We start from the raw sequence: 144,179 nt of genomic DNA, 5'->3' as shown, positions 1-144,179 counted from the left end.
CACACTATATTCCCAACTGAACCCTACATGTGCGGTGGCTTACGTGAGCTAACTCTTCACATATGGTAAAATAAATAGTACAACATGGTACGAATAATTGGCTCAAAAGTATGCTAGACATCCCGTACAATAGCATAACAATAAATAATTCATCTCATGCATGTGAAACCAAACCATGTATACATAAATATTGAACAACATGATTGACAATGAAATCCATACTCATAATAATCCCAACATGCTTGTTCAACCAATAATTCAATAAATCCAACATAATAATTCACATGGTCGTTCACCAAAACAAATATGAATCCACATAATATAATTCACATCACCGACAATCATGTAATTCTCTTGACAAATGGTGTGGTCGCCCTAGACTTGTACGTACCTTGAATACCTAAGCGTAGGAGAAATCACCTCCTATCATCAAAACAATGAAACTTAAATTATTTCCATGTTCATTAAATTTCCAACAACTTTATAAAACAGTAAACCTTGTTCAAACTTTAGAATTCAATCGTTCTTTAAAAAACATAATCGTCTCAATTTGCAAAACTAATCCCTAGTATGGAAACATACTTTTTTCCACACTTAAAATCAATAAAAATCAACACTTTAGACCTTTTTATAAATCTGAAAATATAATTGATTATCATAAATAAATTCATCACCTAATTATGCTAATCAATTAACCCATTAGGTCTAGGTTAAAACCCTAACTCGAAATTCCCAATAAAACCAATTTAACATCATAAAAATCAATTCTTTATTATATTAAATAAACGAATTTGAAAATTCATGCTTTAATAATTAAAACGAGCCTCATGAATCACAACATATAAATCCTCAAAGTACAGTGTTCATAACCGATTCCCAGCATTTTAATTATTCAAAACAATAATAATAATATAATTTAAAATACGGAATTGAAATAGAATAGGTAAGGAAGAAGAGAATTATACCAATCCGGCCTATAGCACGGAACAACCACGAATTAATGTGATTGGGCGAAAAAAATTGAACAACGAATGAACAAAACACACACACACACACTCGACGTGTGTGCGCGCGGCAGGGGAACGACGAGCAAGGCACAGCAGCGCTGGGCGCTGTGCGCGTGGAAGGGACAAGAGAGCAGGGGCGCAGGGGTGTGCGCGCTGGGCGAGAGGGAGTACTGGGCGCTGGCGCGCGAGAGAGAGAGAGAGAGTGAGGGAGTGCTGGGCGTTGGGCGCGACAACACACGAGGGCACAAGGGCAACAACACACGAGGCTAGGGGCGATGGCACGGCAGCACACGAGGGCACGAGTGCTCATGCTTGTGCGTGCGGGTGAGCCGAGCAAAGAGGAGAGAGGAAGAGTGAGGGGAAAGTAAGAGAGAAAAGGGTTTATGAAAAATAAGTGGGATCATTTAATGAGGAGAGTCCTATTTATGGGCTCTATATCCCTAGTGGGCTAGGCTTGGCAATTTGATATTGGGCTTAGCATTTAAATGATTGGGCTAGCCTTAAGCTTATAATTAAATTCTTTTGATTGGGCTCGTTTAATAAAACGAGTTGGACTTTTCGTTTAAAACCCAAACCTTTTAAAATTAATTGCTACCCATTAAATTTCCCGACTCGAAAATTAAATTCGTTTCGTAATTAATTAAATTAAATTACATGTCTTCAGGTTCCCTTTACTGACTAGCTTCACGAGCTCCATTGCCGTGATAATCCCTATGTTCTTAGACTTACCAAAACGACGATACGACACTACTTTGCCTAGGCTAGACCTCAAGTGAACCTTCTGCTTCTCACAATCTATTTTGGCTTTGAACATGGCCAACCAGTCCATTCCTAGAATTACATCTAGCTCTCCTAACTCAAACTCGATTAGGTTAGATAAGAATACGGCTTTGGCTACGGTCAAAGGCACATCTCTATGGATTTTGGTACACTTCACTATGCTACCAGTAGGTATGACTATAGGTACTTCAATTGTTTCAGGCTCTTTCAAACCTAATTTCCCCAAAGCGTCTACTGAGATAAAAGAATATGTCGTACTAGAATCAAATAGAACTTTAACTAAAACGGAATTAATAGAGAAAGTACCCGCTATGACGTCAGAGGAAGTCCCCGCTTCTTGCCTAGATATCACATTCAGCTTCCCTTGGGCAACTCCTTTGTTATAGCCACCTCCATTGGTGTTTCTATTGTTGTTTCGGTTCCCATTCTGCTGTTGGTTTCCTCCAGGCTTTCCATGGTTCTGGTGATTGCCATTGCTATTACCATTGTTACCACCTTGGTAATTCCTTTGGTTTCAACCTCCATTTCCCCCATTTCGATTCTGATTACTTCGATTATTGTTCTGGTGTTTACCTTGGTTAGGCTTTCCATTCTTAGAATAACATTCGTACTCCCTATGGCCTAACTTCTGACAGAATCTACAAGTGACTAATTTTCCGTCACAATCCTTTCTTGGGTGATTCATGTTACAGCGCCTACAGTCGTAGGTCCTTACTCCATTCCTTCCAGACTGATTTCCACCACCTTGGTTGTTGCGGTTTCCACCATTGTTAGCTCTAAACTGGAAATTCCCATTCCCTTTGTGCTTTTTAAATTTTCCTTGATTCTGCTGGTTATTCCCTTGATTCGAGTTCCCACCATCCTTTCTCTTCTCAGTCCTTCCATTCTTCCTTTGTTGTAACCCATACAGGTGAGCAGCTTTTCCGTATAGGGTGTCTAAGAGGTAAATGTCTCTCCAAACAACAGTAATTGTAAGTCCATGGTCAATCCATTCTCAAATCTTTGAGCCCTGAGCTCTTCCGTTGCCACCACTTCAGGTGCAAACCTAGACAGCTCTATAAACTTAGAATAGTATTCCGTTACAGACAAACCCTCCATTTTGAGTTCGATGAACTTCTGCGCCTTTTTCTTCTTCAGATAAGGTGGGTAAAACTTGTTTCTCAATGCAGTTTTGAATGCTTCCCACCCAAAGTTAGGTGTGGCTCTAAGGGTATTCTCACATCGTTGCCACCATAAATCAGCTTCACCTCTAAGGTAGTACACAGCACTGTTTACCCTAAGGTTTTCGGGGTAATTCACAGCTACAATGAGCTTATCAAATTCTCTCAACTAGTTTTCAAGCACACTTGGTTCAATCTCTCCGCTATACAGTGGAGGCTTGCTTTGAGCTATTTTCTTAAACATTTCCCCAGCCGGATCATGCACTGGGCTGGCTCTAGTTTGAGCTAGGTCTCGAACTACCTCAGCTAGTTGTCTAACCACTTCAGAAATATCTTGGTTAGCCATATCCCTTCTCCTGAATAAAATAAAAGACTAACTTTAATATTGGTTGGACACGACATTACTAAGGCACTAGTTCGACAACGAACCCACTCACAACAAGAACACAAACAATACGTACCCTAGGGGAGTTGACGCCACTTTTAGGCCTTCTCTCCCAACTATTCGATGCATGTAATTTTAGATGGTTGCTACTTTGACTACCTTGCACATAAAATTTCATTAAAGAAATAACAATTAATCCCTTTGCGATACCCACGGAACTTAGAATTGAAAATTGAACTTAAGAGATAACGAAAAGGAAATTCAATGCTTTTATTAATACCTCAATGATAAAGTCTTACATCCATCAATGATATAACTTTTATTCCTCCAAACTATAATAGAACTAATAACCATAAGTAGTAGCTTTGCCACTTTATTATTCAACGAAAAATAAATAACTAAGGATTACATTTCTCTAAAGACTAATGTCATCACGAAGATCATTTCTTTCCTTGTATTGCTCTGGAGTAAATTCTTGATCATTAGGATCATCCAAGTCTTCTTCCGGATCAAAGTATTCATCCATAGCCTCATCATCCTGTTGTGGCTCACTATCAACCACATTATTCTCTTCAAGCTCATCCTCAGATCCACTAGATATCTCAATGGTTGGTTCAGGAACTACAGGATTAGGATTTTCAATCTCCACTACATCATCATCATCATCATCGTCCTCCTCAACATCATTAGCTTGCTCATCATGGATCATGCCATCTTCACCATCACTTTCTACTCCTCCATAGCCCATACTTAGACCCGCAGAGTACTTCCCAACCTCATAGCTATTCTCCGCAACCTCTAAGATAGTAGTGAGAACTTCAGTATCATACTTCCACCTACCATCTCCAGTCCCATATTTGTACCAATTAGGGGTACCATCATTATAGTGCATATCACTGAACTTGTTCTTAAGGTCTATGTAAGGGTTCTTATGGGGCAAACAATGAATAACCATACTAGCCATCATATCCTTATGCCTAAGATGGGGCATATCCTTGGTTGAAGCAAAATAGTTGCAAGCAAACACGATCTTCTGGACATACATATGAGGAGTCTCGTTATCCAGCTTCTCTAGGTAGCCTAGACTGGTGAACTTAGAAGGTAGCATCATTAATTCCTGAAAATTCACAACTAAAAAGTCTTACTAACGCGTTCCCATAGAAATTCCAACCCAAAAAGGATACAATAAATATTTCGTGGAGCCATACAATTTCAATGCACAAGTATATGCTCAACATGAATTATGATGCAATTAATCATTCAAGGCAAGATAAAACATGGTTAAAACACATACATGGCAATTATTAGCTCACATAAGCACATAAAATGCATTCTTAAACTAATATGCCCTTCTTAATCTACCCAATCCTCACTTGAAAGTAATATTAATTTTCGAAATTAATTAAGAAATAACTCCTAACTTAGTTGAAATTATTAAAATTAAAATTGAAAGTTAATAAGAATTATTAATTTAAATAAATTAATTCGGATAATAATTAAGAAAATCCGAAAAATTATTTTTTTTTTTTTTAAATTCGAAAAAAATAATTCGAATAATTAAATAAATAAATGAATAGATCAATAAATTCGGATATTTAAGGAAAATCCGAAAATAAAAAAAATTAATACGAATATATTTCGAAAGTTTCGAACAATTTAAAAATTTCGGAAAAATTCAATTAAATTAAATAATAATAAGGAAAATTTGGTAATATTAATCCAACCTTTGTCCGATTTTCTTTTATTAAGCCCACCTACGACATATTTTTTAATAATCCCACCTTTACCACCCAACGATTTTTATCGGGCCCAACACGTCATAAACCTATTGTAGGCGATAATATGTCCCTACGTGGAAATACTCTCTCTCGATATATTCCGTCATCATAATCAATTCATCACCATCTCGATGATTTTTCACAAGGTTATCGGTCACTTAAGCCCAATAAAAGTCGTTGGGTAGTAAAGGTGGGATTATTAAAAAATATGTCGTAGGTGGGATTAATAAAAGAAAACCGGCCAAAGGTTGGATTAATATTACCAAATTTTCCTAATAATAATCCAACTTTCAACTTATTTCAAACGACCCAAAATAATTGATATTTGACCTTTAAAATATTGAGTACTCAAAATAATACGTTTTGACTTTAGGGAAATAATATTTAAAAATCCTAAAGTTCCGCATTAGTCTCTGATTACCACTTTGTAGTATTGCTTACTACAAAGAAGGAATGAAACTAAGCTCTAGTATACCAGTTTGTAGTATTACTTACTACAAAGTAGCCTTAGGCTCCTGAATACCACTTTGTAACACCCTAATAATTCCTTCCTTTTATAAAACCATTTTTCAACTTAAAATAAAGGAATTACTAAAGTATTACCGCCACCGTGATAACGGTTAAGGCTATTACCAGAATTACGCAGCGGAATTTAATGTCAACTAACTTTTCAAAAACATAAATAATAAATTATCGAGGCCTCCTACAAAAACCAAAGTATTAAAAGTTCAACAAATCCAAAACATAATTAAAGTATAGATGAAATAGTTTTAAAGTACGAAAAACATGCAACTCTCTCAATCATCCCAAGCCACATGATTTCGATCGTACTTCGATCTACCAACCTGCTATATTATTCTACTCCCCAACAATGCAAATGCAAATGATGGATCATTATAGGGTCATTAAGGCAAAGGCCATGACCAAAAGACACAAAGCACGTAGTCAGCAAAAAGCTGAGTACTTACAAGAATAGAGTGAAACAAAACTATAACATGCATCACTCACTAAGTACTAATCAACATGCAAAAGCCATTTAATAAATAACAAGTAAATCATGAATACAAGACTCGACACTTTACTCGACTCTTAACTCACAATTTAATTAGAATAAGCTTCGAACGGGCCAAAAGAATATTCCATAAAAGGAAGGGTGTTGGGAGCCAACCAAACACCATAATAAATAATAAATATCGGACCATACCGAGTGTCGGGCCATACCGACGGAATTTCAGCGCATAATTTAAATGAAACAACGTCTTGTATCATTAGTAGGAGATCAAGCTTTCCGGCAAGTCTCCCCCCATTGTTCATACTCAAGGTATATACGTTCCAAGAGTTTTGAAGCTTAATTGTTTTGGTTGCCCTTTACGTTTATTAATATTTTATTAAAGGCGAACTCAAGACTCAACAAACATACACACATACAATTAATAAACAACAACCAAAACAATCTTATTTTTATGCTTTAGGACTTGTGATTACAAAGTAAGACACTTGTGAAATTACTACCAGGTTCCTTCTCACAAAAGTGAGATTCCACATCATGCCTATTAACATGAGGGTTGTGCTCTTGCACGACAAATCCTAATTCATTTACACAATATTCCCAGCTGAACCCTACATGTGCGGTGGCTTACGTGAGCTAACCCTTCACATGTGGTAAAATAAATAGTACAACGTGGTACGAATAATTGGCTCAAAAGTATGCTAGACATCCCGTACCATAGCATAACAATAAATAATTCATCCCATGCATGTGAAACCAAACCATACATGCATAAATATTGAACAACATGATTGACAATGAAATCCATACTCATAATAATCCCAACATGCTTGTTCAACCAATAATTCAATAAATCCAACATAATAATTCACATGGTCGTTCACCAAAACAAATATGAATCCACATAATATAATTCACATCAACGACAATCATGTAATTCTCTTGACAAATGGTGTGGTCGCCCTAGACTTGTACGTACCTTGAATACCTAAGCGTAGGGGCCACTTTGCAAAACGAGCACTTACTTAGAAATCACCTCCTATCATCAAAATTATGTAACTTAAATTATTTCCATGTTCATTAAATTTCCAGCAACTTTATAAAACATTAAACCTTTTTTAAACTTTAGAATTCAATCGTTCTTTAACAAATAATCGTCTCAATTTGCAAAACTAATCCCTAGTATGGAAACATACTTTTTTCCACACTTAAAATCAATAAAAATCAACACTTTTGACCTTTTTATAAATCTGAAAATATAATTGATTATCATAATTAAATTCATCACCTAATTATGCTAATCAATTGACCCATTAGGTGTAGGTTAAAACTCTAACTCGAAATTCCCAATAAAACCAATTTAACATCATAAAAATCAATTCTTTATTATATTAAATAAACGAATCTGAAAATTCATGCTTTAATAATTAAAACAAGCCTCATAAATCACAACATATAAATCCTCAAAGTACGGTGTTCATAATCGATTCCCAGCATTTTAATTATTCAAAACAATAATAATAATATAATTTGAAATACGGAATTGAAATAGAATAGGTAAGGAAGAAGAGAATTATACCAATCCGGCCTATAGCACGGAACAACCACGAATTAATGTGATTCGGCGAAAAAGATTGAACAACGAACGAACAAAACACACACACACACTCGACGTGTGTGCGCGCGGCAGGGGAACGACGAGCAAGGCACAACAGCGTTGGGCGCTGGGAGCTGTGCGCGAGGAAGGGATAAGAGAGCAGGTTTGCGCGCGCTCTGGGCGCGGGGTGTGTGCGCGCTGGGCGAGAGGGAGTGCTGGGCGCTGGCGGGCGAGAGAGAGAGTGAGGGAGTGATGGGCGTTGGGCGCGACAACACACGAGGGCACAAGGACAGCAACACACGAGGCTAGGGGCGATGGCACGGCAGCACACAAGGGCACGAGTGCTCGTGCTTGTGCGTGCGGGTGAGCCGAGCAAAGAGGAGAGAGGAAGAGTGAGGGGCAAGTAAGAGAGAAAAGGTTTTATGAAAAATAAGTGGGATCATTTAATGAGGAGAGTCCTATTTATAGGCTCTATATCCCTAGTGGGCTAGGCTTGGCAATTTGATATTGGGCTTAGCATTTAAATGATTGGGCTAGCCTTAAGCTTAGAATTAAATTCTTTTGATTAGGCTCGTTTAATAAAACGAGTTGGACTTTTCGTTTAAAACCCAAACCTTTTAAAATTAATTACGACCCATTAAATTTCCCGACTCGAAAATTAAATTCGTTTCGTAATTAATTAAAATAATAAATATTCTAATTAATTAAAATACATTTAAATAATATTTAAATGCGAAATGAATTCTAAAAATCGTAAAATGCTTCATAAATATAATAAAATATATTTATGAATATTATAAAAATACGAGGTATTACATAACTAACAAATTTAAATCTTGAAATTGTTATCCATATGCAGTAGGTCATTCATTAACTCAAGATTATTAAACACGATTCGCAAAAATAAATTTTTAATATCATTAAAATTATAATTATGCATTCGAAAAACTAAAACTTCCGAAAAGTCATAGTTAGGCTTCGAATTTGGGAATTACGGGTTCGGCCCAAAAATATTCCATTTTTGTCAAAATTTTAAAACTTCTTTTACATGCGGAATTCACTATAAAAACATAAGATTCCGGTCATTATTGACAAAACTGCCGAAAATCCTGCGAACATATAATTAAATAATCGCATGAATTTTTAATTAATTACACCAAATTAATTCACCCCTTTAATTCTTTGCAAATTTATAAGATTAATGCATATTAATTTCAATAACTATGCAATTATTTGGAGGCTCGTGAAACCACTGTTAGGTTATGAACAATCTAATGTCATGCGGAAAAACCATAAATGGCAGAATCCAAATTAAATGCACATAATCATTTAGCATAATTTAGTGAACACACTTTGTGATGTGTGCCTTCCAGGGATGGCAGCAGGTCCAGGACCCTACCCGGACCCTGTCGGACCCTACCCTAAAATTAGGGTATGGGTCTTTATTTTTTAGACCCTATAGGGTAAGGGTAGGGTATGTGCATATGCTTTTTTTTTAGGGTAGGGTAAGGGTCTTAATTTTTCAGACCCGTACCCTACCCATACCCTACCCGCGGACCCTTAAGACCCATACCCTACCCATACCCTATATTTAGACCCGCTTAAATTTTGTTATTTTTATGTACTTCACTTTTTTTATAAGGTCTTGATGATGAAGTAGATGATGATATGGACAATAACTACTACTAAAGTACTGAATGGATGCCTATTTATTAACATTAATGTTGTGTAGTTAAGAATGTGGGATTTTGTAACTTATGAGCTTCGTACTTTAAAATGTATTGTATTTAAGGAAAGACAAAGATAATTTTTGAAGACTAGCTATTTATTTGTTTTAAAATGCCTTATTACTCGTTGTTCTTGTATTATTTTTGCATATTACATATAATTGCAAACAAAAAAGGAAATAAAAGTTATAGTTTAACGCGGACCCGCATAAGACCCTAGACCCTACCCATACCCTGTCGGACCCATAGGGTCCGGGTAAGGGTCTTATAATTTTAGACCTTATAGGGTAAGGGTAGGATATGGGTATATGTCAAAAAGTTAGGGTCCGGGTCCGGATATTACTAGACCCTACCCAGACCCTACCCATTGTCATCCCTAGCCTTCCCTTGTTGCTCCCGAACCGAACAAGAACAAGAACAAGTTAGAACGCCAAACGTCCCTCCATAGAAAGTCCACAATACGTTCGGATCCGCCTTAGATTGTACCAACTAGGATATAATATAAGGTTTATGATTTCAGGATCTCGCTTTTAGGTGATAGGCAAAGAGTATTTAATTGTATTTCAATTGATGTGTTTATTCATGATCATAGGCCATGTATTTATAGGAAATAGGAAAAACCCTAGGAACCAAAACCCTAGAACGTTTTAGGAGAGTTTTAGGAATTTACCAAAACCCAAACACATAAAACACTAGGGTTGGTCGGCTGCTTGCAAGGCAAGCAAACCGACCATCCGTTGACCCTTGTGCGCAAGGCCCAGCAACGCTGGCCCGCGAGCAAGAAGCAACAATGCTGGCCCATGCGCGCTGGTCAGCGGTGCAGGCCTTGTGGCTGGCGTGCGCTGTGCTTTGGCCCATGAGCGATGGGCCATTGCTTCGTGCAATGGTCCGTCGCTCGTTTCGTGCTTCCGATACGTTTTTTCGATTCCGGAATTTATTTTCGATTCGAACTATATTTACGTTTCCGATAATATTTCCGATTACGATAATATTTCCGATTACGATAATACTTCCGATTCCGAAAATATTTCCGTTTCCGGTAATATTTCCGATTCCGGAAATATTTCCGATTCCGGCAATATATCTATTTCCGATAATATTTCCGATACGAACCATATTTCCATTTCCGGGAATATCTTCCACTTCGATAATATTTATATTTCGGTTATGAACCATATTTTCGTTTCCGGTAATATCTTCATTTCCGACAAATATTCCTTCTTTGCCTTTTGACACTCTGCTTAGCTCCAATTGAAACCAACATTCGTCATTTCCGAATATCCATAATTAGAGTATTTAATGAATATAATATTCACCTAAATACTTGATCCGTTCACATACTATTTATGTGACCATACGGGTTCAGTCAAGAGTAAGTTGTGGCATTAATGATATTAATTCCACTTGAACTGAAGCGGCCTCTAGCTAGGTATTCAGATCACTTGATCTCACTGAACAATTAACTTGCTTAATTAATATTGAACCGCATTTATTAGACTTAGCATTAAATGAAACTTGGACCAAGGAAATTATTTCCTTCACCTGCCACAAACAATTGTGTTTAAAATCCCAAATTAGAAAACCCCCAAATTTACATACGAAAGACCCTAATTTCAGATTTTTGAGGAATTACCCGTTTCACTACGCGCACCATGATGATAAAGTGGGGAAATTGCCGAATTTTGTTAACTAATTAAAATTACTTGGAAACTTCCACTCCATTAAGAACGAGAGGTTGAAGTTATCTAGTGGTGGTAATTCAACTTCCACTCCATTAAGAACGAGCACTCAACCTGACCACCTAGCTATTACGCCACTGGTGGTAAAGGTATATAATATAATGCAGAAGGTTTAATTTCTGTTTTTTTTAAGTAGTTAAGCAATCTGATTTTAAGTTAAAAACCAATATATTAACCCTTACTGATTTCTAGGAAGATACTCCTTGTCGTCTTCTACTACAAGATCCCAACTCAAGTGAAATATACGATGCGGCGAGTGGTTCTGCATTTCCATCGGGCTCGGATATCATAATTAATGGAAATCCAATCAAGGACGGATATCTGAAGGTGAAAGTTAATACCGTTCTTGATGATTTCTTGACTGCTCCTCTTTCGGTTCCGGTGCCAAAGTACGACATCTTGGAATTGGAAGATGCCATTGGTACTTTTGCACAGTGGCCAACTAAGTTGGCCAGGTTTTCAGCTGAGGTAATTATTGCCATTGGCATTACTTTATTTATCCTATTTCATGGTTCCTATTTGATTTCATCTTTATTGTTCATTATGAGGCTCTACAGGGTTATGCGGTGATGTATTTGTTACTTATGCAGTTGAATTAATTTTGAGTTGTTGACATTATTATTATTCTCTGAAGTCATGATTATTACTCTGTAGTTTATTCGTCGTAATTACTTTTCGAGAATTATCTATAGTTATTTGTATTGGCAGAAATTGGACTTGAGTTCCTTCTGTAGTGGAGGTTCTGAGCACTGGTACTCAACAACAGGAAATATGGTGATAAGAACAGGTTAATGTTTAAGTTGGACTTGAGTTTCTTCTGTAGTGGAGGTTCTGAGTACTCGTATTCAACAGCAGGTTTATTTTTATATAACAAGTTTATGTTTATAGAACAGGTTTGGCTAGTCTGCCAAAGTTTCAACATAGCCTGTGACTTTCTGTTATCAAAATAGATTTCTCCTGGTGGCTGGGGAGAGAGCTATCTTAATCCAAAAGTTTCAGCATAGCCTAGCATTATGCTTAGCGCATCAGGCAGACCTTATAGCAAACCATTATTATATTACTCTCTGCCCCATTAAGATCATTGTTATACTGCATTATTTCATGGTTTGCATTACTTTATTCATCAATTTTCTTATTTATACTTCATTAATAGGTCTCACAAAATCAAAGAAGTATAAAAAGACGCGGTCTGAGGCTATTGCAAGCAATGAAAGTCCCTCAAAAGGGTCTGCCTCTCAAAGATTAGAATTTTTTAGTGGTTCTGTAGTTGGCACCCTAAGCAAGGAATGCAAGTGGTTGAGTGACCTTCTGGACACGAAGAATGACGACGAACCTATTAGCATTACTTGGGATGTTTCTCAATTCCATAACACACCAGGTGAAACACCAACTATATGGGTTAGTAAGGAAGATATCTCACAATTCCTCTCTGGTTCAAGATTGAATATATCCATCATTCAATTATTCATGAAGTAAGAGTTTCATCTCATAAATCTAATTAAAGAATTTATTGTGTTAATCTATTCCATAAACTATTTCATGAACTTAATACACATTTATGGCATGGCAATCCAAGATGACTCAGAATCTCGCTTTGGTTGGATGTGCCCCGATGCAACTGCTGAGATCAAAATTCAAAAGAAAATAGGGGAAGTCAAGGAATACATCTTTAAGGCTTTAACTCAATCCCATGACAATGGAGATAGATTCATCTTTGCCCCATTTTTTGAAGAGTACGTATATACATGAACTTATTAGTCCATTTGATTAATGTGCACATATATATATTTTAACGTAAAGGTCGGTTGTAGTAACCACTAGGTGCTACTTATAATTTGTCTTGCAAGTGAAATCGTGTATCAATTTAATTCTGTTCACCAAATTCCGAAGCGAGGCTTACGTGTTAGATCATTATTGAATGGGTAAGTATAAAATCTTTTAGATCTTAGATAGCCAAATTCAGTACTAATTCTTGTTTCACCTTATAAATACATCATATCTTAGACCGTTATTTATTTATATGTGTCATAGCTTTAATATATTTGATGTTTGCATATGAGCAATGCTTTGGACCGAATCAAAGAGACAAGAGGTAATGTGAAGAGACAACCATTCTTGTGGCAACACATCAAGGTAAACTAATGCTAATAAGATGGAAAATCATATGCTCTTTTGTCGTCATTTAACTTAATAAGATGCATGCTTATTACAAAAATTAATGGAAAATTAAATTTTAATAATCCAACCTTTGCCCGGTAATCCATTAACAGTCCCACCTATGAGGTATTCCTAGCTGATCCAACCTTCCATACCCTTTTTTTAATGGACCTCATTAAATTGTGACCTGCAAAAACAGGTAACTTATCCTATGTGGCAGTGATAGTTGGGTTTTAATCAGTTTTTACTTTCCTTTTTTTTTTCTGGATTTCCCATTAAAAAAGGTTCCCATCTTCTCACCCTTTGTGCTTCATCTGTTAAAAAAAGGCCATTAACACCAAACAAGAAGCTTTTTCCCTCTTTCTCTTCCTCCACCACCACCAAAACCACCACAAATAGCGCCCTCCACCCACCCCCAACTACCCCTAAACAACAACACTTTCCTCACCGACGCCTCCGAACCTTCAACCTTCAATACCCACCATGAATGGTACTCCTCCAACCTCGATTCTCTCTCTTTTAACTCCGTCCCTCTCTCTTTCTCTGAATCGTTGTCTTCTTCACCTTCTCTTCTGTATTCATACTCCTCTGCTTACTCTGGTTTCGCCGCCACGCTTACCGCCGCCGATGTAATTGTGGGAATTATCGACGCCGGGATCTGGCCGGAGTCGAAATCGTTCGATGATTCGGGCATGCCGCCGGTACCAACTCGGTGGAAGGGAGAGTGCGAGTCAGGCCCCGAGTTCCCTCTCTCCTCCTGCAATAAGAAACTCGATGACGCACGAAGCTCCTCGCACCGACGACATCGTTTCACCTAGGGACGCCGACGACATCGTTACCGACGGTGACGGGACTCACACAGCGAGTACCGTTGCTGGGGGACACGTGTCAAATGCTAGTTTGTTGGGGTACGCTAGTGGGACCGCGAGGGGGATGGCCGTCGAATTCTTCGTCGTTGCTGAAAGTCATTGTTGATAATTTTGCCTTGGTCCAACATTAGACCATGGTGGTTTAGAGTAGTATAGGAAATGGTGGTTTGGAGTACTATATTAGACACACAGAGATAACATAGGAGAGAGAGGGAGGAACTAAAAAAAGAACAAAAAATAAAATTGTAAACGAAGACTTGTCCAAATCAGCAAAAAGATTTTAAAAAATTTATTCAAAAACTCCAAATCAGCAAAATCAAGTCATTTCGCAAATTGTTGACTTTTTTTTCGGTTACCGGTCATGAGGTCCACTAAAAGAAAATGGGTATCAAAGGTTGGATCAGCTAGGAATACCTCATAGGTGGGACTATTAATGGATTAACGGGCAAAGGTTGGATTATTAAAATTTAATTTTCCAGCAACGCGGTGGCCTCGAGTGTGGGCATTACGTCATGAGGTTTATGTATGATGTACATTCATGTTGCTCTAATTCGAAAGATCTAGAGAAGGTACGAACATATTTGCTTAGTAGATATTATTTAAAGACATTATTTCCTTTTGAAATCTAAAAGTCTTTTACACAAATAAACGCTTTAGAGTTAGTTAAAGGAATCTGAACAAAGAACAATCATAATCTAGTTCAAGTATCCTAATGCTACTAACTACGAACCAAGATGCCATGCCCTTGAATTCATATGAGAATCGTTGATGCCATGCCCTTGAACTCATATGAGAATCGTTCCACTGCATACGTAGTAGTTACTAGGAGTAATGTAATTCTAGCTACTTGCTTCTAAATTTCTAATCTGAACTCAAGCTTGTATATCCCATCACACGTTGCACTTAGTTCAACGGCCAGAGTAACACCCAAGCTCTAACATCACAGTCGGGCCTAGAACACCATTACTACACTAGGAACAGAACCCACCCCAACATATAAAAATCTAACCACCAGTTTGCATAGCAACAAAGATATATTCTGGAGCAAACACAATACTACGATAGAATAGCTCATGCCTATTGATTTGAGGCTTAAGAAAAATAATAACCTTTGTTGATACCATTACATAACCATATATTGACACTACACTCATTCCTTTGACAAGTAGTAAAACAATTTCAAAAGTTGGTATTTTAACCAAAGTTGGTCTCTATAGTTTGACATAATTCGTCAATACCAATATACCATCCTATATCATGAGCTCTGCACATATATAGTTAATATTAACTTATTGTTGACTTTGTTTTTTATGTTTTTAGGTATACAACACACCACGAGAGGAGCCTTTCACCAAGGAAGAAGTTGATGTAGTACGAAATAAATTTGCATCTTATTTAACGAATAACTATGTGATGGTTTGAACTAATGTATTGCCAGAACTTACTTTTTATATATATAACTAGATGTTGAGCAACGGCACATTTAGTTGTAGTTGGTTTTTGTGGTAATTTTGGGATGACTAGTTAGGGTGATGGATGATGGGTGATGGGTGATGGTTGATGGGTGATGGATGATGGATGATGGATGATGGATGATGGATGATGGATGATGGATGATGGAGTTTGGTTTGTTGGTGTAGTTGGTTATTGAAGGTTGAGATATTGGTTATGCTTTGCAGGTGAAATTCATAATAAAAATATTTTGGTTGTCTCCAAATATAAAGGAAACTCTGCAGAAATTTGCACTTATTTTGGGTTATTAAAGAATTAGCTCTATATTTATATTTCAATTTAAAAAAATAACAAAGTCATTTGCTGCATTTTTAAAATAAAATTGTTGTAAATATAATACAAATTACCCGCCATAACTATAGAAATTACCGCGTTTTGTTATGAATAAACTATGCAAAAAGCATCCTCATTTTCCGCATTATTTTGTGAAAGCGCTGCAATTTACTTTTTTTTGCAACGTTTTTTTGGCGCTGCTAAGTCACATTTGCAGCCCCCACTCTTGCATCGCCATGTTTAATGCAGCAAATGAGGCTTTTTTATGCGCGGCAAATCCCCTTTATTCTACTAGTAAGATAAAATGATTAAATTTGGGGAATTTGAAAGAAAGAAAAAATTTGAGCAAGGTTTGTCAACGGAAGCTCGGGTTTAATAGAGGGAATGAGGGAAAGGTGAAAAGTTCATTGGAAGTGGGGCCCATTAACAGATTTGTTGACGGAAAACGTTAAAAGGTGGTGATTTCAAAAAAGTTTGTAAATTAAATGTGGTAATTTTAAAAAAGAATTTTATAAGGTGGTATTTTCAAAAGTTTTAGCTTTTTAAGGTGGTAAAATTCAAAAAATATAAAAAATAAGTACGAGCGAGAAAGAGGTATTATATTTTCTATAAGAAACGAGTGTGATGTTACAGATGTAAGTAAGGTTTATGTAAGAAACAAAATTTCCTCCAAAAGCAAAAGGAAATAAAAGTACAACATGTAAAAAGGTTTAGATGAATATATATGATATTACGATGTAACCAATTATGGAATGAAAGAAAGTAGATAATACAACAAACATAAAGAAATGGAGATTGTAAAATTCATGTTAGTTTTCACATAACTTTTTGGATTAAGAACCTTAATTTTTTTTTTTTACTACGTACTAAAATAAAAGTTGTACAGAGCATTTTGCTACCAAAAAAATTGAAATTTTGATTTCACCATCACTTCACGGATTCCGTCCACAAAATTGTTAGTGGGACTTACAACTCGGTTTACTCGTTTTCCACGGTTTTCCTTTTTTTTTCCTCGTCTCTTTTACTTCATTTCACTTCCTTTAACCTCAATTCACACAGAAAATTCAATATCCTCCTTTTTATTTGTACTTTGTTACAATAGGACATGCGGAGTATAAGGAGTACATTATGTTAATATTGTAATATTCTAAATATACGAAGTTACCTAATTAGCCTTCCCTCGTGTAATATATATACGATTGAGATTAATGAGCATACTTGAGACATTGAGTTAATTTGACATGGTATAATTTTTTTCTCTCTTTTTCCGCACAAAATTCTTGAGGAGAGGACGTGAGAAATTGCCATGGCCGATGATGATGGTCACTCGTAGCCACCTCCATCAGTCGACCTTGACTATTATCTAGGTTCGGGTGATGGATCCGGAATTGTGATTACGTCGGTCAAACTTCATGGAGCATCGAATTACGATGAATGGGCAAAGGCCATGAGACGTTCCTTGGTGTCGAAGTTCAAGTTTGGTTTCATAGATGGCTCAATTAAGGAGCCTACGACAGACAACATCAAGATGAAGCATTGGATAGCTGTTAATTCAATGGTGGTTTCATAGATTACGAATAATGTCGCAGAGAATTTGAGGTCTCAACTAGAGGACTTTGATATTTCAGAGGAGTTATGGACACATATGAGGAAGAGATTTTATGTGGTGAGTGGGACACGTACTTGTTACATCAAGACTGCCATTGGAGTGTGTAAACAAACATCTACGGAGATTGTTACAAAGTATTATGGCCGTATGTCCAAGCTGTGGAAGGAGTTGGTGATGTACGGTCGTGTCCCGAGGTGTACTTGTGGAGCGTGGAAGTGCAATATTGCGCAACAGTTTGGTGATATTCGAGCAGAAGACCATCTACACTATTTTTTAATTGGGCTAGATGAGCCCTACGAGGCTATACGTTCATAACTCTTGGCACAAGTGCCTTTGCCATCGGTTGATGAGGTGTACCAAATTGTTGTCAATACGGAGAGCCTTCGATTTAAGGAGGGGTAGACAGGGCAAAATGTTATGGCTTTTAAAGTTGAGGCACGCACTAAGCAGAGATACGGGGAAGGCGAGAAGTTATTTTTCCAGCATTGTAATCGTGAAGGTCATAGTGAGGAAACGTGTTATCACATTATCGGGTTTCCCGAGTGGTGGGACGAGAAGAAAAGAGGAGGACGAGGCCCCGGGCGTGGTGAAAGAGGCTCGAGTGGTAGAGGTAGGGGTGTTCGACACTCCGCACCTGGTAGCAGCACTACTGTACGTGCAAATGTTGTGCAAGGTGGGCTGGCAGCTGTTTCGTCGAGCAATGCTACACAACACGCAGGGGGAGCAGGGGTTATGCAAGACCTAGAAGGCGTGTCTAATGAGCAAGTACAGCAAATTATTGATCTTCTCAGTAATAAGTCCCAATCTAAACTACAAGGTAATATTTATTCTCAGTGGATAATAGACATAGGAGCCTCTAATCATGTGACGGAAAATTTGTCGATCTTGAGGCAAGTTCGAACCATACACAATAATCTGGTTGAGTTGCCGGATGGAAAACTTGCAAATTAGAATCAAATGGGTTCTATATTTTTGAATGGTGGATTGAAAATTGATAATGCTTTATTTGTGCCAAATTTAAATTGCAATTTAATTTCTGTAACTCAATTGAGTGACGAATTACATTGTGTCGTTTGATTTACTAACAAAATTTGTGTGATTCAGGACCAACTGACGAGGACGGTGATTGGCGTGGGTGAACGACAGGAAGGACTATATTTTTTCCGTGGGGTTCCACAAGTGAGGGTGCTAGCAGTAACTAGTGTGGTCGATCTGTGGCATCAACGTATGGGCATCCGTCGAAGAAAATACTGAAGTTGATCCCGCTTGTGAGTAACTTTAGTAGAAAGAATAGTCAGATTTGCGATGTATGTCCTCGTACAAAGCAATGTAGAGAGAGTTTTCCTAATAGTGATAGCAAAGCTAATAGTTTGTTTGAATTGGTTCACATTGATTTATGGGGTCCTTATAAGACAATTTCGTCTTGTGGGGCGAAATATTTTTTTTTACAATTGTTGATGATTTTTCTAGAGGCGTGTGGGTTTATTTGATTAGTAATAAAACAGAGGTTGAGTCGATTTTCTTGCATTTTGTTGCTATGATAAAACGCCAATTTAATCAAGTCATCAAAGTTGTTCGTAGTGATAATGGGACGGAGTTTAATTGTTTGCAAGGTTATTTTTTCAAATCCGGGATATTATTTGAATCATCTTGTGTGGCCACTCCTCAACAAAATGGGAGAGTTGAGCGCAAACATCAACATAAATTGAATGTGGCTAGAGCTTTACGATTTCAAGTCAATTTTCCGAAAACGTTTTGGGGCAAATGTATTCTTGCTGCATCATATTTGATTAATCGTACGCCTACCCCCATCCTACAAAACAAGACATCATATGAGATGTTGTTTGGTAAATCTCCTTCGTATGAGTTCATTTGTGTGTTTGGATGCCTATGTTATGCATATAATCTACGGAGTAAGGGAGATAAGTTTGAGGCTCGTAGTCGAAAGTGTGTGTTTTTAGGGTATCCTTTCGGAAAGAAGGGGTGGCAATTATATGATTTGGAGAGTCGGGAGTATTTTGTTTCTCGTGATGTACGGTTTCATGAACGTTTATTTCCCTATGTTGAGGAGGTTGGATTTTTGTCTACTATTGTGGGCCTTGATGAGTTAAGTGCTATGGATGTCGGTGTGGATCATTGGGATAATGGGGTGGAGGATGACTTGGGTGGTGGGAATTTCCCTGGTGAGGGAGTTGTGAAGGAAATAATGCCCTTGGTCCAAATATGCATTCAATGTTAAGTCTAATAAATGCGGTTCAGTATTAATTAACAAGTTAATAATTCAGTGAGATCAAGTGAGTTGAATGCCTAGCTAGAGGCCGCTTCAGTTCAAGTGGAATTAATGATATTAATCCACAGCTTACTCTTGACTGAACCCGTAGGGTCACACAAATAGTACGTAAACGGATCAAGTATTTAATGGCATTAAATACTCTATCTATGGATATTCGGAATCGACGGATCTTGGTTTCAGTGGGAGCTGAGATCGTCACAGGCAAGAAATGAATACTCCGGAAACGATGATATTGCCGGAAACGGAAATATGGATCGTATCGGAAATATAAATATTATCCAAGTCGTAGATGTTGCCGGAAACGGAAACATGGTACGTATCGGGAAATATTATCGGAAATAGAAATATTGCCGGAATCGAAAATATTGCCGGAAAGGGAAATATTGTCTGAATCGGAAATATTATCGGAATCGGAAAATAATTCCGGAAACGAAAATATTAAATATTTGTTCGAAACGGAAATTAATTCCGGAATCGGAAATGTTAAATATTGTTCGTATCGGAAATGAATTCCGGAATCGGAAAATTAATTGGAAGCGCGTCGTACGAATTAGCATCGGACGAGCTTGCTAGACGAAGGCCCAGCACGAAGCCAGGCCCACGTCCAGCAAGGGAAACGCGCGCCACAACACGCCAGCCCAAGGCTGCGCCAGGCCCACCGCAAGGCAGGCCCAGCGCGCGCCCAAGGCTGCGGCAGTCGTGGGCTGCGATGCTCGGGCTGTGCGCGCGCGCGCATGGCGCCCCTCGTGGGCTGCTGTGCGTGCGTGGGTGTTTGTGTTCACATACGAAACCTAAAACGTACAAGATTCGTTTAATGATTAAATTCCTAATTCTATTTGATAAATTAATTAAATAAGAGTTTCATTAGGATTCTAATTTAATTAATTCGTATCCTAATAGGATTCCAATTCTCTTTCCATACCCCTATAAATATGTGGCCTGGGTTCACAATTTATAACAAGTTTTCAAGTATTCAAAAGTGAGTTTTTGAGAGAAAAATTCAGTCACATTCCTTGCTCAAAAGTGCCGAAATTTTTAGTACCTTAAGGGCGATTCTAGTTGGTCAATCTTAAGGCGGATCCGGACGTGCTGTGGACTATCTACGGAGGGACGACACTTGGAGTCCTAAAGACTTGTTCTTGTTCGGTTCGGGCGCAGCTAGGGAAGGCACGCAACAAAGAGTATGCATCTAAACTATGCTATATGATTATGTGTAAATAATATGTATTCCTGGCTAAATGGTTTTTCCGCATGATTTATGAATTGTCATATGTATCATAACCTAACAGTGGTATCACGAGCCTCTTATTATTTTCATAATCTAAATTGCATGAACATGGTTAAATATTACAAATTGGCAAGAATTAAAAGGGGTGATTAATTTTCGTAATTGTTAATTAATTGCAAATTGCGTTTATTTAATTATACGTACGCAGTTTTTCGGCAGTTTCTTCGTTACTCATCCAAATCGAGTGATTTTTGTGTCAATTTCGCATGTAAAAGGCATTCTAAAATTTTGACAAAATTAGTATTTTTCGACCGAACCCAGAATTCTCAAATTCGAAGCCTAACTATGACTTTTCGGAGGTTTTAGTTTTTCGAATGCAAAATTTCGTAAGTTTAAGATGTTAAATTAAATATTTGCGATTCTTGTTGATAAATCTTGAATTTTTGATTGACCTACTGTATATGTTTAACAAGTTTGAATGCCTAGCCTTGTTAATTATGCAATCTAATTTGTAATTATGATTAATTTGTTGAAAATTAGAATAATTTAGAATTAATTTGATTTTCATAATTAATTATAATTTAATTAGATACCTATGATTAAAAACCACCATAAAAATTGTAAATTTATGATAAATTTTAAATTTTTATGACCTAGACTTGAATCCATGTTAATCAGAAATCAATTGAATAATAAATTTTCAATTTTTCGCCCTAAAATTATGAAATTAATATTATTTATTAATTTGTCATTAATTTTAAATATAAATTTTTTAAATTTTATGCGATTCGTTCATATAACTTGCACGCACAAAGCAATGGACGCTACGTGTTACCCTTAAGGGGTGTTGTATAGTGCGGGCATGTGACGACGAGCAAGGGAGCTCGTCGCCCATGCGGCACGAATGCAATGAGCAAGGCCATGGTGCACGAGCAAAAGGCAGCAGCCCTGCCTTGTGTCGTGGGCTGTGAGCAATGGACGAATGGGCGAGGGCGATAGCAAGGCAAAGCAGTCGCGTGTGGGCAGCAAGCGAGCTGCGCCACAACGCGCACTGCCTCGCGCAAGCGCGCGCAGCGAGCGCAAGCTCGCGTGCCACGAGTGCTGTGCCCAGCGTCGATGCCTCGCGCAGCGAGCGCTGGCGAGCGCGCACAGCGAGCCCTGGCTCGCATGCAGCTAGCGCTGGCAAGCGCGCGCAGCGAGCGATGGCTCGCGTGCATCGAGCGCTGGCGCGCGCGCAGCGAGCACCAGCTCGCGCGATGGCTTGCGAAGGGTAGAAGCAGCAGCTATGCGACGCAGCGCATGGGCTGCGCGCACATGGCCAGCGATGGCTGTGTGCGTGTGGCCCATGGGCGTGCGATGCGTAGGGTGTTTGCGTTGCGATTAGATCGTTTTGAAATTTTAATTTGAAATTTTCAGTTTACGTAATTTTAATTAATTTTAAAATTAATAATTTAAATTATTTTCTTGGATTTTAATTTTGAATATTGTAATTATAATAAATTTTATTTATTCTAATTATTTACTAAAATTAAAATCATGAATTAATTTAAATACGACTAAAATTAAATTAAACTTTTTGGATTCAATTATAAATTTATATGAGCTTTAAATTTTAATTAAATATGTATGTTTCCGGTTAGACTAGAAATACATTTTTATGTTTAAAATTAGTAAAGCGTATGAATTTATTGGTTTAAGTGGGAGCCCTTTTAGTCATAAACTCTTGATTAGGTCTGCGAATCCTTAAGGTTAAAACAACTTGATTAGAATTAATAAGGACTGAATAATTTGTAGATTATTGGTGCCCTTGATTAATTGCTGCAAATGTTTACGTGATGCATAATGTGTTTTACTAACCAGCTATGTGGGCCATTCATGATAATGAATGGGTGAATGGTATATATTGTATATGTACTGTTTTGCAGGTTATGAAGTGACTAGTATGGCCCAAATAGGATAGAAAATATGGTCTGCGTACCATTAATTTGAATGTAATTGGTCTAAAGGACCAAAGTTGTTTTTCAATTAAAATATGGTCTGCGTACCATCAAATAGTTGAAATTAGTTTTAATTATAGCTTATTCTATTTGAAGAAAATGGTGCCTCCCACGGAGATTTTCAAGACGGACTTTGAAGTTAAAGCTTCAAGATGAAATCGGGCCATACTAGATCACATTTATCTTATGCATGCTTTAAGTTATTTATTGCTTTAAATATGTCTTAATTATGCATGAGATCGCGGCTTGATTATGTTGCATGATTAAGGATTTTAGTTCACTTAAAATCTAACCAACATAGTAAGAGCCTTAAGTTCCAAACTTAAAAATTGAGTTAAAAGGTGCCATGCCAAAATATACACTTGCTTGGATATCCTTTACATCAATCTAGTAATAGTTTTCGCTCAGCGAGGTGTTACTTATTGGTCCTAAAGGGGCAAGGTACACAAATAATTGTGAGTACATGTTAGTTTTGGTGAAACTCAACGATATAAGTAAGGAGTCCTTTTATGTCGTGGCAAAATCGATAGGTTTACCTAATAAGTTCTTAGACGTACCTATCAACCAAGAGTAGTTTCTAGACTATTAGCAAAAGGCTTTTGCTTACCTAAAATGTTTTAGAATTGAGTCGACAAACTGTGCTTAATTCTTCAATGGTTTTAGGGTCTTGGAATCATTTTATTCACACCTGCCGGAACAATAAAATCGAATAAAATGCTAATAACTTGTTTGAATTGCATGGTTGCTTTAATTTCAAGTTATTATTCATGATAAATGTTTAGACTTTGCATGCTTCAATGTATGTTTTAATTATTGTTTATAATTAAATATCTTGCACTGCAATAAATCCTTTTAGAAAGGTAACAGTAAATTTCCTCGATTGGTAGTGAATTCAAGAACGATTCACGGAAATGAGAGAAAATGAGCAATTTAAAATGTACGTTTCTTTTAGCGACTTTTATGGTTGTTTTCGAATATCAAAATCGAATGGCAAACCAATTGGTGCTTGTGAATTCAAAATACACTGTAGTTTTGAGATCATAAAGCATTGAGCTTAAAACGCTCAGCTTTACCAATGGTTAACAACCTAATATCTTTGTTCATTTAATTCTCGAATGAGTCTAGTCCCTAGACATTCGAATAGATCGATGCTTAGAGAACTTTAGAAGCTTCTGGTAAGATCATCTAGTTGAAACAGAATGTTCAACATAAATTAAATGGAAAGAACCTTGTTGGTGACATTGGACATGTCTAACAAAGTATAAAAGTCAACACTAAAGAATTCAATTCTTAAGGCTATAAGAAAGGGTGCAAGAAATAGGAAAACAAAGGAATAAATGAAAGGAATTTACAATTCCGTTTCTACCTATAAGTTTATGTTTAAAGAGAAGTGACCTAGCAATCAAACTTCCTTGGTATCATATACCGCTTGAGGTTCTTACTTCGGTAAAAACTCAAACAATGGAAGCTAGGCTACACTAATGACCTACAAGTGGGAAATGAAGCATGGCAATGCTACATTATTTGTAGGGTCATCTAGTTTGTTTTAAGTCCTTTCAAAGGCTGGAACTTAATGGCTATTTTGTTCCATAATCAGCATACCTAAATTTCTGTTTTTCAAACACAGAAAGACTCACATTCAAGAAAAACAAAAACAATGTTTGTTTGTTTATTTGAGTGAAATGGTCAATTACGGGTTGAGTCAATATGCTTGATTAAAACAAACAACTCTTTAACAATAAAAACTTTACTAGGTTCAAATCAAACCCTTGATTTGAGTTCCACTAATCTTTGGCATTGTTGCTTAGACCATATCAACAAGTTAACATTCAAAAGCTCTATTTTGATGGACTTTTGAAAGTTAATTGATTTCTAGATCAATTTAAGACGACTAGTCTTACTTGTTGAAAGTAACAAAAGATATGAACTATTGTTAGAACGCCTAGACAATAGAGTTCAAAGCTAAAGAAAGATTTTATGACTTTATTATTTCACATGGATTTGAGTGAATATAGGTTTATTTACTCAAAGTGATATAAGTTTGAATCTGTTTGACTAGTTCAAAGATTCAGAAGTATAAAATCCACTTGGCAAGAAATCATAAAGATCTAGGTTAGATCATGTTGATGATTACTTGAGACCAAATATGATCATCAATGATTGTGTGTTGTAATTTCACAATCTAGGTCCATAAGATATGGCATATCTTAGTTGGAATAATCGAAGTCAATTAGCACTTGATTCAATCAATGATGAATCATAAAGACTTTTCCTATAATTTCTAAAACAAAATGCTCAACTACCACCAAACTAAACCAAATTCGTCAAAGCTATTGAAAAGTAATTTCAGAATAACTTTTCATAAAATATATCTAGAGAGTTGCAAAACTCAGTGGGAGCTTAGTGTTTGTCATTCGACAAACTAAGGCCCAAGTATAGATATATGTTTCATTGTGATTTATTCAAATGAGACACAAGGGTATTGTTTCTACCACGAATTTTTGAGAACATAATGTTTGTTTGCTCGAAATGATGTCCTTTTGGAGATTTGTTTCCAAAATGACAAGTGGGAGAAAATAGACCTCGAAAGTCTTCGAGGCGAACAACAAACATAAACGGACATTCCGGAGGCTTTTCGAAGTGCTTCAGAAAAAAAAACCGAACTTATTCTTTAAGGACTTTAGAAGTGGCTTTAAAGAATAGACATCTCTTAGAAGACTTTATAAGTGCTTCAAAGAGAATAGAATATTCAAAGGACTCTCAAAGTGCCTGTTGATATTCTATTGTTTGATGTTCTATACCCAAGTAGGCATAGAGTTCAAATCACTGGAACTATGAGATTCTTCTATTAGATAGTAAAGAAACATAGAGTTCTGGTCAATGAAACTATGAGATTCTTCTATTAGATAGTGAAGAAACCTACAACTTGCAGTCAAACTATTATCATGTAGATTAATGAGTTTGTGACTTGTAAGAAAGCTATGAAGAAACCCAGATTCCCTAAAATGGTTAGAGGCCATATATAGACTCAAATGTTTTAAATGGTTAGAGGCCATAAAACATACTCAATGTTTTGATGACAAAATTGAAATTTTGTTGATTTGCAAGAATAGTTTCACACCTATTGGTTGCAAAGTTTGTTTTAAGGATAAAAACCATCAAACATGAAATTGTGTTCACACACAAAGCTAGATTAGTTGCTAAAGGTTACAAGCAAATTCACGATGTGGATTGTGTTGAAACCTCATGCAAAATCGTAATGCTTAAGTCTATAATTCAAGCAATGATTGCATATTGGTACATATGGCAATTGGATGACAAAACATCTTCCTCAGTCAAATGTTGGAAGAAACTATGTACATGGCATGTCATAGGATTTGTGGATCCAAATAAATGCTTGAAAAGGAATGCTAACTTATGAAATCTAAGTACAGATTTAAGCAAGCAATTGGGAATTGGAACTGTATTTTAGTGAAGCTAATAAGCATTTTAGTTTCATAAAATATACATGATTCTTATAGATATATAAGAAGTTTAGTGGGAGTACGTAAAACTTATTTGGTCCTATGTGTATCACACACATATCTCTCTATTGTGAAATAACATTCAAATGCTAATGACTTAGATTTGAAATTATTCATCAATGATGGACCAAGGCGAAACTTAGTACATACTGGGTATTAAGATCTATTTACAAAGATCTTATGATATTGTTTTGGATTAAGTAATGGCATTTACTAAATCAAACACGAAAGACTCCATTGGAGATATTCGACCCATATGAATAAATCTAAGTAAAGGATGTTTGAACTATGTATAAGCATTTACTAAGTTAAACATCAAAGAATCTAAGTAAGATTCTTAAACCTATATTATATGTCAAAGAATTTAGCTGGATTTAGTATCTACTGAAACTAGATGAGCTAAAGTTACATGAATAGAATTCAATTGGGAATTATTCTGCAAAAGAATTTATCATGTATGATATAATATGAGGATCGCCAAAAACGTATCGTATGACTTTAGCCATGACGAACATATACCAATCTCTATTGATCTAAGTAAAGATCAACTAGATTGAGATCAAGAATACTTATGGTACTTGAAAAGGTACATAGGAATAGTTCTTGATTCAAGGAAATAAAGATATGCTAAATATTGATGCTACACGCATAAACACTGGCAAAGGATCAAGCAAGACCCTTTGGAGTTAACCATTGATAAGGACGAGCTATAGAGCATCGTGTTTTGAAATGGCAACATGGATTGGAGACCATGAGTTGTTGCGTGGGAAATTAAAATAATAATTTCTATGTTCTAAGATATAGTTGGAGAGTCTTCCACATATCTATGAACTGCTTGGATAGGTAAATCCAAACAAAGCATCACTAGCAACCTATACAGTTGAAGTAAAAGTACTTATTGCCTAAGAAGCAATAAAACTAAGTTGTTTACATTAAAAAGTTCTTCACTGAACTTGGCTGGATCACATGTCTGCTGGCTTGATGGTTCTTCATTGCAAAATGCGTAGAACCACTATTTAAGTAAGAAAGAATAGATCACATAATAAACAAACTCAAAAGATCTTTATCATCCTATCTCGAAAAACGTTCGATGAAAGGGATATTAAGATTAGCAAAGCATGATAACTAAACCTATGCAACAAGTGAGAAGCAACACTCACATTGTAGCACTGGAAATCAAGCATAGCTTTGAATTCCATGAACTGTTTTAAAGATGGGTTTGAGGCCCATGGTGGTAAAACATTGGGGTTGAACATTTATCATATATGAAATGTGTTTTCATATTCCATTTAATCTTGGTTTAGTATTAAATGATGAGTCCCTTCAAATTTGACGATATATTCAAGATAGACTGTCAGGACCAGTCCTGTGACTAAGAAATGTCTATCAAGTGAACTTGAATGTCAAAAGTTGAAAATGGTCCCTAGTCGGAGTTTTCTATAAAATTGGACGCCTAGAAAACGTTAGACGATTAGAATGCAAGATGACTAGTAGTTCTGTTTCTTGAACTATGTGGACATGGCAATGTCATAATCATTTGCATAAATACTTACTTTGGGAAGACTAGTATCGGACAGACCTATGAAACTTTACTGTAAGAGATGAAAATCTGTCATAAGTAAATTTCATTAAAATTATTAGACACTAAATCCTCAATACCTGAGTGATTTGAGATTACTTGTTTGAGAACTGGTTGCTTTGACGTTGACCAACCGTCGCACCGTAAAAGGAGGCTATAAAGGCAACGCTCAGGTAATCACCTATCAAACGAAGTCTAATCTCAAGATCGCAAGATTGGGATTGTCCTCCCATAAATCGGGATGAGATGCTTAAAAGTTGTACAAGGCCACTCGGAGAGCTAGAAACTGTGAAATGCATGGCCGTGCTCGGATGAATCATAGGCTATGATTATCTGTTTATTTGATCAGTTGAACTCTGAAACCGAGGAACACCTCTGGACATAATAAGGATGACAACTCTTACCTTATGTTCAAGAGCAAGCATCGAGCGACAAAGGAATTAGGAAATGCACACTTGTCCCTAAGGACAAGTGGGAGACTGAAGGAAATAATGCCCTTGGTCCAAGTATGCATTCAATGTTAAGTCTAATAAATGCGGTTCAGTATTAATTAACAAGTTAATAATTCAGTGAGATCAAGTGAGCTGAATGCCTAGCTAGAGGCCGCTTCAGTTCAAGTGGAATTAATGATATTAATCCACAGCTTACTCTTGACTGAACCCGTAGGGTCACACAAATAGTACGTAAACGGATCAAGTATTTAATGGCATTAAATACTCTATCTATGGATATTCGGAATCGACGGATCTTGGTTTCAGTGGGAGCTGAGATCGTCACAGGTAAGAAATGAATACTCCGGAAACGATGATATTGCCGGAAACGGAAATATGGATCGTATCGGAAATATAAATATTATCCAAGTCGTAGATGTTGCCGGAAACGGAAACATGGTACGTATCGGGAAATATTATCGGAAATAGAAATATTGCCGGAATCGGAAATATTGCCGGAAACGGAAATATTGTCTGAATCGGAAATATTATCAGAATCGGAAAATAATTCCGGAAATATTAAATATTTGTTCGAAACGGAAATTAATTCCGGAATCGGAAATGTTAAATATTGTTCGTATCGGAAATGAATTCCGGAATCGGAAAATTAATCGGAAGCGCGTCGTACGAATTAGCATCGGACGAGCTTGCTAGACGAAGGCCCAGCACGAAGCCAGGCCCACGTCCAGCAAGGGAAACGCGCGCCACAACACGCCAGCCCAAGGCTGCGCCAGGCCCACCGCAAGGCAGGCCCAGCGCGCGCCCAAGGCTGCGGCAGTCGTGGGCTGCGATGCTCGGGCTGTGCGCGCGCGCGCATGGCGCCCCTCGTGGGCTGCTGTGCGTGCGTGGGTGTTTGTGTTCACATACGAAACCTAAAACGTACAGGATTCGTTTAATGATTAAATTCTTAATTCTATTTGATAAATTAATTAAATAAGAGTTTCATTAGGATTCTAATTTAATTAATTCGTATCCTAATAGGATTCCAATTCTCTTTCCATACCCCTATAAATATGTGGCCTGGGTTCACAATTTATAACAAGTTTTCAAGTATTCAAAAGTGAGTTTTTGAGAGAAAAATTCAGTCACATTCCTTGCTCAAAAGTGCCGAAATTTTTAGTACCTTAAGGGCGATTCTAGTTGGTCAATCTTAAGGCGGATCCGGACGTGCTGTGGACTATCTACGGAGGGACGACACTTGGAGTCCTAAAGACTTGTTCTTGTTCGGTTCGGGCGCAGCTAGGGAAGGCACGCAACAAAGAGTATGCATCTAAACTATGCTATATGATTATGTGTAAATAATATGTATTCCTGGCTAAATGGTTTTTCCGCATGATTTATGAATTGTCATATGTATCATAACCTAACAAGTTGGTGTTCATAAGGTGAGAGATGCTATAGTTGGTGAGATACATCATGCAACAACGTACTGCAGGAGAAGTGCTGCGTATGGGTGAGGCACTACATATATCCTGGGCGCGAGGCGTTGCAGCCTGGGGAGGAGGCGCTGCAACAGGGGGTTGAAGAGGCACTGCAGCTGACCCATGTGCTTGATGACGCACAACAGCAAGTTGTGAAGGACGCAGGGGCTTCCTTGCGACAACGGGGGGATGTTGTAGGGGAGATTGAGGTGCAACAAAGTTCAGGTAATGAAGAAGAGTTGGGGCGAGGAAAACGTGAGAAGTTTCCTTCGACAAAATTGAGAGATTGTGTTTTGCATACAATACGGAAAAATATAGTACTTCTAAAAATCCACCCACAATGTCATCCTCCTCAGGTACTCCTTATCCTATCACGTATTTTGTTAACTATGAACATTTTTTGTCAAAACACATAAATTTTATTGCAGCTTTGCAGACAAAAAAGGCACCCAAAACATTTAAACAGGTTGTCCAACATGAGGGTTGGAGAAAGGCAATGGCGGCAGAAATTGATGCACTTGAGGAGCAAGGAACTAGGAAGTTAGAAAACTTGCCTGCAGGAAATAAAGCACTCGGGAGCAAATGGGTGTACACTGAGAAACGCGATGAAGATGGTAACTTTCTCAGACTGAAAGCAAGGTTAGTCAGTTTAGGAAATCATCAGGAGGAAGGGTTAGATTACAATGAAACATTTGCTCCGGTGGCAAAAATGGCCATAGTACGTACTTTTTTGGCAGTTGCAGCTGTTAAAGATTGGGAGGTGCAATAGATGGATGTACACAACGCTTTCTTGCATGGTGACTTAGATGAGGAGAGTTATATGAAGATTTCGCCTGGATTTCAGAAAGATAATACTGACAAGGTTTGCATGATGAGAAAATCATTGTATGGCTTAAAACAGGCACCCAAATGTTGGTTCGAGAAACTGTCTACGGCTCTGAAGGCATACGGCTTCAAACAATCTCTTTCTGATTATTCCTTGTTCACGTTGTCTAAGGGTGAGCTGCAATTGAGCATTCTTATTTATGTGGATGATATGATTATTGCAGGAAATAATAAGTTTGCATTGGAGAGTTTTAAAGCATATTTGAGTGAATGTTTTAAAATGAAAGATTTGGGTGGTCTATAATATTTTATGGGATTAGAAGTGGCACTTAGCAAACATATATTTTATGTTTGTCAACGAAAATATGCTCTGGATATTATTTCGGAAACTGGCTTGCTGGGGGCGAAGCTCGCAGACTTTCTGATGGAGCAGAATCATAAAATGGCTCCAGCAGACGGAAAGGAGTTAGCAGATAGTGAAAAATACAGACGCTTGATCGGGCGTCTGATATATTTAGCTGTTACGAGGCCAAATTTAGCGTATTTAGTTCATATTTTGTCACAGTTTATGCAGACACCACGAGAGGAACATTGGGAAGTCGCGTTGAGGGATGTGCGGTACCTGAAGAAATGTCCGGGACAAGGAATTCTTTTACGGGCTGACAGTGCATTGCATGTAGAAGGATGGTGTGATTCGGATTGGGCAAGTTCCCCGTTGACTCGTCGTTCGTTGACAAGATGATTTGTGTTACTTGGTCTTTCACATGTGTCTTGGAAGACTAAGAAATAACAGAGGCAGAATATCGATCAATGGCGGCATTGACGTGTGAATTAAAGTGGTTGAAGCAACTCTTTCGAGATCTGGGAGTATCGCACAAGCAAGGTATGAGTATGTTTTGTGATAGTCAATCTGCATTGCATTATGCACATAATCCTGTGTTTCATGAGCGGACAAAACATATTGAGTCGGATTGTCATTTTATTCGCGATGCAATCAAAGAGGGGATCATTTGTCCTTCGTATGTGTCCACGAAGGTTTAGTTAACGGATATTTTTACCAAGGCATTGGGGAAAGGCGCAATTTGAGTTTTTTCTAAACAAGATGGGCATTCGATATCTTCACGCTCCACCTTGAGGGGGATGTTACAATAGGATATACGGAGTATACGAAGTACATTATGTTAATATTGTAATATTCTAAACATACGAAGTTACCTAATTAGCCTTCCCTCATGTAATATATATACGATTGAGATTAATGAGAATACTTGAGACATTGAGTTAATTTGACATATTTATTCTCACACCGTAACTTTCAACAAAATTTATACTTCCTCCGTTCCGAAAATATCGCACCATGGTTGACTTTTGCTCCTCTAACCATTACTTTGACCCTTAATATCTTAAATTGTGTGCAAGTAAAACTTTATAAAAAATTAATATTTAGAAAATATATATCGATACGAATCTAACGTGACCCCACATGACTAAAATTTCCTTACGTACGAATTACAAAAAAAGGGGCCAAAGTTGTAGTGTGAATAGTGTAAAAAACAAATGGTGCGATATTTCCGGAACGGAAGAAGTATAAAAAATGGTAAAACGCCTTTGATTCAATCAACCAACCTTAATCAAACAAATATGAAATTATGGATTATAGTCAATATTTTGGACCCATAACTTAAAATGACCTGAATTGAAATTACCAAACCCGAAATTAATCGACCGACATGTCTAGCTACGAGAAGTCAAGAAATCAATACCAACCCATGAAATATCTTCTACAATGATGGGTATTTTCCTTAGATGGGTTCTACATTTGTTAATTGATAGGAGTATTATGTCCAATTTGTCTTTTAAGCTTGATCCAAAAGACAAGCGTTTTCAACAAGAGGGAGCAAATGCCAACAAATCAAATAATATCAAAATCAATAATGATTCATTCAAAGAGAGGGATGGCCCCCTCAATCAATCTTCCATCCTCATCCATCCCCATACTTTTTCCATGTTTATGTCATTAATCTTTTTCTTTGACTCAAACTTAAACTCTCCCACTTTTAATTAATTAATTCTTAAATATAGCAAATCTCTTTAATTAGAAGTTTAGAACAAAACCATTAATCTTGATACCAAATCCAAATTCATTAAATCCCCCTTTTCCTAATTTATTCTCCCACCCATTCAACCGTTTAACACCAACAAACGTCCAAATCTCTTCAATTCTCCCTTCAATTTCTTTAAATACAGATCACATGTTTCACTCTCTTCTTGTCTTCTAGTATTCAATCAGTTTATGTTTGAAGGTTGATTAAACTTGTTGATTTAAGTTTTCTCGATCAAAATGGAACTTTTAGGTGCCTAAATTTTCTGGGTTTTGATCAATTTGGCTAAAACTGTTGTAAATTTGCATATAATATGTAAATTTTAATGTTAGGGTTTATAGGGTTTTGCAATTAATCTCCTTTTGGGTTGTTAATTGGGTTGAAATGGGTATTTATGTATTAATTTCTGTATTTATGGAGAACTCATCTCATTATTGATGGGGTTTGAGAAACATGGATTGATTAATCTGTTTTTGAGGTCAGGAGATAAGGGTTTGGTGTTGTTAGATTTGATTTGGTGGAAGATAAGAATATTGGGAAATTGAAGGATTTTTAGCAAATGGGTTCATCTGGGTTTCCTGTAATTTGCCTTCTACACTCAGTAATTGCTCTAGCTTGTGGAGCTATGATGATGTTTTATACAAAAGAAATAGCGGTATTTGGTCATGGTAAAGAAATAAGTAGCAAGCTTCAAGGATCTACCCCACATGATGAGCTATTGATCCAGACATCAGATTCATTTTCTGGGCTGCTTCTGTTTGTGATTGGGTTTCTTCTGTTGATGGTTGCATTTGTTAAGGACGCCAAGTTTCAGAGCTTTTTTGCCAAGGGGTGTGTGCTCCTACACCTTTTGATGGCTGTTTGGAGGGTATACTTCGAGAGGAAAGTCGAGGATCTTGCTCGTGATTTACCCAGGCAAGTAGTTGGGGATGCAGCATTAGCTCTTTCATGGGTGTTCTTTCTCGTTTTCTCGTGGCGAGAGAAGTATGATTGAATTGAGTTTTAAGGGGATGAGTTTGTGCAAAGTATTTGGAGGTTTTGCAATGGAAATTGCTGAACAATACAACTGTTGCGCGTTTCATCAGTGATACAAACTACAAAGAATCGAATTGAAGATCAACTTGAAACTATTGAATTCGATCTCACAGGAAGATTTTTAATGCTTTATGTGCTATTTTAAGTCATGAAATCGGGTCAAATTATTGAATAGGCAGAGGTCAAATGCCAAGTATATGTGTTACTCTGGTGACAAATCCCGAATAAAACTCCCAAAATAATAAAAGAATGTCTATAAGCATGAGCATTTTATCTTCATTATCTCTTTCCAGTCTGCACAGCTTATAACACTGTAAATTTCTGGGATCATTGTAAGAATTGCTTGGTTGATATTCAATCTTGTAAGTATGAGATTTTGCTCTCCTCTTGTGGTTTTGCACTATAAATGTATGTTATATCGTGGATGATCTATAGAATATTTGTATGCCTTGTTACCTGTGTGATTTGATTACTAAATCAAAACTAAGAGCTGAAATCCGCTCTTTTAGATACTTTGACAGTATTTTGATGTTTATGAGTTGAAGTCCTGCACATGTAGCAAGCAGAAAGAGCATAAGCATTGTTCAAGGTAGCATTAGAGAGTATAGAGACTAGAATCATGAATGCCTTCATCTACTGTGTAGTAGTGGTAAGAAAGAGCTTTTCATATGTTACACCTTAATACGTCTGAACTAGAGCTGTCAAAAACTGATCTGACCTGAAAACCCGACCGAACCCGTAATCGATCATGACCCGAAATTACGGTAAAACAGGTAACCAGAAACCCGATCCGAAAAAATCGATAATCGATTTTAACCCGATGTTGTAACACCCGAACCCGGCACCCGACCCGAAAATGACCGATAACCGAACTGACCCGACCGTACAATAGACCTGAACCCGATCCGATGTCAACCCGAAATCGATTGTAACTCGATACAACCTGCTATTGACCCGACCCAAACCCGATCCGATGACCTGTTTTGACAGCTCTAGTCTGAACGTGGTTTAGTGATTCACCACTGTGGTACAACTCGTACAAGTAAGTACTGACTGGTCTACTATAATGGTCTATTAACCAGTTCACTCCCCAGTTCCACACTCGGGAAAATATAATTGTCTTTTAACCAGCATTGCTATTTGCTAGCCTTTTATGCCCTTCTCTTGGTGGTCCTGGATAAAAAAAAATTACACTTTAAATTTTTGTTAAACATGCTTCATTGAGTGAATTCCCCATAGAGGTTGTCTCAGAGGTGTCAAAAGCTGACCCGACCCGAAAACATCACCTGGTTCGAACTCTAACCGAACTGGTTTGACCCGGAAAATTCAGGACCCATACTCGATCTTTAACCGATTGGACTCTACCCGACATCCGTTTCACCCGATCTGAACTCTACCCGTAACCAGTTTGATCCGACTCGAACTTCACCTGTCACCGCTTGGATTCCACCCAAACTCCACCCGACACCGGTTTGACCCGACCATAACTTCACCAGACACCGATTTTACCCGATAAATATCTGATTTGACCCGATTTGGTTTGACCCGAATTGTTATCTAATCGACACCGGTTTGACCCGACCTAAACTCCACCCGACACCTATTTGACCCGATTTGATTTCACCCGAACAATTACTAACCAAACTAGTATTGAACCATCATGGTTTTAACCTAATCTATATCCGACCCACTTAATTTTAACTTCAAATTTTTTATTACTCAAATTCATGTATTTATTTATTTTTACTTAACAACCTATTTTCCCTTTCTAATTCAAAATAGAATATTGAATTGATAATCTAATTTAGTTAACTTCACTTTTCTTTACTTATAAAGTACTTAGAACGTTATAATTACTTTATTAAATTCTATGTTTACTATCCATAAATGTAAATATGAAGTATAAATTTGCACAGTTTATATTTAGTACTCTGATTACATGGTATATCATATTATATTAAGGTAGATACAATGTATACAGCTTGACTGCTACAAAATTGTCATTGACTCAGGCTTATATTGTTTTTAAAACTTGGTGTATATTGCATCAAGTATTTTTATACAAGCTTTATCAACTAGTAGTATTATTTAGTAATATTAAATAAATTTAAAATTAAGTAATTGTTAACCTATTAACTTTACTAATTAAAAGGATATTTACTAAATGAGAGTTGTTATTATAATTCTTAAATGCAAATAGAAACTACAGTACTCAGAACAGCGTCCATTATTCTTAAACTAGCTCCATAATTACAAAATACTGGATTCGTTGTTAATTGTGATTACAAATTGATCCGGAACCATAAAATCATTAACCACAAAAATGCTCGCTCAACAATTGACAACGAACCGGGAACATTCGAGATTAATTGACGGCTTGCTTGCAAATTTTTAATGGGTTTTTTGGGTTTCTATGGCTAATCAACAGGAGGAATATTAAGGGGGTTTCGGTGTTGTCTGATGGGGTATTCGGACGACGCATATGGTAGGCGGTCGTCAATAGCGCTGGTTGGTGGGGTTTGGAGGTCCGAAAAGCAGAGAAGGGAAGAGCAGCTTGAAAAAGAGGGAGGGAGGGAGAGAAGAGGAGTGGGAGGCGGGTAGGTTGAGGGTAAAGGGTTTTAAGGAGTAAGTTTTTATAGTAAGGTCACGATCTGTGTATTGGGGGGTGATTTGTTGAGAGCCGTTGATTTTGTTTAATCAACGGTGTGATTTTCATTGAAGAGAGTTGTGTGGATTATGTTTTCTCTTTGCGACTTTGAAAATAAATTAATAAAGCATCCTTTTGGTTCAATTTAATTCGGGAAAATTTGGTAATATTAATCCAACCTTTGGCCGGTTTTCTTTTATTAATCCCACCTACGACATATTTTTTAATAATCCCACCTTTACTACCCAACGACTTTTATTGGGCTTAAGTGACCGATAACTGGTGAAAAAATCATCGAGATGGTGATGAATTGATGATGATGACTGAATACATCTAGAGAGAGTACTTCCACGTAGGGATATATTACCGCCGACAATAGGTTTATGACGTGTTGGGCCCAATAAAAGACGTTGGGTGGTAAAGGTGGGATTATTAAAAAATATGTCGTAGGTGGGCTTAATAAAAGAAAATCGGCAAAAGGTTGGATTAATATTACCAAATTTTCCTTTAATTCGTAAATATTAATTTGTCAAACTAAAACTTTTTTTTTTGTGTTAGCACTCGGTTTACCTTTAGGGTTAATCCGGATTCGGGGCAAGTTATGGGTGGATAGGTTCCAGTCCCCTCGCAATTGTTGTTGCGGGGGATCGAACACGAGTTCTCCCTACCATGTGAAAAGGGTAGGCAATACAGTAGCTCACCATGTGGAAAGGTGGGATACTAGTAGTAGTTCGGAAGTAATTTGTATGAACTTAAATGAACTTATCTGAACTTGACTGAACTTATCTGAACTTATTAAAACTTATTTTGTCTGAAATAAACTAATTTGTGTGTGAAAACGTCTGAACAAAACTTATTTCTGCTGAACTTATATTATCTGAACTTAAGTGAACTTATCTAAACTTATTTTGTCTGAAATAAGTCAAAACAAGTCCAAAAGAACAGTGCCTAGATGTGGTCAATGGGTTGTATTTGGTTTCAAACCTAATACAGATCGGAATATAATAATTACATATTGGTTCTTATTACGTATTGTATTGTTTGATACTTATAGTCTTATACGAGTATAAGTTATATGAAGTGCTCTATAGAATATATATTTCGTATTAATTAGTCGTTCAACACATTGATCTCTAATGATATATATAGTCAACTAAAAGAGATCTCATAGATTACGTCCCTGCATGTGTCTCATTATAATGTTATCAGATCCAATTAACTATTTACAGTTAAGTACTTTGTATACTAGTAATAATTGACCAATGTTTAATGATATAATCCAACTCCTAATAGTTATTTCCGCCTAGTTGTTATACTTTCAATTCTTACACTTGTAGAGTACGTTAATGTCTTGTGAATTTTGCGTTCTTATATGTCATTATGATCGTTAACACTTGACATATTGGTCGTGTTTGGTTTCCTGTCGACTGATACAATCTCATAGATTTATTGTTTCATACTTTAATGTATATGTTATCTCGATATAGCGTTATCAGTTTCAATTACCTATTTCTTGTTAATCAAGTACTTGTATACATGTAATAATCATTAAATGTCTAATGATATGATCAAATTCATGATATAAAAATGAATACTATGTTCTTTAAACCTGTTAGGACTACTAGTAAATTGAAGAATTGTTGTGATAAGTTATACGGAGTAGTTGTTTAACTATATTTGGAGTATATATTATGATGTATGTTCTTATACACTATAATCGTTATTATTTAGTAAGTTGAATTTCGTGTTAACTTAAAGAGTTATATTCTTAATTTCTTATAGATTTACATATATTGTATATCTATTATTTACATATGGTTCTCGTTATATAATCATTAATCATCTAATAACTTAAAACAAATATTGATATAAAATTATTACGATGTTGTAGTTTAGTAAATTTAAAATACTCGTAAATACGTAGATTAATAACTTGTCTAATTAGAAATAGAATGGAAAAAGTAATCGATAATGACTTGAAAAGATCTAGAATGAAATCGATTCAACCCGAGACCTAACTGAAATGACCCGAACCGATATCGAACTGGTACTGAATTAACCTGAACTGAAATGACCCGAGTCAAACTCTACCCGACCCAAAGTTACCCGACCCGGGTTTGACCCGACAAAACCCGTTTAGAACCCGACCCGGGAACACCGGGTCCGTTTTTTACCCGAATCGAACTTGAACCGACCCGAAATTTACCCGGACCCGACAACAATTGACCTGAAATTGACCCGAACCGAATAGACCCGACCCAAACCCGATCTGATCCCGATAACTTTTGATCCGAACTTGACCCGAACCGAATAGACCCGAACTGTCATGGGTCAACCCATAACCCATCCGGTGACCCGATTTGACACCTCTAGGTTGTCTAGGCCGCTGGTCACCAGCGACAAAATCATCCATACTCAGGGGTAAAATAGTATTTCACTCAATGCGTTGAAAAATCAAACGAAGTACAAAGTTTGGATAAAAATGACAGTAATTAATACAACAATGACAGTATTTCAATACAACAATGACATTATTTATGCAAACGATGACACTACTTATATAACACTTCGTAAACATATTTTTACCCATTCATTTAATATGTAACACTTTTACCCATTTATTTAAGTGGTCTGTTTACTTTTTCTATTTCATTTCATTTCTTTTTTGCTTGGTGATTGTGACAGTATTTTAATACAACACTGACAATACTTATATTACAGATAACAGTATATAACAAATTAGAAACACTTTTACACATTTATTTAAGGGTGGGCCATCTTTTCCATTTTTTTTTGGTGGGTATGGATGATTTTGTCTTTAGTGACCAACGACCTAGACAACCTCATTCCGGATATTCCAAAACTATTATCATTTGAATTATTTACTACTCCCTCCGTCTCTTTTTGTTCTTTACGTTTGGTATTTTTCACGCGTTTTAACGATTAATTAATGTTTGTTGAGATTCCTCTATTTTTTTTATTTAAACAAGACAAATTACGTTTATTTATAATGTTTTTACTTTTATCAAAATTTTAATATTGGGAATATGAGAAATATTTAATGTTCCGATGAAAAAGTGTGAAAGATTAAATGACTCAATGAATTTAATTGGTTAAAATAATTATTTGACACATATTTTGATAGAATATTATGATATTTATATGATAATATAAAAGGAAATGTAAAGAATATTTTGAAGCACCGAATAAGGAAAACGTAAAGAATAAAAAGAGAGGGAGAGAGTGAGTAAAGTTTAATCTTACATAAAATTGTCTATACTGGTTTGACTGCTACAACGGGGTTGACATTCAATACGAACTAATTACGGAGTACCAGTTTTTTAGGAGTGGCAATAACTATTTAGACAGAGATAAATTTTAATATATCACCCTAGTAGGCTAGTATGAGTGAAAAGAGGTGGCCCGTAGCCAGTGGGACATTTGCCGTCATGGGCAAAGGTGTTTTTGTTCTTTTTTGACTCAAGTGAAGAGTCATCCAAAGTAAAGAAAACCCAAACAGACGTACAAAAAATAAACAACTACGGAGAAGTTAAATGTGGCTTTAAATGTGGCAAAGTCACACCCCTAATGCGGGAGGAAGTAAAAATTACGGTATGTTATGTTTTTGTAAAAATATAACAGTAAAAAATTCACTGAAATGGTATATGTTTTAATCGAAATGTTATATGTTTTAATCAAAATGGTACTTTATTTTTAATGAAATGATACTCTTTTTAATGAAATGGTACTCTGTTTAACGAAATGGTACTCTTTTTATAATGAATGATACTCTTTTTAAAATAAATGGTGCATGTTTGCGTTGTGATGTGTTTGCTCATACATCACAGCATGCCGCCTCTCGAACCTCCTAGTGACATAGGTGGAGATAAACCCGATAAAACTGACATAAACTACCTATGTTTGATTTTCCTTACTTTCCGTAACTTAGGCCATGTTTAGTTCACCTTATTTCAGAACCTTATTACTTATTTAAGATCTAATCAGATCAGATCAGATCAGATCAGAAAAATAAGTTCAGATCAGATCAGACCAGACCAGAAAAAATAAGTTCAGATCAGATCAGATCAGACCAGATCAGATCAGACCAAATCAGATCAGATCAGACCAGATTATTATTATTATTATTATTATTATTATTATTATTATTATTATTATTATTATTATTATTATTATGGGAAAACACCAAAACGTTACAAGCTTAACAAGCTACAAAGATCAAGTGTACTACAAGAAGTTGGAGGGGAGCCGAGATATAATCTGGGCCCCCACTTCTCTAGCTATGGCGAACCCGATCCTGCTGAAAATGTGGGCAGCTGCTCGTGCCCCTATGTCCTGAGCCCTGGAGTACGTCTGGACCCGCTTCAGCAAAGAAACAACCCCTTTCTCTAATTCCCCAAAAGAAGAGAAGGAAAAAGGAAAGAAACCGTAACCCAAAGCCCTACAACGTGCCGCATACTTATCCTGCTTCCGCTGCACTGCAACCGCCACAACCCGACCCGGAACGAAGCCTGACAACCCAGATTGCGTCATAGGGGAAGACCCAGTCAAGTCAAATTATTATTATTATTATTATTATTATTATTATTATTATTATTATTATTATTATTATTATTATTATTATTATTTTATTATTATTATTATTATTATTGGTATATATTTATATCATTGTTATTATATTTAATATATTATTACTATTATTGCTTTTATAAAAACTAATGTTGTTGTTGTCGGTGCAATTAAAATCTATTATTTAAGGCATAAAAAAACATTAACAAAACATTCAAATTGATCATGTCCAAATCAAAACCATTAAGTCCAGATCATAAACGATATGATCAGGTCATGTCCATATCAAAACTGATTTTTATAGACCAGAACCATTATATATCCAGACTAGAACTGATATGATCAGATAATATCCAGATCATAACTGATATGTACAGATCATGTTCAAATCTGCAAAGATCTTGTCTACATAAAAACCGATCGTTACAGAACCAATATGTTCAGATCAAAACCGATTTGTACAGATCATGTCCAGATCAGAATCGATATGTCCAAATTAGAACTGGTCTAGATATCGACTATGTATAGATTATGTTCAGATCAGAATTGATCTGCAAAGATCATGTCCCGATCAGAACTAGTCTGTACAGATTATGACCAAATTAGAAATGATCTATACAGATCATGTTCAGATCAAAACTAATCTATACAGATCATGTCCAGATCATGTCTAGATCAGAACTGAACTGTACATATCATGTCCATATCAGAACTGATCTATACAACTCATGTCCAGATCATAACTGAACTGTACATATCATGTCCAGATCAGAACTAATCTGTACAGATCATGTCCAGATTAGAACTGATCATGTCCAGATCATAACCGATCTGTACAAATCATGTCTAGATCAGAACTGATCTGTACATATCATATCCAGATCAAAACTTGTATGTCTAGATCATAACCGATTAATCTAGATCATGTATAGGTTTATCTAATATAAGGAATAGTTAAATCATGAGCAAAGTCAAGTAAATAATATCAATATTATAAATTTGTGTAACCTTTATTTTACACGTAAGTCGTTTAATATTAATAAATGTAGATTTTTGTTTAAACTTAATTCTGAAGAATCAGATCAGGTCAGAAAGAATAAATTCAAATCAGATCATATCAGATCAGACCAAATCAGATCAGATCAGACCAAATCAGGTGAAGTAAATAGGCCTTATACTATTTTCGTGTAAGTTATCTCGTGAACTTTTCCGTCAAAGGCAAGGTCCTATAATAAATGAACACGAGCAAGCTTATAAAATCGAACACACAAATTCACGAGCTTAAACTGGTCAAATAAGAAGTTGCATTGAGCCTATAATTTTGTTCAAGATCATTCACTTACTAATTGACCGAGATTGTTCACATGCATATTAGCTATTGCCATGCCTAATTAGAATTACTCCATCCGTTTTTAAATATTAGTTCTCTTTGACTTTTTAATCCGTTTTAACTTAATATTTAAACATAAATATCTCTAAATATGTACGTTAAATATATACAATTTAATATTGTTTTTTTTTATAAAAAAATTGATATTGTTAAACCACACATTGAGACGAACATAACACGATTCCAGATGAATATGTTTGGAAATATGTATGGGAAAGAAATGAGAAGATTCTCTTCAACGATAAATAGTGACAAGATATCAAAAGGGACTAATAATCAAGAACAGGAGAAGTAATTGATTGGTCTACTGCTGACAGTTTTACTACGTGAATCCGTATCACTTACACAATTACACTGTTATTCATATTCACACCGTAGACAAAACTACTAAGTAGATGAGTTGAACTAGCTCGGATCAAAATTAACCCAACAAGGCGAATTGGGTGGGTCATGGGTGGGTTTAGTGGGTCGTGGGTGGGCCATGTGTGGATCGTGATTTGGGATTAGTTGACACATGACCCGCCTCATTGAATGTCATGTGGGTCGGGTCGTAAGTCGGGTCGTGGGTTGTGTCAGAAAAAATGGACACAGTACGTTGTGGGGCGTGGTGAGTTGTGCGGGATGAGTGGGTCTGATGGTGTGGTGGATTATGATATGTTTTGGGGCTTATGTAACTCCTATGGGTCAGGTGAGTTTGGTGGGCTTAGACGAGTTTAGTAGCTGGTGTGGGTCAGATGGTTTAGATAAATATTCAAGCATAAAAAATTACTCCTTACAAGTTTTATATGAACGTTAATTAATTAATTGTCATGTTATTAATTATGAGACCATATTTTCACGATACAAATATTAATTATTGGACTATACTATTTTCTATAGTACAAACATTATTCATGGGATTATATTTTGTAAGTAAAAATGTGGGTTGTTTAAGTTTCTTATAAGGATATACGGAGTATTGGGAAAAAAGATCTAACAAGGATTGAACACCAAACCTCTTTGTTAAAAGTTACACTTCTTACCATCTTAACCAACTACAACTTATGTAATATCTTTCCATATAATCCTATATATTCTTTTTACAATAAAAAAATACATTGAATAAAAGTGAATGCAAAAAATGAATGATTACTTAATTCATAAATTTACAATTATTACTTTGAAGAAAAGGATCCGACTTTGTTTAGATTTTTGGATGTGGGGTTTAATCGGGGAGGTTGTTGATCGGCCACTAATCTTATGTCACCACCGTAATTTGATGATGACACCATTTCTGTGTGCACATATTTTATAAAAAAAAGACCCGAATAAAAGTCAAAACCCGGGACAACACCCGGGTTACATACTAGTTGATTAAATAAAAAGTTGTAAAAGTAAGTACAATATTTAGGGACATTCAAAATAAAAAATAAAGACTATATTATATTTTAAGACGAAGGGAGTAATACGTACCCAAAATGAAAACTGAGGAGTACTCCAAAATTTAGATTAGCATAGTAGAAAGGTAGAGCATACGCCCGAAAAACAAACACGTCTTTTCAAATTTCTTTCTCTCTCCTCAACCATCCCCTGCCGTATTCTTCAACTATTCTGCTGTTCTACTTCCAGTTCTAGTCTAAGCCAATAAAGAAGAAGGCTCGAAGAAGGTGAAGAATCATTGTTTCACCGATTTGACGATTTCCAGATTCTCAATTGAGGGTATTACAATCTCAAGGTATGTCTATATTCCCTATTTTGATGGATAATCATCTTTTTATTTGAAAAATTAGGGTATGATTTTGTTAATTTAGATATTTCTTTGTCATGTGATGCATCAATTGCTCTTTTTCTAATTTTAATTAATTTATGCAATTGCCTTTACATGTATCTCATAATTATACTAATGTAATGGAGTCTAAATGTATAATCATAAACTTGTGCCAATGTGTTCTTCACTTGTTCCTCTTAATTCCTAAACATGTCCTTAATTTGTTATTTTGGCTTGTTGCAAACTGAAATTTTATCAAATTCGCTCACTAAAAAACACAGTAAGAATTTATTAAGTTTGGCAGGAGGCTTAAACTTAGGCTGCCATTATTATCAATTGCAGAATCACCAAGAAGAATGAAGCTAATTTGCATTTTCAGAAATTAAAATAATGAAAGTTTGACAACTCTATTGGGACTTTTTGGAATTTAGAGTAAGTACATTGTACATATCAATGGACAATGCCGGCTACTTATTAAAGTCTTTTGTTAATGAATTAATTGGCCGGAGATAGAGAAAACAGTCTGCTAAATAATTTTAAGGCGTTTCTTTGTTTTAATAATTGAGGAGTAATGGTTCTATGTGATTAATTTTTCTTTTTCAAATGTAGAAAGGACTTATATTATCATTATTATGATCCTATTTATATTTGTATTTGAAATTTCTTGTTATTTTTGTAGTAGCGTTTATGTGATTTAAATTTACCAAGAAAATTTCCCTTGGCCCCCCTAATAATTTGTTCAGGATCCGCCACTGGTCCAAGCCTCTAAGGTAGTAAGGTATGTTCTTCTTCAATCCATAATCTACATGTTTTTTTGTTGATTTCAATATTAAATTTAAGACTTTGAAATTGGGGAATAATCCGTCAATCTAATCCGATTTCATGTTCTAAATAGGTGTACTACAATGAATTCCATTGCATTTTTCATGAGTTGTAAAATTTGTGTTATGTGTTTTGTGTTTCGGACTGTATTGATAAACCCTTAAATTAATTTTCTGTATTATTTATGAATACCCTCAAAATTATTGAAAAAATGGTATTTCTTGTAGGGAAGTTGTTAAGTTTTCCCCATAGTGGTTATTGAATTTCATCCGATCAATTTTTTTTTTTTTGATAATTTGGTGTTATTTTATTAATGCTCATGGCAAAAATTACTCTTTACATTGAGTGTCTGTTACAAGAACGAGCACTAATGACATGATCTGGGGATCGCTTGAGACAGCCCATTAGAGCCACGCAATGAACTCGTCCCTTCTAGTGAGTCCCTGTTTGGCCATGGAGTCAGCCACCATGTTTGTTTCACGGCTTTTGTATACGATTGTGATCCCTCTTTCCCCCGTCATTGCATTTCGAATGAAGTTTATGATAAATGTGAGGTTCCATGGACCACCATTCTCTCCATTGCACCATTTTACTGCGTTTTCCGAATCCGATTCCACAAAGATATGGCTGTGTGCGTACCAATCAATGGTGGATGAGATTTTGATTGCCCTATGTATTGCAAGGATCTCCCCATGATTTATTTCCATGTATGGTATTGGGCTTGAAAAGAGGCACAAGAATTTCCCTTGATGGTCTCGAAGCACACCCTCTATGGCCGATTTTGACTCATTGATTTTTAGGGAAGCATCCACATTCCATTTGATCGAAGGTTGAGAGGGCGGTGTCCATACAGGAGTATTTTGGCATACAACCACTTTGAATTTTGCTGGCATGGTCATCTTCCAGTCTAGACAAAGGGGGTTTCTAATTATCTCATTTTGATCATAGGGGAATGGGTCTCCCCATCCCTTTATCCACTAACTAAGTCTCATGAGTATCAGGTTTTGAAGTTGGGCTTGTGAACATGAAATGTTCTCAAAACACCTACTGTTTCTCTCCCTCCACAGAGTCCATATTATTATGATGAAGCTTGCCCCCACACTTTCTTGAAAAAAAAAACCCTTGTTAGGGGGGATCCATTGGTGAAAAGCTTCGAGTGTTGTTTGCGGAAAGCACCAATGAAGACACTAAATGTTCAGCCACCAGTTCCATATGTTCGACGCCATGGGACAATGGATGAAAATGTGATCACATGATTCTATCACATTGGTGCAGAGGGTACATAGACCATCAGGGGGTTCCAAAATACCGAGTCTTACTAATTTTTCTTTGGTGTTAAGCTTCCCAAGTAAGGCAAGCCATGAAAAGATTTCAATACGGTACGGCACTAGGTTCCTCCATAACCCTTGTATCAGTCTTTGCGGGCCGTTAATGTCATTTTTTGCCAACTCCACGTTGAAAGACTTGACCGAAAAAACTCCTTTTTTATGGGGAGTCCATATGAGCTCATCCTTATCATTCATTGAGAGGCAGACGGGTTCAAGTAATTGTTGTAACCGGCCAAACTCTTGCTTGTCTCGTGGCCTTAGGGGGCGGCTCCAATCAAAGGCCCACTCCCATTTTATTCCATCCCAGAAGCATGAGGATGCCACTGTGGTGTTTTTTGCATTGCTTAGTCGGAACAGACGTGGACAGATTGCCTTGAGAGGCAAATCCCCTAGCCACACGTCGTGCCAAAATAGAGAGTTCATGCCATTTCCAATCCTTTTCCTTATACCGGATTTGAGGAGAGCCTTTGATTGTGGGTTTGTTAGTAGTGTTGCACATATGCTCTTCCATGGGCCTCCATGGGAGGATGTTTGGAGGTCTAGTATCGAGAAGAGAGGCCCGTACTTGTATTTTTCATGAATCAGTTTTCGCCATAAGGTTTGAGTGTCTGACACGTATCTCCACACCCATTTGGCAAGTAGGGCAAGATTTTTGGTTTGCAAGTTTCCCATATTTAAGCCTCCTAGAGACTTTGGGAGTTCGATTAGGTGCCATGTCGCCGGGGGAAGGCGGTTTTTGCCATTAGTTCCACACCAAAAAAACTGCCTCTGTAGTCTCCTCAGCTTATCAATAACCCCTATTGGAGTTGGAAAGATGGACATGTAGTACATGGGAAGGCTTGAGAGTGATGCCTTGATGAGGGTGGCTCGACCTCCAAGGGAGAGGAGCGATCCTTTCCATGTTGCAAGTTTCCTGGTCATTCGGTCCATGATGGGGTCCATGTTATGATTCTCGATGGGTTGCCACCAATTGGGAGGCCAAGATAGGTATACGGGAGAGTCCCAATTTTGCAGAGGAGAGTGTCAGCAGCTTCTTGCAGCCATGTTTTTTCTACATTAATCCCATAAATTGAGCTTTTATGAAAGTTTATCTGTAGCCCTGAAGAGAGTTGGAACAAGATAAGTGTCTTCTTGACATTCAGCAGGGAGCGCATGTTAGGGGTGCAAAGCATTATAGTATCATCTGCATATTGTAGATGGAAGATTTTTGTGCCATTCCTGCAGATTTCAATTCCTTTCCATAGACCAAGTGAGATAGCCTTATGGAACAACAAGTTTAGAGGCTCCACCGCGATATTGAATAGAAAGGGCGAGAGTGGGTCGCCTTGGTGAAGCCCCCTTTGAAGTTTGAAAGTATGGGTTGGTGAGCCATTAATGATGATTGAGGCCGATGCTGTCATTACGCACGTACGGATCCATTGTCTCCATTGGGATGGGAAGTGCATTTGTTCAAGTACCCAATCTAGGTATCCCCATGAGATACTGTCAAAAGCCTTATGAAAATCAAGCTTTAGGATGACTGCTTCTGCTTTGTTTCTCCTGCAAGAGTCAATTATTTCACTCGCTATCAGCACTCCATCTAGTTTTTGTCTGCCCTTGATGAACGAGGATTGTTGCGCACCAATGAGAGAGCCCATCACTTTCTGGAGACGTCGGGCAAGTATCTTGGCAATTATTTTATATACGCACCCTACCATACTTATAGGGTGGTATTCTTTGAAACTCGTTGGGCTTGCTGTCTTTGGAATAAGGGCTATGAAAGCGGTGTTGCAGCCCCTGGGTAAGCGGGAGGATTCCCAAAATTCTGAAACCAGTTCATATACATCTGATTTTATCACTTCCCATGAGCTTTTAATAAACTTGAAATTGAAACCATCGGGTCCGGGGGCCTTCGACCCATTGCACGATGCCACTGCATCGTCAATTTCCTCCTTGGTGAATTTCTCAATAAGTTGTTCTGCTTGTGTGGGTATAAGAGTATTGAATTCCAGTCCCTGAAAAACGGGCCTTTGACGATTTTCTTCTGTAAAGATTTTTTCGAAGAACTTGACTGCTTCGGTTTTAATGGCACTAGGATCCTCAATCTTGTTGTTCTCAACCAAGATATTATCAATGTTATTTTTCCGTTTTCTCATTGTTGCCACTGTGTGAAAAAATCTTGTGTTTTTATCCCCTTCCTTGAGCCACTTTGAGCGAGAATTTTGAGCCCAGTAGGACTCCCTTCTTTTTAACCAGTCCCATAGCTCCAATTGTGCTTTTTTCCTTTCCTGTATTTCTGCATCCTGCAAGTTTCTTTGGCCTGCAATTTGGTCGATGTCATGAATCTGACATTCTAGGGTATTGATTTTCCCCTCTATTTGGCCAAATTCTGTTGCATTCCAGCTTCTCAGTTTTGCTTTAACATTTTTTAGCTTGTCTACAATCGATAGATTTTCAGATGTTGCCCATGTCTCCTTTATGATTTTTGCACATCCCGGATGGGACAGCCAGCAGTTGAGGAAGCGGAAAGGTTGTCCCCAGTTCTTTTCGTGCGAGTGTACAAGGAGTGGGCAATGGTCTGAGATTGACCTTTTCAGCAGTGAGACCTTTAGAGGAGGGAAGGTTGTGATCCATTGTGCCGTTACAAACAGACGATCAAGTTTGCTTTTCGATTGTCCTCTAAACCGTGTAAAGCTCCCGTTTGATGATGGGATTTCTAATAATTGCATCTCTTGCAGGAAGTTTTTGAAATCATTCGACCCATTAGGTGATAATGTGATATATGTTGGCTGCCTCGGTCTTCGCTATCAAGAATTTCATTGAAATCTCCAATTAGAAAGCATGGCAGATTTGTTGCATCTTGAAATTCAACTATACTGTGCCAAACTTCCGCTCTATCCGTGATTGAGCATGGATTTTATATGCTAATGAGAGTACATTTAAAGGCTAGTGATTGAATTTCACCAGAGAGGGCAATCCAGTGTTTCTCACACCGTGACTGATCAAGAGAGAAAAAGTTTGAGTTCCATATAGCCAGCAATCCTCCAGAGTTTCCTTGAGAGGGGGATACAATCCATTGTAGTTGTGCCTCTTTCCAAATTGAGTTTATGAGTCTATCATTGGGACTCTCTAATTTCGTCTCTTGGATAAACACAAAGTGAGGAGAGTGTTTATTTATTAGGCTTCGACATGAACTTCTTTTGACTTTTGCACCAAGTCCACGTATATTCCATGATAGGACAATCATCAGATAATCAGTTTTGCAATGAGAGGGGGTTTGCCTTAAGAAGTCGTCTGCCAATCCTCGACCTGCCTTTCGAGGATTAATTCAATTCGAGCCTGTAGGATGCTTGTTGTTCCGTCATACTTTAGGCCCAATTGCTCAGCAAGTGCAAGGACATCGGCTGCAGAAATTGTGTTTGGGTGAGGATTTGCTTGGTTAGTTAGTAAGGGTACTATGATGGATGGTGAGGGGGAGGAGAGTTAAGGGAGTTTTTCGGTGGATGTTGAGTTTTTTTGAGGGCTTTCTTTGCTCTTTTTTCTGTGTGTGCTTTCTTGATATTGCAGGGGATGTAATCTTCGAAACCTGGAGGGAACAGTGGTCCAGACGAGAAGGAGGAGGATCGTGTCACTTTGTTTGGCCTGATGAGTGGTCCAAACTTATTATGTATTGAGATTGGTGTGTTTGTTTGGCTTTTTGTGGGGCTTTTTTGTGTGGATTGAAAGGAGGGGTGGTGGTCAGGTGGCCCAAATTTTGAGTGGGCTGGGGAGATTTGGTGTGCTGGTTGGGATGAGTCAGTTAAGGGGTTTATTGGTTGGGGGGAGGGATTTTTGTCTGACTTGGGAGGGGGGTCCAAGGGAGGTGAATCTCGATTCCCTTTGTTTCTGTTTTGGGAATCGGGGGTAGTAATAATGGCAGTCTTTTTTCCTGTTGATTCAGAGGATTTGGGAAAAGAATCTTGGGACTTGTGTGGACTGTCATTTGGTTGGGTTGGGCTGCACGCGCCGTCGTCTTCATCAGAAGAGGGGGGTGGCGTTGTTTGCTTCATCACCATTTTTGGGCAATGGCATTCCTCTGAGATGCATACTATGTGTAGAAGTTCCGCAATTTCAATTGCAATTTTACAGTTGATTGAGAATAGGCAATCTGTTAGAATTGTGACTCTTGCACAGTCAAAACCTGAGTACTCAACAGATAATATCCTGCCAAATATGCAACCAATTCTATAGAAATTCTCATATCCCCATCCATTCAGTGGTACTCCATATATTTTGATTTTTGTTTCCCTCCATTTTGAAGCACACACTTCATTGACATTTCGAATGTCCATAAACCATCTGTGGAGCCATTCACTTTCTATCATAGCTGTTTTGTCCTCAATTGTTTCAAATGTTAATAGGTGCAGCATACCCCCCATCGGTTTAATTGAGAGACATGTTACCCCTTCTGATAGTATGTGTTCAAGTATGGTGTCTGATGAGAGTGAAGAGTTTGACGTTGCAATGGCGCTTCTTTTGAAAATTTCTGCATTTTCTGTTGATTTTGTTCCTTTTATGGTGATAAATTCCTCGCCCTCTATCTCCTTAACTACCAGGTCATCCCTGATGTTTTCAATTTGTTCACCCAGTATGCGGGAACTCATTCTTCTCGCACGACTCGGTACGAATTTGAAGCAATCCGGTTGTGGTGATGTTCCATTGGGGGGGATGTTTTGATTTTTTGGATTCAATTCGGGTTGTGGTTTCGATTTATGTTCTTTGTGGTTCTGGTTTGACTGTTTTTTAGGTTAAGGGAGACTTCCTTGTAGGATCTGTGATCCCTTGTGGATGAGTGGGGTAATTTGGTGGTTTGTCTTTCTTGGGTTTTTTTTAATTGGTGGTGTGGGTTGGTGTTTGGAGGTGGCGCAGTTGGAAAAGCTTTGTCGCGCTTCGCCGGATGGGTACGGATTCGGTTGTTGCCCATTACCCGTCCGTCTTCTCCTCTGATTGCTCTTACCAGGGAGACATTGGATCTGAACTTGACGAAGGCGTAGCGGTACCTCCGGTGGGGATGAGCTACCGCCGGGATATGGATGTTTTCGATTTCTCCGTGCCGGCTGAAGAGGTGATGGAGGTCTTGTCGGATTATGTTTTCAGGTAGGAAGTTAATGAAGCAGGTTTTTTGGGCTATGTTGGTGGTTGTTCTCGGTTTTTTCCGGCTGACCGTAGTCCAGTGGTGGGGGTTTGTGTTTCTCTCACTACGGTCTCTCTCTCTCTCCATCGTTTTGATTGCTATGTTGATATTCATCCGATCAAATTAGTTAATATTTTGATGATTTAGTTGGTTTATGATTCCCGTTTTAAAAACTTGTGAGAAATGTGGATGGTTGGTTAGTTAATCTTCAATTTACCAATTGTATGTTCTATAATTTTCACAGGGTTGTAATCATGGGAGGAGTTACATCTTCAAGTATAGGTGTACCGGCAGAGCAAAAGAACCCGAAAACAATCACGAAAACTACTGAGCAGGATCAAAAGCCGAAAAAGAAGATTTGTTGTGCGTGCCCCGAAACTAAGAAGCTGAGAGATGAATGTATAGTACAGAATGGTGAAGATGCTTGTGGCAAGTGGATCGAGGCGCATAAGCAATGCCTTCGTGCTGAGGGATTTAATGTTTGATGAAGAATCAGTAATCAGAAATTTCGAGCTCGTGAAATTTGCAAGATAGGTAGTTCTTTTTTCTGCTATACACATCTTGATCACATTTTTGTGAATAAAAGGTATATGTACTATGTGAGATGAATTGTTATCTTGCAGCTAGATGGCATATCCGTTAGACACTTAGGCTCTGTTTGGTGGGGTGTAAATCGTGTAATACGTTTTCCGGGAAAATGGTTTTCATCTATTTTCAATTTTACATTGTTTGGTTTGCGAAAGAGTGTAAAACCATTATTCATAGGAGTAAAATTGATCTCCCAATGATGGAAAACCATTTTCCCTCCAAAATGAAGGGAATTTTTTTTTTCCTTCCTTTTGCCTTATCTCTCTTGTACACTCTTCTCACTGCTTGTTTACTTTTCCTTTCATTTTTCTTACATGGAATCAAACAACAAAAAATTAATTTTGGAATGTGTTTTACAATGTAAATTGTTTTCCATGAATATTATTTTACTTGAAAATGTGTTACATTCAACCAAACGGACAAACGGAGCCTTAGACTCTTGCCAATCTTTGTGATTTTTTACCAGACATTGATGGTATAGACATATCAAGATATTTTATGCTACATTTTGCACTTGTTTACTTTGATGCTGGTTGATGAATGAATTATATGGCACGGTTCATCTATGTGACAAATGTTGCGAGGTCTGGGAAAGGTTAAGCAGTAATTTTAGGGGTGTCAAATCGGGTCATCGGGTCGGTTTCGGTTCGGGTTCATCGGTTCGGGTTGAAATCGGTTTATTTTGCTATCGGTTCGGTTCGGGTCGGGTTAAAAAATTAACGGTTCGGTTCGGGTTTGGGTTATGTGGTACGGGTTCATATCGGGTCGGGTTAATAACGGGTCGGTGCATAACGGGTCGGGTTCATATCGGGTCGGGTTCCTGTCGGGTCGGTTCATATTTGGTCGGTTCATAAACGGGTTAAGTCGGGTTCATATCGGTTCGGGTTAATATCGGGTCGGGTTTATAACGGGTCGGGTTCATATCGTGTCGGGTTCAAACCGGGTCGGGTCAAACCGGGTCGGTTTGTAGTCGGGTCGGGTCAATTCGGTTCGGTTTGTTAACGGGTTTAGCCGGGTTGTAATCGGGTCGGGTTCATATCGGGTCGGGTTCATATCGGGTCGGTTCATATCGGGTCGGGTTCATGTTTAGTCAGATCAATTCTGATACAACTAATGTCAGGTTATTACTAAAATCACAATTTTCAATACGCTTATATTATAATATCTACATTATTAAAGCTATGTGAAAGGTAAAAGAAAAGAAACCATATAATTTAATTACGTGATTTTAACTAATGTTATTTTCTTTTTTGACGAACAACTAATGTAGTAATGTTCACTATCCAATTAATTTCATAAACTTAGAAAAGTCAGTCAATGTCTTTTATTATGTCTTGTAATATTTACCAATCATATTATTCAAATGGAATCAAAATCATCTATGCCTTCCCCCACCATGCCAGAGTATTGCCAAACATGTATTGATGAACTCTAATAATGTAGTAATTAATAATCGATAAAAATGAATTAATACGTAATGAATTTGTAAAGTTTGTAAATACAACTTTGTCATATATTCATATTGGTTTAAACATCAAAGAGAGTAACATGTTCAACAACGAAACGAGACAAACAAGTTCAATTGTTAATGAATTAAGTCGATTCAATTAAAACAACATAGCTTTTCGATTAGTTCTTAAGTTATAATTAAGCTTATGACTTTATAAGGTATTTAATTAGATCAATTTAGTTTGATGATCGATTAGACGATTAGTTAGTTGAATACAAGTCAACAAGAGAGTGTCAGGCTAATAAAACAATACAAATTCACGAGTTTTATACTTTTATAACATTGTCAAAAATTAAGGAATATAACATCTACATTTATTACTCTAATAAGCTAACTGATGAATTGATGATAATAATTAGTTTAAACTAAAAGTCCATATATGACATAACTATAACTATGTAAGGATATAAATCTATAACGATATAATTGTGTAATTATATAAGCATATAACTTTGTGAGGTTATTAGTTAAAACTATCTATTAATTCTATATAATTTTATGAGATTACAAGTTCACCATTATATAGCTATGTATGAAAGTAATTATATAACCATGTAAATATATATAACTTTATGAGATATAGATCGGTTTACATCTATCTAATTCTATAAGACTATAACTATACAGTAATATAACTCTATTGGAAATTTATCTATTAAAGAACAATATGTTAAATGAGTTTAAATGAGAACATGTCTAGTTACTTAGTTGGTTGATAAACAACAGTTCGAATACTCGTTTAAACAACGAACATTGAATTATATCTTTGATTTATAAAGGTTCAAGAAGTACAGTTATTACTTACGAGTGATCCACTATAATATATATAATATACAACGATATCAATATTACCATATATATATATATGTATATATATATATATATATATATATATATATATATATATATATATATATATATATATATATATATATATATATATATATATATATATATATATTGGATTTTCCAAATTCTATTATTTAACAATATTAGACTATTTTTACCATAGAAAAAACAAAGGCTATAGATAACCTGAAAGTTCTAAAAGAAAAGAAATTTATTTTCAAATTTATTTTTAAAAAATAAAGTACTAATATTTTAAGTTGGTAACAAAATAAAATGCTAATTTGTGTGTACTATGTACGGAGTAAATTATACGGAATAAATTATACGGTGTACTAGGTATTTGTGTACGTACTTTGTATCTTACCCTAATAAAAATGGGCCAAGCCCAAAATCCTATTTCTAACCCTAAAATCTAATGACTATATAAGCTCCTAAAAAAACCCCTTGCAGTCATTCACTCTCACTCTCTCTCAAAGATCTCTCTCTCTTTCACGGTTCTCTCTCTCTCTTCATTTTACGGTTCTCACTCTTCATTTTTACGGTTCTCTTTCTCCTCTCAAAGATCTCTCTCTCTTTCACGGTTCTTCCTCTTTACAAGGTGATTTTTTTTCGATTTATTGTCTTTCTCCAGAATCTTTGCTGTTTTCTCCTTGTAATGCCAATTTGGAATAGGACGTTCATTGGCTTTCTGTTTAGTTGATAGCTCACATGAGATTTATGGCCAAGGAATTGAAGGGAACTGTGAAGGATATTCTGGGTACTTGTGTTTCTGTTGGGTGTACTGTTGATGGCAAAGATTATAAGGATTTGCAGCAGGAGATTGCTGATGATGAGGTTGAAATTCCTGAGAACTAAATTTTATAGTTTTATTGTAATGTGATGTTTTTTTTAATGAAATTTTTAACCACATTTTGTGTGTTCTTAATGTTTATTTGATTTTGGTGAATTTCTGAAATCGGAGTATTGGTTTAGGTGATTTGGAGACATAGTTGTGGATGAGACTGGTCAGATATATGGTTCAATGAACAACGAAATCACGGTAGCTTTTTAATCGGTATTCCTAAAAAAAATCAATCATCCGCCGCATTTCTCAGGCTTCCCGGTCTATGGTTCTGCTATTTTTATCTTATGGTTTTGTCTAAAGTTCTTAAAAATTAAATCTTTCTGTTTTTGCAAATCTGTCTTTTTATACAATTGAAAAACAAATCAGATTCCATGGAAAACAGAGCTTAATTTGTTGGTTGATACGGAGAATATATATTCCTATTGACTCGTTCCCTTAAAACGTTCATTAATTCGTGTTGTTTTGATATTTGTAATGAACACATATTTCAATAAAGAAGAAGGAAATTTACAAATTAAGTTTCAAAAGTTGTATTATGGTATAATTTCACTTTTTAGAATTGTTTCATTTCGTAATATATTATTATCCATGTGTCTAGAATCCTTGAAAAGAAATACATAATACAAAATTAAAAAATAACGCATACGCCTTTAATTTAAATAACGCATACTCCTTTAATTTAAATAACGCATACGCCTCGAATAGTCTACGCATAATAAATCTGGTTGCAAATATAAATTTAGATAATTAACAAAATGATTATTACGACGAGTATTTTGGTCGCCAATATAACTATTCACGATGAGATAATAGACTCGTCGTAAAATAATATTGTAAAGTATTTATTTTCTAACATAAATACAATACTCCGTATTATTAGAATTAAAAGAACGTGTAGGAATTGAAATCTTTAATATTCGAATTTAAAATAGTTTATATAATTTATGACGAGTCACATCAAGTATAGATGAATCGAGTGTCCAATTAAAAGTAAACAAATGACAACTTATAATTTGAAATGGCATATTTACATATGGTCTTTTTGACAGTTTTGTTTTAAGAGTTATTCAAGTGTAAATAAATACGTATATGAAAGTCAAACCTTGAAACACTTATGTTTGTATCATATTTGATATTGCGGGTTATAAACAGTTTGAATTAAACGGGTTATAAACGGGTTACGGGTTGTAAACAGTTCGGGTTGTAAACGGTTCGGGTTGAAACAGTTCGGGTTGAAACAGTTCGGGTTGTAAACGGTCCGGGTTGAAACGGTTCGGGTTGTTAACGGTTCGGGTAGAAACAGTTCGGGTTGTGAACGGGTTTTCCCCGGGTTGAAACGGTTCGGGTTGAAATAAATCGGGTCATTAACGGTTTTCGGGTTCATTCGGTTCGGGTAGAAACGGTTTCGGGTTGATGCAAACGGTTTGTTATCGGGTATCGGGTCTTAATCGATTTAATATTTTCGTGACGGTTCGGGTTCGGGTTGATTGTTATCGGTTCGGTTAGTTTTCGGGTTCCAACTAACGGTCTATTAACAGTTCGGGTTCTTAACGAATCGGATTAACCCAGCGGGTTCAACGGTTCGGGTTAAGATTTGACAGCTCTAAGTAATTTGGTTCTTGTAATTTGTTGTGCACTTTTGTTGCCCCAAGGTTATTTAACAATGAAGAAAACTTAGTCAAAAGGTCTTGTGCGCACAAGGTGTACAATAAATTTATTGTACACCAAGCTAACTTTAACCCTTTTTTTTGTAACTTTAACCTAGTTTTGATTAACTTTTATATTAGTAAAAAAAATTTGATAGATAAATATTTTAAAGGGTTAAATGATTAATTTTATACATTATTAGTTATTTTGAAGAAATAAGTTTTACTAAAATGAAAAAATTTATAACCGAAAAATAGATAACTTTTACTTATATAGGCTTAACTTTTAAGCCTTTTGAATTAACTTTTACTCCGGTGTACAATATTTATTGTACACCCATTGTAAATAAGAATTTGTGAAACCTAGTTGACCCATTAGGTTATTTACCCTTCCGTCTCTTTTTGTTCTTTACGTTTTCTTTTTTAGGAGTTCCAAAATGTTATTTACATTTCCTTTTATATTATCACATGGAGTAAATGATTTAATATCCTATCAAAATTTGTGACCAATTATTATTTTAACCAATTAAATTCATTGAGTCATTTAATTTCTCACACTTTTTCATTGGGACATTAATTTTTTCTCATTTTCCCAATATCAGAATTTTGATAAAAGTGAAAACATTATAAATAAACGTTATTTTTCTTGTTTAAATAAAAAATATAGAGGAATCTCAATGCACATTAAATATTCGTTAAAACGCGTGCAAAATACCAAACGTAAAGAACAAAAAGAGACGGAGGGAATAGATGACATGACATTGTTGAAAGAAGCACTTGAAACTTTGGGAAAATCATTGTTTTGCTCAATTTACAACGCATACCAAGTTTCAAAAATCATTAGTCTTTCGCTTCTCACTGATCAACATCTCACATAAAACTATGTCAAAAAAATAAAAATAAACTCACATAAAATTAGATAAGTTGGTAAGATGAAAATTAAAATATGCATATTGAAGAGTCGAAGGGGTCAAATTTTTTTTTTTTGGTATACTAGTTACCGGCATGTGCATTGCACGTTTCACACACAACTGAATTTCATAAATAATGACAGTTGAGATAGTTATAAAGATATAGATATCGATTTTTTTTTTTGATTGTCAATGTAAACAACAACTTTTGTTATCAATCAAACACAAATTGGGGAAATTTACAACGAATCAACTTATGTATGTACGAATTTCAAGAGACAAACAACCGAATTTCAAAGAAATTTAACAGTTGAAAGAGGAGTTAAGATAGGAATTAGGTCCTAAACTTTCAAAATTTTTTGGAATTGGGTACTGCCGTACTGAACTTTATTTTCTAATGGGTTGGGTACTAAATTTAGATGCCGTTAACTTCCATTAGTTTGGATTAAAAAAAAGTGCATTTTTTATTTTGATAATTTGGGGTTTTATTATATTAAGTGGGCAAGAATTGCCAAAGACATAATACAATGAAACAATAGCAGTAGAGGTGATTAAAGCCAGGCTAAGAACTCATCACTCCTCGTAAGCCCTTGCTTTGCCATAGAGTCAACAACCGTATTGGACTCCCTGCTTTTATAAACTATGGTGATGCTTGGTCCTTTTGCAAGTGCTCCCCTAATGAAATTGATTTTGAAGTTGAGGTTCCATGGTCCTTTGATCTCACCATTACACCATTTGACAGCATTAGTAGAGTCAGATTCAATGATGATGGTTGAGTTCCTTGTACGTTCAGCCATACGAGAGATGTTTATTGCTCTGTGGATAGCTAGAGTTTCCGCATGATTGATCTCCATGAGAGGGATTGGGCTTGAGAAGAGACACAAGAATTTTCCGGTGTGGTCCCTCAGGACACCTCCAATTGATGTAGTTTACAACATACAAAAGATAATAATCATAAATTTGACTACCAAAAAATGGTGCACTGTTTCATCCTCTCTTCTATTCAAAATCTTCAAAACGTTTTCTACGGAGTTTCAAACTTGTTATTGCCGTCCAATTCAACACCAACATCTGTATGGAAAATAAATAAATTGGAGATTAATATTTTTGTAATGTTAACTTATAATCTGAACAATGCTAGCAACAATAAAGAACAATGTTGGAAGTCCTTAAAAGAGAAATAAAAGAAAAGAAAAGATCGAAGAACAATGCTAGACGAAAAATACCGGTAAAGAACAATGCTCACCGTAAGGCGTAAGCATAACACGAACATGACTTGTTTATCACAATTAAATCATCGCTTCTAAAAAAAAAAAGGAGCCCAAAAGTCTTGTGGGATATGGTCTACGACAGTTGAGATAGTTATAAAGTATGTCAAAGGTAACATCATGTACCACAAAAGTTGCCCCTGTACTTAGTATTTTTTCTAATTAACCAAGCTTAGAAAGTAGCCAACAAGTGGAGGAGCTTGTACCACTATACAAAGGCAGCCCCTCTAATTAACTAAGGTTAATAATTAGTACCTTTAATCACAAATATAATACCTTGAGGCCTATTTTAGAAGTACTATGCATGCTAAATAAAATAACATCAGGCTTCACAGCATGTACAAAAAAACCACCTTCATTCCAAAAAGCAATCTTCAGTCCAAGGTTGCGGTCATCCATCTACGACGTAGAAGTAGGAGTGGTCGAGAGATTGTTGGCTTGCACAATAAGTCGAAATTGTTCATGAAGATCCTCCACAATTCTTTGAGTTTCGGCAAGTCTTTTTTGAGTTTCAGCAAGGTTCTCTTGAGTTTCAGCAAGGTTCTCCTTAGTTTCATCAAGCTCTCTCTTTTGCTCCATTGCATAATTTGTTCGTGATTTTTTGGTCCTCCTATCTCCGGGTCTCTCATAGAAAGAGTTAGCAGCTGCCCCCAAACCAAATATCCTTCCCTTTTCACTCTACCCACCCGTAGCTTCAAGGAACAACTCATCTTCTGTCTTTCGATTCTCAACTTCACATTGTAGATTTGCGGTTTTTCTACCTATGAAATCTTTCTGCCAAAAAACACAAACACCAAAACATGATTAAGTGCCTGATTCAATATTTGTAACATATATATATGATTAAGTGATTAAGTGTGTGATTCAAATATATATGTACTGTATTGTAACTGAATGGTGCATAAATTGTATTCACTGAATTTCCCTCACTGTTCATTTTTTGTAAAGGTATGTCAGACGTTGTTCCCAGTGCTCCTTACTCTGATTTCAGCATTAACAGATACAAACAGAAAATTAAAACTTAACATTGTTGTATTTAGGTTCTTGGCTTCAAATTTATGTTATGATTAGAACTGCTAATAATGACAATAACCTCGGTTATGTGATTCAGTTCATTCGTTTAATTAGCTTAAGCCTTTAAATTGATGGAAAAACTTGGCTAGGTGATTGTAGTTTCAACATAACACCTAAAATTTATGATGTTTGAGTATGTGGTTCACAAGTGAGACTAAAGAACAAGTGATGGCTGAAAATTTCGGCAGCACTTCCCTTAAATATGGACAACCTAAAATTTAATTTAGGTAATTACGTCAACTTTAACCTGTTTCAATTTCCAACATTTCAATAGATTCACCATCCAATATCCAATAATCATCACCAGGGTGTTATCACAGCTTATGAAGTAAATCCAAAGCTACGACGATAGGATTACATTTGTACTATATAACTTAGAAGTGGTATCTTAGAGTTGTGTTCCATGATACTTACCCACACAGCTTCTGCCTTAGCATTAACAAAGCAGCCACCACTATCCGCATGAGTTTCATAGTAGACCTCAGATGGAGATGGTTGATATCCCAGCTTCTTTTCCTATTCATTTGTACATAAAATACATCAACGTGGCAAAAAGCAAGGTAGAAATAACTACTGAAACCTGGCACAACTAAAACCATCATAATAAATAAAAACCAGAACAATACGTAACTAAAACATAAACAATATAACCTGAATAAAACTGCAAAACTAGAATAGAAAGATCAAACCTGAACAAACCAATCTTATGGAAATTAAAGAAAGATGCACTATGCTTCTTGGAAAGAAAAAATTACCAATTTTAGCCTCACTTCGTCTGTAGATATGGATCCTTGGCGATGGCGAATCTTTGGGTCTCCATTTCCATCCCGATTTTTCTTACATTGCTCTGCTTTTTTTTTGTTCTCCTCTTCTGATCTAATCCGAATCATTTCTTCCCTTACGGTAGGAGGACACCATTCAGCTTGGTAGTCAGGTTCATTGCATACCTTTGACACTATACCAGTAAGGCGCCTACTGACCTTCGATTTCCATCCCTTCTTAACAAGTTTAGCTACTGATGGATCCCAAGAGAACTCGTGCTTCATTTGAGTATGCAAGGATGAAACAATTAGGAAGTAATATTTTGATAAAGATGAACATAACTAAAAGAAAATCCCGTTAAATATTTTCAAAAAATCGAGTCATGGCCTAAAAGAAACCCATTGGCATTAAAAGAGTTCATACAGAAATTAATACCCTGTTCCATGAATGATTAGACGGTCAACCAATAAATGAGTTGAAGTTTGAAAGCACTATATATGATGCGAGTTCTTATGGTGTTGAATTGGCAGGATTTGGATTCACTTAAATGGTTGATATGGCTTGTAACAAAGCCGAGTTCTTTATAGTTCAATCCTTCCCTCGACTCTAACCAAAATAAATTGAAAATTTCATGCAGCAAGGATTTTGAGAAGGCTGCCAGCTAGTCACATGGTTTCGAGAATTTAAGGCATATCCAAAAAGAAACACATTACTCACCAAGATACTCTACTACTCATTCCTCAAAACAAAAAAAAAGATACTTAACTAGTCAACGAGTTAAAGTTTGGGGCACCAAACAGGAAAAGAGTGCTGGTACTTTGAGTTTATTTCAACGTTTTCTTTAGGATTATTCTATTTGTCAGTTTTACCCTTGGATGCTGGCTGGTATTATACAGGTGGGTCTGCAGATCATAATGTTCACTACTATGACTTGAGAGTTGAGAAACATTAGCTAGCCTGCTCATGTGTTTTCTGGTCATAAAAAAACTGTTTCATATGTTCATATATTCTCTGCCAACGAGCTTTCTTCTGCATCAACTGATAGCACTTTGCGCTCGTGGGATATCAAGGAAAATAAGCCGGTAATAATTAAAGTATCTCTATTTTGTGCTAACTTACTCATGGGGAAACTAGAACTTAATAGGCAGCTTATTAAGTTCATTTTTGCCAAAAAAATACTCTATCAATTACACTCTTCAGTTACACCAGGCAGCATTAATAAAAAGACAAACCAGGCAGCATTAAATGACAACTAACAAGTGCATAAACCTTTAAAAAGACAAACCTTGAAAGCATTCCACCACCTCTGTTGAACTTGTGGAGGAGTCATCTTCCAATTGCAATAGGGTCCCTTAAAATATGACTTATAAGATGTCGCTGAAACCTTATTAACCACAGCACGATGGGGGAACCTGTTAGAAGAGAAAATCTTAAAATAATAATATATAATGAATACAACAATTTATTATTTATAGACAATTTAATACAACTCACCATAACCCATCAGGGTGCAGCACATGTTCGTCCTTTTCAGGGTTACTTGTCTCATCAGTTATGTTTGTGATTGTCTCATGATTATTTCCTACATCAGCATTGTGGAGGGGGATAGTGTGGGGCACCTGATGGGGCACTTGACGGAGCACCTGGTGGACTGTGTTTGGCAACTGACGAGTTGTGTTAGTTGCTTCCATTGTCGTGTTTGTTGTTGCCTAGTGAAAAGTGTGACAGATGCTTGCTGCTGCTTGGTGACTGGTGTTTGTTGCTGCCTGTATCAAGGAATTAGGCACATGGTGTACCATGCTTGCTGCTGCCTGGTACCTTGAATTACGCACATGATTCAGTGTGGTTTCTTCTGCCACATGCCCATAATTTGGCAGCTGATCTGGAGTATCTTCAACCGTACTGTGAGTATTTGTTAGGCCATTAGACCGGTATCCTGGAGGTCGAATGATGGCACCCCTCCCATTCAAGCCACCTCTACGTCTATATGACATCTGTATGTTAATTTTTCATACATAATAACAAGCAAACAAGTTAATAAATATTACAATACCATAAAAACAACATCACTAAACAGGTTAGCAGCAACAAAGACAACATATGAAAAAAATAGAATGGATAAGAACAACAGAACAGTTGAGCAAGAAATCAGAATAGCAGAATCAAAAATAGAAAAGATAAGAAATGACAGATGAGTATTGTGCCAGTCGATTAAGTTAATTGTTAATTGATCGATCTAACAAGATTAATTGTAAAGTTGTGCAACTGTCTGTATGACCTTCCCTGTAGACACACGCTAATTAGGAATAACAAACAAGGAATGGTTGAATGAACCAACAACTAAGCACAAAATTAACTACGTAGTACTTCTGTACTTGTACAAAGAATAAAATAACCTGATGCAACAATATTCAGTAATCATTAGAGATTATTTCATTTGGCAACAAACTCTAAGATGAAAACAAATACATAGTAACTATTTAATTTCCGAAACAAGATTCAGACAAGGCAAAAGGTTTCTTTTCAGTTTTCACTAAACTTTGTTTAAGCTAGGTTGTTTTCATTCAAAACATAGTGGAAAGCACATTAAAAGTTCATTTAATCTCAACTTTTGTTCAATTAATCCACCTTTTTCCATTTCTTTTTTATTTCCACTTTTTTTTACCGATTTAATTACAAAATGCCATGCTTTTTGCAATATTCACAAATCACAGACATTGATTTTCAACTTCCCCCATATTTTTCCGCAAACATCATATTCTCAAACATTAATATTAACACACAAGTCCTGTTCTGTTATCAATCTAGAAGTACTAGTAACCATTTGGAGCTCATAACTGCAAGTATATTTCTGATGCACACTGAGTTTTAAAAGCGTTTAATATAAATCGCAATGGTTGATATAGTGTTAGTATACCCAAATAACTGAAATGTGCAACAACAATCAAATAACTGAAATGCGTAACAACAATCAAAACAGCAATCAAAACTGCGCAACAACAATCAAATAACTAAAATGCGCGACAACAATCAAAACTGCGCAACAGCAATCAAAACTGTAAGTCAAAACTGCAAGCGTTTAATATTTCGATGCACATTGAACAAAAGTCGAAATAGGTTGATATATTGTTATCATACACAAATAAAAATAACGCAATAAATCTATATTATAATGTGAATCTTAATGATTCACAAATAAGCTTCTAAAAAATGTTAAACCTTCAATAAGTTTGAACTAGCTGATGCTGAGTCTCCATATGAGTACTGATTTTCAATGGAGTAATTATCCACAAAAAATCATTCAATAACATAGATGAACAAAACAACATCAAAATAAATTGCTCAAACCAATAAATCATCAAAAATCAAGGAAATTCAGTATGAGTTTCAATGGAGTAATTCGCAACCAAAACGCAGAGAAATTAAAAACAAAGGGGGGAAAAATCAAAAGATAAACTTATCTAAAAATATTCAATTAATCAGTGAAATCAAAAACTTCAACAAGTAAGTATGACAAGTAATCGATTGCATAAATGAGGAATTCATCCAACAAATCACACTTTAGTAGAAAGAGTGAGGCATACCTGAAGAGGAAAAAAAAGTGAACCACCAAACCCTAACTCTAAGCCCAGAGGAGAGAGGTGGACGTACGGCGTGAAGTAACCCACCGGAACCGTGGGTGTTCGAGGAGAGAGGAGGCGAAGAGTTACTCGGTAGTCGGTGAATCTGGAAGTTGGGTGAATTTTTTGAGTGCAGTGAGTCTTAGATTGAAGAAGGGAAGAGGAAGAAGAGTGACATTTTTAGGTTAGTGCAAACCAAAAGCCGAAATTTTTAGGTTCAAGCGGGGAAATGAAAATGTTGAGCGCGTAAATGAAATTTTGGGTCCTCCTTTCTCAAAATAATATTTTTTAAAAGATTAAACTAATTTTAGAAACAGAGATGTATTTCCGTCTCTAGAATTAGGGACGGATATAGGTTTCCGTCTCTGACTTATGGACGGAAATAGATTTCCGTTTCTAACTTTAGCTAGGGATAATTGACTTCCGTTTCTAAGTTAAATTAGGGAGGGAATAATATTTTTCCGTCTCTAGTTTAGAAACAGATTTATTTCCGTCTCTAACAATCCGTTGCTATATAGCCTATATTTTTGTAGTGACCGGAAAAATGGAAGGAAACGTTATGCGGATCCATTTCTACGACTATATTCTTATTTTCTTATTTTCTCCCACGATTTTCATGTATATAAGCTACCATTTGCCTTACTTCCCATTAATTCACATAATGTTTTCGTCCATCTTGTAATTATGAGGTGGTAAAAGATAATTTTTATTTTATTTTATTTTTAGGTGGTAAATTTTTTTTTAATTTTTTTTTAGGTGGTAAAAAACAAATTATCGATCAATTTTTCCAGTTTCCAGGTGGTAAAAAACAATTTAACCTTCTACTTCAATACAATTACCAATTTAACCTTTTAGTTCAATACTACCAATTTTAGAGATATATTGTTACATATGTCAATTTAAGTACAATATTTGCATAATATATGTATAATATTTGTACAATATTTGCTCCCTTCCAAATAACACAAATATTGGAGCCCCGGAACCAGCCCAAAGCGAGTCATCAATGAACACCTTTTGCTCAAAGGTGGTGTTCATTGTACTCGGGGACTATGCAAAGTGATCAATTTGTTGAGTAAAATTGATCACTTTTGTTCATTTTCGGAAGCAGTGAGGTTCGCAGTAGCTTATGCCTATGATGCGGGGTACAGGTCTGTGATAGTTGAATCTGATTGTCTCCCCCTGGTGAAGCTTCTGAATGCACAAGTGAAGGAGAAATCAAGCACTCAAGTTGCGGTAGAGGATATCCTGGCTAAGACCAGGAATTTTAATTTGGTTTCCTTTGTTTATGCTCGTAGAGAATGCAACTCAGTGGCTCACTCTATTGCAAAACTGTCACTCTCCTTTAATGAGGTGAAGGTTTGGTTGGAAGAGTGCCCAGTATTACAATGTTGTAATTTCTGAAACAAATATTGGAGAATATTGCTTCCTTTTATAAACAATTTTTTTTCTTCTTTATGCTATTGATTGAGAGAAGATCGAAGTGAGTAAGTTTTAGTGAGTTAGCTTGGTACTTCAATTGCTAGTTATTGGGTATTTATAGAGAACATTTTTTATTTTTTAAAATTTATTTTGTTTAAAGCAACAATTGATCGACGGTGTTTAAACTCATTTAGGGTGTGTTTTGATGGTACGTGAAACTGCATGCTTGTTATTCATAGAGTAGAAAATTAAGTAGGGGTGTTTATAATGTATTGAAAATTAAGTTGGGGGTGTTTATAATGTATTGAAAATTAAGTTGGGGGTGTTTACAACTTTAAAGGTTCCTTATCTGTTTATACTCTTTGACACTAAGTCACTAATTAAATCTTATTCTTATTACACATCAAATCAGCAAAACAAGTTGATGATCACTGTGATATGATGTTTTCATTTCTAGGATCAAACTTAAAATGTTTTTATGTCATTTGTGTCATTATATAGAGGTAAAAGTATTTGTACGTACTATGTTTAGTATGTCACGATTAGTATGAAAGATAAAGAATGAAATTAACACTATGTTGAGTATGACATGATTATCTACACAACGTTAGTGACACTAGTTACGTTGAGTATGACACAATTATATACTCAATGTTAGTGACACTAGTTACGTTGAGTATGATGCTAGAAAGAACCTTAATTAGTATGACAAAGACCTTAATTCGTTAGTCACTTTGTACTTTTCCAATTGGGAGGTGGATTAAGGAGTACTCCATAAACTAGGAAAGTGAGTTTCATACACGTCATCTGCATGAACGTATTATTGTCACTATTGATATACACTCACTTAATTCAAAGTCACTTGAAACTCATTATCCCAAAACGTGCAGAATTTAATATAATGAATCAAAATTGGTAAGTTTTGTACGTATCTGCATCAAATATCGTCCTAATCAAACTTAGTAAGTATGATAATGAACCAAAATTGGTAAATATTATACGTATACGCATCAAATATCGTCATAATCAAACTTGGTAAGTATGATAATGAATCAAAATAATGAATCGAAGTTGTCATGAGGAGTCATGTCCAACTCACGTGTAGCGGAGTTGATGAAGCGTAAGATCTCACCACCGTTCTTTTAATTAATTTGTATTGCAACGTCAGATTCCAGTTGAATTCTGCAATACTAGTACTCCCTCCGTATTTATTTAAGGGATACACTTGTCTTTTCCGGCCGTATTTATTTAAGATATATACTTGCCATTTTTAGTAACTTATCAACCCCACCATCTAATTAAATAATCTATCTACACCCCACCCCCACCCACCACTCCCTTAAAATAACATGGTCCCCACTTGTTTTACTTATTAAATATCTACCCAACCCCACTTGTTTTATTACTTTATTTCATTCAACTTTTCTTCTTAATACCCGTGCCCGACCAAGTGTATCTCTTAAATAAATACGGAGGGAGTATTATATACACGCGATGCGTGCGAATATAAGAAAAAGATTTGTGTTATTAAATTTAAATCTAAAGTAACATGTAAAAAATATAATCTAAAGGCGAAGCGTGAGAATATAAGAAACACATAAGTTAGATAAAGCCGAACACATATAAACAGGTTGATTAAAATAGTAAAAATTATTTAAGGGGCTAGATTGATTAAAATGTTTCTTTGGGCTTTCCTATTGGATAGGTTGTTATTATATGCTCTATTCTATAAGTGAGGAGGGTATTTTGGTAATCCAAAGGGGCCACCAAAAGTGAATTTACTAAAATAACCTCAGTTATTCACTTATATAATAGGGATTAATTCACAAGATGACAAAATAGCACTTTTGTCATAAACGCATCATTGCAAAAATTGCACACCTGCTGGCTGCTGCATTTCATTTGTTTTGCGCCGGAAAAGGCTACATGTACATCTAGTGTACAAGATTCTCTTGTACACCACCATTAATGTGTTAACACATCCAGTGGCGTATCCAGGATTTTGAAACAGGGTAGACATTTTTAAAATAAATCAAAACTACATTTTTTTTAAAAAGATACAATGAAAATGACAATTTGTGGAGTACTAATTACAATGTTTACATAAAATTTACCAATTCACCGTTATTTTATAAATTATAAGATTTTAAAGATGATACAAAATAAATGTGTACGGAGTACTCCGTGTTATATAAGCAAATAACAACAAAATTTTTAAAAAATACGAATTAGAAATTAAAAATTAGATGAGAATATGAGATTCAATAAAGTAGTTGTATGTAATGGCGGACCCAACTAAAGGCAAGGGGAGCACGTGCCACCCCAGAAAAAAAATAATGGAATTTGAAATACTTGGCGAAATAAAAACAAGCCTTATATATTTATTCTGCAACAAATAAACATATAGGTAAGATGCTGGAGTGGTTTGCAAGGAAATCTAGTTATGTTAAAGTCTCCATTGGTCATGGGTTCGACTCCTAGGTTGTACAAAATCGTGTGTTTTTTTAATGAAAAATATTCAGCCTATTAAAATGATTTTTCGACTCCATTGGTCAGTGTGCATAGTACATCCGCCATTGAACACATCATCAAACCCACTAAAAAATGAGAATGAAAGACAATAAATATGTCATTTCAACCAATAGAAAAACATGGTGTACAAAATACCTTATACACTAGGTGTACAAAATACCTTATACACTAGGTGTACATGTAGTAGGATCCTTTTGCGCCACAAAGAAATTCCAAACTCATAAACTAACACAATACAGAGTACATGATAAGCAGAAGGAAGTGGTGGATCTGGGTTAATTTCACAGTGGAGCAGATTTCCCCAAGTATGGATGACAACGTCAGTAAGATGGCTACCAAGCTAACAGTTATTTTGGGGAACTTACTTTTGGCCTTTTGACTTTGTAATATATTAGATTTGCGATTTCTAGAGTTTTGTTGGGCTACAAGTTTTTGGGGTCTGCCCACTTTTGTAAAACAATGTGTTATGATATGTAATATATAATCTTCTACTTTGTGTTAAAAAAAACACAATACGGAGTACTCGCTATATTGATAATATACCAGTTAATCACTTAATATGTGAAATTAAACGAACTCAATAAATAAAAAGAGATCAATCAATTTAATTATTTTGGATTCTTGAGTCTCCATATTGCATTTTGTTAAGAATGATACATAGTAACTCACATATGAGTTGAGACTAATTATCTCACGTGGGCAGTAGCGGACCCAGAACATTGGGCCTTGGGCTAGCAACGACTGCATTTGGGCCTAGCTAGGCACGTGCGCCAGCGTGGACCTTGTAGTTGCGTTGGTTGTTTCCTCTTGGGCTTCAAGCAATGTCCGATTACTTAGTCGCCAAGTAACTTTGGCTTTAAGTATTAGTTTTCCTAGTCCTACTAGAATTGGATTAATTAAGAGTTTAATTATTGCTACTATTCTAATTGGTTAAGAATTTCTATAAATATGAGGCTAGCACTCATAATTTTAACACACCAAAATCATATTCTTTACTTAGATTATGTTCAAGGGAGAACATAGTTTATAGACTAACCCTAGTGCATAAAACCTTAGTGAATATCCTAGTTGGTTGAACCTAAGGCGGATCCAGACGTGTTGTGGACTTTCTACGGAGGGACGACACTTGGAGCTCTAAAGACTTGTTCTTGTTCGGTTCGGGAGCAGCTAGGGAAGGCACGCATCACATTGTATGTAACCTAAATTATGCTAATTGACTATGTGGCAATTAATTTGGATTCCTGGCTTTATGGTTTTTCCGCATGAATTATATTGTTTTTATTATTCATAATCCTACACCAACCTGTGATGCCAAACTATTGTATCAATAAGAGGAGCAAAACTTGATACAGCAGCAGGCAAATCAAATGTTGTGAGACTTGTATCAGCATTCATGGCCTTACTTTGTTGAATTGTATGGCATTGTTGAGACATGGATTTCTTCAGATCTATCAAAATTTGTTGCATGGTTTTGTTGATCAAATAGTACAGACCATTTTCAGCCTTTCCTACTCCTTTGGTTCTGTCTGTGTTGATGTCTTGAATGACACAAAAGTTGGAGTGAAAGTTTAATTTCCATTGAGCATCTGTAGCTAACTTCTGAACAGACAGAAGGTTGTGTTTGAATTCTGGCACATATAGCACATTGTCATGATTCAATCCATTTTCCAACTTCACCTTCCCACAGTGTGAGATAATTGAGGTGTGACCAGTTGGTAAATTGATTTTAGGTTCATTTCTGACTCTTTCAGGTTGAATGATCATTGCAAAGCTTCCTGACATGTGATCTGAAGCACCTGAATCCATTATCCATTCAGATTTCACATTGTCTGCATAGTGACAACTTACCATACTAGCATAGCTCATATCAAAGTCATCTTCAGTGTCTGAGTGACTTGCTTTTTATAGAGCTGGCAGCAGTTTCATGAGTTGTTCAAGCTGCTGAGCAGTGAACATAGCTGGTTGAATGTTAGAGCTTGAACTACTGGCACGTCCTTGAACATTTGCAGCTGTTCTGCCACCACCTCTTCCATTTCTTCCTCTGTTCCACCTTCCACCTCTAGCATTGTTGCCATGTTCTCTACCTTTTCCTCTTTGGTCTTTATCCCTTTGGCCTCTTGAATGCCAACTAGGAAAGCCAACAACAGTCCAACATTTATCCTTAGCGTGACCAATTCTTCTACAAGCTGAGCAGTTTTCATCACTACCCTTGCTATACATAGTTAGAGGTTTTGATTCTTCTTTGACAGGTTTAAGGATTTCTCTTTGAGATTCTTCTTGTTGCAGTGCACTACAGGTACAGTCAACAGATGGTAATGGGCTCATCATTAGGAGAGTGCTTCTCAATCCTCCATATATCTCATCTACACCATTTAGAAACTGAAACAACCTTTGTTCTTCTTGCTGTTGATGCAATGCATTCATAAATGCATTGATTTCTGTGGTCATGGTGGTAATTGGAGGGTATGAGTTAAGTGATTCAAGTTCCTCCCACAGTCCTCTCAGATCTGTGTAGTAATATGTGATTGGTTTTCCTTGTTGCTTCATTTCATAAACCTGCTTGTTCAGTTTATATTTCCTAGAACCATTTGTGACAGAGTATCTTGATCAAGTTGACTCCATATCAGGGCTGCATTTGTTCCAAACATCACAGACTTCTTGATAGACTCAAACACATTTGCAATGAGCCATGAGATTACCATACTATTGCAGGTGTCCATGTGCTCTTGTTTTATTGCATCAGAGGGGTCTTTTTTGACTACACCAGTAAAAAATCCTAGCTTTCTTTTAGCAGCTAGTGTAATTTCAAAGGATCTCTTCCAAGATATGTAATTTGAGGCCCCCTGAAGCTTTTCAACTACTACTGAGGTGCTCCCATCAGATGGATGTAAATACAAAGGACTAGTAGTTTCTATGGTAGTCATGTTTTTGTTCTTAGATTTGGACTTTAATAAACAGGTCTAACACTAACATAGAAAATAAAGTTTGAAGCTTTACTAACTTTGCTACTCTAACAGGTGTCTATCATTCTTGCAGAAACATACAATGATAAAGAGTTGAGTACTACCTGAACCTGGTGGCTCTGATACCAAAAGACATTGCAGTTTCATACGCAAGAAAGAAGAGAGAAAGAATATGCACCAATCCAGTTTTCATTCATTGCGGCTCTCCTTAAAGAGAGGCTAAGCAAGGCATTATATACAGCCCTAAATGCTACACCAAACCAATGAACTAATGACAGCTAGCATGCCTAGAGAATCAACCTAGAAAAGCACACAATGTGACACCTAGGATCAGTCACATGATGCCACAAAAGTAGTTAACAGAAATGGCAAAAAACGGCTAGCTAGTACATGATCACATACACTGATTTACATAGAAAACTAAGAGCTGAATTGGGCTTCATTCACATGGCTCATAGGCCTTACTTCAATAAATTTTAGGTAGAAAAAGGAGCGTTTTGGAATTTAGTTACCTAAAATGAAGGCGTTTCAGAATAAAATTAGTCGATTATACAATTTGGCGAGTTATGGAGCATAAATCGCCTATGGGGTTTGTCAAACAATACCAACCTAGCGGAGTTGTTAAAGTAATACCGTTAGGCGTTAGCTATTAGATAATTACTACATCCGGTTAAAAATAATCTTTATATTTTCCGTTTTAATCCGTTTTATAATGTTATTTACAATGTGTTTTATTCTATTTATTGACATAAAAATTTGCTATATTTTTCTTCTTACCCCATAACATTTACAATTTCCCACTCAATTTCTCTTATTTTATTCATTTTTTCCTTACACCCACCCACCTTTTTACAAATTATCTTACTTTATCCATATTTTATTATATTCACACACCTTTTTACACACTTTTCCTCTTTTGTTTTAACATTTGTGCAAATAATAACCGTAAAAATAATTTTGAAACGGAAGTGGCCGATATGTAAAAACAAATACCGGGGACTCGGGGTCAAGGTTTGAGGTTATTACAGCCCCGGCACTGAGGGTAGGCGGGGAGTGCCGCCGCCTAGGGCCCAAGGTGAAAAAGGGCCCAAAATAGAAATCTTACAGTATATAAGTACAATAATAAATGAACGCGTAAATAAATAAATAAATACTCTTGGATTAGTGGTAAGGTGGTTGGATGATTTTGTTTGTGACTAGGAACGCGAGTTCGAATCCTCTTAACTGCATTGATTCATTCTATTTTTGCTTTACTTTACTATAGCTTTTTTTTTTCTTTTTTTCTTTTTAATTCACTGAATCACTTTTATTTTTGAGAAATTGATTTTCTCATTCATATATTTTGTGTATGTTAATTTTTATTTACGTATGTAGTGCTTGACATCTAGTTTAGCTTTTAATACGCAGTTGTAAATTCATGTAATATTTGTGGGCGAATTTACCTGTATGATGGACTATGAAAAATCAAATTTCAAACTTCAATGAAATTAAAAGTGAATAACTACTAATATAAAGATAATGATACTAAAATAAATCTTATTTTTTTTGATAAGTAATAAACCTATTTATTCATATTGACTACCTAATACCCGTAATTAAGTGATTATCTATTTTACTGATAATTTGCAAGTGTTTAGATTAGGCCGGTGAAATTTTAGAAGGGGATAAAATAAATTTTTATTGATTTGAATTTGAATATGTAGCTGATTTGACGAAAATTTTATGCGTATTTTTTTCGACAGGGGCCCTAATCCCTTATTTCGCCTAGGGCCCCCAAAAAGTCAGGAACGGACCTGGGTTATTGTTTTGTTTATAGAGACTAGTGCGAGTCGTTGAAAATTAGAAACTCGTATATAACCTTAATCAACATAACCCTCTCTAGGAAAAGCGTTACCATGTACGATTATTATCAGATTGCACGCATGGCAATGTGGCATCTATGACTTGAGACCTAGAGATCAAATTGCTGGAAAAGGAAATAAGAAATGGACATTAGAATAAGAATAACTGACTTTTCATCCTCATGAAAAAGATATAGTTTTAGATTGAAAAGTTTTTAAAAAGAAAAAGGTCCTTTAATTTGGATGGCTAGCATGTAAAATTGTAAATTGCTTGTAGCCATGACTGAGCATCTTTCTCGTGGAAAGCTTTAGTCTATACTTATATAGTGCAACCTTTTTATCCATGCATAAACAAATAAAACTCAAAGTACTAGTATAAAGCTAGGGAGTCGTCATTAAATTTTGTAAACAAAGTGAGGCTTGGCTTCAATCAGTGGAGGATTTTGAACGGTTTTACGAGGGGATAATAGTAAAATTAATTATAAGTAACATAGTACACAACTTATACAATTTTACATCAATTTTAGGTGAATCGTAACTTAAAGTACACTACGAAATTTTTTATCTGGGGTCTGGCCCACCATACTCACAACTCACAAGGAACATCTGCCACTGGCTTCGGTGTTCGCTTACTTCAACCCATTCCTTGTTACGGTATAGACTTGTTTGATAATCAGAGTGTTGGTTGGTTAACTTTGGTTTATTTGAGTTACCGTGCTAAGTTAATTAGTTGTCTCGCGCGTTGCATCTTAAAGAGATCTTCATAAAACTTTTTTGTTGTGTGCGAATGAGATCTTGTGTACCAATGACAAGTTTATGGACGGCCAAAGTCTAATGCACACAAATATATGATAAAATACTAGAAAGAATGAGACGGATTAATAGGTAATTATAAAATCGATGCAATATATTGATAGCAATATAACTAGGCACAGAGGCCAAATTACATAGCAGTGACAATAACAAAATTATTCGAATAATAATTAATTCATCTTATACATAATGTATAAGGTAACATAATAAAGTAGTAGTTAGACGAAGCTCATATTAAATACGAAGTACTACGTAGATAATATGAGTAAGGCCTTCGAGTTAACGAGGGCGCTTCGTTACTTAGTGAGTGCAGCAGGTGCAGTCGGTGCATGCGCAGCCGGCGCCGCACTTGCAGCCACCACAGTTACCGCCTTCCATCATACCATCGTAGTAGCTGCAAAACCATCGCCAATTATATATAATTAATAATAATATATTTATTTAACCTTTGTGTATTTTTCCTTAGAAAGAATTGAAACAAATATTTGATTTATATTATAACATACGTAGTAATTCATAATTAAGTACGTTTGTTACATGGATTGTGGAACTTACATGGTCTCAGTCTCAATCATGCCAATTTGGTTTCCCTTGTTCCTGCAAAAAGTGCAAATTTGACGAATATTAGCAACCACATTGAACTAAATTCGTGTCAAATCGAGTTCATGTAAGATAATTTCAGGTTCGATTAAGGCCAGTTCTCGCCTTCTCAAGTTCCTTTTGGCTAAACCCCCTTTTCCATTTTATTATAGCTAGCTAGTTACATTTTTTCTGTCATTTTTCATTTCTTTACATATGATGTCTCGTATTATTATCATGTTACACTATTATTATGTACACATATCACGTGAAACTCCTTAATTATCCTCTTTTCTTAGAACTAAACAACTTCCTAAGTAAATTAGGAATACATATACTTGAAATCAAATACGTATATAGTAAATCCTAAACAATTCGCTGTAATAATCAATTGATCAATAACAATAAAGTATAAATGCATGGAAATGTTTGGAATTAAGAGGCACTTACACACACTGGGTGTTGTCAGCACAGTTGCAGTTTCCACAATGACCAGACATGTTGATTAGGGAGATTGGATATGAACTTGAAGAGATTAATTAAGCTTAATAAGATAGATGATTTGTTGATTGAGTTTGTTGTGGATTTTAATTGGTGCAATATTGGTTGCTATTTATAGATGAGGAAGAGCTACGTAGGTTTTGAGTTGTGGGCCCAAAGGAATAATACCATGCAATTTGGGAGGCCCTAATAAAATGCGTTTTAACAAGTGAACCATCCAAAACGAATCTTCAATCTTTGTGTTAATGTTTTCAAATGGTAAATGGTCTACGACTCTTGTCCTCCCTCCATTTTTATTCTCTTTCCTTTTATTTCTTTATCTATCATAATTATCGAACACCTCTTTTTCTATCTGACCGTCTAATACTTGCTTGAACAACATATCATATATGTATGATATAGAGTAGTCTGCTACAAAGTAGCTAGGTATACCAATTGTCTGTTGGTTCAGTGATGATTGGGGCTGAACTTAGTAGAGAGAATTCGTGTTCGATCCCCCGCAACAACAATTGGGAGGGGACTGAAACCTATCCACCAGAACTCTCCCCGAATTCGGATTAGCCCTAAGGTGAATCGGGTGCTAACACCAAAAAAACAAAGTAGCTAGGTAGGAGGTGGATAACAGTCTTGTAATTTACTTTCAAGTAGTATTTGTAATTATGCATTGAATGTTACATTCAACAAAAGATATCTAAAACAATATCATGGCTAATTATGGTCGTATTCACCGATAATTTGTGCTCTATTGATTGAACTCTTTTACAGAATATTTTTTATATCACATGAGTTAGGTCGACCTCTATTATAGATATTGATCTCAGCTGTACATATATTAATTCGATTTTCAGATTCTTAAATTAAATAGACAAGAATGAGAGAGAATATATGGATAGGAGGGGATGGAGAATTGAAGAGATTTGGTGAACAATGTAACATTTCTTTCAATAATGAAAGAAAATCTTCACCTTCTATAAATCTATTCAACTTAATAAATTAATTTTTTTTTTTACATACGGGGAGAGGGGCAAAAAGTGAATTGAACCGTGATCTATTGTACATAAACTTTTAGTCTTAGCCACTAAGCCAATACATCATAAGTTATAAATTTATGTATAAATGTATAATACTTGGAACAATAATTGCGGCTATGATAATTGCAGTATGATAAATACATTTCCTTACTTTTATCAAAAAAAAAAAATACATTTCCTTACTAGAATTTCAAGGGCAGAGTATGCTTTAGATGTCAACATGAATCCCAAAAGCTTAAAGCAAAAGGGAAAGGGAAAACAAAACATAATACCCTCTTAATTATAATCCTGCTGTTACAATAATGCCTAGCTCGATATTAGGCATTCGGTACTGAGATTTTTATAATTACAATAAGGTAGGCACGGTGGAGGAAGCCGCTGAGCTATAAAGCCTCCCATTAGATAGAGTCTTTCAATTCCAGTTCCAATTGAAGTCATATTGTCCATCCATTTCCATGCCAGATTGCCAGTACGTGGTTAGCACCAATGGTGGGGTCAGGATATGCTGGAGATGGGGCTCAAACCTTGTATTAAGGGGTTCAAATATGAACCTTTGACCACTAGAGCAAAGGGAAATTGATGGTTTATTCTTACAGTTATTAGTACATATAGCTTATTTTTTTTATCTTTGGGGGGCAGCCGCCCCTACCCGCCCCCTGTCTCCGCCTCTGGTTAGCACATGATCGAAATCCATGCTAAGAAGTTTGAGTCTTGTTGTCGTTGGTGTGAAAACAAAAAGGCTATTTTGTGCATCATTCACTCATGTCCATGTTGATTGCTGAATGGTCAAAAACATCACAAATTCTTATTTACAAAGGGTGTACAATAAATGTGGTACATCTAAGTAAAAGTTAACACAAAATGCTTAAAAGTTAAGCTTATATAGGTAAAAGTTATTAATTTTTTAGTGATAAGTTTTTTCATTGTAGTAAAACTTATTTTTTCAAAATCACTAATAATGTATAAAATTAATCATTTAACTCTTTAAAATGTTTATCTATCAACGTTTTTTTACTAATATAAAAGTTAATCAAAACTAGGTTAAAGTTACAAAAAATGGGTAAAAGTTATCTTGGTGTACAATAAATTTATTGTGCACCTAGTGCGCGCAAGACCTTTTGCAAAAACATACTCTGGTGACAGAACCGTTTGATCGAGGTGCTACACACATTAAAACATGTCTTAGTGCAATCCTGCAGAATGGCTCCTACAACTTGCATTTTCAACATCATCTTCTGCACTCCGCTGTTGAAGGAACTTGATATACTGAAATCAAATTAATTAATTGCAGGCTATGTATGTACATCACTATCAGTACACACTGTTTGATAGGACAGACTTCTCAAACTTAATCAGAACATAATACCCAGTACTCACTCACTAGTCACTAGTCACTAGTCACTAGTCACTACTACTCCATACGGAGGGAGTATATAGAATAAGATCCTTTCAACCATGCCAGTAGTCGAACCACAACTGCATTACCTTTATGCTGAAATTTATATTTCATTCAACACATCAACAAAGGTAACAACAGACAAACAACCAGTAGGCAGTAGATTCTGGATGCGTTTCATAAAAGCTTGCCACATATCAATTCAAAACGGAGTGAGTAGTTACACCATTTCCAGATTGACACAACAAAGACCAACCACTAAGTCAATAAACGAGAAACAAATCTGTTGCTGAAATTGATATTCACTACACAACACAATTAGCAACTAGAAAATTAAAGATACTACACTTTTATTCTCCATATCATCAATGTTCTCCGTCACTAATTTGAGAATAATAAAAGACAGAATCAAGAGGTTGATTGGATGGGATTGGGGACGGAAGGTAATCCATTTCCCATGCTGCTGGGATCCAAGCATGCTAATATTTATATAGTTGTACTGGAATCCCTTAGACATGTTCCAACATCTTCTAGAATGGACTAAACTTATATCCAAGCATGCCAATATACTTGCACTGTTTTAAAGGGCGATATGGGTGAGATGAGACTCTCAACATGCCATTTTACTGGATACACATGACCATCAAAATCAATACCTTGGGCATGTTCAACATCTTCTAAACTCGGGTCAACCAACTTGAGTTGCTGCCTATGTTTAACCAAACACTTACCAGTTAGGGAGAAAGCAAGAATGTCGGTATGCCCAACTGTGTAAGGCATTGACAACAATTTCTCCCAAGTATTACAATCATCCTGTTGCTTCATAACCCAAACATCATACGACTTATCATGCGCACGCCGGCATTGTAATGATAAACATCCTTTAATCACAAAACATTTAAAATCAAGATACGAACTAGATGAAACCGTCACAGGGATTTCTCTCAACTGTTTATAAACTAAATCAAAACAAACAATACGTTGCTCGAAAGGACCTCCTGATTTGTAGACAGTCCAGTATAGAGAATTACCAGCAAAATCTCCATTCACAATACCCCAGAGATAAATAAACCATCATCATCTGGCAATTCAATTTGCTTCCACTTCCCTACTTGCAACGAGAATACCCAAATCTGAGTACTCGATTCATCACCACCGTATGGACAAAAAGAGGCAACTATCTTATAATCGTCGAGGGCGAATGCGTAACCAAAACCATATTTACACAACCTTTCTCGACAAGGAGGCCTAATTCTACGATGCTTACGGGTCGCAGGGTTCTACAAAGTGAAATATTCAATACAATATACATCATGAGCAAAAACCAAACACACCAACCCATTACAACATGAACAACCTACAACATTCTCTTTTCCCATGGTATTTGTCAATTGTGTATCCAATTTAACTAACTCTTTCAGATTATCGTTGTGTTCATCATACGATAACAAGTATATTTCACTCTTTCTTCCACAACTAAACTTACTAATGATAAAATTAGGAGATGATGATGAAAATTGAAGTTGAGATTTAGCGAATTCAATTGTTGAAATGAAATTATACCAAGGTCTTGCAAACAGATTTGAATCGAATTAGGGAATTTACCGGAAATCTGGGTAGAATATGCTCGAAAATCAAATCGCCTGGAATGATTAGGGATTGAGGAGGTTGATTCTTCATTTTCAAATTCGGCTTCAAAGATTGAATTTCGCCCAAATTTGGTTCAACTTGGAGATTCAAACTCTTGCGGCCGATAATCGAAACAAAATATGGTTTATGGGTGCACAATGCTCTGTGCACCTTGTTTTTTAATGAACATATAGTTCAAATAAAAGAACATATTGTGAGAGTGATGGATAGCTCAATTGGTTAGATTTTCAATAAATGTTTAACATGGTGCACAATTTCAATAAATATTCAACATGGTGCACAATGAACATTGTGCACCCGAATGTATAATCCAAATTGCGCTTTGAAAATACTAGTCTTAATGGCGAAGAAAAACATATGTAGAAAGTTCACCTAAAAAAATTACATATCATCTCTATCTTAAAATATCTAAATAGTAAAATAATTTACAAATTTTTTTTTTGTGCCCCCGATCTACGGTATTTTACTGTACATCCAAATATAAAAGTGAACTAGACCAAAGATATAAGTGACCTTATTCGAGTACTAAAGTTACCTTACTCTCGGATAAATGGTAACAATTGAAAAATGCGACCCTAACAATAAACAATGAAGTAACCCTATTCAAAAGTGATATGTTTGTTACAAGTTATAACTATGACCAATACAACACCATAAATGAAAAATATACATCAATACACAAATGTAATATAGGTAGTAGGCTACGTGGAGCTTGACCCCACACCATGTACAATATTGTACATTGCTCTACCTAGAGCTGTCAAAAGCTGACCCGACCCGAGAAACCGACCTGAACCGACCTGTACTTTTAAGGACCCGGACCCGACCCGATACCCGAAATGTTGTTAAAATATGAAACCCGTAACCCGACCGTATCCAACCCGTTAAAACCGACGACCGATTTCGACCCGTTAATTCATGACCCGGACCCGAACCTGACACCCGACCGGAAAATGACCCGAACCCGATTCAACACCCGACCCGATGTCAACCTGAAATCGATTATAACCCGATGAAGCATGTTATTGACCCAACTCGTGACAACGAGTTACCTGATTTTACGCGACCTGTTGACAACCCGATTTGTCATTGACCTAACTAAATAATAACTTTAATCAAGTTAATATTATCTTTTATAATTACCTAATCTAGAACAAGTGAAAAGCTTTAAACCAAATTTAACCAAATTTATAAAAGTTAATTATAAGGTTAAAACTTGACTAGACCTGATAGTTATCAGACTCGGTCTTAACTCGTGTCCGATAGTGAACCTCACCTGAATTTTAACCGACCTAATAATTATCCGATCCGAATTTGACTGCTACAAGTCTGACTCAAACCCGACTCGTTAAGACCCGAACCCGAAATTGTACCCGGCTAGAAAAAGACCCGACCAAACCCGACCCGAACCCGACTTATACCGAAATGAAAAAATAACCCGACATAACCCGACAAATAATCAACCTGACCGAACCCGACCTGAACCCGACCTGCACCCGGGTGATAAATAACCCGACACGACCCGACCATATCATGACCCGAGACCCAAGATGACCAGACCCGGACCCGACTCGAGTAACCGTTTTGACAGCTCTACCCTTTGAGCTAATAGCCTTGAAAATAAGGTAACGTAACTACAATAAAGAAAATTTATAACATTAATAAGGGTAACTAAAAGAACAGAATAGGTGCGGATAACCTTCCTCTTTTAGGCCGCCTTACAATATATTATCGTAGATCGGCCTTTCTAAAAGTTTGTGAATAATTTAATAATTCATGTCCTTACACATTGAAAAATCTAAATTGTAGTATCAAAATACATAAATTAAACAATAAAATAGTGTGTTTTACTTTTTTTTCTTTTACTTGTAATATATTTGCTTCACCACGTGCACTCCTCCGCCCATTTCAGCCTTCGATCTTGCATACTTTGATATTCGTTTTCGTCCATTATAAAGCTCCAGAACTACACATACGAAGAATTATTTATCAATATTGTAATATTATTTTTTTATCAAAAAATCTCCTGGCAATTATTTTAATCAAACACCGGAACTACACAATACGGAGAATTTATTTTATCAATATTATAATATTATATGTTTATGCCAAATTTCGTATGGGGGCGACTTTCGGCTAGGGTCGACACTAACTAAGCAAAGAATCAACGACACAAATAAAGAGACACGACACAGAGGAGTGTTGACGCGGAAAACCCAAGGATAAGCAGTTAGCCGACGTGGCTAAAGATCTGGAGAAAGTGAAGGGGGAGTTGACCTCGACGACGGAGGAGTTTGATGGATTGAGGAGCTTGTACGACGCCCTGCAGGAGGAGGCGAAGGACGTCGAGGCTCTCGCTATATGGAGGACGCGGGCGCAGATGATGTATTCCTGCCTGATTGGGGAGACTAGCCTTTGGCCGTGTCAAAAGGAGGTGGATGACTATCTGGCTAATGGCGGTACCATGGCTGACCTGTCGGTGCCTGTGGTGGATTCGGAGGAGTTGGCGAAGACGGCTGACACTGCTAGTACTGAGGCGACGGAGGTGGATGCGACTTTGTTGGTGGTGAGTGCGCCTGTTCCGGACCAAGAGGGGGAGGTTTTAGCTGTTGGGTGCGAAGAGGAGGCCCTCGTCGTCGTTTCTCAGGACGAGACGTTGGACGTGGCGTCGGTGGAGGTGCCAGTCGTGCCCCCAGAGCAAGAGCCGGAGCAGGAAGCCGTGGTATCTACTCAGGAAGAAGGGATGTAATAGTTTGTAGTTATCGAATTTCTGTTGGTTTTTGTGTTTTGTTGGTGAACTTCTTTACTCGTCGTCGATGGCGACGACGAGGTGGTTTTGGATGACTTGTGTTTTGTTTCTGTGTTTGGAATGTTTTTATTCGTCGTCGGTAGTGGCGACGCGGTGTTTGGATAATGTTTAGTGTTTGAATTTCGGAAGTCGTGGCCTTAGGGGTCGCGCGTCGTGTGTGTTAAGTTTGTTTTTCTTTTCCTTAGTCGTTTGTTCTTTATGGTTATCCCGTTGCGTTTTGATGTCTTAGTTTCGTGTAGCAGATGCTTTGCAAGTAATAAGTATTGAACTGACTGATGTGTAAAATCATACCTGCGTTGTTAGTTCGTTGTCTCTTGCGATCTCGTTCTGAGTCGTACGTTGTTGCTTATGGATGTCATTCGTCGTGCGTCTTGCATTCTGCAAAAGAAAACAGGGGTCGCTAGGAGGATTGGCCGTTGGGGATGCCAACGGCCCTCCGATGCCTAAGTCAGTAATGGTTTTTAAAATAAAACGATAAAGAAAAGTAAAGACGACGATACGACGACTGATAAAATTGGTTACGACGGGATTTCAAAAATGGTAGAGTTTAAGATGTGTTGCGTTCCAGCTTCGGGGGACCGACTTGCCATCTTTGGTAATGAGTCTGTATGCCCCCTTTCCGACGATTTTGTCGATCAAGTACGGTCCTTCCCAAGCTGGTGCTAACTTACCCGCGTTTAATTCTTTCGTGTTTTGAAATACTTTGCGTAGTACCCAATCTCCTTCTTTGAACATTTTCACTTTGACATTTTTGTTGAAGCATTTTGCCACGATTTGTTGTTGTGACGCCATCCTTATCAATGCTGCTTCCCTGAGATCTTCTGTGTTGTCGAGGTTTTCGCCGAGTTCTACGTCGTTTTGCTCTGGCCTCATGAGTCCATATCGTGCACTGGGCAGCGTCACTTCAGGGGGAAGTACCGCTTCGCACCCGTAAACGAGTGAGAAGGGAGTCTGTCCCGTCGCCGTCCTAGGCGTCGTCCTGTTGGCCCATAGGATGGATGGCAATTCTTCTGCCCATCGCCCCTTCTTGTCGTCCAACCGCTTTTTCAGCGACGCGATGATCGTTTTGTTCCTGGATTCCGCCTGTCCGTTTGCTTGGGGGTATCTGGGCGTCGACGTCTTTAGCTCGATGTTCCATGTTTTGCAGAAAGCTCTTGTCTTGTCGCTGATGAATTGTGATCCGTTGTCGCAGATGATTTCTCACGGTATTCCGAACCTGCATATTATGTTAGTCCATATGAACGAGCATACCTCTTTGTCCCTTACTTGTTGGAATGCACCTGCTTCTATCCACTTGGAAAAATAATCTGTTAGGGCTAACATGAAGACCTTTTGTCCTGGGGCGACGGGCAATTTGCCAACGATGTCCATCCCCCATTTCATGAAAGGCCACGGAGTTAGGGTTGGATGCAAGAATTCGGATGGTTTATGTGTCATACCTGCGTGTCGTTGGCACTTGTCGCACTTGGATACGTACCTCATGGCGTCCTTAAGCATTGTTGGCCAATAGTATCCATTTCTTTTGATTCTGGTTGATAAGCTTCGTCCTCCTTCGTGTCCTCCGCATTCTCCTTCGTGGTATTGTTTCAATAGTGTTTCCCATTCGATCTCTTCGGCACATCGCATCAACATTCCGTTTGCGGATCGTTTAAATAGTACGTCCTGCAAAATAACATATCGTGAAGCTTTGAAAAGTATCTTTCTGGCGTCTAGCTTGTCGTCGGGTAGAGTTTCGTGCTTTAGGTAATCGAAGATGGGTTTGGTCCAACTGTCCGTGTTTAAGGTTGATAGGACGAGGCTGGCGTCTTGTGGTATGTCTTTTTCGACGGCGGGCGACAGTAGGTGTACTAGAGGTATGGTCGAGAATGGTGATTTTCTGAGTGCGGATCCTAGGTTGGCAAGGGCGTCGGCTTGCGTGTTTAGGTCTCTTGGGACTTGTTTGATGGAGAAGGGTTTGAATTTGGAAGTTAACTCTTTTGCTTTCTCGAGATACAAGGTCATTTTTAGGTCTTTAGCTTCGTAGTCGCCGTTAATCTGGTTGACGATTAGTTGTGAGTCGCTGAAGATGTTGAGTCCGCTTGCCCCTAATTCCATAGCTAATGTCATTCCGGCGATTAGCGCCTCGTATTCTGCTTCGTTGTTAGTTGCCTTGAAATCGCAGCAGATTGCCTGTGCTATCATGTCCCCTTGTGGAGACTTTAGTACGACGCCTAAACCTGCACCACGAAAGTGAAGGAAATAATGCCCTTGGTCCAAGTATGCATTCTATGTTAAAGTCTAATAAATGCGGTTCAGTATTAATTAACAAGTTAATAATTCAGTGAGATCAAGTGAGCTGAATGCCTAGCTAGAGGCCGCTTCAGTTCAAGTGGAATTAATGATATTAATCCACAGCTTACTCTTGACTGAACCCGTAGGGTCACACAAATAGTACGTAAACGGATCAAGTATTTAATGGCATTAAATACTCCATCTATGAATATTCGGAACCGACGGATCTTGGTTTCAGTGGGAGCTAAGATCGTCACAGGCAAGAAATGAATACTCCGGAAACGATGATATTGCCGGAAACGGAAATATGGATCGTATCGGAAATATAAATATTATCCAAGTCGTAGATGTTGCCGGAAACGGAAACATGGTACGTATCGGAAAATATTATCGGAAATGGAAATATTGCCAGAATCGGAAATATTGCCGGAAACGGAAATATTGTCAGAATCGGAAATATTACCGGAATCGGAAAATAATTCCGGAAACGGAAATATTAAATATTTGTTCGAAACGGAAATTAATTCCGGAATCGGAAATATTAAATATTGTTCGTATCGGAAATGAATTCCGGAATCGGAAAATTTAATCGGAAGCGCATCGTACGAATAAGCATCGGACGAGGCCTGCCGGACGAGGCCCAGCACGAAGCCAGGCCATCGCCCAGCAAGCCAAGCGCGCCGCACAAACAGCCACGCCAGGCCCAGCGCAAGGCCAGGCCCAGCAGGCTGCGCAGCGCGCACAGCGCGCACAGCACGCGCAGCGCGCAGCGCGCGCGGGCGCGGGCGCTGCGTGGGCTGCTGCTCGCGCGCACGCATGGGGCCCATCGTGGCAGCCGTGCGTGTGTGTGCAAGTGTTTGTGTTCGTGCACGTTTCCTAAAACATGCAGAGTTCGGTTAATGATTAAATTCCTAATTCTATTTGATAAATTAATTAAATTAGAGTTCTTGTAGGATTCTAGGTTTAATTAATTTGTATCTGAATAGGATTTCGATTCCTTTTCCATACCCCTATAAATATGAGGCTAGGGCTCACAATTTATAAGAAGTTTCAAAGTATTCAAAAGTGAGTTTTTTGAGAGAAAATTAAAACACACATCTTGCTCATAAAAGTGCCGAAATTTTCTAGTACCTTAAGGGCGATTCTAGTTGGTCAATCTTAAGGCGGATCCGGACGTGCTGTGGACTATCTACGGAGGGACGACACTTGGAGTCCTAAAGACTTGTTCTTGTTCGGTTCGGGCGCAGCTAGGGAGGGCACGCAACAAAGAGTATGCATCTAAATTATGCTATATGATTATGTGTAAATAATATGTTGTCCTGGGTTAATGGTTGTTTCCGCATGATCTATGTAATGTCATATGTATCATAACCTAACAGTGGTATCACGAGCCCCTTATTATTTTCATAATCTAAATTGCATAAACATGGTTAAATATTACAAATTTGCAAGAATTAAAAGGGGTGATTAATTTTCGTAATTGTTAATTAATTGCAAATTGCGTTTATTTAATTATACGTACGCAGTTTTTCGGCAGTTTCTTCGTTACTCATCCGAATTGAGTGATTTTTGTGTAAATTCCGCATGTAAAAGGCATTCTAAAATTTTGAAAAAATTTTTTTTTTCTGCCGAACCCAGAATTCTCAAATTCGAAGCCTAACTATGACTTTTCGAAGGTTTTAGTTTTTCGAATGCAAAATTTCGTAAATTTAAGATGTTAAATTAAATATTTGCGATTCTTGTTGATAAATCTTGAATTTTTGATTGACCTACTGCATATGTTTAACAAGTTTGAATGCCTAGTCTTGTTAATTATGCAATCTAATTTGTAATTATGATTAATTTGTTGAAAATTAGAATATTTAGAATTAATTTGATTTTCATAATTAATTGTAATTTAATTAGAAGCCTATGATTAAAAACCACCATAAAAATTGTAAATTTATGATAAATTTTAAATTTTTATGACCTAGACTTGAATCCATAACAATCGGAAATCAATTGGATAATAAATTTTTGATTTTTCGCCCTAAAATTATGAAATTAATATTATTTATTAATTTGTCATTAATTTTAAATATAAATTTTAAATTTTTATGCGATTCGTTCATAAAACTTGCACGCACGAAGCAATGGACGCTTCGTGTTACCCTTAAGGGGTGTTGTATAATGCGGGCATGCGACGACGAGCAAGGGAGCTCGTCGCCCGTGCGGCACGAATGCAATGAGCAAGGGCATAGTGCACGAGCACAAGGCAGCAACCCTGCCTTGTGTCGTATGCCACGAGCAATGGACGAATGGGCATGGGCGAAGGGCGAGCCAAGGCAGTCGCGTGTGGGCAGCAAGCGAGCTGCGCCACAACGCGCGCTGCCTCGCACAAGAGCGCGCAGCTTCGCGCACAGCGAGCGCAAGCTCGCGTGCCACGAGCGCTGCGCCCAGCATTGCTCGCGCGCACAACGAGCGAGGACTCGCGCGCACAGCCAGCATTGCTCGCGCGCACAGCGAGCGATGTCGCCCGCCCAGCGAGCGATGTCGCGCGCCCAGCGAGCGATGGCTCGCGCGCCCAGCGAGCGATGTCGCGCGCCCAGCGAGCGATGTCGCGCGCCCAGCGAGCGATGTCGCGCGCGCACTGCGAGCGATAGCTCGCGTGCGATGAGCGCTGGCGCGCGCAGCGAGCACCAATGCGTGCGGAGGCTTGCGATGGGGATGCAGCAGCTATGCGACGAGCGCATGGGCTGCGCGCACATGGCCAGCAATGGCTGTGTGCGTGCGGCCCATGGGCGTGCAACGCGTAGGGTGTTTGCGTTACAATTAAAGATCGTTTTGAATGTTTAACTTGAAAATTTCAGTTCACGTAATTTTAATTAATTTTAAAATTAATAATTTAAATTATTTTCTTGGATTTTAATTTTGAATATTGTAATTATAATAAATTTTATTTATTCTAATTATTTTACTAAAATTAAAATCATGAATTAATTTAAATACGACTGAAATTAAATTAAACTTTTGGATTCAATTATAAATTGATATGAGCTTTAAATTTTAATTAAATTTGTATGTTTCCGGTTGGACTAGAAATACATTTTTATGTTTAAAATTAGTAAAGCATATAAATTTATTGGTTTAAGTGGGAGCGCTTTTTAGTCATAAACTCTTGATTAGGTCTACAAATCCTTAAGGTTAAAACAACTTGATTAGAATTAATAAGGACTGAATAATTGGTAGATTATTGGTGCCCTTGATTAATTGCTGCAAATGTTTACGTGATGCATAATGTGTTTTACTAACCAGCTATGTGGGCCATTCATGATAATGAATGGGTGAATGGTATATATTGTATATGTACTGTTTTGCAGGTTATGAAGTGACTAGTATGGCCCAAATAGGATAGAAAATATGGTCTGCGTACCATTAATTTGAATGTAATTGGTCTAAAGTACCAAAGTTATTTTTCAATTTAAATATGGTCTGCGTACCATCAAATAGTTGTAATTAGTTATAACTTATCCTATTTGAAGAAAATGGTGCCTCCCACGGAGATTTTCAAGACGGACTTTGAAGTCAAAGCTTCAAGATGAAGTCGGGCCATACTAGATCACATTTATCTTATGCATGTTTTAAGTTATTTATTGTTTTAAATATGTCTTAAAATGCATGAGATCAAAAGCTTGATTATGTTGCATGATTAAGGATTTTAGTTCACTTAAAATCTAACCAACATAGTAAGAGCCTTAAGTTCCAAACTTAAAAATTGAGTTAAAAGGTACCATGCCAAAATATACACTTGCTTGGATATCCTTTACATCAATCTAGTAATAGTTTTCGCTCAGCGAGGTGTTACTTATTGGTCCTAAAGGGGCAAGGTACACAAATAATTGTGAGTACATGTTAGTTTTGGTGAAACTCAACGATATAAGTAAGGAGTCCTTTTATGTCGTGGCAAATTCGATAGGTTTACCTAATAAGTTCTTAGACGTACCTATCAACCAAGAATAGTTTCTAGACTATTAGCAAAAGGCTTTTGCTTACCTAAGATGTTCTAGGATTAAGTCGACAAACTGTGCTTAGTTCTTCAATGATTTTAGGATCTTGGAATCATTTTATTCACACCTGCCGGAACACATAACTTGAATAAAATGCTTAATAAACATTGAATTATGCATGTATGCTAGAATTTAAGTTTATTAAGAGAAACTGTGAATGGTTATTTATTTGTTTATTCTTTTCAATTGTAGTTTTTAATATGGCAAACAACAATTCATTCAACATTCGATCAATTCTCGAAAAGGAGAAGTTGAACGGGAAAAACTTCCTTGACTGGCAAAGGAACTTGCAAATAGTTCTTATGCAGGAAGAAAAGGAGTATGTCCTGGATGAGGCGATGCCCGAAGCTGCAGGCGACGGGGTCACTCAGGCAGCCCTCAATCGTTGGATTGATGCCAACAAGGATGTGAAATGTCTAATGCTCGCCACCATGAGTGCGGATCTGCAGAAAACGTTCATCAACTCAGATGCTTTCACAATCATCAGTGAGTTGAAGAACATGTTCCAAGATCTGGCTCGAGTCGAAAGATTCGAGACTCATAGGCAAATTCTTGAGACCAAGCTTAAGAAAGGCGAGCCCGTAAGTCCACATGTTCTCAAAATGATTGGACTCATTGAGAATATGAGTCGGCTGGATCAGCAATTTTCTCAGGAAATGGCTATAGACACCATCCTACATTCTCTTCATAGCGGGTATGATCAGTTCAAACTGAACTACAGTATGAATAGTCTGGACAAAACGCTCACTGAGCTTCACGGTATGCTGAAGACCGCTGAAAAGACGCTCAAAAGTGATAAGCAGGATGTGCTTATGGTGCGTGGGGGCAAGTTCAAGAAATCTGGAAAGAAGAGGAATGCTAAGAAAGGTGGCAACAAGGCCAGCCCAACTAAGCAAACTGGCGCCAAATCTGCAAAGAGGAAGGTCAGTCAACCCACTTCTGAATCCGAATGCTTCTACTGCAAGAAGAAGGGGCATTGGAAGAGAGATTGCTTGAAGCTAAAGGAAGATCAGAAGAACGGAACAGTCGTTCCATCTTCAGGTATTTTCGTTATAGACTGTATACTTGCTAATTCAACTTCTTGGGTATTAGATACAGGTTGTGGCTCACACTTATGTTCCAATCCACAGGGACTAAGAAGAAGTAGAAAGTTAAGCAAGGGTGAAGTCGACCTACGAGTGGGAAATGGAGCACGGATTGCTGCATTAGCCGTAGGAACTTACTATTTGTCGTTGCCCTCCGGGCTAGTTTTGGAACTGGAAGAATGTTTCCATGTTCCAAGTCTTACTAAAAACATCATTTCAGTTTCTTGCTTAGATGCTAAGGGATTTTCCTTTTTAATAAAAAACAATAGTTGTTCGTTTTATTATAAAGAGATGTTTTATGGATCTGCTAGATTAGTCAATGGACTTTATTTATTAGATCACGACAAACAAGTATATAACATAAATACCAAAAAGGCCAAAAAGGATGATTCAGATCTCACCTATCTGTGGCATTGTCGATTAGGTCATATAAACTTGAAACGCTTAGAAAGACTTCAAAAGGAAGGAATTCTAGAGCCATTTGACTTAGAGGATTATGGTAAATGCGAATCATGTTTACTTGGCAAAATGACAAAGCAACCTTTCTCTAAAGTTGGAGAAAGAGAAAATGAACTATTGGGTTTAATCCATACAGATGTATGTGGACCAATGAGTACAAATGCTAGAGGTGGTTTCAGCTACTTTATCACTTTCACTGATGACTTCAGTAGGTATGGTTATGTCTACCTAATGAAGCATAAGTCTGAATCCTTTGACAAATTCAAGGAATTTCAGAGTGAAGTAGAGAATCAATTAGGCAAGAAGATTAAGGCACTGCGGTCTGATAGAGGCGGTGAATATCTGAGCTATGAATTTGATGACCATCTGAAAGAATGTGGAATTCTATCAGAATTGACTCCTCCTGGAACACCACAATGGAACGGTGTGTCAGAACGGAGGAACAGAACCTTGCTAGACATGGTCAGGTCAATGATGGGTCAGGCCGAACTTCCATTAGAATTTTGGGGACATGCACTAAATACAGCTGCACTCACTATAAATAGAGCTCCGTCTAAAGCTGTCGAAAAGACTCCATACGAATTATGGTTTGGAAAGCCTCCAAATGTGTCTTTTCTTAAGATTTGGGGATGTGAAGTATACGTCAAACGATTAATTTCAGACAAACTTCATCCAAAATCTGACAAATGTATCCTTGTGGGCTATCCAAAGGAAACAAAGGGGTATTACTTCTACAATACATCTGAGAACAAAGTGTTTGTTGCTCGAGATGGTGTCTTTTTGGAGAAGGATCACATTTCCAAAATGACAAGTGGGAGAAAAGTAGACCTCGAAGAAATTCGAGTCGAACAACAAACTCTAGAGAATGCTCAAGATGACATTCAGGATGAAACTCAGAGATCTTTAGAAGAATCTGGTGAGAATCATGGTCAATCTAGAAATGTTACCCCGCGTAGATCGCAAAGATATAGATCTCAACCGGAAAGGTACTTAGGTATTTTGACGAACGAGAGCTATGACGTTCTATTACTTGAAAGTGATGAACCTGCGACTTACAAGCAAGCTATGACGAGCCCTAGCTCCAAGCAGTGGCAAGAAGCCATGCAATCTGAATTAGACTCCATGTCTGAAAACCAAGTATGGGATTTGGTCGATTTGCCAGATGGCTACCAAGCCATTGGAAGCAAATGGGTTTTCAAACTGAAAAAGGACAAGGATGGGAAACTTGAAGTTTTCAAAGCTAGATTGGTCGCAAAAGGTTACAGGCAAGTCCACGGTGTGGATTACGATGAAACCTTTTCACCAGTTGCAATGCTAAAGTCTATTCGAATAATGTTAGCAATCGCTGCATATTACGATTACGAAATATGGCAGATGGATGTCAAAACTGCTTTCTTAAACGGCGTTTTAACAGAAACTGTGTTTATGACACAGCCTGAAGGTTTTGAGGATCCAAAGAATGCTAAAAAGGTATGCAAGCTAAAGAAATCAATCTACGGATTGAAGCAGGCATCCAGGAGCTGGAATATACGTTTTGATGAAGCAGTCAGTGACTTTGGTTTCATCAAGAACGCGGACGAATCTTGTGTATACAAGAAGGTCAGTGGGAGCAAAATTGCTTTCCTAGTATTATATGTCGACGACATATTGCTTATCGGAAATGACATTCCTATGTTGAACTCTGTCAAGATTTGGCTTGGGAAATGTTTTTCGATGAAGGATTTAGGAGAAGCACAGTACATATTGGGCATCAAGATTTACAGAGATAGATCTAAAAAGATGATTGGACTTAGTCAAAGCACTTATATCAATAAGGTGCTTGATAGGTTCAAGATGGCGGACTCCAAGCGAGGCTACCTACCTATGTCTCATGGAATGACTCTAAGCAAGACTCAGTGCCCAAAAACACTTGATGAGCGTAGACGAATGAATGGGATTCCATATGCATCATTGATTGGTTCAATAATGTATGCTATGATATGTACACGCCCAGATGTTGCGTACGCACTCAGTGCTACGAGCAGATACCAGTCAGACCCAGGAGAGGCGCATTGGACTGCTGCCAAGAATATTCTGAAGTACCTGAAAAGGCACAAAGATGACTTCCTGGTCTATGGTGGAGATGATGAATTAATTGTTAAAGGCTATACGGACGCAAGTTTCCAAACCGACAAAGATGATTTTAGATCACAGTCTGGGTTTGTCTTCTGCCTCAACGGAGGAGCAGTAAGCTGGAAAAGTGCTAAGCAAAGCACCATTGCGGATTCTACAACTGAAGCGGAGTACATTGCTGCACATGAAGCAGCAAAGGAAGCTATATGGCTAAGGAAGTTCATAGGAGAACTTGGTGTAGTCCCCTCCATTAAAGGACCAATAGCCCTGTATTGTGATAATAACGGAGCTATTGCACAGGCAAAAGAGCCTAGACACCACCAGAGAGTCAAGCATGTACTTCGTAGATTTCACCTTCTACGCGAGTTCGTTGAAAGAAAAGAAGTCGAGATAAGCAAAATTGGAACTGATGACAACATATCAGATCCATTAACTAAACCTCTGCCGCAGGCGAAGCACAACTCGCACACTGCAGCTATGGGAATCAAGCATATTGGAGAATGGCTTTGATGTCTCTGTTTAATGTTTTAAAGTTTTAGAGTTTAAATCTTTGTAAAACATTATTGGTTAATCATTCACAATAAATGAAATGAATTCATTTTTCCATTTAATTTGTGGTTTATTAAATGATGAGTCCCTTCAATTTGACGATATATTCAAGATAGACTGTCAGGACCAGTCCTGTGACTAAGAAATGTCTATCAAGTGAACTTGAATGTCAAAGGTTGAAAATGGTCCCTAATCAGAGTTTTCTATAAAATTGGACGCATAGAAAACGTTAGACGATTAGAATGCAAGATGACTAGTAGTTCTGTTTCTTGAACTATGTGGACATGGCAATGTCATAATCATTTGCATAGATACTTACTTTGGGAAGACTAGTATCGGACAAGACCTATGAAACTTTACTGTAAGAGATGAAAATCTGTCATGAGTAAATTTCATTAAATTATTAGACACTAAATCCTCAATACCTGAGTGATTTGAGATTACTTGTTTGAGAACTGGTTGCTTTGACGTTGACCAACCGTCGCACCGTAAAAGGAGGCTATAAAGGCAACGCTCAGGTAATCACCTATCAAACGAAGTCTAATCTCAAGATCGCAAGATTGGGATTGTCCTCCCATAAATCGGGATGAGATGCTTAAAAGTTGTACAAGGCCACTCGGAGAGCTAGAAACTGTGAAATGCATGGCCGTGCTCGGATGAATCATAGGCTATGATTATCTGTTTATTTGATCAGTTGAACTCTGAAACCGAGGAACACCTCTGGACGTAATAAGGATGACAACTCTTACCTTATGTTCAAGAGCAAGCATCGAGCGACAAAGGAATTAGGAAATGCACACTTGTCCCTAAGGACAAGTGGGAGACTGAAGGAAATAATGCCCTTGGTCCAAGTATGCATTCTATGTTAAAGTCTAATAAATGCGGTTCAGTATTAATTAACAAGTTAATAATTCAGTGAGATCAAGTGAGCTGAATGCCTAGCTAGAGGCCGCTTCAGTTCAAGTGGAATTAATGATATTAATCCACAGCTTACTCTTGACTGAACCCGTAGGGTCACACAAATAGTACGTAAACAGATCAAGTATTTAATGGCATTAAATACTCCATCTATGAATATTCGGAACCGACGGATCTTGGTTTCAGTGGGAGCTAAGATCGTCACAGACAAGAAATGAATACTCCGGAAACGATGATATTGCCGGAAACGGAAATATGGATCGTATCGGAAATATAAATATTATCCAAGTCGTAGATGTTGCCGGAAACGGAAAGATGGTACGTATCGGAAAATATTATCGGAAATGGAAATATTGCCAGAATCGGAAATATTGCCGGAAACGGAAATATTGTCAGAATCGGAAATATTACCGGAATCGGAAAATAATTCCGGAAACGGAAATATTAAATATTTGTTCGAAACGGAAATTAATTCCGGAATCGGAAATATTAAATATTGTTCGTATCGGAAATGAATTCCGGAATCGGAAAATTTAATCGGAAGCGCATCGTACGAATAAGCATCGGACGAGGCCTGCCGGACGAGGCCCAGCACGAAGCCAGGCCATCGCCCAGCAAGCCAAGCGCGCCGCACAAACAGCCACGCCAGGCCCAGCGCAAGGCCAGGCCCAGCAGGCTGCGCAGCGCGCACAGCGTGCACAGCACGCGCAGCGCGCAGCGCGCGCGGGCGCTGCGTGGGCTGCTGCTCGCGCGCACGCATGGGGCCCATCGTGGCAGCCGTGCGTGTGTGTGCAAGTGTTTGTGTTCGTGCACGTTTCCTAAAACATGCAGAGTTCGGTTAATGATTAAATTCCTAATTCTATTTGATAAATTAATTAAATTAGAGTTCTTGTAGGATTCTAGGTTTAATTAATTTGTATCTGAATAGGATTTCGATTCCTTTTCCATACCCCTATAAATATGAGGCTAGGGCTCACAATTTATAAGAAGTTTCAAAGTATTCAAAAGTGAGTTTTTTGAGAGAAAATTAAAACACACATCTTGCTCATAAAAGTGCCGAAATTTTCTAGTACCTTAAGGGCGATTCTAGTTGGTCAATCTTAAGGCGGATCCGGACGTGCTGTGGACTATCTACGGAGGGACGACACTTGGAGTCCTAAAGACTTGTTCTTGTTCGGTTCGGGCGCAGCTAGGGAGGGCACGCAACAAAGAGTATGCATCTAAATTATGCTATATGATTATGTGTAAATAATATGTTGTCCTGGGTTAATGGTTGTTTCCGCATGATCTATGTAATGTCATATGTATCATAACCTAACAGAAAGTTAGATGAGCCGTCGACGAAGAGTGTCCATATTCCTTCTATGTTGTTGATGAGTTTGACTTCGTCGTCTGCTATCCTCTCTAAGTCGGGGCTGAAGTCTGCCACAAAATCTGCTAGGGCCTGTGATTTTACAGCCGTCCTTGGTTGATACTTGATGTCGAACCTTCCTAGTGCCATTGTCCACTTCTCCATTCGACCTGTCAGTTCTGGCCTACGCATCACGGACTTGATTGGATAGTTAGTCATCACCACTATTTGGTGAGTTTCAAAATAATGCCTTAGTTTTTTGGCTGCGGTAACGAGTGCTAAAACGAGTTTTTCGAGGGAAGAATACCTGGTCTCTGCTTCCAGTAGTGACTTACTGATGTAATAAATGGGTAGGTTTTGTGCTTCGTCTTCTCGAGCTAGGACCGCGCTCACTGCCGTCGAGCTAACGGCTAAATAGAGTTGTAAGACTTCTCCTTCTTTTGGCTTGGATAGGAGGGGCGGCGACATCATGTATTTTTTGAGGTTCTGCAGGGCTGCTTCGTGGTCGTCGGACCAGTTAAACCCCTTGTTTTTGCGCAGGACGTCGTAAAATAATCGACATTTGTCCGACGACCGTGATATAAAACGGTTCAGTGCCGCCACTCTCCCTGTCAAGCGTTGTACCTCTTTTATGTTCCGCGGGGATTGAATGTTGATGATCGCGCGCACTTGGTCGGGGCTGGCTTCGATTCCTCGTTGGGTGACGATGTAACCTAAGAATTTTCCTGCGGACACTCCGAAAGAACATTTAGTCGGGTTAAGTTTCATACCGTACTTTTTTAGTATGTCGAAGGATTGTCGTAAGTGTTCCACGTGATCGTCAGCCTTCCTCGATTTCACCAGCATGTCGTCAATGTATACCTCCATTGTGTCTCCGAGTTGGTCTTTAAACATCTTGTTGACTAATCTCTGGTACGTCGCACCTGCATTTTTAAGACCAAAAGGCATGACTTTATAACAATAAATTCCTCTATCCGTTACAAAAGATGTTTTTTCCTGGTCGTCTGGGTGCATAAGGATTTGGTTGTATCCTGAGTAGGCGTCCATGAATGTGAGTAGCTCGTGTCCGGCTGTGGCGTCGACCAGGGCGTCGATGTGCGGCAGAGGGAATGGGTCCTTGGGGCAAGCTTTGTTGATATCTGTGAAGTCGATGCAGACTCTCCATTTTCCGTTCTTTTTACTGACGACGACGACGTTTGCTAACCAGTCTGGATATTTGACCTCTCTGATCTTCCCTGAATCTATCAGGTTTTGGACTTCTTCGTCTATGATTTTATTCCTTTCGGGTGCGAACTTACGTCGTTTCTGTTTTACCGGTCTGAAGCTGGGGTCGACGTTGAGCTTGTGGGTAATCACGTCTGGGCTGATTCCTGTCATGTCCTCGTGCGACCAAGCGAAACAGTCCGAGTTTTCTCTTAGAAACGACACTATCTGACTTTTGATGTTGTCAGGCAGTGAGGCTCCGATCCTTATGACTTAGTCTGGCTTTGTCTGGTCTAGTACTATCTCGTCGATTTGTTGGTCGTCGGGGTCGTCCGACGTCGACCCTGGCTGTAATTGCTAGATGGGTGACTTGGATGGTTTCAGTGCTGTCTCGTAACATTTATTCGCATCCCTTTGCTGCCCTTTGATTTCCATGACCCCCCACTTGGTTGGAAATTTGATTGATTGGTGATATGTTGATGGCACTGCCTTCATTTTGTGGATCCATGGTCGTCCTAGGATGACGTTGTACGCTGATGGACAATCGACGACGTTGAACTCGGTCATCATGTTGACGCCTTCTGCGTATGTAGGCAGCGATATCTCTCCTACCGTCCGTAGTGCTTCTCCACTGAACCCTACCAGAACTGTTGATCTCCTTACTATGTTTTTCTCTTCTAATCCCATTTCTTGTAGTGCTTCCAAGAACAGTACGTTGGCTGAGCTTCCGTTGTCGACCAGTATCCTTTTGATCAATGCGTTCCCTATTGGGAGCGATATTACCAACCCGTCGTGGTGCTCCCGCTGTGTATCTACAGAATCTGAATCGTCGAAAGTGATAGCCCTTGCGGTCAGGGACCTGTGTAGTGCGACCTCGTCGTCGGTTTGTCCCTCTTCTACGGTCTCAGATTCTCCCCTGTTAATTTTTTTAGCTGCAGAAGAGGTTAGTCCACAAATATCTGAACCACCGGAAATAACATTTACCACTTTACTGAATGGTGGTGGGTCTGGTCGCTCGCTGCTTGTCGCTGGGCCGGGCAGGGTGTTTTGCTCTTTGGAAAATGTTTCTTTTCCCTTGTCGCTCAACAGTTCCTTTAGATGCCCCTGTTTCAGGAGGTACGCGACTTCCTTTCGGAGGGAGATGCACTCCTCGGTTGTGTGTCCATTGTCACGGTGGAAGTCGCACCATTTGCTCATGTCCTTCATGGAGTCCGGTCTGTCGTTCTTCCGGGGCCATCTGACTGTTCCACCTACATTTTGAAGGGCGTTCACCACACCTCCAATGTCGACGTTGAAGCCGTAGTCGGAGATGTTAGGGTGTTCGACCCGCTCGTTCCTGTAAAAATTGTTAGTATCATAATACTGATTGACACTTTGTACCTGGTTTTGCCGAACATATGGTTGGTGTCGCCAATTGTTGTTCCTTGGGGTGTACGATCTTCTGTCGCTGCTGCCCCCTATTGATCGTTGAGATGCTGTTCGGATAACCTCGTCGTCTTCGATTCGCATCTGGGCGGTGGCCCTTGATCGCACCTCTTCGAAAGTTGCACAGGGGTATTTGGTTATTTCCCGGTATAGCTCCGAATTGGGGATGAGGCCTCTCTTGAACGCCTCAATAGCAGTCCTGACATCACAATTTTTTATACCAATTTTTTCACAATTAAAACGGTTAAAATAATCGCGTACCGACTCGGTTGGCCCTTGAACCAACCGATAGAGATCACTGGTTTGTTTTTCTAACTGGCGACTGCTGGCGAATTGTTGATAGAAGGCGTTGATGAGGTCGGACAAACAGGAGATGGATCTGGGAGGGACGTTCGTGAGCCATTCCAAAGCTGCTCCATCAAGGGTGCCGCCGAATGATTTGCACATAACAGGTTCCACTAGGTCGTGCGGAATCCCGATCTGCCACATGCGCTGCTTGTAGAAGTTGACGTGCCTATAGGGGTCGGATGTCCCGTCGTACAGGGTGGTCCAGGTTGGGAGCCGGAGTGGTGTGCGGAACTGTCACTCTAGCGATCGCTTCGCAGAACGGCGACGCGGCATACCCGTCGGTCGGCTCGGTCTCCACTGGTGTAGGTGCCCCGGGGAACCTGGTCATCAACTTCATCAGGCGGGAATAGTGCTTTGTCATGCGTGCATCCATCTTGTTCAGGCGTTGGGTCACCGGATCGGGAGCTTCTTTGTCTTCTTCCTCACGGGTTTCCTCCTCATCGTTGGTCACATCTTCAAAGTCATCGGGCATCTCGAACGTTAGCTTTTTTGGCTTCTCACCTTTGTAGCGGGACTGGTGCTTGTTGCTCTTTACAGATTCGAGCTCTTTCTGGAGGGTTTCATTGGATGCCCTCTCTTGGGCTAGCTCGGCTTGGGCTTTCTCGTAAGCCGCCTTCATCTCTGCGATCGTCATCTCTCCAGTAGTCATGGTGAAAGGGGTGCTTTTGTGTAAAACCTAGTTAATGTCCCCACAGACGGCGCCAAACTGTTTATGCCAAAATTCGTATGGGGGCGACTTTCGGCTAGGGTCGACACTAACTAAGCAAAGAATCAACGACACAAATAAAGAGACACGACACAGAGGAGTGTTGACGCGGAAAACCCAGGAATAAGGTAAAAAACCGCGGATAGCTATGAGGCTATCAATCCACTAAGTATTCTATATGATTGTTTATGCTTTTCTTTCTGAGAATCGATATCAAAAATCTCAAGTACAATAATGAATAATGAAACAGCTTATTGCTTAAGAGTTTTAGTGCTTGAGTGAACGTGCTTTGCTTGTCATTATCTTCGTCCTTTTATAGGATATTCTCAACGGTCTAATCGGTTGAGAAAATCCTACAAAGATAGGAGTATCTTTGTCACACGTTTCTTCAGTCTTCAACTGCTTCCGCGCTTCTCGCGTGTGTCTTGGACTCGTTCTTGCTAGCTTGACGGCGCTGCCTATCATGGGCTTTAGGTCAACTTATCTTTATCAACCCGTTTCTCGAGGACGTGTCTCAGTTGCTTGTACTTTGTCGCCTGTCCTTCGTCGGCTATACCTCGTCGTACGATGCTACGTCGGACGTATCTCCCTGGAGTTGTGTTTACCTGCGACACGACAGGACCTGGCTGACACGACATGATCAAACGTTAGAACGTTTATGTCGTTAGTCCAAAAAGTGGGATAACATTATATATTATTGTTTTAATCAAGGAGAAAAGCCAATGTTCTAGAAACTTTCGTCTCCATCATTAACTATATCTCTGTATGCTAATTCTTAGCTCTCACATCATTTCCACTCAATTTCATACTCTCACAAATCCAATTACTTACAGAAACTCTTTTATCCAAATACCAACATATTCGATCTCGATTACCCACTAAATCAAATTCCCAAAATCTACCAAATTTTAATTTCGATAAGAAGATAAAATTCCTGAATTTACGGATCTATTCGGTAAATTCCAGAGACTAAAGTGAAGCTATTCTATATTTTACCCTTGATAATTCTTTTTTAGTGGGGCTTATTGAAATTACTTGAATTTGTTGTACTTAGAGTGTTAAAAATAGCAATTTTTTTATGGAAAGTTTCAACTTTTCTGCATGAATTCAGGAGGGAAATATACTTACATGTATAGGCATGCGCCTACTCGAGAAACGACGGTGTGGAGTTTTGAAGGATGAACGATGGTGTGGAGTTTGAGGGATGAACACGATATTATGTTTTCTTTAGATTGTTTAGACTTACATCACGTTTACTTGTGACAATCATCAATTAAGTAAAATGATTTTGGCAAATGTCAGAAGTTTGAGGACATCTATTTGATAATTTTGTATTCTTTTTTTGTAACGGAGTCATATTTTAGAAAAACTTTTATTATTGCTTCCCCTAAGGAAGAGGGAGAGATTTCATGCGTGATTGCATCTGTCATTAAGTAACTTTTTTTTTCTTTCAGTTTTTGACTTCATAATCTCCTTTCTTGATACGAAGGCTTGGAAAAAGAAAATTATAGACTAGCTTGTATTAGAGATATGAAGATGCGAGATGTTAGAAAGGTTAATATGTAAAGGATGTGAACCAAAGAGTTTTGTTGGGGATGAAAAAAAGACGGAGGTCTTAATTCGATATAACCTATTTAATGGTGATCGAGGGAAAGATAGTGGAGATATTAGTATATTCCACGATGTGATTAATCGTGACTTTATGCAGAATTCAAAAGAGAGAAGTTAAAATGATATTGAAAAAGATGGACTAAAGAAAACAATAAGTCATGATGGCATCAATATCAATATCGATATTTGAAGATCTTAGGCAGAGAGAGGAATTGATTGGTTGACAACTTGCTTTACACTCTTCAAGGCACTTACTATGCACCGTACATCGAAGGGATAATTCTATAGTACGACAATTACACCTACACGTTTATATGGTACTTATTGTTGACCGTGAAACAATGTCACATTCATAAGACGAATATAAAGCGACCGATTGAGAATTGAGGTAATTAGGTAGAAAGAAAGAATTGACGAGACCAAATGATGCACCTGCATGACCTTACAAGAAAAGGCCGGTTGAGAATTGAGGTAATTAGGTAGAAAGTAAGAATTAACGAGACCAAATGATGCGCCTACGTGGTCATACAAGAGAGGATCGATTGAGGTAATTAGGTAGAAAGTAAGACTTGACGAGACCAAATGATGCGCCTAATAAAAGGCTTGAAGAGTGGAAAACTGATGGTATTGTTAGGGGTAAGGGAAGACCAAATCAAACTTGAAAAGGGGTGTTTGAGAATGATTTGAGTTTATCAAAGGAAAATATGGCGTTAGTGAAGACAGAGTGAAACATTATTTTATTTTATTTCTATTTTCCTTTGCAGATTTGATGTCAAGTTCTCTGTAACAAAACCTTCATCACAAAGTCAAGCATATAGAAGGCAAAACCATGTGCATATCTAATCACCATGGAATAGGGAACCGTCATATACATGGAAACAAGGGTTACAAACCGAGTATTACAATTCTAATATAACAAGCTCCAAAACCTGAGCGAATAAATAGAAAATTGTGACAAGTAGATTGGTTAAATCTGTAAGGTCCAGGGTACACTCCAGAAAACAGTCTAAGCTATAAAACCATCGCTAGACTGCTGGGGCTCCAAAGAAAGATTGGGCACGAAAATCATAAACGAGGGACAACAGATTGTATACAAGTATATCACACTACTATCTGATCAACTTTTGCCAAATCTGGAAAACTTAGCGAGAAAAATTCACAGAACCAGCCACAAAGTAAGCAAAAATATCAGAACTCAACATTGTATGCTGAATCAGTACCGGACGAGGTCCTGAAGACAGTCATAGAAGTGTAACAAGTTAATCTTTTCTGTTCCACCGTAAATGGCTTCTGCTTTACCACCATGCTCTCCTTGAGCAGCCATTTCAATTAACATATACAGTTTCTTGATTGGCATCTGCAAAGCAACATAATTAATTAAGGGGACAACTAAGAGTTTTGGACGGAAATATTTTCAAATTCAAGCTCTCACTTTTACTTGAGCCTACACCTAAAGTTTCCTTGATAAAAAAATCCAAAGAGGTCTAAACTTAAATCAATAAAAGGAAATTGAAAGAGGATAACTTACATCATTTAAGGCCTCAGCAGCAGAATCGATGTCATCCTCTGAGAAGACATTGAGTTGATGCAAAACCTGAATAGCCAAAGAAAGAAAGAAAACAGCACTAAGTATCCAAGAAAAAGAAAAAGGAAGATTTTACCGTTTCAAAAAAAAAAAAGAAAAAGGTTAGCCCATATCTTTTTCCACCAGATGATGAGAAGAACCAATTACAGATCCTAAAGGTCAACAGATTTTTCACTAGCACATGCTAACCGGGCACGGAGTATAAATTTCCTACATATTCAAGAACCCAGCTAGCTACCACGCTACAATAGCGACACCCAAAATATAATCATTCAAAAACACAGAAGACATCCACAGAAAACATTGTACACCATGATTGGAAGCTTCACATATCAGTCAGGAGAGGTGTATGGCTAACTATATAGGACAGTCCTTTTCGTTAGTTGTAAGCTCGTAACACTATTGTAAGCTACGGGTCCCAAAAGATGAAGGGCGGTAGGCAGAAGAAAGATATACTTCACACTTCATTTACAGAACACTAAAGACTGTAGAAAAAACACAATCACATTACTCAGCAAGAAAGCAGACCCAGACCATTTTACAGTAGTAATTTTAACATGGAGACAGATTAGCTTACCGTTCGGGCATCTTCAGTTTTCAAGGTTGGAACATTATAGGTAACCGAGAACGCATCACGAATGCCAATTGAATCCAAGAAACCAACTTCACTGGTTGTCCCTATCACAAGAAGTTTCTTTCCCTGGAGACATATACACAGATATTATGATTCATACAGAAAATACACTGCCATAATAAAGCACCAGTCAATTGTAAACGATAACATTAGAGAGTTAAAAATTACTATATTCTTTTAGAAGAGTTTCTAAAAAATCAACTCTATTTTTATTTAAGAATACTAATCAAGGATAACAAAAAGACCTTTCATAGGCAATGCCAAAACGCATAAATTGTACACATCCTGGGACCCTTAAACCCCATCTTTTCGCTTACCCACGACATCCACTCTCAAGAAGCACTAGAGTGACTAAGCCAAAGAGAGCGAATAGGTAAACTCCAAAGTAGATTTGTTATGCAAAGAGTGTGTTATGACCTGTGTCCTGTGTCCACCTTCCGCCCTGCCTGGTGGGAAAGTGGAAACGGCTGCTTTGTTGTGCCCTCCTTTCCGGAAAGAATATCAAGAAGCGTATGGGATTTCTAAAGCCCTTGTTTATTTCATTGGTGTCCCTCAATCTCATTATTAGTTGTCCGCCTGTCCCATTGGACACGGAGCCCAAAACGGACGGTCGTCCGTCCGTTTTCTCATAAAGACTAACCAAAACTTATCCGACATGAATTCATAACACAAGACAAATAAATCCAAGACAAAATGAGGTAACAGTACCCAAGGTCCCCATCCCAAATGCAAGTGTCAAACATATCCATTGACACATAAACCTGCCCACCAACCCCGAACGTTTACATTCTTAAGGGGTGTTTGGTTATGAGCAGATTGGAGAAAAAATAGTTTATTGGGGTGAATTAGAGTTTTGACCATTTCAAAAAGCTAATTGAAGTATTTGGTTATGAGAATTTTGGATGAAAAAACCAAATTTGAAAAAGCTCTTATATTGAGCTTTTTCAATCACAAGTTTGAAGAAGTGGGTGTAAAATGACTAACTTTATCCTAATATTGAATAAAATTACAACTCTTACTAAAATGACTAACTTTAATACTTTATCCTAATATTGAATAAAATTACAACTCTTACCTACCTACACCATTTTATGTAAATGTCCTTAATCGAACATTTACCATTAAACAACTACTCCCTCCGTATGGAAATGATTGGTGTACTTTGACCGGCACGGAGTTTAATGAACATGAGTTGATTTTAATAAAGAATGAACATGAGTATGGACTACTACCTACGTTCCTTAAATTTTTTTACACTTACTATTTGCACGGACACTAATGCACTATTTAACCACTAATATATCCAAATCCGAATGTGAAAAAATTATAAAAAGTTGATATTCTGAAAAAACATACCGAGACCAATCTAACAAGATCTTACATGATAACGTTTTGATGTATATAAGAGCGAGAATTTACAGTCAAAGTTACTTCGGACACATATTCCATGGCGTAAAGAACTTTCAGGAACGGAGGTAGTAATAGCTAACCACTAATTCACCAAACACTTTACACAAGTAGCTAATTCAACCAGCTAATACAAACAACTAACAGCTGGTCAAACCGACCGAGTAATAGCTAACAGCTAATTACCAAATAGGAACTTACTTTTACTCAACAAACTATCATCATCAACTCAACTCCTTCTCAACACTGAGTTCACATGCTCTTCGACATCAAGTAGCAATAACAATGTATCATCATTTATTCAACTCTTACTCAAAACTAAGTTCACACACTCTTCATCATCAAGTAACAACTGCAAAATAAAAAGATCTTAGGTTTTGATCTTAGGTTTTGAAACTCCAATATTCTGGTGAAGATTACCGGCAGAAAAGGACCAGTTGCACAGCTAACGGGCTAGCAGCTTGAGGGAAATTTCAGTACAAGATGGACGGTATTTGGATTTTGGAGAACACAATATCCCTATGGAGTGGAAATACTATTTTGGCTAACACAGGGAGGGGAATAAAATTTTCATGAGATAAAATAGAAAAAATGTAAGATCAAACATAATAACAGTGGAATTGGGTGGAGAAAACAATGCTGGAACTTCAGTTTTGACTTTTGAGTGTGATTATAGTGCAGCCTGTTTCTCTGCCATTAAGGTGTGGCTTCAGATCAATACTCCTCACAGGAACTTCAGTTTGTTGTGAGTTTGGATTGCGAGACAAAAACTCTCTTAAGTTAAAAGGTTGTTATTACTGCTGCTGTTTGTGCTTGTGTTTATTATATTTGGGTAGCTAGAAATGCAGGTTATTGGAGCAATTATATCCCCACGATTGAAGCTACTGTGAAGCACGTCAAGGATGATGTAAAGGATAGAATACGAGCTATTCTTCCTAAGAAGTTGAATGTAAATGATTGTAGATGGTTTTTTCAGTTGTAATTTACTTTCTAGGTTGTTTGGTTTTGTTTTTATGATTGTTTGCCTTGGTGGCTGTTTTGTTGTACTAAAGAGTGAAAGTGGGCTTGACTCTTGACTTGGAAGCTCCAAGGGCGAATAGGGTCTTTTCCCCCCTCAAGGGAGGGTTTTTGCCTGTTATAAGCTTCCGCTTACGTTTTTGCGCTTATATACAAGCTTACCTTTTAATTAAAACAGACAATGCTGGAAGAAACAGTGTTGACTAGATCTTATATAGAGATTCTAGAAGGCAAAGAGGAACCAAAGAAACTCCTTCAGCTACCAATCCCCTTCCCGCCAGAAAAATTAAGGGATTTATTTCAATCCTTGCTCGTTCATGTTTATTTATGGACCATGACTAGTTGAAGGCTAGCTGCTTCACTGCAGCAATTGAGGGGAAGATATTCAGGGAAGACTGTCAAAGAAAGGAACTTCAATTTTAAAAGGTAGGGATATTGTGAGAAAACAGATAAAACATTAGCCCACTTATTTTCCATCCCTCCATTGCAGTCTTTATGCCATGGGGGATTTTCTATATTTTAAGACTCTCAGATTTACCCAGGAGATCAAATATGTTAAGGTAGCATGGTAAAAGAAGGCTAAAAAACTATGGGAGTTGGTTCCTTAGTTATTGGGTGTGCAATAAGAGGAGAGGCATTGGCAGAATCTTGACATCATAGCTTGTTTAAGTGAAGAATTCAAGTTATCTTTTTAGACACTTTTGTATAATTTGAGTCGCAGGGTCCATATCATTTCTTATTCCTTGACTAAATCAAGTGTCATTTTATAACTTCGGGAATTTAATTCTCTCTTAATGCCCTTTTGCTGTTTGTCATTGTGTATATCTCTCCTTGAGTATTTTGGGCGACATCCCTAGGTATCTTTCTAATACTTTTCATACTGCTTTCAAACAACTCGGAAAGAGACAATTGTTTAGCAATTCATATTCTGAAACAAGTGCAAAATTCTAAAGTAACTTTTCTCACTTTACTGCTCCACATTGGACCTTCATTCAAGTAAACTCAATGCACTCCCATCTACCACATCCTTACAATTACTAGCTCTGTTCTCAGCTTAATTAAAAAAAAGTTTCAGCAAGAATAAGTTTCTTTGGGCAAAAATAGTTTAGTAAGTCCAACAAAAATAAGTTGAGCAAAACTGCAAAAGTAAGTTAAGTTGAGCAACCAACTGCTCATAAAAAATGCTCTATAATTGTATTTCAACTAGCAAAGAAAAGATGGAAAAAAAGACAAGCAAAAAAACCTAGCAATAAGTAGAGAGACAGAAGTTGTATGCATTAGAAATAATTAGAAATTTCCGCATAGGGATTAATTCTTAAAGCATGGGAATTCAAGAACACACCAGTGGAGGAAGTCGTTTCAAGAGGACCATCAATGTTTGCGAAATGATATTCGAAAACCGTGGGCCGATAGCCACATACTCTACTAGCCTGCAGGAAAGAAGTTAAGCTAAGATCTAACATGAAGACAAATTAAAAAAAAAATACAATGAGTAACATTTTTTTCAATGTCACCTCACCTCTCAATATCATCAAGTATTATTATGCTCAGGGGTGACCTATAAGCATCCTCAAATACCTACAAATAAGAATTAAACCAAAGGTGAAACTCAAATAGTTAGCATTGGCTGTCAAAAAAATAATACCAAATAAAGGAAAAATAAAGGACGCATGCAATAATGCTACATGCCTAATTTGACAGTTGTATGCTTGTACACATGAATAACAGTATAACAACTTAAACAAGTATAAAATGTATAATGTGAATCATGTGATAACGAAAACAAATTTATTTTAACAATATAATCACAAAGGAACCATTCTCCTCACCATATTTTTACTAAATTCAGGAAAATTATATTCAGATAAGTTAAGTTCAAGAAAATAGGGGCTACCCAAGTTCAATTCACCACTACAATAACCAATAAGTTTAGTTAAAGAAAAACAAGTTCAAATAAATTCAGGAAAATAAGTTAAGACAAGTGAATATCGGGTGAAGAGAACGCACCCTAAAAATACATTTACACATAAAGTATGAACAACCAAAAAAGTGAAATAGTAATGAACCTTGACAATATGGGCACATTTCGTACTTTCGCTGAGACCAATCATGGACTCTGATGAAACCTACTCATAATTACAAAAAAACAAATACAATATGTTTCAGTCATGTATCTTGAAAATTCATGATTAAACCAATAAGCTGAAAACTTACAATCTTCACATATGGGAAATCACTACAGATACCAACTGTAGCAGCCATTGCAGTCTTCCCACTACAGAGGACAGAATTAGGAACAATTGTCATCTAGAATGCAAAAGGAAAAGTAAGGTAAATAGATAAGAAGATTTAATTAATACCTGCCACTTGGACCTTCCAGAAGACATGTCAAGATTGGGCTGCCTTTGCTAATTTTTACTTGTTCTGCTAGTAGCATAGCGCGTTGCTGGATGTGCTCATGGCGAACACCACAATCCACCATGCCATTTAGCCTACCAGTTTTAACCGTGATGTGATATGAAAAACTCAAACAAGATAGGATCTAGCTAATGAATAGGAAGCATGCTAGTTACAACAAAAGGGTCACATCTCCTAAACTACCAGATGGAAACATAGTATAAGCCTAAGCCAAAGCCAAAGCCAAAGCCAAAGCCAAAGCCAATTAATACTCACTCTGTCCCAATTTAATCGTCGCAATAAGGCTTTCACAGAGTTCTATGCGATAAGTTGTTATATGCTTATCGAATATATTTTAATAGAAAAAGTAGATGTGATAAGAGATGGTAAATGAATATTTTAATTGAATGAGAGAGAATGTGGGTCCATTCTATGCGATAAGTTGTTATAGGCTTATCTAATATATTTTAATAGAAAATGTAGATGTGACAAGAGATAGTAAATGTATATTTTAATTGAATGAGAGATAAATGTGGGTCCATAACTTTTGATACTGGGTTCATGCTGTAAAAGGAAATGTGACAATTAAATTGGGACAGATGTAAATGAAAATTGTAACAATTAAAGTGGGAAGAAGGGAGTAAATCAGTAATGCATATTATAGCACAGTAAGATCCTAAGAACCCTACCTGCATCGTTCAAGATCACTAGTAGATGCTCCAAATGCTGGTTTGATTTCGTCAACTGCTTCCAAAAAGTCCTTCATGGTAACTTTTATGTTCTCCTCATCCACTGGCTTATTAAGATCATCCATGTTTAATTGCCGGTTCAAAGCATATGAGACAGCACTCTTTACAACACCTTCAAGCTCTGCTCCACTATAGTTCTTTGTTCTAGCAGCTACAATAATGTGGACAGGTGTAAATACTCTTAGGTTATTTTAGAAAATCTTTATCAAGGTACGGATTCACTACAACATAACAAAGAGCATTCACAACCAAACTGCATACCCAGCTCAGCCAAACTAATATCTGGTGCAAGAAAAGAATTTTCTTTCATTTTCGTAGTATGAATTTCAAGAATTTGAAGACGACCAGCTTCATCCGGGAGGCTTATCTCCACCTGAACCTCCAAACGTCCAGGCCTGTCAAGAAGGAACAATCAACATGACTATTCAATAGATCCTCAATTGACTTCCAAAAGATATACCTTTTATCTTAAAAAAAATTTCAACAGTGAGAAGTCAGCAAACAGCTCACCTTAAAAGTGCTTCATCAAGCAAATCTTTTCTGTTGGTCATCCCAATCAACAAAACATTATTGAGGGCCTCCACCCCATCAATCTAAAGAACAAAAAGATTTCAATAAAAGATTTTCTGAACATTTACTATCTTAAACAGAGAAACAGCCAATCTTCAAGCTACCTTTGTTAGGAGCTGGTTGACAATGCTATCATGAACACCTGTACCATCCCTAGTTGAACCTCTTGACTGAAAAGTTCAAAGAAAGAGAATGTATACACTTGAATTAGGTATATGAAAACAACAACAAAAAGTGCAATGTTTATATACCTCCTTCCTATTCTTAGTGGATATCCTGCTTTCCACTTTGACATCCGAATTACATACCATACAGTTAATCAAATAAAGACAGGCTTAAGCCATTTTTTAAAACTAACCCCACAACACTTATACGCTATAGGTAAAATCCCCCGTTAATTTGCTCATTTATTACACAAGCATAAGTCAGAAGTCCACTAGGACAATATAAAACCTGAGTGTAAACATGGAGTTTACAAGAGGCAAATATGATGTTTCATAAACACCAAAAACAAACAACAACAAGAGAGAGAATAACATTATGAACCTCAATGGTCTGTGAATGCAATCATACGAGTGTGACACAAGGGCTATCCAGCAGCTAGATAAACTTTATATACACAAGATTAACATCACCATAATGGATAAGAGAGGAGAACAGTAGTTGTAGAATGAAAGGAGGTATATGTGCATACAAGTGTGCGCATGTGTATATCCAGTAATGAAACAGTAGACCTTGCGGAGGATGTCATATCTATAACAGAAACAAATAACTATGAAGCTTCCATTGAACTCACTATCTTACCTTACAAATAGCATCTACTTCGTCAAAGATAATAACATGCAGATCACTTTGATCTCCTGAAAAGTACAAATTAAAATTTAAGCAAAGAAAAAGAAACTTTATACAGCAAACAAATCTATTACTTCCTTTGTGATCAAGAAAAATAAAACCAGGACAGGCATAGCTCCAAAATACAATCCAAATGCAACATATATAATCTATGGTACCTCGCGTTCTCTGGTCATGCTCAGCATCAGCAAATAGATCCCTGATGTTCTTCTCAGTCTCACCAACAAACTTGCTCAATACTTCTGGCCCATTTACAATCTAAGCAATAATGTAAAATTAAAGGTACGATTTCTTAGATAATGAAACAGAAAACTCAAGAAATAGTTGCTAGAAGATAAGCTATGCATAATTTATTTTGTATAGAGCGATAAAGTAAAGGCAATACATTCTTTAAGAAGGTTATTGTGGTTCAGTGTCCATGAAGCAACAAATATGCAATAGCACCTCCGTTCAAACTTAATTTATACACTTTGTACTTTTGTACTATTCACATACTCCACCTTGACCATCGTTGGTGATTTTACGTAAGGGAAAATATAGCTATGTCATGTCGGATCTTGTTACATTTGTCTCCATATGTATTTTTAAATATCAACTTTTTAAATTTTCACTTATTGATATTCTAAGCATTAGAGATTTTAATGTTAAAAGTTTTGTGTTGTTAAGCGTGTCAAATCGTGAAGATTCAAAAGGAATAGAGGTAGTAAATCACAAATTCACAACAACAAGCAATTATTGTTCATTGAACATCTCAAACAAACCATAAAATCTTTTTATTTGGTGTGGGTACATTCTGCAGACTCTCTCTTTTGCTTGTTTTGTTCCTTTCTTATTTTTTATTAATTTTACCAACAAGGTACGGTGAAAGATTCCAAAATCTAAAATTCTGAATGGTCAAGATCAAAAGATCAGCAAAGTTTAATTAATAACTGTTGATCATGTATATTTTACTCATTAAATACTGTTATATAAACACATGGTATCTATATAGTAGAAGATAGGCCACTCTATTCAGGCTCTTATCCCACTACACAATTTGTTAGTGCACATTTGAGGAAGCTGAGTAGTATTCGATATTGTTTTTTTGAAAGCAAAAAAATATTATAAGAACTCAAAAAGAGGAATATAGCAAGAGGACAAGGTGTACCCACGCAGAGATACAAATAAATACTTAAAAAATAGCCCGATTCCTTTGTATCGCCTAAAACCCCAGTTCCCTAGCCCGTATTGACGCTGACAGAGTAACCTTATTCCATAAGCCATCACGTGATCAAGCGAACTCCATTAGAGATATGGCCACTCCATTTCAACCAAATTGTTTACAAGATAAGACATCATGGCATTTCGCCACAACAACTTCTTTTTCTCCTTCATCCTTCCAAACCCCACAAAATGAATTTGCAACAAATCCTTTACATTCGTATGACAAACCCAAACCTTTGTATGCACCCTAAAAAGTCCCCGTACGTAACATGGGGTATGCGAAGAAGAAACACGAGTAAGCAAGAGCAGAACAAACAAATGTCGGGTGAGATAGCCATCCTCGGCCTCCACCTTAAAAGCTAACCTTTGTGTTGATCCTTCTCAAAGCTAGCGTCCACACAAAAGCTCGCACCAAAAAGGAATTTTCCGTTCCATATGAAATTTGCTAAAGTCTATTTAGGAGATCTGCTTGAACAAAAAAGAAAGGATTTACACGAAAAACCCCCAAAGAATTTCCAATCTACGCCATAGGCTCTAACTTATTTTGATTAGAGATGCAAAATATGTGTAGCAAGTTGCCCGTGACCCCATAAAATGCATGTTAGACTAAACTACATTTCACAGCTCCAGTTCTTCCATCTACTCTCTCATATTTTCTTTTGTCAGCATGTTATCATCCAATAAGCTGTAACACCCCGGCGGCCAAAGCTACGTGGAAATTCTACTTCCTTCAACCAACAACTTTGGCACTTCTAAATAACAGAATTGCAAATTGGTGGGAAGTGTAATTTCCTACGTTCAAGTGTAGACAAAATGAATCAGCAACTGTGTTTCAAGTTTACTCGATCACATAACTCTCCTTCCAACATCATCGGTAAATGCAAAAACATGTAATAATGCCCAGTGACCAATTGACAGATCTCGTTTACTCGGAACCAATACGAACTCCAGAAATATGTCTCATAGATTTTAGTCAAAGCAAATAATTTAAATGTCAATAATACTTTGTAGTTGTCAAACCAGTTATCTCGAAAAATAAGCAGCCCGCAAAGGTTTATAAATATACCTTTGGATCCTTTCCATTTAACATTTTTCCTATCTGACGTGCCATCAGAGTCTTGCCAGTACCAGGAGGCCCAAAAAGAAGCATTCCTTTAACATGTTTGATTCCCAATCTACAGTAGCCAATGCAAAATATAGATTAGTAATTCATAATATAAATATTCCAAAGACATATCATCTAAAAGCTTAGATATTACTTGCTAGTGACATGGGGAGGGAAAACCCTGGAGGCAAAAGCTCTTCGAAATATATCTGCAAACTCTGCACCCAGACCACCTATACCAAGTTCCTTCAAATTGAATTCTTTTTGTTTAAACAGGTTGCTGCTAGCTGATTCACGCTGATTGATTATCTGAAAAGCACATTAAGATACAATTATTTCTCCATCAATGCTTCTACAATCTCAGAATATTAGCAGATTTGAACACAATGAAGACAGATAACAATCACTTGATTAGTAATCAAATTCTTGCAATATAAGTTCAAGCTCGAGTACAAAGAATTGGAGACAATACCTTTATCCCACTTCCACCAGCTGCCTCAAAAATAATGTATGTGTCCCCTGACAGTATCCCCCTTTCACTATCTGACTTTTCCTGTCCCTCAACAACAGCCTGGTTGACTGTGAAAAGAAAGTTATTGCCTAGGAACTCAAAGGTTACCCTTTGGCCAACTGTCAGGACCTGCAGAAAGTAAGTCATCAAACAAATTGTTAAGAGGACAGAGAAGTATAACTTGCTCTCTATGAAAGAAGCAAATTTTAAACATGGTCTTCCGGTGGTCTCAAGAAAAGATGGCCTATAAATTCTTTCCATGGATATTCCAGCTAACAGCTATGAAGATAAACTACTATTGTTGAACAAAGTTGATGATATTTCAAATTAGGATACTGGTCTTTATTCCCCAATGACCAAGCTTAGACCTCATAGCTAAAAGGGGAACACAGGTTTAAGTCAAATCTTCAGAGTGTGGACATTACACCTAAACAAAATATGTACTGCTAGAAATTGATTAATAGTGCACTTGTTTTGAAGAAAAAAATCTAACTAAAAGAGGGAATGAAGAATCGCACCATGTCATTTTCTCCGTACAAAATGAGGACAGCTGAGATCATATATTCAAGAATTATCTTATTGCTAAGCACATTTGGCATGCAAGAACTGAGGATGATTACAGGTATGGATAAACTCATCCCTTTTCACAAATGTATGTGCGATTTTAACCCGTCTTTTGGAAGGAGGAAATATGTGGGAACCAACCAATGGATTATTTTGTGGCTTCTTAGCTTTCTTTGTAGTCAATAAAAGGTCGTATCCAGTGCACAAGGCTCCCACTAATAGTGCAGGTCTGGAGAAGTTCTAATATACGCAGCCTTACCCTTATTTTTATAAAGAGGATGTTTACAGGGATCGAACCCGTGACCTAGCGGATAGCAAGTCGACACTTAACAATCGAGCCAAGGAATGTAGTCAATACGAGTCGATCGTATATTAGGGAGGCTGGAAGGATCAAGTGACGCAAGCTAAACGTAAGGTGTTTTGCTAGAGGAATAGGGTTTTCATTATGCTTAAAAAGGGTATATTATCATATCCACAACGATGAGGAGTACAAGTTCGGAACTGGGAGGTGGAAGGCAAATGAGGAAAGGAGGCCCGCATTGGAAGATAAAAATGTGTGGTACAAAAACCAGTCATGGTGATTATTGGGGATAGGACATGGAAGAACAAGAAAAGAAGGTACCCATAGGATAGTTGTTGTTGCGGTAACTCAATTAGCTCCACAAATATACTATTAGGCGATTAGCATGCTTAAGTTCTACCTCTAGAGAGCTATGATACTCAAAAACCTTTAGCTAAGCAAAGATACACATGCCATATACTTGACATTCCAATATGGGGACACACGACATGTCATTCTAAACTAAAACCACAAAAAATCCATAACAGGCCAATTGTGACACTCAGACGTGTACACAGTCAAACACTAGTATACGAGTCAAGTAACACCATAGTTAAAGTGTACCTTAGATTAGCACTTGGTTGCTAGACTAGAGATATTAGAGATCTCTTAGATTGACTGCAAATTTGTGTTATATAAAGGTAGTTTAGATGAGGAAGATGGATCAGCAAAATGTCTGAGTGCTCTTTGGAAATTAGGAATGTTGCCTTTAGTTTTGATATAAATGACTTAAAAGTCCTGCCGGGTTAGTAATTTTGGTTTGGATAGCAACTGTAAATAAAAAAAAATACGAAAGGGGCCAATACTATCTATCAATAAAATGAAATATCTATTTGGAATTTCCATTGTCCTGATGTCAGTGGTGTGCAGTTAGTCCGCTACAGCTGATGCAGCACCACAGGATTCAAGCATGCAAAGAATTGCTCACACATATATATACAGTTATACACACACAAACTAAAGCAGGAAACACAAAATTTAAATAAAATAAACTTGCCTGGTCAACAAGTCTCCTCTTGATTAGCTGAGTTACAACAATAGCATCAACCTGATAACAAAACAAAAAAAATCAGAGTTCATAGAAACAAACTGTAAAGCCCCAGAAATCAATATGCCTAGAGGTAACGAGTTAAGTAGGAATACGTAGTTCTTACTGAGACAACAGCAAAGAAAATGGAAGCATTAAGTGACCAATTAGAAAACACCTTTTTCTAAAAGTAAACATGTCTGATTTGAAACAATAACCAGCAATACAAAATGGAAAATGAACACACCTGTTCTTCTCTTGCTTTTGCTCTTGATAAATAGTCCAATTCAAGAGTAAGCACTGCAAGTGTAAAATTTTGAGGAGGTACAAATCTACAAATAAGAGAAAAAGATAAAGAGTCAAACAAAAGTTTCAAGATCATCAACTAGATGATATTAAACCACCCAACCTTCTGACAGAAATCGAATCCCCGATGGAAACCCGCAGATACTTCCGTTGAACAGAATTAAGACCTATGCTCCCATTGGGTATATCATCATGAGAAGTGTCAACAGTTAAGGAGACAACAAAACTAACCACAGAAAATCATGGTAAAGAACCCAAACTGTAAAACCAGGGTCATGATCAAGGATTTTGCAAATTGAAACTCGATTGATCCTAAATGGAAACTTATGTGACAATTCCACTCAAAATTCAGTGGCAGAACTACTCGCAATTGACTAACGCAATTTAACAACTCGAACTCAAAATTACCCAACCCCAACCCAGCCTAAGTAGCATATGTGACAGGATTACTAGCAAATAACTTATTCACATTTAACTTCACCAATGGTTGGAGCCTTTAACAACACGAAAGCAAGTGATCAGAAACAACGTGATCTACACTTCTTAGTTCCTATCAAACACTTCACACCCAATGCAATTCGTTCACAAGTTCACAGTCATATATCCAACAGATCAAAATTCCAATCAACACAATGCAATTTGTATATAAACGGACAGTAATTTATCCAACCGCTCATAATCAAACAACACATTGCAATTCGTATGCAAACCCACCGTAATAGATCCAATAGATTCAAAATTTCAACAACGTAACATAACAAGCAGAATCCAATAAAACAAACTAATTTCACAACAAAAACAACAACAACAACAACAACAACAACAAAAAAAGCATCAATAATTAATTTGATTGAAACAATTGAAAAATTGAAATGTAAAAGAAAGGATATCCAACGGAAAGGACCCAAGAATCGCCGACAAAGGCGAAAATGAGGCGCGATCCAGGGGTGGCAAGGCGACGAAGATCGGCGACGGAGCAGAACACAAAATTGGTGGAGACGAGATCTCTGGCCGGTGTGTTTGTGACGATCATTGTATCATTCGCCATTTCTGAACAATGGAGCTTGAGAGGTGTGAGATAGAGAGAGTAGAAATGGTGGATTGTTAATTTGAAAGCAGTGTGTTTGAAGAAGATTAGCGGTTAAGAAATATGAGAAAATTCCAGCTGATCATAGACATTTTTTTACATTTTGGGTCGGGAAAATTTGTCAATACAATCCCCCCCACACACCCAAAACTTGCTTTCATTTTTATTCTCCTACTTCGAGTTTAAGTGTATACTACATTAGATCTCGTGCACGTATGGATTTTTAATCATTTTATTCACAAAATATATAACGGATTATCTCCCAAACTACTGCATAGTTAAAATATTTTTAACATATTCGTTAAATTTATTCATTTAATGTGCATATTTAAAATGCTAATATGGTAATTTGACCAAAATATTGAGTGATATATTTTTCATTATTAATACAGCGATTTGACTAAAATATTACTCCATCCGTCTCTTTTTTTTTTTACGTTTTCCTTTTTGGGTGTCCCAAAATTTTCTTTACATTTCCTTTTATATTATCACATAAATGATTTAATATTTAACAAATTTTGTGTCTAATTATTATTTTAACCAATTAAATCCATTTGGTCATTTAATCTCTCACACTTTTCCATTAAGACATTAACTTTTTATCATTTTTCCAATATCAAAATTTTGATAAGAGTGAAAAAAATATAAATAAACGTAATTCTCCTCGTTTACATAAAAAATTTAGAAGAATCTCAATGCACATTAATTAGTCGTTAAAAAGCGTGCAAAATATCAAACGTAAAAAACAAAAAGAGACGGAGGGAGTACCAATTTAGAATGATTATTATTACGTCATATCTATTATTACCATAATTTACAAATTAAATTTTGTTTTCATACATAAATAGTTTATAAAAAAAAGATAAGGAATAAAATAAAATAAAACAGATACATATTTTTGGGAAAGTGGTTTTTGGCGGGAAAAAATCACACCAGGAATTGACACGTGTCATTCCTCTTGAGTAGTAATAGATGAAATGTGCTTGAGTTTTTTTTTTTACTATATGTATGTTGATCACCAAAAAATATTTTTCTCAAAAATAAATTGAAGTGAGAAAGTGCATAAGAAAATTCAAGTGAAAGATGGTGGAACTTTAGTGTTAAACCAATTTCTTTATTATTTTTTTTTGTCCACTTTGTTTATAGTTATGTAAAATATCGTTACTCTTCAAAATTCATAAAACAAAAAATTTCACATTAGCCTAAAATATATACACACTTTTATCTAAGGTGGTCTTACGCAAAAGACCACCTTGGTGTTATATAAGTTAAGCAATGAAATCAATTAGTTAAACACAAAAACTAATTAGTTAAGCATTGTAACTAATTAGTTAAGCACTGAAACCAATTAGTTAAGCAACAAAACTAATTAGTTAATCACTAGAACTAATTAGTTAAGCAATGGAACCAATTAGTTAAGCAATCAAAGTGGTCTTTTCGGTAAGGCGGTCTTACACAAAAGTTGCAGTAAAATATAGACAAGACCATGACATTTAGAATTTTACAAAAATAAGTTTCAAAAAAATCACAATAAATTCTACAGTAGAGGTTACCCAAACTGTAATTTTTTAATTCCGATTTCTTTGATTTAGAAATTCAGCCAGTATACCTTATTTAATTTTCAAAATCTCAAAGAATCTCTATTATATAAGTGAAGAGCTGAGAGGCAATAACGTAATCACACTTTGGGTGTTCCTTTAGAAAAGAATAAAATACCCATTACCCTTTTACTCTCAAACCCTTCGCGTAAAACACGAACTTCACTTCATTCTCCGCTTCACTCTCACGTACTTTCTCTCTCCTACCTTTATTCAAAGGTCTCTAATCTTCAGTTCCCTCACCTTCGATCTCATCCTCATGTAATTCATACAATCAATTCCTTTTTCTTTTTTTTGCATCGACTTTGTTGTTTCTTTCGATTTGGTTATGTTTTTGCGATTCCAATTTTACAAACTAGGGATTTTAATTGCTACTTTGTTTTCATTTTTGCAATTTTCATTACTAATTGAAAGCGTATTTATAACGTGGTTTTGCTTTTGATTAGGTTTTAGAAATCTGATTTGGATTTCTAATAAGTTTTTGCGTTTGTTCGTTTTCTAATGTATTAGCCTCAAATCAAACAATTGGAAGGTGAGAAGAAGAAGAAGGAAAAGATGACGTTTGGGTTTTTCGACGACGACGATGTTGTTTTCGCCGATGGATCATATCGCTCAACAAAGAGTGGATTTATTGATGGGGAAACGCTCTTTTGGTGATTTTCAGGCGTACCAACAATAAATCCTCCTTCAACAATCGCAAACAACAGCAACAACAACAGCAGAATCAAAATTTGATTAGGTTTTTCTTTCAATTTAAATCTAATTTGGATTTCGCAATCGATTTTTTCGACAATGTGTGCGTGATTGAATATTGATTGTTTGGTGTTTTTGAATTTGATTGGTGGTTTTGTTAGACGAATGCGTTTATGGAAGGTGTGACGCAAAAGATCCGGCGTTAAATCGATGAACTGGAGAGATCTTCTAGCGTTGATGGTGGTGATTTGACGGCTGATGGAGTTCCTATTGATTCTTATCTTACTAGGTGGGGTTTTTAGAAGGATTTGTATTTGGCTAAGAATTCATAACTTTGTTTGGTGAATTTGATTAGTGTTTTGTATTTCTTTTTGCATATTTGTCTAAGGATGAAGCTAAATATCCGACTATGTCGCCTTTGAAGGAGATTGTTGATGGTATTAATAGTTTAGTTCAATCCATACTCTTTGGAATGCAGTTAAACTAATGACTTTTAGAAAACTTTCACTTCCCTGACCTCTCCCTTTTGACTCTAATGATTTCTTTTCAATGCTAAAATAGTGTATCACTTGGCAAGTGCATCATTATGGCGCATGATCGAAAGTTTGAAACTTGAAGCACCATGTATGAATCGACTTGGACATAGGGTGAACTACATAATACATTTCTCTTATGTAATTATGAATCCAAATCGTTGTGCTATTACAATATTATTATTTACATTTCTTACATATATTGATTTTTTGATTGATGCAATCATTGTGATTAGTTAAATATGAACTTAGATTGCAAAATTGACCTATACTATGACCTTAATGTTTTTAAATATTAACTTTGAAAATATTTTCTTGCCTAATATTTGTTGTGATTAGTTGTAATAATAAAATTTAAGTTTTTTATATAATTTCGCATGCATCACGTGCATATAAGATTAGTATAATATAATAGAACGTAATCTTTCAATCTTTCTGAATTGACCTCACTCACCTCCACACAATTAATTATTCAAGTGTTTTTATTAAATTTGTTAAATGACTTTGCATGCTTGATTCATATTTGTTTTGCATTTGCATGAGATAGACCTTGTGATTATGGTTTATGACCTTAAATCAAGTAAATGTATCAAATCGAAAATTTAGTCATATAGGATTGCGAAGTGATTCACCTACCTATAAAAATATATTATCATCAAATGAATCACTTTTACAGTTATATTTTAGTATGACATGATTTCTATTATGAAACTATTATTCGATTTTAGGCTATATCATGTATCCTAACTTATCTATACCAAGTCTATACAAAGGATAATCATAGATAAATTGAATGACACATGTCACCCCCATCTTTCATCCATACATTTATTTTTTATTTTCTAATTTTTTTTCTTTTGTTGTTTGTTTTACGAAGTATTTTACAGCTTCAACACCTATTCCACAGTTCCACTCCATCTTCCTCTTTAACACTCAATATTAGTTCATCATTTAATTTATTTTTTTCAACTTTCACCTTTACAATCATATATTCCCACTAAAATAAAAAACCTCAATAAAATTAGCACTTTAAAAGACGGCTAAATAACCACTATATAATTGCCTATTCTTCGAACGGGCTTAAAAGTTAGTTTGGTCAATTCATAAACTCCGAACACGTTACCTCAATTCCCACTCAAAAAGTACACTACTATCCATCCTCAATAGAGTGAAGGTGCACCCAAATTAGGCAAGTTGCAAATTCCAAAATAACTTTCTTTTCAGAAACAATCCAGTCCAAAAATCGTCAATCGGGATGAATTTATTGTTGAATTGTTTTTCATATAAGACCTTTATGGTGTCAATAATCAGGGTGGTTTCCACAACCTTAGTGGAGCGATTTGATTCCAAAAGAAAGTCGGTTACCTATTACCAACCTTATTTTGAGTTATTTAACACTCTCTTTTCCTTCACCCATTGGAATTGACCATTTAGGAAGAGAATCGTGTCAGAACAACGTAGGGTTGTGTAGGGGGCTGCTAGTTTCTCCCTTTTACCGGACTTGGAGTTTTCGGGGAAAATCGGTTTTGAAATGTAAGTTTTGATTGTTTAACAAAATTCGTTTGAAAATTGCTAAACACATCAAACTTGAACCAATTTGTCAAAAGACATGATTAACAAGAGTTGACTTGATTTTTTTACAATCTCACCCTCAAGGGAAGCCAAGTACGAGAATGGCGTATAGTCACGTTAATCAATTTTTGAACATTTGAAAATCAAAATCCAATAAAAATGGTGCCCCTAGGGCTTTGAACATTGAATTTCGAAAGGAGTCGCCACCAAACAATTAGAGTACGTTTATCAAACACCAATTTTTGGTGTTCAAGAGAGAGAATTGGATAAAATATAATAAAAGAGTTGGAGAGATTAGAGAGAAATTAAGAGAGAGAGAGTGAAACCATTTCAGATTTGGTGTTCATGAACACCAAATGTAAAACCAATTTCATGCATGGAATACTTGACATGTGGCATATGAGGGGACTGATGAGTGACATAGTTTTTAGGTATTTTCTAGGTTATTTTATAATTTATTTGTCTAATTTTATCATTTTTAGCCTTTACTTATTTTATTTTATATTGTGTAGCTTAATTAGCGTAATTAGTGATTTTTCTTTGTTTTTAGGTCTAATTTCGTAATCTAGTTATTTTATTTGTTTTATCATTTTATAGTTTAATTATAGTTTCGTTATTATTTTTCTACTCTATTTCTATTTAGTTATTATTATTATTATTATTATTATTATTATTATTTATTTATTTTATATTTATTTATTTTCAGTTTATTTTTATTTCGTGATTTTCGTGTTTGTTTTTATGTGTATTGGTGGCCGAATACTTTGAGGTCGGACACGAGTTCAACTATCGAGTTAATTGGGTCAACTTGTTAAAGAACTAGAGAATTGAATTATGGACAATGTAGTTTGTGGGCCTCAAAACTTGGGCCAAACTGCTGCCAAGAATTGTGCAACATTCCTCTCCTATCCTACACCACCTCCTCTCCTATCCTACACCACCACCTACAACACCCTACTCCTCGGCGCCAATCAGCCACGCATCCCCTTCCGTCCAACTTCTCACCTCCATTCAAACACCAAACAACGCAGCCCAACCTGCCTTCCCTCGCCTTCAACCACCGTCAACCACCTGCTCCCACCCCAGCACCGCCAACCACCTGCTCCCACCCCAGCACCGCCACCATCACTTCTCGCAGCCAGCCTACCATCCTTCTCGCCTCACCAACACCTCCCACATGCATAACCACCAGCATCACGCAGCAACCACCAATTAGCACCACCAGCAACACCAAAACAACACCAAAATGCCCAAAATCGCAGCCAAGGAAACAGAGAAAACAGAGTAATTTGAGTTTGGTCGAACCCGTAACGGAGTTCGACCGAACCGAAAATTTAGAGTTCCTGATTGTATGAGTTTCGGTCGAACCTGAATGAAGTTCGCCCAAACCACAACTAAGTTCGTCCGAACCTTAATCGGGTTCGACCGGACTTTTGGGCGTTCAATTATTGTACGGATTAATGAAAGCCCGTGGTTGTTGTCTTGGTGGTTTGTGCTAGGCCGTTCGATTCGACGCCGTACAATTTGAATTCGATGATGATGATGAACGTCGATGATTGTGAGTAATGAGCGATGGATGGTGACGATTAGATTGCTGATGGTGATGACGGTGTTGATCGGCCGTTGATGATGAGCTGTTGAGAGGAGCAACAAAGATTAACGGTGATGATTAATTGATCGATGAAGATGGCTGATGATGATGATGGAGGATGATTTATGATGATGGAGATGATGGGGCACAGCGAAACTGAAAGGGAGGATGGGTCTGATTTGTTTTTGGAGGGTGGAGGTCAGCGCAAAAAGGAAGCTACGGGGTAGCTAATTTGGTTATAAAAAGGGGGGGGGTTATTTTTCTTAGTTATTTTATTTTCCTTTTGAAGGAAATAATGCCCTTGGTCCAAGTATGCATTCTATGTTAAGTCTAATAAATGCGGTTCAGTATTAATTAACAAGTTAATAATTCAGTGAGATCAAGTGAACTGAATGCCTAGCTAGAGGCCGCTTCAGTTCAAGTGGAATTAATGATATTAATCCACAGCTTACTCTTGACTGAACCCGTAGGGTCACACAAATAGTACGTAAACGGATCAAGTATTTAATGGCATTAGATACTCCATCTATGGATATTCGGAATCGACGGATCTTGGTTTCAGTGGGAGCTGAGATCGTCACAGGCAAGAAATGAATACTCCGGAAACGATGATATTGCCGGAAACGGAAATATGGATCGTATCGGAAATATAAATATTATCCAAGTCGTAGATGTTGCCGGAAACGGAAACATGGTACGTATCGGAAAATATTATCGGAAATGGAAATATTGCCAGAATCGGAAATATTGCCGGAAACGGAAATATTGTCAGAATCGGAAATATTATCGGAATCGGAAAATAATTCCGGAAACGGAAATATTAAATATTTGTTCGAAACGGAAATTGATTCCGGAATCGGAAATATTAAATATTGTTCGTATCGGAAATGAATTCCGGAACCGGGAATTTAATCGGAAGCGTATCGTACGAATTAGCATCGGACGAGGCCTGCCGGACGAAGGCCCAGCACGAAGTCGGGCCATCGCCCAGCAAGCCAAACGCGCGCACAGCCAAGGCAGCGCCCAGGCCCACCGCAAGGCAGGCCCAGCGCGCGCCAAGGCCATGGCCTCGCTGCGTGGGCTGCTGCTCGCACGCACACGCATGGGCGGCCCTCGTGGCTGCCGTGTGTGTGTGAGTTTGTGTTCATGCATGATTCCTAAAACTATTAGAGTTAGTATATGATTAAATTCCTATTCCTAAAAGGATAAATTAATTAATTAGAGTTCTTGTAGGATTCTAAGTTTAATTAATTCGTGTCCTACTAGGATTCCAATTCCCTTTCCATAACTCTATAAATACGTGCCTAGGGGCACATATTTTCAGAGATTAATTCAAGTATTCAAAGTGAGTTTTGAGAGAAAAATTCAGCCATATTTCTTACCTAAGAGTGCCGAAAATTCTAGTACCTTAAGGGCGATTCTAGTTGGTCAATCTTAAGGCGGATCCGGACGTGCTGTGGACTATCTACGGAGGGACGACACTTGGAGTCCTAAAGACTTGTTCTTGTTCGGTTCGGGCGCAGCTAGGGAAGACACGCAACAAAGAGTATGCATCTAAATTATGCTATATGATTATGTGTAAATAATATGTATTCCTGGCTTAATGGTTGTTTCCGCATGATTTATGTATTGTCATATGTATCATAACCTAACAGTGGTATCACGAGCCCCTTATTATTTTCATAATCTAAATTGCATGAACATGGTTAAATATTACAAATTTGCAAGAATTAAAAGGGGTGATTAATTTTCGTAATTGTTAATTAATTGCAAATTGCGTTTATTTGATTATACGTACGCAGTTTTTCGGCAGTTTCTTCGTTACTCATCCAAATCGAGTGATTTTTGTGTCAATTCCGCATGTAAAAGGCATTCTAAAATTTTGACAAAAGTAGTATTTTTCTGCCGAACCCAGAATTCTCAAATTCGAAGCCTAACTATGACTTTTCGAAGGTTTTAGTTTTTCGAATGCAAAATTTCGTAAATTTAAGATGTTAAATTAAATATTTGCGATTCTTGTTGATAAATCTTGAATTTTTGATTGACCTAGTGTATATGTTTAACAAGTTTGAATGCCTAGCCTTGTTAATTATGCAATCTAATTTGTAATTATGATTAATTTGTTGAAAATTAGAATAATTTAGAATTAATTTGATTTTCATAATTAATTATAATTTAATTAGAAACCTATGATTAAAAACCACCATAAAAATTGTAAATTTATGATAAATTTTAAATTTTTATGACCTAGACTTGAATCCATGACAATCGGAAATCAATTGAATAATAAATTTTCGATTTTTCGCCCTAAAATTATGAAATTAATATTATTTATTAATTTGTCATTAATTTTAAATATAAATTTTAAATTTTTATGCGATTCGTTCATATAACTTGCACGCACAAAGCAATGGACGCTTCGTGTTACCTTTAAGGGGTGTTGTATAGTGCGGGCATGCGACGACGAGCAAGGGAGCTCGTCGCCCGTGCGGCACGAATGCAATGAGCAAGGCATGGTGCACGAGCACAAGGCAGCAGCCCTGCCTTGTGTCGTGGGCCACGAGCTATGGACGAATGGGCATGGGCGAAAGGCAAGCCATGGCAGTCGCGTGTGGGCAGCAAGCGAGCTGCGCCACAACGCGCACTGCCTCGCGCAAGGGCGCGCAGCCTCGCGCGCAGCGAGCGCAAGCTCGCGTACCACGAGCGCTGCGCCAAGCGTTGATCGCGCGGAATTGCTCGCGCGCACAGCGAGCGATGGCTCGCGCGCACAGCGAGCGATGGCTCGCGCGCACAGCGAGCGATGGCTCGCGCACACAGCGAGCGATGGAGCGCGCGCAGCGAGTGCTGGCGAGCGCGCACAGCGAGCGATGGCTCGCGTGCGTCGAGCGCTGGCGCGCGCAGCGAGCACCACAGCGTGCGATGGCTTGCGATGGAAGATGCAGCAGCTATGCGACGAGCGCATGGGCTGCGCGCACATGGCCAGCAATGGCTGTGTGCGTGCGGCCCATGGGCGTGCAATGCGTAGGGTGTTTGCGTTGCGATTAAATCGTTTTGAATGTTTAATTTGAAATTTTTCAGTTTACGTAATTTTAATTAATTTTAAAATTAATAATTTAAATTATTTTCTTGGATTTTAATTTTGAATATTGTAATTATAATAAATTTTATTTATTCTAATTATTTTACTAAAATTAAAATCATGAATTAATTTAAATACGACTGAAATTAAATTAAACTTTTTGGATTCAATTATAAATTTATATGAGCTTTAAATTTTAATTAAATTTGTATGTTTCCGGTTAGACTTGAAATACATTTTTATGTTTAAAATTAGTAAAGCATATGAATTTATTGGTTTAAGTGGGAGCCCTTTTAGTCATAAAACTCTTGATTAGGTCTACAAATCCTTAAGGTTAAAACAACTTGATTAGACTTAATAAGGACTGAATAATTGGTAGATTATTAGTGCCCTTGATTAATTGCTGCAAATGTTTACGTGATGCATAATGTGTTTTACTAACCAGCTATGTGGGCCATTCATGATAATGAATGGGTGAATGGTATATATGGTATATGTACTGTTTTGCAGGTTATGAAGTGACTAGTATGGCCCAAATAGGATAGAAAATATGGTCTGCGTACCATTAATTTGAATGTAATTGGTCTAAAGTACCAAAGTTATTTTTCAATTCAAATATGGTCTGCGTACCATCAAATAGTTGTAATTAGTTATAGCTTATCCTATTTGAAGAAAATGGTGCCTCCCACGGAGATTTTCAAGACGGACTTTGAAGTTAAAGCTTCAAGATGAAGTCGGGCCATACTAGATCACATTTATTTTATGCATGTTTTAAGTTATTTATTGCTTTTAAATATGTCTTAAAATGCATGAGATCAAAAGCTTGATTATGTTGCATGATTAAGGATTTTAGTTCACTTAAAATCTAACCAACATAGTAAGAGCCTTAAGTTCCAAACTTAAAAATTGAGTTAAAAGGTGCCATGCCAAAATATACACTTGCTTGGATATCCTTTACATCAATCTAGTAATAGTTTTCGCTCAGCGAGGTGTTACTTATTGGTCCTAAAGGGGCAAGGTACACAAATAATTGTGAGTACATGTTAGTTTTGGTGAAACTCAACGATATAAGTAAGGAGTCCTTTTATGTCGTGGCAAAATCGATAGGTTTACCTAATAAGTTCTTAAACGTACCTATCAACCAAGAATAGTTTCTAGACTATTAGCAAAAGGCTTTTGCTTACCTAAGATGTTCTAGGATTAAGTCGACAAACTGTGCTTAGTTCTTTAATGATTTTAGGATCTTGGAATCATTTTATTCACACCTGCTGGAACACATAACTTGAATAAAATGCTTAATAAACATTGAATTATGCATGTATGCTAGAATTTAAGTTTATTAAGAGAAACCGTGAATGGTTATTTATTTGTTTATTCTTTTCAATTGTAGTTTTTAATATGGCAAACAACAATTCATTAAACATTCGATCAATTCTCGAAAAGGAGAAGTTGAACGGGAAAAACTTCCTTGACTGGCAAAGGAACTTGCAAATAGTTCTTATGCAGGAAGAAAAGGAGTATGTCCTAGATGAGGCGATGCCCGAAGCTGCAGGCGACGGGGTCACTCAGGCAGCCCTCAATCGTTGGATTGATGCCAACAAGGATGTGAAATGTCTAATGCTCGCCACCATGAGTGCGGATCTGCAGAAAACGTTCATCAACTCAGATGCTTTCACAATCATCAGTGAGTTGAAGAACATGTTCCAAGATCTGGCTCGAGTCGAAAGATTCGAGACTCATAGGCAAATTCTTGAGACCAAGCTTAAGAAAGGCGAGCCCGTAAGTCCACATGTTCTCAAAATGATTGGACTCATTGAGAATATGAGTCGGCTGGATCAGCAATTTTCTCAGGAAATGGCTATAAACACCATCCTCCATTCTCTTCATAGCGGGTATGATCAGTTCAAACTGAACTACAGTATGAATAGTCTGGACAAAACGCTCACTGAGCTTCACGGTATGCTGAAGACCGCTGAAAAGACGCTCAAAAGTGATAAGCAGGATGTGCTTATGGTGCGTGGGGGCAAGTTCAAGAAATCTGGAAAGAAGAGGAATGCTAAGAAAGGTGGCAACAAGGCCAGCCCAACTAAGCAAACTGGCGCCAAATCTGTAAAGAGGAAGGTCAGTCAACCCACTTCTGAATCCGAATGCTTCTACTGCAAGAAGAAGGGGCATTGGAAGAGAGATTGCTTGAAGCTAAAGGAAGATCAGAAGAACGGAACAGTCGTTCCATCTTCAGGTATTTTCGTTATAGACTGTATACTTGCTAATTCAACTTCTTGGGTATTAGATACAGGTTATGGCTCACACTTATGTTCCAATCCACAGGGACTAAGAAGAAGTAGAAAGTTAAGCAAGGGTGAAGTCGACCTACGAGTGGGAAATGGAGCACGGATTGCTGCATTAGCTGTAGGAACTTACTATTTGTCGTTGCCCTCCGGGCTAGTTTTGGAACTGGAAGAATGTTTCCATGTTCCAAGTCTTACTAAAAACATCATTTCAGTTTCTTGCTTAGATGCTAAGGGATTTTCCTTTTTAATAAAAGACAATAGTTGTTCGTTTTATTTTAAAGAGATGTTTTATGGATCTGCTAGATTAGTCAATGGACTTTATTTATTAGATCACGACAAACAAGTATATAACATAAATACCAAAAAGGCCAAAAAGGATGATTCAGATCTCACCTATCCGTGGCATTGTCGATTAGGCCATATAAACTTGAAACGCTTAGAAAGACTTCAAAAGGAAGGAATTCTAGAACCATTTGACTTAGAGGATTATGGTAAATGCGAATCATGTTTACTTGGCAAAATGACAAAGCAACCTTTCTCTAAAGTTGGAGAAAGAGCAAATGAACTATTGGGTTTAATCCATACAGATGTATGTGGACCAATGAGTACAAATGCTAGAGGTGGTTTCAGCTACTTTATCACTTTCACTGATGACTTCAGTAGGTATGGTTATGTCTACCTAATGAAGCATAAGTCTGAATCCTTTGACAAATTCAAGGAATTTCAGAGTGAAGTAGAGAATCAATTAGGCAAGAAGATAAAGGCACTGCGATCTGATAGAGGCGGTGAATATCTTAGCTATGAATTTGATGACCATCTGAAAGAATGTGGAATTCTATCAGAATTGACTCCTCCTGGAACACCACAATGGAACGGTGTGTCGGAACGGAGGAACAGAACCTTGCTAGACATGGTCAGGTCGATGATGGGTCAGGCCGAACTTCCATTAGAATTTTGGGGACATGCACTAAATACAGCTGCACTCACTATAAATAGAGCGCCGTCTAAAGCTGTCGAAAAGACTCCATACGAATTATGGTTTGGAAAGCCTCCAAATGTGTCTTTTCTTAAGATTTGGGGATGTGAAGTATACGTCAAACGATTAATTTCAGACAAACTTCATCCAAAATCTGACAAATGTATCCTTGTGGGCTATCCAAAGGAAATAAAGGGGTATTACTTATACAATACATCTGAGAACAAAGTGTTTGTTGCTCGAGATGGTGTCTTTTTGGAGAAAGATCACATTTCCAAAATGACAAGTGGGAGAAAAGTAGACCTCGAAGAAATTCGAGTCGAACAACAAACTCTAGAGAATGCTCAAGATGACATTCAGGATGAAACTCAGAGATCTTTAGAAGAATCTGGTGAGAATCATGGTCAATCTAGAAATGTTACCCCGCGTAGATCGCAAAGATATAGATCTCAACCGGAAAGGTACTTAGGTATTTTGACGAACGAGAGCTATGACGTTCTATTACTTGAAAGTGATGAACCTGCGACTTACAAACAAGCTATGACGAGCCCTAGCTCCAAGCAATGGCAAGAAGCCATGCAATCTGAATTAGACTCCATGTCTGAAAACCAAGTATGGGATTTGGTCGATTTGCCAGATGGCTACCAAGCCATTGGAAGCAAATGGGTTTTCAAACTGAAAAAGGACAAGGATGGGAAACTTGAAGTTTTCAAAGCTAGATTGGTTGCAAAAGGTTACAGGCAAGTCCACGGTGTGGATTACGATGAAACCTTTTCACCAGTTGTAATGCTAAAGTCTATTCGGATAATGTTAGCAATCGCTGCATATTACGATTACGAAATATGGCAGATGGATGTCAAAACTGCTTTCTTAAACGGCGTTTTAACAGAAACTGTGTTTATGACACAGCCTGAAGGTTTTGAGGATCCAAAGAATGCTAAAAAGGTATGCAAGCTAAAGAAATCAATCTACGGATTGAAGCAGGCATCCAGGAGCTGGAACATACGTTTTGATGAAGCAGTCAAGGACTTTGTTTTCATCAAGAACGCGGATGAATCTTGTGTATACAAGAAGGTCAGTGGGAGCAAAATTGCTTTCCTAGTATTATATGTCGACGACATATTTCTTATCGGAAATGACATTCCTATGTTGAATTCTGTCAAGATTTGGCTTGGTAAATGTTTTTCGATGAAGGATCTAGGAGAAGCATAGTACATATTGGGAATCAAGATTTACAGAGATAGATCTAAAAGGATGATTGGACTTAGTCAAAGCACTTATATCAATAAGGTGCTTGATAGGTTCAAGATGGCGGACCCCAAGCGAGGCTACCTACCCATGTCTCATGGAATGACTCTAAGCAAGACTCAGTGCCCAAAAACACTTGATGAGCGTAGACGAATGAATGGGATTCCATATGCATCATTGATTGGTTCAATAATGTATGCTATGATATGTACACGCCCGGATGTTGCGTACGCAATCAGTGCTACGAGCAGATACCAGTCAGACCCAGGAGAGGCGCATTGGACTGCTGCCAAGAACATTCTGAAGTACCTGAAAAGGCACAAAGATGACTTCCTGGTCTATGGTGGAGATGATGAATTAATTGTTAAAGGCTATACGGACGCAAGTTTCCAAACCGACAAAGATGATTTCAGATCACAGTCTGGGTTTGTCTTCTGCCTCAACGGAGGAGCAGTAAGCTGGAAAAGTGCTAAGCAAAGCACCATTGCGGATTCTACAACTGAAGCGGAGTACATTGCTGCACATGAAGCAGCAAAGGAAGCTATATGGCTAAGGAAGTTCATAGGTGAACTTGGTGTAGTCCCCTCCATTAAAGGACCAATAGCCCTGTATTGTGACAATAACGGAGCTATTGCACAGGCAAAAGAGCCTAGACACCACCAGAGAGTCAAGCATGTACTTCGTAGATTTCACCTTCTACGAGAGTTCGTTGAAAGAAAAGAAGTTGAGATAAGCAAAATTGGAACTGATGACAACATATCAGATCCATTAACTAAACCTCTGCCGCAGGCGAAGCACAACTCGCACACTGCAGCTATGGGAATCAAGCATATTGGAGAATGGCTTTGATCTCTCTGTTTAATGTTTTAAAGTTTTAGAGTTTAAATCTTTGTAAAACATTATTGGTTAATCATTCACAATAAATGAAAAGAATTCATTTTTCCATTTAATTTGTGGTTTATTAAATGATGAGTCCCTTCAATTTGACGATATATTCAAGATAGACTGTCAGGACCAGTCCTGTGACTAAGAAATGTCTATCAAGTGAACTTGAATGTCAAAGGTTGAAAATGGTCCCTAGTCGGAGTTTTCTATAAAATTGGACGCATAGAAAACGTTAGACGATTAGAATGCAAGATGACTAGTAGTTCTGTTTCTTGAACTATGTGGACATGGCAATGTCATAATCATTTGCATAGATACTTACTTTGGGAAGACTAGTATCGGACAAGACCTATGAAACTTTACTGTAAGAGATGAAAATCTGTCATAAGTAAATTTCATTAAATTATTAGACAATAAATCCTCAATACCTGAGTGATTTGAGATTACTTGTTTGAGAACTGGTTGCTTTGACGTTGACCAACCGTCGCACCGTAAAAGGAGGCTATAAAGGCAACGCTCAGGTAATCACCTATCAAACGAAGTCTAATCTCAAGATCGCAAGATTGGGATTGTCCTCCCATAAATCGGGATGAGATGCTTAAAAGTTGTACAAGGCCACTCGGAGAGCTAGAAACTGTGAAATGCATGGCCGTGCTCGGATGAATCATAGGCTATGATTATCTGTTTATTTGATCAGTTGAACTCTGAAACCGAGGAACACCTTTGGACATAATAAGGATGACAACTCTTACCTTATGTTCAAGAGCAAGCATCGAGCGACAAAGGAATTAGGAAATGCACACTTGTCCCTAAGGACAAGTGGGAGACTGAAGGAAATAATGCCCTTGGTCCAAGTATGCATTCTATGTTAAGTCTAATAAATGCGGTTCAGTATTAATTAACAAGTTAATAATTCAGTGAGATCAAGTGAACTGAATGCCTAGCTAGAGGCCGCTTCAGTTCAAGTGGAATTAATGATATTAATCCACAGCTTACTCTTGACTGAACCCGTAGGGTCACACAAATAGTACGTAAACGGATCAAGTATTTAATGGCATTAGATACTCCATCTATGGATATTCGGAATCGACGGATCTTGGTTTCAGTGGGAGCTGAGATCGTCACATGCAAGAAATGAATACTCCGGAAACGATGATATTGCCGGAAACGGAAATATGGATCGTATCGGAAATATAAATATTATCCAAGTCGTAGATGTTGCCGGAAACGGAAACATGGTACGTATCGGAAAATATTATCGGAAATGGAAATATTGCCAGAATCGGAAATATTGCCGGAAACGGAAATATTGTCAGAATTGGAAATATTATCGGAATCGGAAAATAATTCCGGAAACGGAAATATTAAATATTTGTTCGAAACGGAAATTGATTCCGGAATCGGAAATATTAAATATTGTTCGTATCGGAAATGAATTCCGGAACCGGGAATTTAATCGGAAGCGTATCGTACGAATTAGCATCGGACGAGGCCTGCCGGACGAAGGCCCAGCACGAAGTCGGGCCATCGCCCAGCAAGCCAAACGCGCGCACAGCCAAGGCAGCGCCCAGGCCCACCGCAAGGCAGGCCCAGCGCGCGCCAAGGCCATGGCCTCGCTGCGTGGGCTGCTGCTCGCACGCACACGCATGGGCGGCCCTCGTGGCTGCCGTGTGTGTGTGAGTTTGTGTTCATGCATGATTCCTAAAACTATTAGAGTTAGTATATGATTAAATTCCTATTCCTAAAAGGATAAATTAATTAATTAGAGTTCTTGTAGGATTCTAAGTTTAATTAATTCGTGTCCTACTAGGATTCCAATTCCCTTTCCATAACTCTATAAATACGTGCCTAGGGGCACATATTTTCAGAGATTAATTCAAGTATTCAAAGTGAGTTTTGAGAGAAAAATTCAGCCATATTTCTTACCTAAGAGTGCCGAAAATTCTAGTACCTTAAGGGCGATTCTAGTTGGTCAATCTTAAGGCGGATCCGGACGTGCTGTGGACTATCTACGGAGGGACGACACTTGGAGTCCTAAAGACTTGTTCTTGTTCGGTTCGGGCGCAGCTAGGGAAGGCACGCAACAAAGAGTATGCATTTAAATTATGTTATATGATTATGTGTAAATAATATGTATTCCTGGCTTAATGGTTGTTTCCGCATGATTTATGTATTGTCATATGTATCATAACCTAACACCTTTTTCTTTTCTTTTAATCCCTTTTCTTTCTTTTGCTTTGTTATTTTTACTTTCTTTTTCTTTTCTCTTTTTGATTTTTAGATGAGCCTTTAGTTTCAGCACTGGTTTACCATAAGGACTTGCTAGCAATTTTAGCTAAAATTATAGCTACAAGGTTTAGCTAAAATTACCACTGCTGGAAAGTGAAGGTTGTAGCTCCCATTAACCTTGTTGCTCTATGGAGCAACATATGTTTATGACATTTTGAGGGCCCCCCACCCCACATGTTTTCACCTTTTGTTCTACATTTCATACTTCCTTCTACTGTATAACGGCAATTTGTAATTTTGCACTATATGATGATGCTCACTCTTCACTACTCAAACTACTGACAAAACTCACAACCTCACAAAATCAAAAATGGATAATTCTCAAGATCATTTTAATCATTATAACTCTTATTTAGATAATTCCCCAAACTTAGAAAATCAAAACTCTCAAATTACTTCTCCCTCATATATTTTCGGATACTCAACCATCACAAAATATCCCAACTCTCCGATCTTATTATGATCCAAATTATTCGTTTCCCCCCGACCCTCAAACATATTACCTTCCCGGGTACTATTACCCGCCATTCGTCCAACTAGACCGGATAATCATCAGATTAGTCCTGGCTACTACCCTCGACCTCCTTATCGACATATGGTTCATGAAAATACAAGAAGGGAGAGTATTGGTGGTTCTACCACACACCATGAATCTCCGTCTCCATCTCCATCTCCGTTATCGGGTGGTGAGTCCTCAATTCGTGAAAATAAAGTCGATGAAGAAGAAGACATTCAGGAAGTACAAAGGAGCTCTAGAGGTAGAGAATAGAGCAAGGGTTCGAACCCGAGGAAGAGGCAGAGGGATTGCAAGGTTCAACTGGAGCCATGAACAAGATAAAGATTCATGTAGGAGTTGGTTGACAATTTCAAATGATGGTATAACAGGGAATGATCAAACATATGGAGATTTATGGGCTAGAATTATTCAATATTACAACGATTGGAAGAAGGAAGGTCCAGAAGTAGATATAATCATTGGTACAAAATGAGTGCCGAGGTATCCAAGTTCAACGGGGCTTACATTAGTATAAAAGATAGCCACCCAAGTGGCCATGATGAAGATCAAGTGATATCCATGGCCATGACACTATGGAATAGTCGCAACCCAACTAGTAGAAGTTTTCCTTACCTACATAGTTGGAAAATCCTTCGAGATGAACCAAAGTGGCAAGAGTTTTCTCGTAAGTCATTCATCTAAGAGACTAAAAAATTCTATTTCGGGTGCGTACACTTCGTCAAGTTCAAATGCTGATACAAATGAAGCTACAGAAAGTGTATACATGATGGATTTGCGTCCTCTGGGTCAAAAAGCGGCTAAAGAATAAGCAAAGGGTAAAGGAAAATAGACCAACAAGAAGGGTAATGAAAATGCTATTCAAACTTGGAGTAAGTTTGAAGAGATGCAGACAAAGAAATTAGCCATGCATTATGTGGACTGAATCTTTCGGTGATATTTCTTGGCCCAACATAACCCACATATAAAAGACTATCATTAATCTACCCCAGTACCCCCATGTTAAAAAAACCCTAACCACAAACAATTTTTGCCGCCTCCATGCCTTCCACAGTTCCACTCTCAATTTTCTCTCCTCTATTCCCTGTTCCCTTCTTTTCATCTTCTTACTCATCTCCCTCTTTCCTCTTCAATCTCGTTCAACTAGCTAACCTCAATTCCCTCTATTTTTCTGTTTCCATCTTCTTTTAACTTTATTATTGCAAAATCTTAAAATACCGGAAGAAGAAGGAATTTCAAATTTCCTCAAGTTGGGTCTCTCTTCAATCCTCCCACCAGGAACCTCAAACCCAACAAGATGGTTTCTCAAATGCATACGGAACTTTAGGTCTAAGTTAGTTCTAATTGTATTTTTAGAGACTTCTATACGGAGTACTATTTTTGAGTTTTGATGTTTAAATTTATGTTTCTGTTATATGCGAATCATTTGCAATCTTTTTACAGTTATATTTTACATTTACCAATTAATGATATTGAAATATTTCAATTTTTGTTTGATTGAGAAAGTATATTGGATGAAAACCCGATATTTGGCTATTGGAAAAATAAATAAATGGGAACTAGTACACTGGTTCAATTTTTTGAAGAAAAACATTGTACGAAGGTTCAGATGTATTTGGATCGGATGATTCGGACCCTTTCGGAGGTCCGTCGGATCGGATCGGATTCGGATCTCCTGTAAGGGTAAGGGTTTGGAGTTTCGAATTCGGATTCGGATTCGGATTTGGATGCGATTCTAGACTCCAAATTGCAAATGGATCGGATTTGGAGTTTACTACATCCGACCCGAGTCCGATCCATTGCAATTCCTGTAGGGGAATACAATTAAACATAATAACATGTGCGGAAACAATCCCCAAAGTCAGGAAGCATGTATAAAGCACAGATTAAGCAGACTTACGTTTGAAGCGTGTTTTCCACAAATTGTCAACGAACACGAACTTAGAACTCCACTTGTCGTTCCTCTACTTGGTTCACCGACACGATCAGATCCGTCTTGATTATCATAGCTTAGACAATCGATCAAGAGTTTGTGCTTTTAGGATGAACACACTTTGGAGGCATAGAGAGAATTAGGGTTCTCTGTTTTTCTCCTAGAGTTGTGTGTAAACTGAATTGTGTTAAGTTGGAAAGTGGTTAGAAGGTTATTTTCATAACCTTACTAACCGACCAAGCCATAAGGCAATGCCGGCTACCAAGCCCGCGCAACACCACACGGACACGCACAGCCAGCTGGGCGGCCGCGCTGCTGCTGCTGTGTCGTGGCCTTGGCCCGCGCGCACACAGCTCCTCGGCCATGGGCCAGTGCTGTTGTGTGGCTGCCTTGCTTGCTTGCCTAGCGCGCGTGCCCATGGGCCTTGAGTGCTTCGTGCACTCAGCTCGTGGGCCGCTCTTCGTATTCGCGATTTAATATATTTCCGATATATTATTTATCGTTTCGTATACGATGAATCACCGTCGATACGATTTATTCGTCTCGCCTAGCTTACGAATATTCGCGATACGATATACGATTCGATGCAAGGTCGTATCGTATAATACGTTTTCCAACTAATTCCAGAAAAGCTATTAAATGAATTTCCGATTCATTTAATCCGGTGATCTGTTACGTGTCATTGGTGTGACCTTGTAGGTTCGGTTAAGAGTAAGCTGTGAGCTTAATATTCATTAGAACTCACTGATCGGAAGCATTGCTCCAGCTAGCTGTTCCGATCACTTGATCTCACTGAATTAATTGTTCGCAATTAATCTGAACCTTGGTATTAGACTTAATGCACCTTGGGTGAAGGACATATTTCCTTCAGTCTCCCACTTGTCATTCAGACAAGTGTGCATTCACATTCCTTTGTCGCTTAGTGTTACTTACTGAACATAAGGTAAGATCCAAGCCATCCTTATTATTAGGTCCAGAAGTGTTTCTCGGATTACAGAGTTCAACTTTCAAACTTTTGTAAAAGGTTAAGCCTTAACCTTTCTGAGCACGGCCATGCATTTTACAGTATCTAACTCTCCGAGAGGCCTTGTTACATAACAACACCATATCCTATCAAAGATAGGAGGACAATCCATTCTTGCAATCTATGAACACTCACTTTGATTCATAGTACGGCTGATAACTGCTTTTATAGCCTCCTTTTACGGTGCGACGTTTAGCTAGCATCAAAGCGAACTAATTCTCAAACGAGCAGACATAATCGCTCATGTTCTGAGGAACGGTTTCTAATCACCATTAATGAGAACTACCTATGACATGATTTTAATCTCTTAAAGTGTTCTCATGGTCAATCCAATACAAGCTCTAATAAGTATCTATGCAAAAGATTCTGACATCCAGTCACTCTAGTTCAAGAAACAGAACTAAGTAATCTACTTGCAATCTAATCTTCATTAGTCATTGGTCGTCCACCTTTCAATGACCTGGATTAGGGATCCTTTGTGACTTCAATATTCAAGTTCACTTATGGGTGTTTCTTTGTCGAAGAATCCATCTTGACATCCCATTTGAATGATTTGAATCACATGGACTTATCATTTAATTCTAAACCACAATTAAATGAATATGAAATAATAAATTTCATAAATATGAAATGGTTAAACCAATTGTTTTAAACATAGATCTAACAGATTTTCTAAAACAATACTTAGAAAATCAAAGCCATTCTCCAACATGCTTGATTCCCATGGTTGCTACATGTGCGTTGTGTTTCACTTGTGGCAACGGTTTAGTCAATGGATCTGCGACGTTGTCGTCAGTTCCAACCTTGCAAATCTCGATTTCCTTTCTTTCAACGATCTCTCGAAGTATATGAAATCGCCGCAGTACGTGCTTGGACTTCTGGTGGCTCCTAGGCTCCTTTGCCTGGGCAATGGCTCCGCTTTTGTCACAATACAAAGCCACAGGTCCTTTAATGGAGGGGAAAACACCAAGTTCTTCGATGAACTTCCGAATCCAAATAGCTTCCTTTGCTGCTTCTGAGGCAGCAATGTACTCGGCTTCAGTTGTAGAATCCGCAATAGTGCTTTGCTTAGCACTTTTCCAGCTTACTGCTCCGCCGTTGAGGCAGAACACAAACCCAGACTGTGATCTGAAATCATCTCTGTCGGTTTGAAAGCTTGCGTCCGTATAGCCCCTAACAATCAACTCATCTGTACCACCATAAACCAGAAACTGATCCTTAGTCCTTTTCAAGTACTTTAGGATGTTCTTAGCAGCAATCCAATGCGCCTCACCTGGTTCTGACTGGTACCCGCTCGTTGCACTGAGTGCGAACGAAACATCCGGCCTTGTACAAATCATAGCATACATGATGGATCCAATAGCCGAAGCATATGGAGTTCCACTCATCTTTCTACGCTCATCAGATGTTTTGGGACACTGATTCTTGCTTAGATATGTGCCATATTACATGGGTAGATGGCCTCTCTTGGCTTCCATCATACTGAACCTAGCTAGCACTTTGTCAATGTAAGTGCTTTGGCTTAGTCCAATCATCCTCTTAGATCTATCCCTATAGATCTTGATGCCCAATATGTACTGTGCCTCTCCTAAGTCCTTTATTGAGAAACACTTCCCAAGCCAAGTCTTTACAGACTCCAACATAGGAATGTCGTTTCCAATAAGCAGTATGTCATCAACATACAAGACTAGGAATGCAATTTTACTCCCACTGACCTTCTTGTATACACAAGATTTTTCCTGATTCTTGATGAAGCCAAACTTATTGACTGCTTCATCAAATCGTTTATTCTAACTACTTGATGCCTGCTTTAGTCTGTGGATGGACTTCTTAAGCTTGCATACCTTTCCTTGGTTCTTTTGATCGATAAAACCCTTCGGCTGTGTCATGAACACAGTCTCTTCAAGAACACCGTTCAAGAAGGCAGTTTTGACATCCATTTGCCATATTTCATAGTCATGAAAAGCGGCAATCGCAAGGATTATCCGAATAGACTTAAGCATCTCGACTGGAGAAAAGGTTTCATCGTAGTCAACGCCGTGAACTTTCCTGTAACCTTTTGCTACCAATCTAGCCTTGTATATGTATACAATTCCATCTTTGTATTTCTTCAACTTGAAGACCCATTTGCATCCGATAGGTGTGAACCCATCTGGCAAATCAACCAAATCCCATACTTGATTTTCAGACATGGAGTCTATTTCAGATTGCATGGCCTCTAACCATTTAGTGGAGCTTGGGATCGTCATAGCTTGCTTGTAAGTCATAGGTTCATCACTATCCAATATGAGAACGTCTAAGTTTTCAGTCAAGAGGACGCCTGTCCATCTGTCTAGCTGAAAAATAGTTCTATTTGACCTACGAGGGGCAACAACGTTTTGAGGAACTACTCCCATTGGCTCTTCTAAAGACCTTGGAGGTTCATCAACCTGAACTTCTTCTAAAGAGTTCTGAGTTTGTTGTTCGTCTCGAATCTCTTTGAGGTCTATTATTCTCCCACTTGTCAATTTGGAAAAATGATTTCTTTCCAAAAAGACACCGTCACGAGCAACGAAAACCTTTTTGTCTGACTTGTTGCATAAATAATACCCCTTTGTTTCTTTTGGATACCCAACGAAGAAACATTTGTCAGATTTAGGTTGTAGATTATCCGAAATTAATCGCTTGACATATGCTTCGCAACCCCAAATCTTCAGAAAAGACAACTTTGGAAGTTTCTCAGTCCATGATTCGTATGGAGTCTTTTCAACAGCTTTTGACGGAGCACGATTCAGTGTGAGTACTGCAGTTTGCAACGCATGTCCCCAGAACTGTAAAGGAAGTTCGGCCTGACCCATCATTGACCTGACCATATCGAGTAAGGTCCTGTTTCTCCGTTCCGACACTCCATTCCATTGAGGTGTCCCCGGAGCAGTCAATTCAGAAAGAATACCGCATTCTTTTAGATGGTCATCAAACTCGTGGCTAAGATATTCACCTCCTCGATCCGATCTTAGAGCTTTGATTTTCTTGCCATGTTGATTCTCTACTTCATTTTGAAATTCTCGGAATTTCTCAAACGATTCAGACTTGTGCTTCATTAAGTAAATATAGCCATATCTACTGAAGTCGTCCGTAAAAGTTATGAAATAGCTGAACTCACCTCTAGCTTTCGTACTCATAGGCCCACATACGTCCGTATGTATTAGCCCTAGTAGTTCGCTTGCTCTTTCTCCCACCTTTGAGAAAGGTTGCTTTGTCATTTTGCCAAGTAAACAAGATTCGCATTGATCAATCTTCTCTAAGTCGAATGATTCTAGAATTCCTTTCCGTTGAAGTAATTCCATGCGCTTTGTGTTTATATGGCCTAATCGACAATGCCACGAAAATGTGAGATCCGAATCACCAGTTTTAGCCTTTTTGGTATTTATGTTATAAATGTGCTTGCTCGTATCTAGCACATAAAGACCGTTTTCTTGTTGTGCTGAACCATAAAACATTCCATTCAATGAAAAAGAACAACTATTGTCTTTAAATTGAAAACTAAAACCTTTAGAATCCAAACTTGAAACGGAAATGATGTTTCTGGTGATACTAGGAACATAGTAACAGTTTTCTAGTTCCAAAACAAACCCACTAGGCAAAGAAATAAAATAAGATCCTACGGCTAATACTAGTCACTTTGAAGTACCTGCATTACATAAAATATACATTCTATGCATTCACCCAACGAATGGCCCATATAAATATGCAAGTATTTACGTGAATTAATTAAAATTCACGTTCACATAAACGCGTCCTAAAAGATTAGTCAATTTCCAAATTATTAATCCTTAGACTTTATTCTAATTAAAATCGAATTTAATTAAAATAATGTGTGAGGGGGTCGAAAAAGCACGAGGCTAATGCGTGACCTCGTCCCTCGTGGGCGTGACGTTTCTTTTTGTCAAATCAAGTGTAATTGGATTTCCTGTGAGTTTACACCCAATTGACTAGTAATATAGGAGTCGCCATTCAGTTTTTAACGACAATGAGAAAAACTGACAAAACCCGGTTATCGTGACATAAAGGGAGTGCAATTATGTTTGACCACGACGGCCATAGGTTCCCTTGTGATCCCTGGTGTGGGGATCTCTCAACGTACACCCGCAAGGTAGAGATTGAGGGTTTGGGGGACTGTAACTACCGAGAGGAGTACTCGCTCTTCGATAACTCCAGAGGCAGGATATCCTTACTAGCTCAGCATAAATAGTTGAAGGGACATGCGTTAACTATTAAACTAATCTGAATTTATTTTAACAATATGCAACACATAATACTAGATCGATCGTGATTATCTGGTTTAGATTGATTTAGGGGGCCTAACATGATAGTTCAATTTCCCAAGATATTATCTTTATTAGGCGTGATAGAACAATCAGATTTAATAGTTTAACAGTTTCATAAAAGGGCGAGGAAAGCGATTAAATCATACGAAGGGACACATTACGACGCACCCTTGAGAGGTGCGTCACGGTTCTCAGAAAACTAACCACTTTGGCTTTGCTATTTCTCCTTTTATTTAACGAATCTCAAGTTTCCGGGCTTAATTCTTCAGCTTCAAGGGACAGGATACGTTCTGTTCGATTTTTGGATCGATTGCGACAGAACGCGGGATCAATTTCGCAGCGTGAGGCTTAGGCTTAGGGGTTGGAGTCAATACTCAGAATATAAATTGTGTGTTGTGTCCTTTTCACGTCGAATTTGGGGCTATATTTATAGGGAAGAGTTCGTGGAAAGATATAATTTTAGAGCTCTAATCCAAGAAGAATTAGGAGAGAATACGTACCCAGGTAATTTCAGCGCCCAGGGCTGGGCGCCGAAGATTTCGGCGCCCAGAGCCAGGCGTTGAAAATAGGGTCTGGGCCGTATTTCCTTGTCAGATTTGGACTCGTGGAATACGGAGTCTTTGAGACTTATCCGAGTCTTTTAGTGCGTATTAACTTTATGACGGAATGCGTCTGGGCCCGTTACGAACTCTAGGCTCGTTAGGATTTTAATTAATATGTAACTCTTATTTTCGAGCTATACTAGGGACAGGATTCCTCTTGCAAATTATATCTCTTTTAGGATTTATGTTGGAGTGCAACACCTAATTCTGACAGGTTTCTATCTTTTATGTCTTGCCACTCTTAGCAACTACCCGTTACGGCAGTTACTATTTTTAGCAGGTTTCTATAAATAGCAGGTTCGGGTGAAATAAAAAGGGTGATCGAGATTCGTTATTTTATAGGAGATGCGCTGCCAAGTGGAGATTTATGTTCTCATCATCGAACCTTCCCTTTCGGGAATGGGGACAAAAGTAGGTGTCTACATAATGCAACCTACGAAAATAATTAAAAATAATTATTTCATTTTAATTTCATTTAGTGGCTCCCACTCAAACCAATAATTATTCCGGATAATTAATTTTGAAATATTAAATTAAAACTCGCGGCCCGGCCCAAGCAAATAAAATATTAAATTAAATATCCTGTTAGCCCAAATTAATGCAAATATGCGAAGCCCAACGAAATAAACAATTTTTAACAAAAACGTTTAATTGCGTAGTTGGGCTACGCTTGCGCCCAGCCCCATAGCCCTTGCGTGTGGCCTACGAGGTGCACGAGCAAGCTCGCACACCACGCAGCCTACGCGCGCGCGCGTGCCCGCAGCTGTCGCTGCCAAGGTTCAGATTAATTGCGAACAAATTAATTCAGTGAGATCAAGTGATCGGAACATCTAACTGGAGCAATGCTTCCGATCAATGAGTTCTAATGGATATTAAGCTCACAGCTTACTCTTGACTGAACCTACAAGGTCACACCAATGACACGTAACAGATCAACGGATTAAATGAATCGGAAATTCATTTAATAGCTTTTCGGGAATTAGTTGGAAAACGTATTATACGATACGACCTTGGATCGGAATCGTATATCGTATCGCGAATATTCGTAAGCTGGGCGACACGAATAAATTGTATCGTACGACGGTGATTCGTCGTTTACGAAACGATAAATAATATATCGGAAATATATTAAATCGCGAATACGAAGGGCATCGGAGTTGCCGGCCCGTCGAGCCAAGCACGTAAGCGTGCAAGGCCCAACGAGCCAGCAAGACTCGCGAGCAAAGGCGAGCAAGACCAGCCCATTGGGCGAGCACGCAACAGCACGCATAGCAAGCAACGCAGCGCGAGCAAGCAGGCCCACGACCCAGCTGCTCGGCGCGCGCGCTGTGGGCTTCGGCCTGCAGTGTGTCGCTGGGCAGGGCTGTGTGGTCCGTGTGCTTGCATGATGTGGCCGGTCAAGGCCTTTGGTTCTTGGCCGGTTACATCATTTAATACAATAGGTTAATTGTATTATTTTCCAACACACACAATTCATACTACTCAAACCCTAGACACAAAGAACCCTAATTCTCTCTGTGCCTCCAAAGTGAGTTCTTCCCAAAAAAGCAAAGTATCTTGATCGATTGTCTAAGCTACGATAATCAAGACGGATCTGAACGTGTCGGTGAACCAAGTAGAGGAACGACAAGTGGAGTTCTTTGTTCGTGTTCGTTGACAGGTTATTGTGGAAGACACGCTTCGAATGTAAGTTTGCTTAATTTGTGCTTTATACATGTTTCCTGGATTTGGGGATTGTTCCACACATGTTATTATGTTTAACTGTATTCCCCAACATTTCTCTCTCCTCCGTCATCATCGTCTTCACCAAAATCCAATTTATTCACTTCAAAATTAGAATTATTAATATAAATCATTATTAAAAATCACAACACAAAAGAAATTAAGATGCTTATAAATCAAATCGACATTATTTTTTGAAAATTCGAAAATAAAAAGAAAATCAACAAATATTAAAAAAATTAACGAAAAATGCTTAAATTGTTATAAAAATCCACGATTACTGACCTTGCTCTTCCGTGTGTTACTTTACGTTGATTATATTGTTCGTCGTTTGGATCCATTTGTTACTTCACTCGAATTTAAAATTTGAACTTTCTAGGGTTTTATTTCATGAATTTTCCATTCCTTTGTGCTAAATTGTTTGGTTGATGCATATTTGAAGCAGATTTTGGCAAGAAAATTGAAGAAATTAGGGTACAAATAGTGCGAAAATAGGAGAGAAATTGGGGGTCGCTTTTCTTTTTTTTGTCGAGATTGGGTTGGTCTTCAGTGTACTTTCGGGGAAGAAAGCCTATCAGTCCTGTCACCATCCCAATGTTAGCGACTTCATACCTCGCGTATGTATAAGACCGAATCTGTTCGATTTCTAAAAAAGATTACTAATCCAAAAACTTTGCAGTCAGAAGAATGGGTCAAGTGGTAATTGATTCGTTTAAGTTTCCGAAGTTTTTTTTTTGCCGTCCAGGTACCTACCGCCGGAGGGAGCTTGCTTATACTATTCTGTCTGATCGGTATTCCCCGGAATCCCTATTTAACAAACGCCATCAGATCAGAGGCCTTCTATTATATCCTCGGGGGACCCCTTTATCTAAGTCTAAATATCAAGACTATCTCTACGTTATGGCCTCCTAATCTCTGGCTATTGCTTCAACTCGCTAGCCTTTTTTTTTTTCTATTTGTAGGCCGGGCCTAGGGTGACAGCTTTTATAGGATACGTACTACCTTGGGGTTAGATGAGCTTTTGGGGAGCTACAGTAATTACAAGCTTAGCTAACACTGTTTTAGGTTGAAGAAAATGGGGTAGGGTTGAGAGCTGATGCGAAAATAGGAGAGAAATTAAGGGTTTTAGTGTTACGGGAGGGAGGGAGGACAGAAAAGAAAATGGGAGGAGAGAGAAGAAAACGGGAGGGAGGAGAGAAGGAAGGGTTGAAGGAGAGAAGGAAGGGCTGAAGGTGATGTGGGGGTATTATCGTCAGTTTCAAGGGGGACACGAAAAGTGATATTACCAAATTAACCTCAACTCTTGGCTTATATAATAGAGAAGAGATGAGTATGATTTATTTAATATAACAACACAAATAATTAATATTACATATTTTATTAATTGAAATTTATGGGACCTAATTAGAATTTATAGAACTTTATTAGAACTTATAAAACTTATAAAGCCTTGGAAACTTATGCGGAATAGGACCTTAGAAACTTATAAAGATATTATTGAAATT

At 37.5% G+C, this 144,179-nt stretch overlaps 4 protein-coding genes and 3 long non-coding RNA genes across 10 annotated transcripts; 2 read left to right on the top strand and 5 right to left on the bottom strand.

Moving 5' to 3' along the window:
- The first annotated feature begins 32,828 nt into the window (after positions 1–32,828).
- Positions 32,829–34,554, top strand: LOC110802819 (uncharacterized). The gene has a single exon (XM_022008283.2). It carries the CDS (start codon positions 33,622–33,624, stop codon positions 34,054–34,056), a length of 435 nt encoding a protein of 144 aa, XP_021863975.1. The 5' UTR covers positions 32,829–33,621; the 3' UTR covers positions 34,057–34,554.
- A 14,218-nt stretch (positions 34,555–48,772) lies between these two features.
- LOC110802809 (cytochrome c oxidase copper chaperone 1-like) lies at positions 48,773–52,602 on the top strand. Of its 2 annotated transcripts, none has more exons than XM_056827584.1 (2): positions 48,773–51,733; positions 52,015–52,602. In XM_056827584.1, the coding sequence occupies exons 1-2, from the start codon at positions 51,534–51,536 to the stop codon at positions 52,253–52,255; spliced, it is 441 nt and encodes a 146-aa protein (XP_056683562.1). In that variant the 5' UTR covers positions 48,773–51,533; the 3' UTR covers positions 52,256–52,602. The 2 variants fall into 2 exon arrangements, with proteins under 2 accessions (XP_056683562.1, XP_056683563.1); XM_056827585.1 differs by having other exon boundaries at positions 51,593–51,839.
- A 6,822-nt stretch (positions 52,603–59,424) lies between these two features.
- Positions 59,425–65,091, bottom strand: LOC110805495 (uncharacterized). Of its 3 annotated transcripts, none has more exons than XM_056827583.1 (6): positions 64,807–65,091; positions 62,717–63,216; positions 62,508–62,634; positions 61,216–61,500; positions 60,875–60,976; positions 59,425–60,156 (listed from the first exon to the last, which is right to left on the bottom strand). In XM_056827583.1, the coding sequence occupies exons 2-6, from the start codon at positions 62,911–62,913 to the stop codon at positions 60,148–60,150; spliced, it is 720 nt and encodes a 239-aa protein (XP_056683561.1). In that variant the 5' UTR covers positions 62,914–63,216; positions 64,807–65,091; the 3' UTR covers positions 59,425–60,147. The 3 variants fall into 3 exon arrangements, with proteins under 3 accessions (XP_056683561.1, XP_056683559.1, XP_056683560.1); XM_056827581.1 differs by having other exon boundaries at positions 59,425–60,160; positions 64,807–65,088; XM_056827582.1 differs by having other exon boundaries at positions 59,425–60,160; positions 64,874–65,088.
- A 9,395-nt stretch (positions 65,092–74,486) lies between these two features.
- Positions 74,487–75,599, bottom strand: LOC110805489 (uncharacterized). Its single transcript, XR_002538026.2, has 3 exons — positions 75,443–75,599; positions 74,969–75,010; positions 74,487–74,807 (listed from the first exon to the last, which is right to left on the bottom strand). It is a non-coding gene; the product is annotated as an uncharacterized lncRNA (long non-coding RNA).
- A 1,917-nt stretch (positions 75,600–77,516) lies between these two features.
- LOC130459938 (uncharacterized) lies at positions 77,517–79,903 on the bottom strand. The gene is made up of 2 exons (XR_008919687.1): positions 79,526–79,903; positions 77,517–77,790 (listed from the first exon to the last, which is right to left on the bottom strand). It is a non-coding gene; the product is annotated as an uncharacterized lncRNA (long non-coding RNA).
- Positions 79,904–81,265: 1,362 nt separating this feature from the next.
- LOC130460121 (uncharacterized) lies at positions 81,266–100,437 on the bottom strand. The gene is made up of 2 exons (XR_008920057.1): positions 99,981–100,437; positions 81,266–81,536 (listed from the first exon to the last, which is right to left on the bottom strand). It is a non-coding gene; the product is annotated as an uncharacterized lncRNA (long non-coding RNA).
- Positions 100,438–101,278: 841 nt separating this feature from the next.
- On the bottom strand, positions 101,279–116,018 carry LOC110805496 (vesicle-fusing ATPase). Its single transcript, XM_022011106.2, has 21 exons — positions 115,621–116,018; positions 114,834–114,929; positions 114,672–114,756; positions 114,395–114,445; positions 112,455–112,622; positions 112,137–112,291; positions 111,944–112,052; positions 109,833–109,932; positions 109,627–109,682; positions 108,927–108,992; positions 108,763–108,845; positions 108,514–108,647; positions 108,193–108,403; positions 107,467–107,598; positions 107,321–107,381; positions 107,173–107,232; positions 106,626–106,684; positions 106,449–106,536; positions 102,626–102,748; positions 101,992–102,057; positions 101,279–101,820 (listed from the first exon to the last, which is right to left on the bottom strand). Exons 1-21 carry the CDS (start codon positions 115,776–115,778, stop codon positions 101,677–101,679), a joined length of 2,205 nt encoding a protein of 734 aa, XP_021866798.2. The 5' UTR covers positions 115,779–116,018; the 3' UTR covers positions 101,279–101,676.
- Positions 116,019–144,179: the final 28,161 nt, after the last annotated feature.

The sequence above is a fragment of the Spinacia oleracea genome, chromosome 4 (genome assembly GCF_020520425.1).
Source record: "Spinacia oleracea cultivar Varoflay chromosome 4, BTI_SOV_V1, whole genome shotgun sequence".
NCBI lineage: Eukaryota > Viridiplantae > Streptophyta > Magnoliopsida > Caryophyllales > Amaranthaceae > Spinacia > Spinacia oleracea.
This window is presented reverse-complemented; position numbering and strand designations above follow the sequence as displayed.

What these genes read in the sequence shown, in the direction of transcription:
- LOC110802809 (XM_056827584.1), top strand. Translation starts at nt 51,534, where the DNA reads ATGGGTACGGATTCGGTTGTTGCCCATTACCCGTCCGTCTTCTCCTCT. An exon ending in TTGTCGGATTATGTTTTCAG is followed by an intron (nt 51,734 to 52,014) that starts GTAGGAAGTTAA and finishes TAATTTTCACAG; the next exon opens with GGTTGTAATCATGGGAGGAG.
- LOC110802819 (XM_022008283.2), top strand. Translation starts at nt 33,622, where the DNA reads ATGGGTTCATCTGGGTTTCCTGTAATTTGCCTTCTACACTCAGTAATT.
- LOC110805496 (XM_022011106.2), bottom strand. Translation starts at nt 115,778, where the DNA reads ATGGCGAATGATACAATGATCGTCACAAACACACCGGCCAGAGATCTC. An exon ending in AATGTGCCCATATTGTCAAG is followed by an intron (nt 106,685 to 107,172) that starts GTTCATTACTAT and finishes TCTTATTTGTAG; the next exon opens with GTATTTGAGGATGCTTATAG. An exon ending in TGAAACGACTTCCTCCACTG is followed by an intron (nt 102,749 to 106,448) that starts GTGTGTTCTTGA and finishes ATATGTCTCCAG; the next exon opens with GGAAAGAAACTTCTTGTGAT.
- LOC110805495 (XM_056827581.1), bottom strand. Translation starts at nt 62,913, where the DNA reads ATGGAAGCAACTAACACAACTCGTCAGTTGCCAAACACAGTCCACCAG. An exon ending in CTGCACCCTGATGGGTTATG is followed by an intron (nt 62,635 to 62,716) that starts GTGAGTTGTATT and finishes CTCTTCTAACAG; the next exon opens with GTTCCCCCATCGTGCTGTGG. An exon ending in GGTGGTGGAATGCTTTCAAG is followed by an intron (nt 61,501 to 62,507) that starts GTTTGTCTTTTT and finishes ACTCAAATGAAG; the next exon opens with CACGAGTTCTCTTGGGATCC.